Source organism: Cavia porcellus, unplaced genomic scaffold (assembly GCF_034190915.1).
Source record: "Cavia porcellus strain 051 isolate PalLab524CR breed Dunkin Hartley unplaced genomic scaffold, mCavPor4.1 scaffold_27, whole genome shotgun sequence".
Taxonomy (NCBI): Eukaryota; Metazoa; Chordata; class Mammalia; order Rodentia; family Caviidae; genus Cavia; species Cavia porcellus.
The window spans coordinates 45,902,691-46,030,915 of NW_026947510.1; the positions used below are offsets into that span (position 1 = coordinate 45,902,691).

The 128,225-nt window shown below is 34.6% G+C and overlaps 1 pseudogene; it reads right to left on the bottom strand.

Annotated features, from left to right (window-relative positions):
• Positions 1-2,864: 2,864 nt before the first annotated feature.
• Positions 2,865-66,875, bottom strand: LOC100718861 (solute carrier organic anion transporter family member 1B3-like; annotated as a pseudogene).
• Between the last annotated feature and the right edge of the window lie 61,350 nt (positions 66,876-128,225).

Here is a 128,225-nt window from a genome sequence, read left to right on the forward strand (position 1 = left end):
TCACATTTGAAATTGTACTACAAAGCTACGGTGACAAACTAAGCATGATACTGGCAAAAAACAGACTTGAGGTTCAGACTAGAAATACAGATTAGAAAATACAGACACAACTACAAACACATCGCCCACCTTATCTTTCACAGAGGGGCCAAATATGTTCACTGAGAGGATAGCTTCTTGAATAAATGGTGCTATAAACACTGGCTCTCCATAGGTCAAACACTAAAACCAGACACATGTCTATCATCATGCACTAAAATCAAAATCGATCAAAGATTTAAATATTAAAACAGAAATACTAAACCTACTAGAAAACAAAACAGGGAGAAGATTTCCAGACATGAGTGTATGTAAAGTTCATCAACAAAAGTCAGAAAAGATAGGAAATACTTCAAAAATCAGCAACTGGAATCTAATTAAAATGCAAAAGAAATCAGCAACAAAGTTAAATATGAGCCACAGAAGAGGACATAATTTAGCCAATTGTTCCTCAAACAAAGAACTTCTACCCTAGAACATATAAATAATTGAAAAGAATCAGACCACTCACATTAAAAGGCCAAATCCAAAAGTGGACATCTGAGATGAACATACACTTGTGAGATGAAGAAATACAAATGGCAAATAAATATATCTTTTAAATGTTCAACATCACTCATCACTCAAGAGAAGCAAATTAAAACAACAATGAACTTCCAATGTTCCCCAGAAAGAACGGTTATTATGAAAACAACCAACAACAAATGCTGGAGGGAATGTGTGAAAAAGGAAGCTTTCTCCACTATTTGTGCATGTGTAGACTAATACTACCATTTTAGAAACACTATGTAGAAATCTAGGATTAGAGTCCCATTCTGCCCAACTCTTCCTCTTCCGAGTGTCTTCCCAGAAGAATTTAAAGCATCATATCGCAATGATAATTATGCACTCCTATTTATAGCAGCACAATTTGGAATAGCTAAATCTTTCTAGCAACCCAGGCACCCATCTACCAAAGAAGTGATTTTTAAAAAGATGTGATTTTTAAAATAAAATGGAGTACTACTCAATTATAAAGAAGGATATACCTGAGACTTACATATGTAAATGGATAGGACTCAACACCATACTCTTCAGTTACATAAATCAGTCTCACATGTGTAATCATCATATAGTCTCACTTGTATGAGATGTTGAATACATAGGATGCAAAATGTATAAGTGATTTTGTTTTTTGGGAATAAACTATCACAAGAAAGAGACACTCAGGTGGGGAAGAGGGAAAAAGTAAAAGAAAGAAAAAATTATACTTAAATATATAACCAAGATATTTTAAATAGTTTTACTGCTAGCTTCTCTAAGTTCATTATACTAATACTGACTCTGTGATATCTCATGCCTGTATCTTGAATCCTGGGTAGCTACTCTGAAGATAACAATACACAATGAATTAATTATTATTACTACTATTTTATTTTATTTTATTTTATTTTATTTTATTTTGAATTCTGTTATTTTCTTCTTCTTTTTAAAACTCTGGAGAGCCAGTGTTTCTATACCAAAAGATTTTTCCCAAATACTGGTACTGGTGTGAATGAACATAATAAATTAAATGTTTTGACCTGATCTTAACCATTACTGAGATTTTGTCTTCTAACTTATTTTGTAAATAAGTTTCAATTTAATAAATCATAGAACTTTTCAAAATTCATATCCATATATTACTTAAGACAATTTTTTGTGAATTGTAATTTTAGTCCCTAGTACATAATTTGTCATAGGAGCATCTTACCAAACCATGTATCATACATGGCAAATACAAACACAAAGCCAACGTCTCCTGTGAGCCAGAGGTAGCCATGTGGGCTGGGATGAAAACCAAGAAGCCAACCCTTGCATGTGAGTCAGCTGACACCCAGGCTGGGAGACAAGAAGAGATGAGACCACTCCCACAAACCTGGTAATTTGGAAAAACACAGGTTGAGGTGACAGCTACTGAAGTAAAAAAAAAAAAAAAAAAAAACAAAAAACAAAAAACACATACACTTAATCTTTATATTGCTTGATGGACTTTGCAAGCCTAAAGCTGATAGTCTGAGCATCTATTTGGGATAAGGAAGCCATTCCTTCTCCTCCACTGTCTTTGACTAAAGTTTGTTTTCCATTTCCAGTTTCTAAGGAATTTAATATTTCTTAGGTTAGCATTCTTTCACAAATGTGCTCTTTATATTTTTTTTTGCATTTTATAATTTAAGAATCTAAGTTTAATGTCAGTAGTGATTTGATATTTTCAACATTTTCTTATTTTTATCTTTTTCAAAGTACATTTTAATAATATACTTACCTTAATTTAATGCTTGAAACTTTTCATATTCATTTCTTTACTGTATTTATGGTTTAAGGTTTATACCCTCAAAATATGTTAATATGTATAACTTTGAAAAGAATTCCTAACACTAGGTAAGCATTCATATCTTTGAATTATTCAGATACATTTTGACCTGTTCTTTGTCATCTCTCAAGGGCTCCTATCAGGACAAACAATTCTTTTATATGTTATGTGCAGAATGCATCATAGATGCTTTAAATCAAAAGTGCTGGAGTGGCTCTATCATTATAGGTATTTTTTTGTTTCACAGGTGATCCTCATGTAAACAAAGCACAACAGCTTGGCAAACAATGAGAAAGAAGAGACATACAACCAGCAGCATGCATTACACTGAGTCAATTCCACTGGAAAATACAATATTCAAACATATATTCTTATTCACATTACTTATAATTCTGCTAACAGAAATGTAAAAGTTATACATTTTAAACAAAAACAGAAGAATAGGAAAACAGAATTAGAAAATGATGATAGCTGATTTTTTTCTGGCATAGACCACTTCTGCCAGAGAACAGAGAGGTAAAAGGAAAACATACTCCTTAAATAATATTTGCTTTCTGAAGTTAGTTTTCCTTTAACCAATTTCATGGCTGTGCTAGAAATTTATGCTCTTTAAAATGTTTTCTTACAATCAGAGGTTGTAATTGTTTTAAAATTTTAGTTTCTTCACTAGTATGCTTTTGGAGGAAGATATATATCAATAGCCAAACGTAATTTGAGACTTTCAAATAATGAGGTCTGTGAAATAAATGATTCACATCAATAATACAGGTCAAGATTGCATGCATCATCTATCAGGTTAGAGTTCAGACTATAGTACCATTACCCACTGTTACTTTGCTAAAACAATGACTTTTGATCTTTTAGAATTCAGATTTCTCTCTTTTTCACGTTTATTTATTTTCTACTCACCAATCATATGAAGAGTTACAATTAACTGAGGAAACATTTTTTCTTCTAATATACATTGGCCAGGCTGCTCATTTCAAATTTACATGCATCATATATACCAACATTATCCAGACATTGCACAGCATTGCTCTACCAATAACTATTGACATTCATTTGTCTTTATTATTTCCTTCTGGAAAATTTATTCATTGTTTTATCATTGTATGTCATAGAACTTCTCAGGGAAGTAATTAGGAACTGAAAAATAGCACTCTAGCCTTTCAATGTGCTGTTTTTGGAAACAGCAAGAGAAGCACTTTTTCTTCCATTACATATGTGTTTCTTTGAGCATTGTAGAAGGTACAGAATAGTCATTATTTGATGATTCGAGGTTTGCTTCATCTGTGATTTTTCCTTCATTATTGAATGCCTTGGTATTTTGTCCTTCACATTTTTTTCTCAAGAAATGAAAAAATATTAAGCATACAATAACTCCTACAAATTTTAAGGCCATAGTCATGCCCACAAAGGAGTATCTATGAGAGAGAAAGAGAGGGATTAACATTTCAAATTGTATGTAATTACTTACTATATTTTTATTTAGTATGCAAACTTTATAGAGAAAAATTGAACCTATATACAAAATAAGGAAGCCAGATTCCAGCAACTACTCTCATTAACACATGAGAAATTTTGAATAATTTCTCAAGAATTGCAGACACAGAAGATCCATTTTTATAGTAAAGGAAAATAAACAAATCTAAGACTCTTAAAAACTCCTGTCATGTGAAACAAGGGAGGTGGGAAGTACTAAGAGACAGGCTTAAAGCTCACTAAAAATAAAATAAAATAGAAGACTGTTTTCATAAGTCAGAAGTGCTTGTGAAAAAGCTGTGTAAAAATTGTCTCTTTAGTGTAAGAACAAAAAGAGCAAAATATAGAACAGATTTTGTATAAGGAGAAATAACTGCTAAAAGGAAAGACCAACTGGCATGGGGGAAAGGAAAATAGAAAGAAGGGAAAAAATATAAATATATATTTATATCAGCTAACAAATACATTAGCTGAGATAACTGTACTATTAATTTTAATAGTTCATTGAAAGAAACAGTGCTTATATTGTTTAATAAATTTTGCATGCCTGTATATTTGTATTTGAACAACTATTTTGCATATAATATACAACATAATAATCACTGTTAATTTCCTATCATCTTGTTTTGAAGTCCTTTATCATTTTATGTTGCCATGGTTTTGTCTTCTTTTTATTCTCTTTAAAATGTAAAATAAATATTTATTTTTTTAAAATTTTATTTAAGGAGAAAAAGAAAAAAAAGCAGAGAAAGGGTACAAGTTATGCAGATTTACAGAAAAAAATAAACAGTAGGAAATCACTAGTAAATGGATTACATTTTGTCATCTTAGAAATAATTGTTCAAGTTACAAAATTAAAGCTTATATAGTGGACATTCCAACAGTGAGACTGCAAACAGTTCTGTTCAATGATCCAATAAAACTCAGTAATATCATTATTTATACACTTAAATATACATGCAGTTATATCGTTTAGAGCACTTTCTTTTCCTCTCTTTTGTACAATGACAATTACACATTTTGGGTTTTGTTGCTCCCACAGTTCTTATTACTTTTTTTGGAAGAGAGTAGAACCAACAGTGACATAACAGAACAGTCAGTCAAATCAAAAGGGTGGATGTAATACATAATGTAAAAGCATAATACTAGGTGATCAACAATGGTTACCATAATGCCTCCTGCTATCTCTAATAGAATTGCCTATATCATTAGTTATAATAAAATTTGAACAAAACAGTAAAGAACAAGACCAACAAAACCAAAACATTGGAGACATTATAGGTCTTCAAAAGTAGATAATAGTCAACCAGAATGGGCGTCATAAGAATCCCACTATCTTCACAGCTGTTGCCTAAACTTTCAAACCTGGTACTATCAAGCAAAGCAGAATAGAGGAACATCAGTCAAAACAAGATGGTGAGAGCAATACAGGGCTTTAAATCAAGATAATGGAAAGTCAAAGTGGGTCAAAATAATATATCCTGCTATTTTTTAATTTATTTTTCCCTTAATTAAAAGGATAAAAAAGTAAATAATAAAATGGAGATTGAGATAAAAGAGGGCATAACAGCAAATCAGCGCAGATCAAAACATAACCATTTAAGCAAAATAGTGTTTCACAAGATTATCCCGACATAAAAGTAGTTACCATATTGTCTCTTTCCTTGAAATCTTTGAGTATAACTTCGTATACTGTAGCATCAAATGTATCAAAACAATGTAAAACCATTTAATAGAATGACAGTATTACAGGGTATTTAGAATCAACTAACAGAAAATGAACAATGGTTTCTGTATAATCTCCTTGTCTATAAAAGGTTTTGCTTATGCTATCATATATAATAAAATCCAATAAGATACCACCTGTTTAGACCAATGGAGAAAGAAGAAAAAAAGCTTGATGAGACTTCAAAACAAGGTGATACTAAATCAGTATTATCTCTTAAGACGTCATTTTCTCCAATATAGCTGTTCCTATCATCCAATTTTCTCTGCCTCATTTCTGTTGAGCTCTTTTTCTGTCATTAGTTGTCAGTTTGTCTTCTTCATTTTGTTTTCTGCTCCATTCATTGAGGCCTCTCTGCCGCTACTTCTGGATTTTTCGTAATTTTCTTTTTTTAGAATATCTTGCAGTATTCTCTGTAGAGTTGAATTGGTGGTTGCATATTCCCCTAGTTCCTCTTTATCCTGGAAGCATCTTGTTTTTCCATCAATTTCCAGGGAAAGTTGTGCAGGATATATCAATCTTGGCTGGAGATTATTATCTTTCAAAGCTTGAATTATTTTCCCCCACACTCTTCGTGATTTGATGGTTTGTGCTGAGAAGTCTGCTGTAATTCTGATGGGTGTTCCCTTGTAAGTTATCTGTTTCTTGTCTCTGACAGCTTTTAGTATTCTGTTCTTGTATTGGATTTCTGGAATTTTAATTATTATATGCCTGGGTGTTGCTCTGTTTGGGTTGTAGGTGGCTGGGTACCTGTATGTTTCATATAACTGAGTATCTTTACCTTTTGCTAAATTAGGAAAATTCTCCTGGATTATTTCTGTGAGTAGCTTTTGTAGTTCATTTGTTTGTGTCCCTACTTCTTCTTTTTATGTTCTTAATTCTTAAGTTATAGACCCTCTTATCATCTTCTAGTCTTTGTATTATTGCTGTTTGTTTCTTTGTTATTTTTAAGAAGTTTTTCATTTCATGCTCCCATATTACAACTCCGCCCTCCAGTTCAGATAATCTATCCTTAGTTTCTTTCAAGCTGTTATGCCAGTTTTCGATAGACTTTTTAGTTTCCTGGTAGTCTATTTGAACCTGCTTCACGTATTCTATGCTTTCTCTATTTTCTCCATTAAACAATTCTCCCCTCTTTTTCTGTTCTTCCATTCCATCATCAGTTTTTTTCTTGGGTGGTGCTTAGCATTTCTCTAACTATTCTGCTTATGTCTAGCTTCAGGTCATTAATAACTTCATTCCTGAACTTGTCTATGAGGCTCTCGAGATAGCGCTTTATGTCTATTGGTGCTGTGTCGGCTGTTGTCTCTTTCTCAGGATTGGGGGCCGAGGACCCTTTCTTGTTGCTGCCTCTTCCCATATTCTTTGTTCCTTATATATGCAATCATATATAGGAGGCCAGCCTCCTTCCCTGTCAGCCACAGTCTGATTGAATTGCGCTGGCTAGGTGTTCCCACCCACCACAGCGCACCAGGAAGTTGCAGACTGGGCAATCTATGTGGGGCCTGCCCCTCCAGGTCAATCTACCTTCAGGAGCTGGGACCTGGGCTGTGCTAGCCTACTGGATCTCAGCCCGCAGCGTCACATAGGCTAGGCACTGCTCACCAATCCCGCTTGAGAAGGGGACACATGACTGAAATCACTGCAGCGCCCTGTTCCCGCAAGTCTGCCCGGTCCCAGAATGTCCTCTGTTGGAGTCTCCTGGACCGTGGCAGAGTCCCAGTTTTCCCTCACTCACTGGAGGTGGATGCACGGCTCCCCGCCCGTCCCACTCTCAACTCTGTTCACCAATTCCCGTTCTCAGAGCTTCTGTGTGTCTCTCTCCCTGCGGAGCTGATGCAGACACAGCGGTAGCAGCAGGAAGCCCAAATCACAGCTTCCAATGGCCCGGGCTCCAGCTTCCATGCTGAGGCTTTATCTGTTCCTGTCATAGCACCAGGATTGCATTCCCAGTTGGTTTCTCTCAGCCCAGTTCATTCTTGGGTCACCGGGGCACATCTCCTCCTGCTTATGATTCCTTACTCAGCACCATTCCTGAATTCTAAGCTGGGTGTTTCAGAGAGCCTCCCTAGCTGCTGCTATCTGTCCACCAATAGAGGCTGACAAAATGACCTAGACTCAGTCACAGGCCTATAGAATGCGCCTCCTCTCCTTGGATTGTATGCTACATGGTTAAATAATTATTTAGTCTTTTCCTGAGCTGCTATTAAATGATGTGACACTCTAGATACTAACCAGGAAAGATACTAAGCAGCAGGGCCTTCTCAACCACACAATCAGTGCAGTAAATAACTCTTACTCTGCAGTACATTGTGCAGCTAGCATCTTTTTGATAATGTGCTTAGACATTTTACTCCTACCACGTCTTCAAAAAGGCCTTCTATGTACACTCCATGAAATTCTGCTTGCATGGATTCTTAGAGAAAAATCAACAGTTATATTTCACTTTTGATAAGGGATTTATTTTTGTACTGATTTCCTTCAGGAGCTGTCTTTCGTTGTGATTTTCTATGCTTTGAAAATGAACTAGTTAGTCTACATACCTGAGATTCTACATTACTAAAGAGGCTGGTGTTAGCCAGTTCTGTGAACTGCAGGCTCACATAAGTGTTCTGAGCAAGGTTACAAATACTAGGATACCATGTTAAGTAGGTTAGGTAATTTCTATTAAATGAAGAATATGTATACATGCATATAAATACATTGCACAGAGAAGGAAAAACTGAAAGTTAAACTTTCAGTTTTCTTATTTTTCACTGATTTAACAATTAACAGTGCATTCAAAATTATTGCAAGAGCATGTCTGATTAGATATAATATACCTGTCAATACAGGTCTTTATAAATGATTATAAGTAAGGGAAATGAATGACAGCACTCAGAAAAAAGTAGAAAAAGTATTACAGGTATTCTGTCTTTTGCAATAAAGGGTACAATATTATTTGAAAGTGAATTTAGATTATTGCAAACTCTAATGGAAGCAATGAAAATTTGATTTATAATTTATAAACTAAGAAACTAGAGAACGTAGAAGGATGTCAATTTAAACCACAATGACAGAAAATGAATGAAACATGTAAATAGAAAAATAAAGGTGTGTTTTGTACCTGTACCAACTCTACATAAGTAGTATAAACATTATGTTTTGCAAACATGTACTAATACAAAGGAGATTCTATCTTAGGAAACTAGTATTGTAAGAGCAAATTCAAAGAATGAAATAAATAATAAAAATTACAGCTCAAATTAATGATATTAAAAACAAGTCATCAATAAAAAATCAAAAAGAAAAAGCTACTTCTTAGAGCAAATCAATATAATTTATAAGCTTCTGATGAGGATAAATGGGAAAAGAGAATGGACACAAATTATTGACAACAGAATCAAAAGAAAATACAGAGAGTCCGTGGACTGTAGAGACCATGGACACTGAAAAGTTAACAAAGGAGTACCATGGGAAAATGTTTCCAATTTTTAATAACCCAGAAAAAACAGCCAATCCCTTGAAAGTCATGATCTACTCAAATTTATAAAAAAGTGATTCAGTCTGAATAGTGTATACATAACAAAACTGAATTAATAATAATTTAAAAAATTTAAAACTTGAGGCCCAGATGAATTAATAAGACATTTATATGAAATATACTAGGAAGAAATTATTGATTTTTCTAAAATCTTTCTTGATCATTCTATTCTACTGCTTTCGTCCACACACCAGATAAGAATATTATAAGAAGAAGGAGAGGATGGACTACTATCTCTCATCAATAGAGATGCAAAACTTGACGACAAAGTAGCATACTGAATTCAGAAATATCTTTAAAAGATAATAAGGACAAAGCATGATGCATTGAGATATGCAAGACTCATTTACCACACAATCTATTAGAGCAGGGATCTCCAGCCCTGGTATCTGGTCCATGGCATGTTAGGAACCAGGTTCCATAGTACATGAGTGGCAGGAGGCAAAGTAAAGCTTTATATTTAAAGCTATTGCCCCCTGCATTTGAGCTCCTGTCAGGTCCCCAGGAGAGGCATTAGATACTTATATGAGCACAAATCCTACGTGTAACTACAACTGTGAGACATAAAGCATGTGATTTCTCTTTATGAGAATTTAATGCCTGATGAACTGAGGAAAAGGTCAACTGGAGCCTATAATCAGTGCATATTCTACCCTTTATTCTATTTACACTTCTGGGTGCATATCATTTCCACAATGGACAAATTTGTGTCATTTTGGCAAAGCTATTCTTAGCAAGAATGACTGAAAACAAATGTCACTGTGGAAAGAATGACAAGAACAGAAGGCCTTGAGACTGATCATGAAAAGAAATTAAATTCCTTGATTTCCTTTACAGCTGTTATTTGGGGGGGGAGTTATTTTTATTTTTCTTTTTTCTCTTTAAAATTAAAAACAAATGCCAGCTCTTACTGATTCATTGCATGGCAACAGATAATTGACATTCTCCCAGCTCACTTTGCATGACATATTGTGACTGATTTTCCATGTAAGAGATGAAAACTTCAAAGCCTTGTACCACAGGAACATCAAAAATCCTGCATTAAGAGGCAAGTCCTTAGAATTTATCAGCAGAAAACAAATGTGACAGTAGAAAACAGTACCTTCTGGAAGGCTAACTCTTCATCAAATATGCTTTACTGAGAGAATCATACTTAGTGGTTAACCATATTGTTAGTGCTAAATAATCCTTTAATATTAGTGCAGAGGTAAAACTGCCTGTTTCTCAGGACTTTTCTTAAAATTAAAGGAGAGGTCAGAGTTTAAAAATGGCCCATAGTCCTGTTTCAGAGAACAAAACTAGATAAAATAATGAGTTGGACTGGGAATTTAGCTCAGTGGCATAAGCACCTGCCTTGCAAGCCCAGAGTTGTGAATTCAATCCCTGGTACCAATTAAAAAATAAGGATTAATGAGCCAGCATGGCTTACATTCCAAGTAAGTGACTCTATAAATGTTGCTGAGAAACATTGCATGTTCTTGTCTCTGTGGAGAACTATATAAATCTTTCAATGGTTATATACTAGCAAAACTGACTTGGTCATTTTGTGACTGTGTATAGAGGTAGAGGCTTTCATAAGTGGATGGCTTTATAGTTTCGCCACTCAGTCAAAAGTTCTGCAAGTGAATCTAACACTGTGTCATCCATAGAGGTATACTACCTTTCCATAAAATATCAACTGTGCTTAATGGTTTGCAGGAGATGCATAAACTCATCAATCCCATTAAAGTAAATGGTTTTAACTCATCTGTTTGTGTACTTCTATGAAGAGTTAGCTGCAGAACATACAAATATAAACATGCAAACGAGCTTGCATACACACTTTCTGAAATGCAGAAATTAGATGATATGCTGAATGCCTTTAAATTAAGAGACTTTTCCACAGCTTACTTTTAGATATATAGTTACCCTTACCATAACTTTCAGTAACAGAAAATGCATAACAAAACTTCAATACTTGTGTGACAGTTTGAAACTACTCCATAAATTCTGTTATTTCTAGAGAAAGCAGCAACTGTATTCGCTTTGGCATACAAACTGGATGCACTCAAAGACAATTTATGGGAGCAATGAATGGAACAATGGTTGGATGTGGAAATGGTGCAACTCACCATTGTCATTATTTATTCACTAGGAAAGTATTTGCTACTAGTGTATGAGATGTCATGCTCTGCTGGTAAAAACATAGTTCTAGAGACAGGGAGGCTTATCTCAGGAAACAAAACCGTGATTCCACTACAGTGAAAGCTAACACTTCCTGAAGGTTATTTTGGGCCCCTCATTCATCTGAGTAAACAAGTTAGAATGGGAATTGCAGTGATACCCAACGTGATTGATCATATTTTCGAAGACAAATTGGATTCTACCTCCACAATGCAAGAAAGTATCAACAAACTTTTACTACAGCACATCTCTTAGGGTGACTCCTAATATTGCCATGATTGATATTAAGGTCAATGTGAAATTACAATGCTGCATTCTGGAAGGATGAAAAATGACACAGCACATTCAGAAATGAATAAGTGGGTCACCCTGCTAAAAGAATATACACAACCTGTGAGGTGCTGGCTGTAGTCTAGGGAAGTACAGAATGCATAGAAAATGGTATTTATAAATGCCAGCTGTGACTATATCACCAGTAACAGAGATGACTGTTACTAGTCTTCTAATTACAGTAATTAGAATTCTGTTCTCCTTATATGCTTCCATTGTAACACAATGTTAATAGACTTTACATTGGTACTTAAGTGTTGTTAAACCTATGTTATAATGCTGAAGTTATGAAATGTTAGAAGTAACCATCACCCAAAGGCAATCTTGCCATCTATTCTGGGGAACGACTTAGTCCATTTCCATGGTATACAGTATACTTGTACCATCATTTTATGTGTTATTTTGAACTCATCTTTTTATTTGAAGGCTAAATATAGGTTAAGAGATATGTCTGGTTGTGAGGCTGTCAACAGATGGGATGTTCACATTTACTATTGTGTCAGTTTAATAAATACCCAGCTGACAGCTTAGCATTTTCTGGGCACGACTGCATAATGGACTTACTTAACAGGGAAGACACCTGAAGGTGGAGAATCCAGATAAAGGGAATGTATAAAACAAGTCACAGACAGACTCAAACTAGCCCAAGAGAAGACATGAGAGCTACGACCACAGGCAATACCTTAGTGTTGAGGCCACTGAAACTCTTTGACATTTGCATCATAGTACAGATTGTTCAGGTGATGGACATGGCCCTGTGGGATTTAGTGTTTACCCTGATGGACTAGGGCCTTGTTTTGGTCCATTTCTTTTCAATCCCCTACTTTTGCATTTTGCAATGGGAATGATTATCTATGTTGGAACTATTTAATGTTCTTTTCATTTTCACGAGGCTTTCAACTCAGACTGTCTTGAATCCCAGTGTAGCATTTGGACTTGAATTTGAAATTATTACGATTTTGGCATCTCTTAGATGGAATAAGTGTACTTTTATTAAAGGGATGCAAATGTGTCCTCTGGGGACCAGTGATGGAATGTTGAGGCTTATCTCTAAATATTCTCTACTGAAACTTCTTACACCAATAGATGGAATTTTGGAGAGGTAACTTGAGTGTGTGAATCTGGACCCTGGCTGTATTTAACTGGACAGGGCTCCTAATGGGTTTATCGCTGGCTGTGAGGTCAAGTGCTTAATGGTGAGAGAAAGTGGGACATCCCTGTTTGTAATATATAGATATAGATACAGATATCAATATATATCTCACTTCCCTTGAGGTAATGAGCCCTGGTACTTGTCTGGGACCAGCTGACTATGGACTCAAATGATTACAAACTCTGAGATAAAATAATCCTCTCCGTTTTCTTATGGATGCTAGACATCTCATTGTGTCAGCAAGAAGGTATCTAACAAAGCCATTTTCAAACAAAAGCCAAATTTTGAATGAAAGAGCCAGGTTGATCTTTCTCTGATCTGGTGCTTCATTGCTTACCTCAGTGTTTGAAAGAATTCAACAAAAGTCAATTGGGAAAACTGAGACTTACTGGATTCCAAGAGTATTGATCCGGAATAGTAATGATACATTTAAAAACACATATTTTGTTTCCTTCAATCAAAATTTTTCTATAATCTCTTTCTTCTTTTGTCATTGTATTTTAGTTTATTGATTTTAGAGATTTGAATTTAGTCTCGCTTTAAATTGTTTCCTTCTTTTTTCTCACTTCAACGATTTTTCCTGAAAAATTATCAGTTCTTTGCTCTGTTTAATTTCTCCTTTGCCTCCTCTTCTCTTCTTCATCTTTTCCTTCTGTTTCTACTTCTTCCTTAATTTTTTCCTACATATTTCTTCCTGTTTTTCTGTTCTTCTTGTTCTTATTCTTCTTCTTCATCATCATCTTCTATTTCATTTCCTTCTTCATTCTTTTTGTCTGTTACAAGTACCTTATATTATTAATGTCCTTTTGTTTTTAAATAGAACCACCTGTCTCAGTATTCTCTCCTCTTTCTCATATTCCAATGATAATCTTTTAAAATTTTAACGTTCTCATTCTCTGTTTCCCAACTCCCTCTATCTTTACTAACACAAACTTTAAACTTAATGAATCCTCAGATAGCTAAGTAGATACTGTCAGTATTCAATACTGTTACATTGTTAGTGGAGGTAAAATTATTCCAATTAGTAGATATTTGCTATATGTAAATATTTCAATTGTCTCAGTATTTATCCTATATTCTAGATAACTTTACAGGGCTAAGGAAGGTACATTATTGGCTAATCAATATCCACTTTGTCTTTGAAAGTATTATTTTTGCTGATTTTACTATCAGCCAAGAAGACAACCACTGGTGTTAATTGGATATTTCTGTCCAGATATTAAAACATAGAAAAATGTCACAGCCTAGTGACATCAACAATATATGACCAGTTCTCAAAGAACTATGGATTTGGCCTAATACAACAAACATCTCTATCCATGTAAACTGTTACATGGTTCCTAGTAAAAATGAACAGGTCTATAGATATGCATGCTCAGAGGAGACAACTGAAATGAAGTAACTAACTAAGCAGATCTCCACACTCATAACAAAGGCTTCTACAATACTGAACTTACAAGCTCCAGCCCCAAAGCAAAGAAATAGAAACATGAGAAGACAAGTTAAAAAAATGTTTCTAAAAACTCCCAAATCACCCAAAGATGAGGCACAGGGCAGAAAGGGGGAAGAAAGCAAAAGCCTCACATCAATGTTATTCAAAATGATAACAGCAAAGAAAGAAATGGAAAACAATGTACCTGATGAATAAAAAATAGACGTAACTAGACAATAGACTTAATAAGTGAGTCTACTGAAAACACTAATAAAAAGCTTGTAGAGCTAAACAAAATGATACAGATAACAAATATCTAATGAAGAAAGAAGTCAAAGCTCATAAAAAGAGATAAACAGACATTCAGGAGATTAATATTCTTTTGAATCTACCGGCAGCAGAAATGACCAGTGTGAAAATGGCATGTAAGAACCAGAAGATAGCACTGGAGACCATTTAATAAGCAATATCTTGAAAATAGCGTGGAACATGAAAAATGAATTCATCAGCTTCTAGAAGATGCTAAGAAGACTAAGATGAGTAGGAGTTAGTAAAAAATCAAAAGATAGTACTAATGGCACAAGGCCTGTTTACTAAAATAATAACAAGTCTTTCCAAATATGGGAAATGTATTTAGCATTTAGATAACAGAGACATGCAGAACTTCAATTAGCCACAATCAAAAGAGAACATCTCCATTACACATCGGAGTCACAATCCAGAAATCCAACAAGAGCACAGAATTCTAAAAGCTTTTAGAATGAAGCATTGTATCACTTGTAAAAGTAGATATTATAATTGCAACAGCCTTCAAAACACAAACCTTAAAGGCCAAAAGTCTTTGGAGCAAAGGCTTTCAATCACAAAGAGAAAATGATTTGCCACTAAGTCTGATGTATCTTGTAAAGCCATCTTTCCAAAATGATGGTAAAATGGGCTATCATATTATAAACAGAACAAAAAGAAATCCATGATCACTGAGCCAACATTATCAAAAACATTATGAAACATATCCTAGGGAGAGACAGTAAACCTAAAAAAGGCAATGGTGCAACAGAATGAATACCTGCTTAGGTGAAGAAGAAAGAAAAGGAAGTGAACCAGCAACAGCAACAGGAAAACAGTGCAGTGACAAGACTGAGTCGGTGTCTCTCAGTAATAATTCTCAGTGTGAATGAATGGTTTTGCAATCAAAAGACACAGATTGGCAGAATGTCTCAAGAGGCAAAATCCTGTGGCACACTATAGACAAAAAAATCATTTAATCTAAAACTAAATTGGTACACTAAAAGCAAAGGATGGGAAATAACATTCCATAGAATTGGAATCCCAAAACAACCAGGTATATGTATTTTATTTTCGGAAAAATTAGACTTCAAGCCAAAACTGACCAGAAGTTGCAAAAAGAAGGTCACAATACATTGGTTAATAGAACAAATTAACAGGGAGAAATAACAACTATAAAAATATATATGCACCAAACAGGGGTGCATTCAACTGCGAAAAACAAGTACAAATGGATATATAAGTTCATCAAATATAAGCACAACTATACTGGAGGAATCTCAGTATGCCACTGTTACAAATAGGCAGATCTCGTAGACAAGATATCAGCAAATAAATACAAGAGCTAACCTCACCCTGTCATGGTTTATGTCTGTGCTCCCCAGGCCTGATGCATTTGCATTGTGCATTCGTGATTGGTTCATTGTCTAGAGCTTGGATTGATAGTGTCACTGTTAAGTCCACATAAGGGTGGAACCAGCAAACAATTTAATGACAGGAAGAAGGTAGGTCTCTCTCTCTTGCCCGTTTCCACCTTTCTGTTTGCAACCACCATGCCACTGGGGCCCTGCCATGCCACGCTGCCTTAGAGCCTACTGAGTATGGAGTGAAACTTCCAAACGCTGTAAGCAATAAACCTTTCCTTTCCCAACTTTGGGTGTCAGGTATTTTGTCTCAGTGATGAATAAAAAGTCACTAAGATACACGCAGTGAATGAATTTTACCCAGTGTTCCAACCAACCACAAATACACATTCTATTCAAAAGCACATGAACTTAATCCAAAGTAGACCACATACTAGCCAATAAAGAATGTGCAAGCACACACAAATATCAAAATTATACCATACATATCGGCAGAGCATAACACAATAAAACTAGAACTCAACATAAAATGCAAGGAAACCACAGAAAATATGCAATGAAACAATAGTATCTTCAATGTTCAATGGGTCATAGAGGCATCAAGAAAGAAATTTGAGAGTTCCCGGGGATATTCCCTGAACAGAATTTGGGAGACACTGAAAGCAAAAAAGAAGATTTTACAATGAATGTATACACAGCAAAACAGAGCGAGCCCAAACAGCATCTTAACGATGCAACTGAAGGTCCTAGGAATGATCCAAATTAAAAGCCAGAACCAAAGAGGGAATTGTAAAGTTCAAGGAAGAAATCAATGAAATAGGCACAAATTTAAAAAAATAAATAAACAAATCAAACAGCTGATTCTTTGATAGAATTTAAGAACAAAAAGAAAAGCCTCTAGACTTTGTTTGTCTCCTGCCTATTAATATTAAAAACATGCTATAACACACATGTGTGTAACATTTTATAGCATCATTTATCATATTTTTTGAGACAGAGTCTGCCTATGAAGTGTAGAGTGGCCTTGAACTCACTTATCTCTCTCAGGCAAGGCTCAGATTCATGGTGCTCCTCCTGGCTCAGTGTCCCAAGTGCTGGGAGTACAGGTGTGTTGCACCATGCCATGCCATATTACACGTTTTAGAATATATGTGCAGAATAAATTTCTAGAAGTACTGCTGTTGTTCTGAAGATAGGCACTCTTGTCAGCATGGTATGCAATTATCACTTTTTGATTGCCAACAATCTGGGTCAGTTTTAATTACAATCAATGAATTTTAACATCTTTTTATATAAATCATCACTAAAAGTATCCAGCAATTTTTGGAAATGCTTAATAATTTATCCTTTAATATACTTTATTGTTTTAGGGCACAATAATTTTTACATAAAATGATACATAAAGTATATACAGTTCCCACATATTCCTTGTTCTATATATAAATCTATTGTTTTTAACATCCTTCAGTAGTATGGCACCTTTGTTACAGTTGATGAGTACTGAAACATTATTAAGGAGTCCACATTTTTTATTAGAGTTCACGGTGTTATACAGACTTACAGGTTTTATATGGTCGTGGATTAAGCATGTTATTCAAAATATGTCTATTAAAGCCAAAATGCCCTGTTTTTCATTTATTCATCCTGCTCTAAATACTTGCATCTACTGGCTTTTTTACTGCTTCATAGTACTGCCTTCTCCAGAAAGCCATGTAGTGGGAATCATCACATCTTTGGCTTTGAAAATTGTCTTCCCCATGTATTCTTTCTTTATTTTTGTAGATTAATACATCTGTAATATTTTATAACATTCCATTGTATAAAGGTGCAACATTTTATTTATCCATTTACCAGGTGAAGGCATCTTTGCATTTTCCATTATTTTATTGTAGAACTACAAATAGAGTTGCTATTAATATATACATGCAGATTTTTTTTGTATTCAGAAGTCTGCAGTTGACTTAGAAAAACACCTAGAATTATTTTCTTGATCATGTAAGTTTGTACATTAATTTGTTAGAAACCACTAATCTTTAAATTTGACTAAAGAGTTTCATATTCTTACAAATAATGGAAAAATATTTTTGTTCCTTTTCATTCTTGCCAGCATTGCGTGATTTTTTTCTTTGTTTGTGTGTTGTTTTTTATGTCTTTTAATTTTAGATCTGTTGTGTATTCAAGATACTTTCTGTCTGTGTTGCAACATGCAATTTCTTCTTCCTGTTTTATTTTATCTTTTAAATTTGCTTTAAATAGTTTTGTTACACAGTTTGGCAATTATTTACCATTTTTTATTATGATTTCTCAGAGCTTTGGTCATACCTTGAAACAGACCTCTGTTTCACAGATAATGAACATTAATCCTATCATGACATATTCAAGTGTCTGTTGTCTATAATTAATCCAGGTATAAATTTACAGTAGATATTATTTATGATGAAAGCTACCATTGCCTTGTTTTTTCATATTACCATTCACTTTTATTTATACTAGTGAAAAATATTCCTTCTTATAAATAGAAAAGAAAACAATGAACACATGGAAGCAAAGGCTTAGTGAATGACCAGCAGAGGAAGGATTAAAGGGAGAGTAGTGGAATGGGAAAAATGACAATGATAAAGATATATTATGAATAATGATTAAGATATACTATATACAGGAAAAAATTCCCTATGATCAATGTGATCATTATATATAGCAAATAGACATTCATAAAAATATTAAAATGAATAAAAAGGAGTGGAATACTACAGGTATAGTTTTCCTTTTACATCATTTATACAACTGGAGCCTTATTGCTCATTTGTCTCTCTGGAGAAGATAGACACAATGGAAACAAAAAGAAAAATCATTATGTTTATATAAATATATAGGGTTACATAAATATGCATATACATATAAAGTGGAGAAAAATAAACTGTATGCACAATTCAAGAACAAAATTTTTAAATGTGTATAATGTTTTTTCATAAGATGGGGTTACTCTTTTATTGGAGACCTTATAGGATGCTCTATACCACAGAAAACCACTACACCACTGGCCCTTACACAAGAAAATTTAAAATCCCTGTGCAACAATCTCACTGGCCAAGGTTACCACGTAAACAATTCACCAGACTAATAACTGTCTAAAAGATGATGGTCACCAATTTCAGCACTTCTTGTAAGTTAAACACTAAAACTTGTATTAATCTTATATCAGAATAAATTTTGAATTAAAATATTTACACAAGTTTTCATTTTCCTGAAGTAGTTGCACATTTTGTTCAGACTCTGTATATATATATATATATATATATATATATATATATATATCAATATGTATTACACATTTTGTATATATGTTTTTTATATATGTACTATACAAAAAGTTTTTTATTTAACATTCACACCTTTGTCTATATCTGTAAAGCAAGAAAAGATATTTTCATATATCTCAATAGACAGATTTTAGAATGAGCAAAATTTTTGGAAACAAGCAATGAGCAAATATTTAACATATTTTACTTTCTCCTATTTGATTCTAGGCAAATAAGCTATTATCATTCAATCTTAGTTGACTCATATTTGAGGGGGAAAAATAAAATATTCATTGTTATAATTGCTCTGAGTACCAAGGAGAAGTTGGTATTTTCTGGTATGATACAGATACTAAGTGTACTTTAAGTGGTGACCTTAATTATTAATTTAATATTCTACTCAAAATGATATGCTTTTGAAATTAATATAGTCAAAGCAAAAACAATGAATGAAATACATGTAAGACAACTTACCCTAATAATGCAGAATCATACATGCTACAGGCCCCTCGTGTTCCACAGCTGGTGGTGGACCATTTTAAACACGTTGTATCAATAATGGCCCCATAATATATTGGAGCTAACATTCCACCTGCAACATGACATGAGAAACCAACAATTCATAGAAGATTTTAGAGTCAGGAACGCCAAAAATTGTGAAAGTCTCATTGTTTTGACCTAATTGTATGCAAAATTCAAAACGGTAGATATCCTCAAAAGATCAAGATAGTTGGGCAAAATTTTGGTTCCCTTCAAGAACTCCATTTGGGGTACAAGCACTTCCCCATATGAACACACACACAGCCATCTTCCCTAGAATCTTGGAATGAATTAAGTTCATGAACTGAGCTACCAACTTATGATGTCACATTCATCTTTTATCTACCCTAAATCTCCAAGTACATATAATCAAGAGAGACCATTGTATATCTGTAAGCTATTTTCCTCTGGGAACATCAATTGGTATCAGTTAAGACAATGAGAATAAAACTGGGAAGATACTTTGGTTCAGGTATAATCTTTTGCAAGAAACATAAAGCTGGAATATTGATAGTGGAATTATAATTTTGTGGGTAGTAGTGAAAACACACAGCACAACTGTACCAAACACAGGAGTGTTTTCAACTTTACTTTAAGAAAAACCAAATTCACCAGCATAGCTGGATACAGTCAATGCTTAAAATCAATAGCATTCCTGTACAAAAACAACTAACTCTTTCAGCGAGAAATTGGAGAAACCAAACCCTTCACAATAGCATCAAAAATAATGTAATACTTAAGAATCAATTTTTATTCCACTTTATAATATCAAAGAGATAGACAATTCTTTTTAAGGAAACAAGAGACATCGCTGATAACCATTGTTGATAACCTTGTACTCTGTTTTACATCATGTACTATGTCTATGCTTGGTTTTGACTGACAGCTTTGTTTTGCCATATTTGACTTTATTCTTACCCCCCAAAAGTAATAAGAACTAAGGAGTAATAAAATCCAAAATGTGTAAATTTTGTTGTAAAAAAGAGAGGGGGAAATAAAAAGAGCTCTAACGGATATAACAGCAAGTGTGCTTAGGGGTGTTAAATAGCTGACTATATTAATGTTTTTGGATCATTGAACACAGCTGTTTGCAGTCTAACTGTTTGAATGTCCACTTTGTATTCTTTGATACTGTGATTTGAGCAACTATTTCTAAGATGATAATATGTAATCTATTAACAGGTGATTTCTTACTGTTTTTTTTTTTTTTGTAGTTCTGTATTACGTGTACCCTTACACCGCTTTGTTTTGTTTTGTGTTTTTCTCTTTTTCCTTTTAAATAAAATTAAAAAAAGAATCGATTTAACAAAGGAAGGAAAGATGTATATATTTAACATTACAATAATTTGAAAAAGTAAACTGAAGAGGATAACATAAAACAGAAAGATAGCACTTTCTCACAAGAAGAACAAACACAATGAAAATGGCCATACTCCCAAAATTTTTATACCGTATATAACATATACATAATGTAGGTACAGGATACAGTATACAGATTTATTGCAATTCAACCAAAATGTTACTAGTATAACTGACAGATCTAGAGAAAACATTTCTGAAATTCATCTGGAACCAGAAGAGACTTAAAACAGCAAAGGCAATCATGGGTAACAAAGGTAGGGCAGGAGGCATCACAACCTCACATTTGAAATTGTACTACAAAGCTACATTGACAAACTAAGCATGATACTGGCAAAAACCAGACTTGAGGTTCAGATTAGAAATACAGATTAGAAAATACAGACACAAATACAAATACATCATCCACCTCATCTTTCACAGAAAGGCCAAATATGTTCACTGGGAGGATAGCTTCTTGAATAAATGGTACTAGAAACGATGGCTCTCCATAGGTCAAACACTAAAACCAGACACATGTCTATCATCATGCACTAAAATCAAAATCGATCAAAGATTTAAATATTAAAACAGAAATACTAATTCTACTGGAAAACAAAATAGGGAGAAGATTTCCAGATATGAGTGTATGTAAAGTTCATCAACAAAAGTCAGAAAAGACAGGAAATACTTCAAAAATCAGTAACTGGAATCTAAAATGCAAAAGAAATCAGCAGAAAAGTGAAAATATGAGCCACAGAAGAAGACATAATTTTAGCCAATTGTTCCTCAGACAAAGCACTTCTACCTAGAACATATAAATAATTCAAAATAATCAGACTACTCACAGTAAAAGGCCAAATCCAAAAGTGGATATCTGAGATGAACATACACTTCTGAGATGAAGAAATACAAATGGCAAATAAATAGATCTTTTAAATGTTCAACATCACTCATTACTCAAGAGAAGCAAATTAAAACAACATTGAAATTCCATTGTTCCCCAGAAAGAACAGTTATTATCACGAAAACAACCAATAAGAAATGCTGGAGAGGATGTGGGAAAAGGAAGCTTTCTCCACTGTTTGTGCATGTGTTGACTAATACTAACATTGTAAAAACCCTATGTAGAAATCTAGGATTAGAGTCCCATTCTGCCCAACTCTTCCTCCTCCAAGTGTCTTCCCAGAAGAATTTAAAGCATCATATCGCGATGATAAATATGGACTCATATTTATAGCAGCACAATTTGTAATAGCTAAATCTTTCTAACAACCCAGGCACCCATATACCAAAGAACTGATTTTTAAAAAGATGTGATTTTTAAATAAAATGGAGTACTACTCAGTTATTAAAAAAGGATATACCTGAGACTTACATATATAAATGGATAGGACTCAACACCTTACTCTTAAGTTATATAAATCAGTCTCACATGTGAACACATCATATAGTTTCATGTGTGTGAGATGCTGAATACATAGGATGCAAAATGTACAAGTGATATTGTTTTTTGGGAATAAACTATCACAAGAAAGAGACACTCATGTGGGGAAGAGGGAAAAAAGTAAAAGAAAGAAAAAAGTATACTTAGATATATAACCAAGATATTTTAAATAGTTATACTGCTAGCTTCTCTAAGTTCATTATACCAATATTGGCTCTATGATATCCCAAGCCTGTATCTTGAACCCTGGGTAGCTATTCTGAAGATAACAATATACAATGAATTAATTATTATTACTACTATTTTATTTTGTTTTGAATTCTGTTATTTTCTTCTTCTTTTTAAAACACTTGAGGGCCAGTGTATCTATACCAAAAGAATTTTCCCAAATACTGGTACTGGTGTGAACAAGCATAATAAATTAAATGTTTTAAATTTAAAATAACTTGATCTTTTTTGTCTTCTAACTTATTTTCTAAATAAGTTTCAATTTAATAAAGCATAGAACTTTTCAAAATTCATATCCATGTATTACTCAGCACAATTGTTTGTGAATTGTAATTTTAGTCCCTAGTACATAATTTGTCATAGGAGCATCTCATCAAACCATGTACCAGACATGTCAAATACAAACACAAAGCCAACCACTCCTGTGATCCAGAGGCAGCCATGTGGGCTGGGATGAAAACTGAGAAGCCAACCCTCTCATGTGTGTCAGCTGACACCCAGGATGGGAGACAGGAATAGATGAGACCACTCCCCCAAACCTGGTAATTTGCAAAAATACAGATTGAGATGAGAGCTACTTAAGTAAAAAAAAAAAAAAAAAAAAGAAAACACTTAATCTTTATATAGCTTGATGGACTTTGCAAGCCTAAAGCTGGTAGTCTGAGCACCTATTTAAAGGATAACAATATGGAGTATAGAAATCATCAGGATTTCCATCTGTCTTGTTTTTGGAATCCAATATCGTTTTCACTGTTTTATTTGGTTCCATTTTATTGTTTTGTATTATTCTCTTTAAAACAAAAAAAAAAAGTGTAATGATAAAATAATTGAATAATTGCAATGGAAAACTTCCTTTTAAAATATCAGTATCTTGGATGCAGCTCCATAGCCGAGCAATTGACTAGCACATATGGAATTCTGGGTTGAATTCTTCAAAATAGCAACAAGAAAAATGGGAACTAGTTCTCACAGTGTGATGTCAGTGCATGAAAAGGAGGACCAACCACCTAAATTATATACCCAACCACTCTGCTAGCCATTTTTGCTAGTTAGGGAAGTGCCAGCAACTACATAGGCTGCCGGAGAGAGATGTACAGCAGAAGAATCCTGGGAAGAGAACTGGGGTGGAATCCCACAGCTCCTCCATCTTCGCCTCCCTGACATACCTTAAAGTTCTCCTTTCTGCCTTTGAGAATCTGTGACATTTTCTCAAATGCACTTCTTGTCAAGCTTTGCACTGTAATTTGGCCACAGTTTTACCTCTTTCTTGATTTCCAGATGTCCAAGGCATTGACTCCTCCTACTTCCTTACCTAGGGCCACCAGTGATTGCCTCTACCCCATGATGAGTCCCCAGTCCAAAGACAAAACCTGAGTATGAAATATTTCTAAGTCTTATAAAGGAATACCAATAGGGGTTATATTAGAAGTTGTTAAATTAATAAGAGTAATCTGGAAAGGACAATGGCAAATGGCATAAGGAAGAGAGGATGAATTCCTAAATTTCTGACAAATGACCTCATGTGAATACTGAGAAATAAGTCTTTTATATCTAGAAATTATGGTTCCATTATTTGCAAATAAATTTTACAATGTCCCGAGTGCTTGTTAACTTAGAATGTTCCCTTCATCTCAGATGCCTAATTGCAGAGCCTAGGTTGTCATTCCTTTTTACATTTTGATCTTCTGGTAAAGGAGCCACCCAGCATTACAACACTTCAGAGTAAGGAGCTGCACAACTTAACTCAGATTTTTAATATTTTGTTCAATCTCAGTTGATTCAAATTCATGGGATTCCCAAGCATTTTCAGTCTCCATTTAGAAAGAAGGCCCTCCACTCTGCTTAGCTGGAAGAAATATCCCTAAGTAGAAAATCCATTGGGATTACCTGTCTTTCTATTCTTGCATACAGTGCAATTATGAGGATGCTTTGGTCTTAACTAATTCATTTTAGAATTAGCAATCAAATTCCCATTAAGGTCTCACAGTTTTCCTGTCCTTTTTTATTACTTTATCATGCAAAGAGAAATGACTCTCATTAACAATTCTCTTAAACCTTTGTATAATCATAAAACAAAATCATTCAGTTTTTGTGCTTTGATGTGAATATTTATCCCCTGAACTTAATATACCCATACCTAGTGTTCGTGAAGCCAGTGTATTGAAACCCATTGAGAGAGACTTCAAATCAGGTCGAATAGTTCTGAAAAACACAAACACAAAGAAACATTAAACATCTTTAAAACAGCATACTGAATTAAACGTCAAACTGTTCCTCTGTCATTTTTCTTCATAGTTGACTGAAACCCCTCAAGTGGATTCCCAACACTGTATTGTTAATATTTTCAAGATTAAAAGTTACACACTTCAGTGACATTATTATGGTACTTACTGTGTTATGATTTCAAGAAAGTTTCATAAACATTTTCACATTTTTTCTTACAAAAATCACATCAGAGCATGACTGTAACAGGTCTTGTGATGCCTGTAAAGTCACTGACCAGGTAGAGTCTTGTCAGTGGACACAGTGTATGGGGAAAAAAGCAGATCAATTACCTGGGCAAAGGTCTCAGCACACCTCTCTCACCTTTCTTGTACCTATCACTGATGTAACAGAAAGATTTGCTACTATTATTACTGAACTATGAAACAACCAGAAGAGTGGAAACTGTCATCTATATACTATTGTCTAGGATCCCCGTCATTTTAACCACAGACAACATATATACACTTAGAAATTCACTGTTTTTTTAAGAAAGTTATTTCTGCAATTTTCTTTTTCTGTGTCTGGTAAACCAAAGGCAACACTGGCCCTTTGATAAGCTTATACAATTCCAGTGGAACAAAACCATCTGGAAGCTTCAGAAGTGGTCTTAACTGAGGGAAGAGCTTGCAGCTTAGACAAAAATCATCTTCACTGCAATGCCAATGTGAATGATACAGTTTTGTGTTTCTTTTACTCAAACTATTTAGTGACCATTAAGCAAACATTTACTGAGTACCTATGACATGATAATTTTTGTTTTTGAAAGTAAAGAGAAAAAATAATGATTCATAGCAACTAAATGACTTGGAGAAGATATTTAATCTCTCTTAGACTCTGTAACTTTTGAAGTGCGCATTATAATGCTTTGTTCATGTGTTGTCAGAGCTCAGTGCAATGAGCAAGGAATTAATACCTCAAGTTTATTCACATGTATTTTTTCTGTTATCCTCCCATAAGAACTATGATATTTTTGAGGCCCTCAAAAGTCAATGAGACAGCTAGCGATTTTGGCACGTGCTGATAGGCCCACCTCCTTGGGAGGTGGATACAGGATGATCATGTGAGTTCTGGAGTTCAAATCCACATGGGGTAAATTGAGTCTGTCTAAAACACAGAGTAGGCACAGCAATAAAACAGAAGAATAAAAGAAAAGGGACTTGAAATCTTGTAAAATTGCACAGAAAAATTCAGTTAAAGGTATCATAATAATATTTAACAGTACAATATATTAGTAAAGAAAACAAGCATTCTGGCTCTGAGGAACTGCCAGATCAACAAGCCTGAGGGACAGGAAGCCTGTCCTGTTGTTGAGGGAGGTGGTACATGATATAATGAAGATGGGAAATTATAACACAGGGGACATTCATTTTTGTATTAGTGTCTATCCCTCAAATATAATTTCCAAGGGAGATTTGGGTAAGCCTGAGAGCTCAGGTTTCATTGCTTCAATCTTCTCATAAGTGCCTGCAGAGCCATTTCTACTGCCATTGATTTTTAAAGCATACACTTGTGTTTCACTCTAGAAGCATAACAGACATTGTGAAACTTGTTAACAATTTTTCTTTTAATCCAGGGAGAGGCCCAGCATGCAGGACAACTGGGTAGACTACTATATAGGGTTAATATTTTTCTAAAATGGGCCACCAACTTCAACAACAACCCAGCAGAAATTGTACATGTGTATGATCTAGTGACACACACATGAGAACAATCACAGACATCCTTACATTCATGTGTGTGCACATTCACACCATGGCACAGGTTAGTCCCCCACCTCACTCATATTTACACTCACGCATAGGTGTGCTCATGCACCCACAATCATCAAATAAGTACTTATCACTACGATATGAGCCCTACTTCACATCTGATACTGTGCACTTCAGTACACTGAAGGACCTCTCGGGATGAATTCATCATATAATCCACTGTAAGTGTGGTATTTTTAACTATTATAGAATCTCTTCTTAATACGGATGAATTAATTTTCATTGAAACTTTATTGTTCACACTAATTACAATGAGCCACCAGGAACTATTTTTTCTAAGATTTCAAACAAGTCCAAAGCACCCTGTCAAACACAAAATATAATATTGGGTTACATTTTTTAAAAGATTGAAGCAAAATGCAATCCTATACATGTGATTGTCTCTAGATATCTAAAAGGTCCTACTGTAGATACAGTACAAGGCCTTGTTTGTCCACATTCTTCAGCCTCCTCTTTCCTAGTCTTTTCCATTTTGCTCAGTGTCTCAGTACAGAGCTGTGAGAACATGCTCACACTCTTGTCTGTACAGTATGCCAATTCATTTCATCTGTAAAATCAACTGGCTTTGTCACTTAAAAAAAAATCAAAAATACTGAGACTCAAATCACTTTCCACATGCCTTACTATCAAATACCAGTCTTGCCCTTGTTTGCCTCCAGCTGCCTGTTTTCTCCGACAGTCTCTTCCCAGTTATCTGAGACCCAAAATAACCACCCTATATCTTGTTGCACCCAGCCTGCCTTCCTGGAACACAGCATACCTGTGCTGTCTTCTTTGCTAGGTCACTGAGCACCTGGCACAAGAGCACATTAGCCCCTGCTATCTCAGCAGTCACCACAAAGCCACACAGACTCTGCCACTCAAGCTCCTCACTTCACTGATCCCTCACTTTCTACCCACTCCCAAGACAGTCAATAAAACCCCACTCAATAAACTTGAGTCTGACTCTCCTATGAAGTCATGCGAGGAAGTCTTGCCAAATTCCTGCTGGCCATGTCCTGAGTTGCCACCATTTACCAACAACCACCTTTCTCAATCAGGCACCTTCTTGTGGACAATGCATGGAGTCTTCTGTTTTCCATTATTCAATTTCTGCTTCACCTCCATGTATTTCTGATGTAGCAACCAGAGCAATCTTCTAGTTAGGTAAATCAGCAGTGGAAAGCCTGAACTCCATCTCTCTTCTTGGCTCCCAATGTACTTAGAAGAAACTCCAACGTCTTGACCATGACACACGTGATTTGTACTATCCTAGATCTCTCACTGTGCTTTCATTTATTTCTTACTCATACCTTTCATGGCTGCATCTCGCACAGCTACCATTGCTCCCAGTTAGGAGGGTGAGAGGAGAGAGAAAGACACGGTAATCATTGAAATACAGAAAACCGAGATCATGGGGAGCCCTCTGACCCTATGAGCAGGAAGATATGAAGAAGCAGAACTATAATAAGGAGCCGGAGCTCAAGGGCTGAAGCACATTTACTTATCCACTTGGGAGGTTGAATTATCATGTGAAAACTTCTGCTAAACAGTTTATCCACATGGCTTGTCATAGGTGTCCAGTGTTCCTGAGACTAGAGCAGCTTATTCCTATGACTTGCATCAGGTGTTCATGTTCTTCAGGCTGGCCTTTCTGGGGCCTTGTACATTTCTGGTCTCCAGTTCAGGCAAATCCCCACACAGGTATATGGAGTATGCTCGGCCATGGGGCCTTTGCCTCTGCTTCTACCTTCTCTGCCTTCATTGCTCTTTTCTGACACCATCTTCATATGGCTTGCAGTCTCAAAATTCATCTTGTAATCCAGAGCTATAATTCAACCTTCAGGGTACAAGTTCTGGACTAGTATCCCTCACTGGCCTCTTCAATGTGTCTATTTTTTAGTGTGATTTATTGTTGTTTCTAGTGAGCAATATTTACTGTAATTCCAAGTTAATTTGTTTATTACTAATTTTTCTGCAACCACAACACAAATACACATGCACACACACACACACACACACACACACACACACACACAGAGAGAGAGAGAGAGAGAGAGAGAGAGAGAGAGAGAGAAAATTGAAGTCAAATCAAGGTTAATCATTTTTATTACAGCTGAATCTTAATCACATAGATCTGAGCCTGATGACTGAAATTAAGAGATACTAACAGAGTAAATGTCATCATTTCTGTTTAGCCTAGCTTAGGCAATAGTTTATGATGAAAATTGAAAAATCAGTACTAAATTCAATTATATACCTTATACTCAGTCTTATGTTTTTTTCATAAAATGTTAGTAAGAGATTTGTAAGCAGTTTTTGCAAGTGGTAATGCTGATTTAATCAACGTTTTAGAAAAATATCATGAGAAATAAACCAGTACCCACAAAAATTCTCATATTTTCAATTAAGCATTATTGTGATTCAAGCAGTATGACTGAGATGATTTTCTATGTTAATGAACCTATAGTTTAGTAAAAGGAAAAGTATATCTCTTTGAAGAAACATTTTGATGTTAAGATAACTATCTGTAAAATAATTTAGTGTAAGTAATTGGAAAGATTGGGAGTTAGAGTAGAATTTCAATTTCTGTGGTTTCAGTTTATAGTTCTGTAGACAATCCAACAATGCTTAAGACGCCCCCCTTCTTTGTTCTTCTGATAGTAAAATTATAATCAAGTAGGTAGGCTTAAAAACATAATTAGATGTTAAACTGGTCATCATTCTTATGTATACACAGTTGCAGATCTATACCAATCTTCACATCATTTCACAGGAGCATTTTTATTCTATGCCACAATGTGTTCCAAAAAATATTTCTTCTCATTCCTCAAATGTTGTAGCACCTTCCTGCATGAAGATAAGGGCATCTGGCCCTCTCTTCAAATATCCCCTCATTCAGCTACTTGGTCTTTTAACCTATAGAACAAATGTCACACCTTTGCAGAAATACATTGTGACACTGGTCCCTCACAGCACCTGTCTTCAATCCAAATTAGATTTCCCTATTTACTATGTTTTATAACAGTCTTTTTTTTTTTTACTGATTTTTAACAAAAATACTATGTGTCTATTTTTAAAGCTCATTTGTTTCTTCAGTTTTTACTGTTGTATTCAGTCTAACGTGAGTGGTAACACACATTTTATTTGCTGTACATACCAAGAAATATTCTTCATCAAGCATAATATTATTTTAGATATACAATAAATAAGGAAGAAAATTTAATTCATATCTTATCATTTTACCAATATTGTGAGATACTGAGTGAAAAGCCATTGTTTGGAAGAATTAAAGCCTTGAATTATGGTAATTGACTGAGGATGAAATTAGATCCAGTCCATAAATGTTGTCTTTCAATGAAATAAAAATACGACTACCCATGCTTATTAGGATGAAAGACAGATCCAAATGAAAATTTATTTTAAACTCATAGAGATTCTTTGACAGCTTACATAATTGTCAGTCTCCGTGTTAACATTTTTAAGAAACCTAGTACAGAATATGAATTCCATAATAAAGAATGGGAAACAAAATATTAGTAATTATGGCATCCAAGTATCATAGTAATCACAAGAAGACGTATTGCTAATTAAAATAGAGAAAGGCATGAATTTGGGTTGCACATAATGTAAAATATTATTAAATATTTGGGACCATCATCATTAGATTTGCTTGTATACTTATTACATAAAAATACTTTAATTATTCATACTCACCTTACAAGTAGCAAGATAAAAGGAGTGCCTGCCAATGATGCAAAAATACTAACCAAAACTTGCACACTTAGATGAAAGTACAATTTTTGTTTGCAACCATCGTCTCTTGGGCATTCCCCCAAGTGGGCCGAAAAATTTGTATTGAGGAAACTTGATGCTTTGATACAGCTACAGTTATAGTACATCTAAAAAACAGTTTTGGAAATATCCCAAAATAAATTTTCAAAGCCTGGTAGAACTATAAGTTTATTTCATTATATTTAACTAAAAACTATTTATAGAAACTACTGTATTTACTAATGTAATCTAATAGAATATATTTACATTATAAAAACATCTAGCTGAATAGCTAAAAAGCATAATAGCTATTTGCATACCTTTCCAGACAAGGAAATATAACTCCCTTTTAACATTAAATTCATTTCTAAATTGAAATTAGGGCAATTCAAATTAGTGTTTAAACTGTGTATCATATAATTTTCTTATTTGTGTACAGTTTTGCAAAACATTACTTCAACAAATTTTCCGTTTCTATGGTACATTTATCTATTTGTTTTAAAAATCTCAACAATGTATTGGAAATAATGCTGTGGGGAAGAGAATACCCACAAAAGAAATCAATATAATATTTGGAAACATCAAAAATCTACAACTAGAGCTACCCATAAGAATGCTCAGGGAAAATGAAGTGAGGAAAATAGGTTGTAATTCTATTATAATAGACAAAATAACACCCAGGAAAACACAGGAAATAAAATATATGATATTATTATCATCTTAGGTCAACACAACAGTTACCAGGACAATAAAGCACAAAAGAGGAAAATTTAAGAAAGCCTAATTTAGGTTTTGAATCAGGGAAGTAGTTCACATAAAGATGTCGTTGATGAACTGTGTTACAATTCTAAGCTAAACTAATGTTTTACAAATGTTTACAGTGAATGTATTATTGCTAATGTTCAGTTACCAGAGGAAGACTTTGAGTAAGAATCCCTATGTGTGTGTGTGTGTGTGTGTGTGTGTGTGTGTGTGTGTGTATATATATATATATATATATATATACTTTCAGAACACTTTAACTGTTTTTTCCTTGTTTTTCAACTAGGAATCATGTGAAAGAATTCTTAATGAACAAACATATTGGTCAATAAAGAAATAATGTAGAACAAAGAATGATATATCAGAAAAGACAATTTATTCCTAAGAATTTCTTAGAATGCCTTTGAATTAGCTCCAAAGTATTGAGAAGATGATATACCTATAGGAGACAGAATGCTCTTTAGTATTCTAACATCATGTCTCTTGCAGACCCTCAACAGTGGGCAAAGAAGGAATGTGAATTAAATGGCACTTTCAGTGAAAGCAAAAATGAATGGTGAGCTTTTAATGACACTATTTCAGTCCATGATTTTGCAAGTTTATTAAAGTCTGGCTGACTTTCAGATAATCTAGAATGCTTCATTCTTACAATTTACCATTCCTTTCTGAACTAGTCTTTAGGATTATAGGGCATGATGACAAATTATAGGCATGAAAAAAATGTTTAAGAATCAACCTTGAAAGTGTGTGGCAGAGAGCAATGCACACAGGTGGCTATATTTCTAATGCAGTTAATAGGGAAAGGAATAAGAAATGTTTACCTGACTTTGTGAGGTGTTGAGTACACTGGTGGTATGGGCAGCAATATAAAATGAGAACCCACAGTTCACAAGGAAAGACCAATTTTGAGTGAAGAAAAACATGGGATTATATGAGGTATGTTGACAATGTGTGAGGAGGATACTAAATTGTGTGATGCAGAAGTGCCAGTTATGACAAAATCAGGATTAAAAGACAAGAATTTGGAAGCTAATTAAGCAGGAAGATTCAGTAATTTCTTGGAAAGTTAGAATGGAAAGCTAGAGTTAAACTCATCAGAATACATATTCAAAACTATGTATATATTGTTTTTATACACTTTGATACACTTTTGTAGTGAGGCAGGTAGTTGTGACAGTTGACTGTCTGGGGCTTTTACCCTGAAATTTAGAAGGCAAATTAATACCTATTCAGTGGAAATCATATACTTTAGTAAAATGAGATGATCCATAGAAAGTTGAAATATATTCATATTCCAAAAGGTAACATTCCTATGATCTCAAGGAAAAAAATAATCAGGGAATCTCAAAATAGAATTCAACTAACAGAAAATCCTGATTGAGATCCAAAGAAAGACTTTTATATGAAGCTTTGCGTACACATCATCACAGGTATCACAACGACTGAAAACAATGCAACATTTTGCATGCATCACTTTATTGGGACATTACTTATAGGAAGATTTCATAAGGGATCATTAAATGTAAACCTATGATCCTGATTACAGAGCTGAGTGAATATAATTTTAATACTCACATTAGAGTTTTCATCACCACCTCTAACTTTGCATCCTGCGAGACAAGGTGACAAGTAAGTTATTCCATTGCTACCACAGACTGGTTCCCACTGATGTTCATCACAGTTGCAGTCAGAGTTGCAAAGAGACAGTGGTACATTTGCATGAGATGTCACTGGATTAAGTCTGGAAATAAATAAGAGATGGATCATTGAACACAACTGTTTGCAGTCTCACTGTTTAAATGTCCACTTTGTATTCTTTGATACTGTGATTTGAGCAACTATTTCTAAGATGATAATATGTAATCTATTAACTGGTGATTTATTACTTTTTTTTGTAGTTCTGTATTACTTGTACCCTTACACCGCTTTGTTTTGTTTTGTGTTTTTCTCTTTTTCCTTTTAAATAAAATTTTAAAAAGAGAGATGGTTATAAAAATAGAAAAGCGTGACAAAGGAATTGTGATGCAAGGAACTTTGCTTCAGTAAGAAACTACCTAACCTTAAGATGTTAGGTGTAATCAGATCTCCTTTTGTATCATAGTCCAGCCTTTGACTTAGGGTAGACTTAAGTGCTAAAAATACTTCATACTATGTGATAGTAGTGGATAAGCAAAGATTTTGAGTGTAATATAAAATTTTGTGTAGCATGTTTAATATTTATATTTTCAATGAAATTGTACTGCATTTAACAGTATTACTTTTCATAAATAAAGAATTGAGTACAAGGTCAGGGCATGGTCTCAACTATATTTCTTAAACTCCAAAGAGAACTGTAGATAATGGTTGCTCAATTAATTTTGGAGACTATCATCTATATTGCAATTGTGACAACCCCAGTTTAGAACTTAAGATTAAGAGGTTTAGGATCAGTGGTGAAGACTAAAACTTTTGGAATAAAAAAACCCTAAATGTGAAGAAGAATGTTTCAGGATGTGTTATGATATTGTGGAATATATAAGTTGTGGGGTTTTGTAAGCATTAATTTTCATATGTCGAAAGTGAGGGGAAAAGGTACCCACCATTCTTTGCAACCACTCTGGCAAATAAGTTATCATTATTACAACCCACCTTAAATAGAAATAAAAAACAAACTTTAGGTTATAAGAAATATAAAGTTTGCAAATTTATAAGTACAAGTAAAAAATTATAAGTAAAAGTTAAATCAAAGTTTAATTAAAATTGTTTTCTTCTCTAATTTCTCAGACTCTCTTCATTGCATACTTAGCATATTAAATGATTATACAAACCCATCATAGGTCAAAGTTAAGCCAGCAACTGATTTTCTTTCACATAAGAAAGGAAAATATAGTCCTTCGATAAGTAAGATAATGCACCAATTAAATATTGTGAATTTGGCAATTCCAACTATAGTGAATTTCAGTTTTTTAACAAGATATCCTCCTAGAAACATTCCAATCACCACAGTAGGTAGGACTATGATTCCTAGAAATACAAGAGAGAAACATTGTAAATGTATTAGTATAGTGTTTCTAGTACACCTTTACATATAAGCACAGTATATATCAATGCAATTCACCTAACCATGTTTTTTTTCCAAAGCGGAAGCATTGCAGGTTAAAATTAAGAAAAAAAAGAAACAATGTAGGAGACATAAGCGTAATTTCTTCCTGCCAAAAGTGAGGATTTGCCTTCTTTAACTATAAAGACAATGAAGAGACAATATATGTGTCTGAATAAGTGTTTAACATCATCCTAAAAAAATTTAAAAAAACCACAATCTTTCTCCTCTTGTGAATTGTTTCTATTATTTAAAATCCTTTGCATTTTCAAAATAAGTAGTCCTGGCACTTAAAAGCCCAGGAGAACTTTCATTCTTTAGAATTAAGTATTTGAAATAGTATGCATTCTGTGTTCATTAATACAAATTAACACAAAAGTCTATATATTGTATTGAAAATGTTAGATTCCTTTATAATTTATTTATTTCAGTCACCAAAAAGGAATTAAAAAAGACTTCTGTAACAAAAATTCTAGCTGGGTTACAGGAAGTCAAAATCTAACCTTGACAGTTAAACTTTAAATTAAGTTCAGAGAATTACTTAATTCTGAGGCAATACTTTAAGAAAATCAGTCTCAAATTACTAATTTTTATATAAATATGATATAGTTATATATCACTTGATATATATTTAGTTCAGTAAATGCTTAGTCAGTATCTACAATATTTTTATTAATCTTTTATAATAATCGGTTTCCATAAGCCATTATATGTAGGTAATATAATATAAAATTCTAAAATAAGAATTCATTTAAAATCATGCTTAGTCTAATGGTTTATTTAGAGTAGTTGGTCTTTTGAAAACATCAGTGGCCTGTTTTGTAAGTAGTTCAGTTCTGATTTCAAAATCCATGATTTATAGAATTGTATTGTTCCAATTTTAAAACAATTTGTTTTAGCATCTGAACAGTAAAGTGTAAAATCTGACCATATAGGTAATGTATAAATGTTCCACTCAACATGAAACTTTTCCTTTAGAAACTCATAGAACATAAGCTGCAGTTTCAAGGATGGAACAATGACTGACATATTCAGTAAGGTTCAAAAGAATATATGCAAATTTTTGCTGAAATATAGAATTTTATTCACAATAAAGTGTCAGTTGGAACATCAACTACTCACTATACAAAGAAACAAGAACAAAATGTATCTTACCCATATAAAAGTTAACTTGAGATGCTGTCACACCATACTGTTGTTCTAGGTGTTTAAACACATAAGTAATTGCAGCAGCCAAATGGCTGTTCCATATCAATGTCATAATCACATACAAAATATAAAGACGATTGCTGAGGAGGTATTTCATAGACCTTAAAAAATCTTAAAATTATGAAAATAGACACACTATTAATATAAAGCAAGTTAAATACATGTTATTATAGGAATCATTACTGTTATGTAAGATACATTATATGATATACATTTATACTTACACAAAGTTAGTTTCCTGAAATACTACTGCCAAGTTTGAAAACTATATTCCTTTGCTATTTTCCATATATGGCTTAGCAAATTTTGGCCCCAAATTAAGTTCTATATATGCATTGTTTTATATTGAGTTTTGCATTTATAATCTTTGCTTATTCTTGGTATTTTAGATATTACATACACTAATTCATTTAGTTTGTTCATTCAGGAAAATTTGGTGCTCCGTTGGGTACCAAGCAACATTCTAAGTGTTTGAAGAACAAGTTATTCCATCGTGCAATGCATCTCAGAATTAACAGCATGCAACTGTTATATTAACAACTATTAAATACAAATATTAATTATAAGAATACTAAAAAATTCACAAAAATAAGAAAACTGAGGTCCAAAAATAATAAAGTCCATTATAACATAAGGGGGGACTAGAGTTTTACATCAGTGATATAACTACCTGACCACCAAACACAAGATCATGATTTCAACCCACAGTAAAAAAACAAGAACAAAGCAAAATAATTTAATATAAGGTTTAAGATATCTTTTTACCAGTTCTAGCTTTTCTACCAAATAAATCAAACAGCATTATAAATCATCTGTCTTAAAACCAAGGAAGGAATACAGGGGACAAGAATATTGTGTATCAAGTGATATTATTACAGGAAAACAGAAAAAATCTTATGTTCACAAACAGGTATGCTGGAAATTCATAAATTCTGTCCAGAGCAGAAATTATTTATTCAGTCAGTTATTATTACTTCAACCAGCTGAAACTGGAGTTAGAGATGGAAGGTCATAGCAAATTAGGAGGAAGTATTAGAATTAAGCAAGACAAAATTGAATATTGCTTTTGGGTGATAAATAATATGGGCATTGTAAGATCTATCTTGCATTTTATTTTATTTTTTTGCATTGGGGATTGAACTCATGAGCTTGTGCTTGTCAAGCAGGCACTTATAACACTGAATTAAATCCCCCACCAGATCTTGCATTTCATATCTTTAAAGATTTCCACTATATAAGGCCAAAATCAAAATTTTCATTTAATGTGAACTAAGAAGCAACTTTGTTTCTTTGCAATGACAAAAAAGCACATTAGGGCAAAAGCTAGATACAGAGAAAATGAAATGGACATTTGTAATAGGAATCACTATTTTTTAAAAAATGATTACACCAAAAAACTACAGTTCTCTCCATAGGATTTCATAACCAGAAAGACTCACCATTGATTTGCGAAGCATTCTAAATGAGTTATGATATTTGATTAACAGAAAGAGAGCATAGAAATTCATCAGAGAATTGAATTTTTGAAGAAGATGAGATTTTTCACATAATCCTGATTCGTGTTGTTTCTCTAATACATGACCTTAAGCAATTTCTCAGGGTTGAACAGTTTCCATTATCAACATTCTGTTTTTTGAATAAACTGAAATCTTCTTCTACATCTCTCTAACCCCTCAGTCATAGCTTTCAAGAGGTTAAAAATAAATTCAATATATCTCCTTTTGACTGTGTGTTCTTAGAGTCAGTTATTTCATCCATTCCTAGTAGGCATACAACTACAATCCTCTTTTCTTTTCAGGCTTCTACACAACAAAAATGTTGATGTACATACTTATGTTATTGTTTGCAACTTCAGTTGCCTCTCTATTCTATTGCAGACACAGTCATACTGTTATATTCTAAGAAAAATAGCTTTGTTATATTTGTATTATAGCAAATTACCTGTAACATGGCCATATTGTGTGTATATATATGTTTCCCTTTTCCCTCTGGGTAACCTAATTGATATGTTAATCAATGCTCTCCTCTGTAAAGAATTATAAAACTTAATTGATATGTTAACCATTGTTGCTCTCTACAAATAACAGATTTAGTGCTAAGATAAGCTAACAGGAGTTGTTAGTTACTCCTAGGCTTCCCCATTTCTGCTGAGGAAAACAGGGTTTCTTCTTATCTAAACTTGCTTATATGCAGGGAGACTTGCTTGTTAGCACAACCCTTACCTGACTTTGCTCTCCCACAAGGAATGTAATCTCGCCATATTTTCTGTTCTGTAATGCTCAGCACTGTCTTCCCCCTTTCTCTACCCAGTGGTAGTCTGTCATAAAATGTGCTAATTGTGCTGTTCTTAAGAAATGCTTAATTTCAAAGAAATTAAAAGACTGTTGTGGCTTAACCCTAATGCACCAAAAATATTAAATTCCAAATCCTTATAAAAACTTAAGTTTCAGCTTCTTGTAACTTTCGACTCCTTCTCACATGTTAGCGCTAATGAGCTGTCCTGAGATAATTAACTTTCTACTTTCTTCTCCAAATGTTATTGCAGATGTGCTATTCTGAGATAATGTTTTTCTGCAGAATGGGAGTAACTTGAAAGGTTCCAAAGGCTCCTGATGCTATCAGAACTAAGTGGGCAGTTTTACAGTATCCAGACTTGAGTCAACAGCTTGATGGCTCTGCGGGTTTCTTTGTCCCCCCGCCCCCACCCCTCTTGCTTTTTAAATCCCCTTCTCCAGTTTCCGGGCTTGCAGTCTCCAAATTAGCTCCTGGAGACTCATCGCAAGGCCTGGCCTAAATAAAGCCTTTGCTCTCCACATTTAATTTCTTGCTTCCTTGGATTTTATTCCAGGGTCCAACTATCACAATACCTAGTTTTTAAAGGTTTAGGCAATCCTTTGATGTTTATGGATGTGACATGGCAAAGTAGAAACAGTACATGTATAAAAATGAAAATTTCAACAGTTCAACACGTCTGAGTAGGGGAGGAGCCACATTGGAGACAGAGGAAATGAACAAAAACACAGGTAATTAGGCTAAGGGGAGGGATATACATCATGATGCCAAAATCAATTTCAAATCTTATTTCAATAAGAGACTTGTAGATCCAACAAATCATAGATACATGACTTTATAAAATGATGAGCCAAAAATAAAAAAAAATGAAAAAAAATGGCAAATCACTGGCCAGGGGCACTTACACCTGTGTGCTGAGCAGGAATTACCAAGAAGTATCCAAGTAACTGATGGACTATAAGGATGTCCACTACCGACACTCCTATTCTATATACTTCTAGAAACACTAATCAGAGCAATTATATAAGAGACAGAAGTAAAAGGAATGAAGAGAGGAAAAGAAGAAGCTAAACTATTATTATTCACAGAAGGCATACACCAAAGAACTCAAGAAATTAACAAAATGACTTCTAGATTTAATGAAAAAATTCAATAGTATAGCTGAATAAAATATCAACACTCAAAAATTGATGGCATTCCTATACACAAACAGCAAACTCACAGAAAGAAATTAAGGAAACCATTCCCTTCACAATAGCATCTAAGTAACTGAAATACTTAGGAATTAATCTAAAAAGCAGGTAAAATATCTATTCAGTGAAAATTACAATACTCTGAAAAAGAAGACTGAGGAGGACATCAGAAAATGGATAAGAAGAACCCACATAGTAAAAAAGACCAAGCTCCCCAAATTGTTATACAAATTTAATGAAACTGAATCAATATATCACTAGAATACCTAACAGAACTAGAGGAAACACTCCTAAAATTTATCTGGACTCAGAAGAGACCTAGAACCCAAAGGCAATCCTGAGCAACAAAGGCAAGGCAGGAGTCTTCACAACCTCTGACGTGAAATTATACTACTATCCTATTACGAAAAAAATTTCAAGGTAATGGGAAAATCAGACCTTAGAACCAGTGGAACAGATTAGAAGATGCAGACACAATCAGAAACACACTCAACAACTTCATCATTGACAAAGGGATTAAATGTGTTCACTGTACACTGATAGCCTCTTTAATAAATATTGGGAAAACTGGCTCCCTAAATGGGAATGAATAAATTAAATCGGTGGCTATCCCCAAGAATTAAAATTGAGTCTTAATGGGTCAGTCATCTAAATATCACTACAGAAACACTAAATCTACTTGAAGTGAAAATAGGTAGAAAGCTTGGTTTAATAGAGAGTTCATGAACAAAACTCAGACTGCACAGGAAATATTTCAAAGAATCAACAACTGGGATTTTAACTTATGAAAAAGATTCTACACAGTAAAAGAAATCACTATGAAAGTGAAAAGACAAACCATAGAGTGACAAAGAAAAATTTTATCCAATTCTCTTTCAGACAGAAGCCTTCTATCTAGAACATATAAGAGTTGAAAAGACATCCCAAATTCAAAGTCCCAATCAAGAAATGTGAACCAAAAAGAATGTATACCTCTCAGTTGAAAAAATACAAGTAGCAAATAAATATATGAAAAAAATGTTCAACATCATTGGTTACTCAAGAAATGCAAATTTCAAAGAATACTGAGATCGCATCTCGCCCCAAAGAGAATGACTACCATTGAGAAACTAGCCAATAACAAATGTTAGGATGGCTATGGGGGAAAAAGGAACACTTCCCCAGCAGAGGTAGGAGTGTAGGCTAGTAAAACCCTGAGGAAATCAATATGAAGATTCCTCAAAAACTAGGACTAGAGATTCCAATTCACTCAGGTGTTCGTTTTGTGGAAATATTCCAGAAAAATTAAAAATATATACACAGCAATATACATGCACTCATGTTAATAGAGTACAATTCATAATATCTAACTCTTGGAAACAACAAAATGCCCATCAACCGAGAACTGGATTTTTTAAAAAGTGTTTTGCAGGGCGGTTCCCTGAGAGACCAGGCTGCAAAGCAGATGTGCCTTTTGGCATTTCCCCTTGGCTACTGTGCATGCTCCCCAGGGTGGGCTCTGTCAGCTCTGTTGCTCCTGGCCGTGTGGGCCAGGACGTGGAGGTCCAGGCTTTGCCAGAACCTTGAAGCCAGAGCCACCTCGGGGTCACCACCTCGGGCTTCCTGGTCATGCTTCCTGCTGCCCACACCTCACCCTGGGGACTCACCTCGTCCTGCCCAGCTGCAAATCTCTGCCACAGGAGTCCAGACCATAAAGTGCGGGCCAGGAGTGCACACCACAGCTGCCTACCTGAAGGAGTGAGTTGGGCAGAGTTGCCTGGCCATTCAGGCCTTGCTGACTGCCCCCTCTCATCTAGAGTGCACACTGCAGCTGCCCACTGGGAGGAGTAAATTGGGCCAAGCCACAGGACCCTACTCCAGCTTAGCTGACTGCCTTCTCTCCACCTACTCTCACCTGGATTGCACACTGCAGCTGCCTGCCTGGAGCAGTGAGTTGGGCAAGCCTCAGGACCCAGTTCAGGCCTTGCTGACTGAATGGGTTTTGGCCCAGACAGGACACTGTAGCCAGTGAAGCCTTAGAGGCAGAACCAAAGAGCTTCTATCTCTCCCACCCCTAGGAATTTACCTGTGACTCCATCTTCCCCGTCCCCTAGAAATTTGCCTATGCCACCGAACAAAGACCAATGGGCTATCTGTGTATCCCTGATGCCCCTTTAGGTTCCATCCCAAACCCAGGCTACTTATATACCCCCCACACCACGTGTCTGCCAGAGAGAAAGCCAGACTCCAGCTGTTGGGGGTTTGAGTTTTCTCTCTCTGTGTTCTCAGAATAAAGGCCTCTTTTGCTTTATACTTCTCATCTTTTGGATATAATCTTATCACTGACTACCCTCTCTCACCCAGAATGCACACTTCGGCTGCCCACCTGGAGGAGTGAGTTGGGCCAAGCTGTGGGACTTTGTTCTGGCCTTGCTGATCACCCTCTCTCACCTGGGATGCACACCGCAGCTGCCCACTGGGAGGGATGAGTTGGGGCAAGACACCGGACTACATTCCAGCCTTGCTGACTGCCTTCTCTCTGGCTACTCTCACCCCAAGTGCACACTGCAGCTGCTGCCTGGAGGAGTGAGCTAGCCGTGGGACCCCCATTCCAGCCTTGCTGACTGTACTCTCTCACCTGGAGGGCACACAGCAACTGCCCTGCCTGAAAGAGGGAACAGGGCCAAGCTGAGGGAACCTGCTCTGGCCTTGCCTGAGACCTTTTTTCCACCTGGAGAGCACCAGCACTATTGCCACCTCCTGGAGGAGGGAGCAGCTGAGGAGGATTGAGGCCTACCTAGGCCATAGAGGGAATCTTCTATCAGCCTGGGAAGCTTTGAAATACAAGGAGCTGGATGGGTACACAACATCCAATCCCCAGGAGAATATGAGATTCTTGCTCTTGGGAGTTGGGGGCCCACTGGGTTTGCAGCCACATAGATTGGGCTTAGCAGGATTTCGGATTGCCTGGACCACACTGGGTGGCCTTCTTTCCCTCAGGGGAGCTTTGCTGCCAGTGGGGGGAGCTGTGTGGCTTGAGGAGGCTTTAGGTCTACCTGAGAGGAGCCTGGCAAACTTCTTTTAAACCAGGGACCTCACTGTCCAAGGAGGGAGCTACACTACTAGAGGAATGCCAGGAGCCCAGGATATAAGACACAATTTCTAACATGCCGAAGGGAAGCTTGGAAGCAACACTTGGGAAATATAGGAAAATGACAAAAAAAAAAAATATGCAATCTCAAACATCCAGCCTATCCCACGAAAGAATAGGAGCCATGTACATAGAAGAAAATACATGCCACATGCCTGAAATATCTGAAATAATAGTAACCAAAATAAAGAAGCAACTGCAAGAAGGTTTAAAGGAGTTCAAACTTGAAATAATCTCTCAGGTAAAAGAAGAAATGATAAAAGAAATGCAGAAGATGCTGAACATATCTAAAGAGGACACAGTTAAAAAATTGGAAGAACTAAACCAAAAGATAGAATCCCTGTATGAACAATATAAGAAACAAACAGAATATATAAAGCAGATGTAGAGAAATATACAGGAAATAAAAACTTCCATTGAAAGTTGTAAAAACCATATGAACGAATGTGAAGATAGAATTTCAGACCACGAGTACAAGATTTCAGCCAGTGAAAGAAAAGGAAATATTTTATAAAAATAATGAGAAATCAAAAAATCACAATTTAACACTTGCAAAATGATGCAAAGTAAAACAACATAATTTTGATAGAGATAAATGAAAAAGAATGGGACAACACAAAGACTGCCAAGAGGATATTTAGAGAAGTAATAGGCAAAAATTTCTGAAACATGAGATTGGAAACTGACATCAAGATCAATGAAGCATAAAGAACTCCAAAGAGCCATAACCAAAAAACAAACAAACAAACAAACAAAAACCCCACAAAACTACAGCCAGACATATAAAATCACCATCACAGAAATCAAACAAAACAATAGAATATTAAAAGCTGTCAGAGAGAAAAGACAGATCACCTATAAAGGAAAAGCTATCAGAATCACAGTGGACTTCTCAGAACAAACAATAAATTAAGATGAGCATGGAGTGAACTATTTCAGATGCTAAAGGAAAATGATTTCCAACCTAGACTGATGTACTCTGCAAAACTGTCCTTCAAAATCGATGGAAAATAAGATACTTCCATGGCAAAGAACAGCTGATGAACTTCATGATCACCAAGCCAACCCTGCGAAGAATGCTGAAAGAGAGTTTAGGTGTACTTAGGAAAAAAACACTAAACAAAGAACATATTAAACCTAACAAAAAGATGTAACAGCAGAAAAATAACATGTCAACAATAAACCAACATATAACTGTTGTATCGATTAATGTAAATGGTCTCAATGCACCAATTAAAAGAAACAGACTGATAGAATGGATCAAGAAACAAAATCCAACCATATGCTGTCTACAAGAAGCCCATCTAATCCAAAGGATGCTCACAGACTGAGAGTCAAAGGATGGAAAACAATACTTCATGCAACAGGAACCCCCCCCCCAAATGCAGTGGTAGCTAATCTGTTTGCAAATAATGTGAATTTCAAACCAATAATGATCAGAAGAGACAAAGAAGGTCACCACACACTGGTTAGGGTAAAACTTCAAGAGCAAGAGACAACTATCTTAAATATATATGCACCAAATTCCAGAGCACCCAGTTACATAAAACAAGTATTAACAGAGAGGAAAAACAAAATTAGCAGTAATACAATTCTAACAGGAGATCTTAACACACCATTGACACCAATGGACAGATCAACCAGACAGAAAATAAGCAAAGAAATAAAAGAACTGAATCACACCTGTGAACAAATGGACTTGATAGACATATACAGAGTATTCCAATCAACACAACAGAATACACATTCTCCTCAGCAGTACATGGGTCATTTTCTAAAGTAGACCATGTATTAGCTCACAGAACATATTTAAATAAATGCAAAAGAGTTGAAATTATCCCTTGCATGTTATCAGATCATAGTACTATGAAATTAGAAATTAATTATAGTAGATACTGCAAAAATCCCACAAACCCATGGAAACTGAATAACACACTCTTGAGTAATCAGTGGGTCACAGAGGAAATTAAAGAAGAAATTAAACAATACCTACAAACAAATGAAAACACAAATACAACTCACCAGAATCTGTTTGATGCAATGAAAGCTGTCCCCAGAGGAAAATTTTTGCACTGAGTTCCCACATCAGGAAAACAGAATGAATACAAATAAATAACCTGATATTGCACTGCAAACATCTAGAAGAAGAAGAGAAAGTCAAACCAAAAGTGAAAAGAAGAGAGGAAATTATAAAAATCAGAGCAGAAATCAATGCAATAGAGACTAAGAAAACAATCCAAAAAATCAGTGAATCAAAGAGTTGGTTCTTTAAAAGAATAAATAAAATTGATAAGCCCCTAGCCAACCTTATTTTAAAAAGGGAAGAAAAAGCTCAGATGCATGCAATAAGGAATAAAAAAGAGAAATCACTACAGACCCTATAGAAATACAGAATATCATCAACACCTATTTCAGAACCTCTACTCTCAAAGGTTTGATAACACAGAAGAAATAGGCAGATTTCTAGAAGCATATGAAGTACCAAAGCTAAGCCAGGAAGATGTGAAACTGCTGAATAGCCCAATTTCTATTAATGAAATTGGAAACATAATTAAGTCCTTACCTACAAAGAAGAGCCCAGGCTCAGACAGACTCACTTCAGAATTCTACAAGAAATACAAAGAAGACCTAATGTCGACACCCCTCAAACTCTTCAATGAAATTGAAAGGGAAGCAATCCTTCCTAAGTTATTCCTGGAAGTAAATATTACTCTAGTGCCTGAGAAGGACCCAACATTAAAAGAGAACTACAGACCAATTTCCATAATGAACACAGATGCAAAAATCCTCAGTAAAATATTGGAAAATAGGGTGTAGCAAATCATCAAGAAGATTACACACCATGAACAATTGGGATTCATCCCAGGCATGCAGGGACGTTCAACATACATAAATCAATAAATGTAATCCACCAAATGAATAAACCAAAAGTAAAAATCACTTGATCATTTCTACAGATGGAGCAAAGGCTTTTGATAAGGTCCAACATTCATTTGTGATAAGAACCTTGCAGAAATTTGGAATAGATAGTCCTTACCTCAATATAATAAAGGCCATCTATAACAAACCAACAGCCAGTATCACACTAAATGGCCAAAAAGTGAAGGCCTTCACTTTAAAATCAGGCACAAGACAAGGATGTCCCTTATCACTGCTCCTATATAATAGAGTACTAGAAATACTAGCCAGAGCAAGTAGACAAGAGAGAGAAATAAAAAGGGTAAAGATAGGAAAAGAAGTTAAATTACCATTATTTACAGATGACATGATTCTCTACATAAAAGACCCCCAAAACTCCATTGAAAGACTCTCAGATACAATAAATAAATTCAGCAGTGTGGCTGGATACAAAATCAATACTTAAAATCAATAGTATTCCTCTACACTAACAACAAAATCACTGACTGAGAAATAAGAGAAGCCAAACTCTTCACACTAGCAACCAAAAATGAAATATTTAGCAATTACTCACATGAAAGGAGTTAAAGACTTATACAGGAAAAATTATATTACACTGAAAAATTAAATTGAAGATGATCTCTGAAAATGGAAAGACATTCCTTGCTCATGGATAGGAAGAATAAATAAAGTGAAAATGGCCATTCTCCCAAAACAGTTATACAGATTTAATGCAATCCTGATTAAAAAAAAATACCATCAACATACCCCAGAGATCTCAAGAAATCACTTCTAAAATTCATCTGCGGTGAGAAGAGACCTAGAATAGCAAGGAGAGTTCTAAGCAGCTAAGGTAAGGCAGGAGGCATCACAATCCTTGACTTGAAGTTATACTACAAATTTTGGTATTTCACTTCTAGGCATTTTCCCAGAGGAACTGAAAACATCGTATCACAGTGACATATGTGCACCCAAGTTTATAGCAGCACAGTTTGTAATACCCAGATATTGGAAACAAACTAAGTGTCCATCAACTGAGGAATGGATAAAAAACTTGTGGTATTTTTATACAATGATATACTACTCAGCTAGAAAGAATGATCACATTGAGATATTTATAAATAAATGGACACAGCTTAAGACCATACTCATAAGTGAAATAAATCAAACTCATATGTATAAATACCAAATAGTTTCCCTAGTGTAAGAAATGATAAGAATACATAAAAGCATGTGGTAATAATGATTCCCAATCATATTGGTTTGAAACCATATAAGGGGTTCACTCATTAATTTAAATGGTTTTAATCTGCGTTGTTTGATTTTATTGTCTTTGATAGTACAAATAGCTATTTTGAAGAAAACAAAACACCATAATAGCTAGTGCTGATTTAATATATTCTTGTTTTGAAGTCCCATCAAGCTGTTTTTCATCTGTTTCCATTAGTTTTAACATATTGTTATCTTATTGTAATTTAAAATATTTGATAGTATAAACAAATTTTTTGTAGACAAAGACATAATATAGAAACTGTTGTTCATTTTCTGTTAGCTGGTTCTAAATACCTTGTAATACTTTCATTCTCTTGAATGGTTTCACACTGTCTTGATATGTTTGATACTATAATACACAAAGTTATACTCAAATATTTCAAGGAAAGAGACACTATGGTAACTACTATTATGTCAGGTTATCTGGTGGTGAAACATTCTGATGCTTAAATTGTTCTGTTGTGACTTGTGTTGTTCTGTTGATATGTCCTCCTTTATCTCAATCTCCCCTTTTTTTCCTTTTTTTAAAAAACTTAATTTTTTTCTTATTATTTTTAATTAAGGGAAAAAATTTAAAAATAGCCATATATAGTAAATTTTTGTTTTCTTATTAACCTGATTTGAACCCCTGTATTGCTCTCCCATTATTGTTTTGACTAATTTTACTCTATTCTGTTTTGTTTGATAGTATCAAGTTTGAGGGTATACGCAACAACTTTGAAGGCAATAAGATTTACTATGATGCCCATTCTGGTTTGACTATTATCTTCTTTTGAAGTCCTCCAGTGTATAGGTTTTATTGATTTTGTTCTGTACTGTTTTGTTCAATTCTATTATACCAGATGATATAGTCAACTCTTTTTAAGATAGCAAGAGGCATAATGGTAACCACAGTTGATCACCTGGTATTCTGTTTTTACATCATGTGCTATGTCTATCCTTTGTTTTGACTGCCTGCTTTGTTTTGTCATATTTGGTTTTATTCTCTTCCAAAAAAATTAATAGGAACTATAGGAGTAATAAAACCCAAAATGTATAATTGTTATTGTAAATAATAGAGGAAAATAAAGTGATCTAAAGGATATAATTGTATGTATATTTAAGTGTGTAAGATAGAAAACCATATTACTAAGTTTTTGTTGGATATTGAACAGAACTGCTTGCCATCTCACTGTTTGAATGTCCACATTGTATGCTTTAATTTCATAATTTGAACAACTATTTCTAAGAGACAATATGTAATCTATTAACTAGTGATTTCTGACTGTATATTTTTTCCTGAAATTCTGTATTGCTTGTACCCTTTTGCTGTTTTGTTTTGGTTATTTTCTCTTTAAATAAAAAAAATAAAAATAAAAAGTGTTTTGCTTTGTTTCTTATTCAGTGGAGTACTACTTGGTCATAAATAAAAGGATAAACTTGAGACATTTATAGGTAAATGGAGGCAAGCTGAGACCATAGTCCAGTGAAACAAATCACACTTACATGTGTAAACATTGTAATTTCTCCCTTGTATGAGAAACTGAAAGAGTAAGCAAGGTCTAAACTGTACAATAGATTTTGTGAAATGGGGAGAAACTGGCCAAAAGGAAAAAAGGAACTAGGATATAGGGAAGGGGCAAGGGCAGTTTTGAAAAGGAAAATAAAGCAAGTCAATTACATTATTAGTGTCTCTTAGTCCATTAAAATGGAAGACTTGTGCTAATATCCATTGGAGCAATTTTTAGGTTCTTGTCTCGTACTCGGAGCAATTACTTTAAAGATAATATGTAATGTATTAACTATTGATATTTTCCCATTATTCTGATACAAAATTTTGTTTTACCTTTTTCCATAAAATAAAATAAAATATAAAGTGGAGTGATAATCTTAACACCGTTCCTAGAGGGAAGTATTACCTGGATACCAAAGTCAACAGAAAATCCAGGAAAAAAAAAAAAAAGAGGATTTCAAAATGTCCTAAAGAACAAAGAGATGAAAAATGATCAATAAGATTTAAAAAATGCAGGAAAATCATCAAGAAAGATATATACCATGGTCATGAATCATCTCAGGAATTTAGGGCAGTCAACATATGTAAATCAATAAACGTAATATCCCATATCAACAAAGCCAAACACAAAATATATGATCATATGAACAGACATAGAAAAAGCATTTCACATAATATAACACCCATTTGTGTAAAAATCCCTACAGAACATTGAAATAGAATGATTTTATCACAATCTGATAAAAATGAACTGGGAAAAATCAACAGCCAAAATCATACTAACTGGACAAAAGCCTCAAACCTTTCACTCTAAAATCAGGAACAATATAAAGATGTCAATTGTCACCAATGTTAATCATTATTGTTCTGGAAACATTAACCAGACTGAGGTAAAAAATAAAAAAATAAGAAAGATACTACAATATTTATATCATATCATACCATATCATATAAGAAAGATGTTAAAATATCATTGCATATGACATGCTGCTCTACATAGAAGACTGCAAAAACTTCACCAGAAGATGTGATTTAATGTAGCTAGATTCACAGTCATTACTCAACAACCTATCACATTTTATATGCAAATAACAAATACACTGAGAGAAAAACCAGGAGAACAAAACTTTTTGTAATACCATCCAAAAATTTAAAATAACTAGGAACCAGTACTTCTTATAGGAAACTATATGAAGTGAATCAAAGTGGAAGTCAGAAAGTGGAGATATCAGTTGCACTTGGATAGAAAGAAATAGTACAATGGAATGGCCATAATTCCAAAATTTTTATCTAGATCTAATTATTATCAAAAGTCGTGTAGCATATCTCACAGAATTAGAGAAAACCATCTTGGAATTCATTTGAAACCACAAGAGACTGAGAATAGCAAAGGAAATTCTGAGCAGCAAATGGAAACCAGGTGGTGTCACAGTCCCTGACTGAAATAGTTCTACAAAGCTACTGTGATCAAAACAGCATGGCTACTAGCAAAAAAAGGAAATCCAAGGATAAATGAAACTAGTTAAATGATACAAAAACAACTCCTAGCACATTGTGCAACCATATCTTTGATGATGGAGCCAAACACCTCACTGGGATAAAGATAGATTCTTTAACAAGTGATGCTAGAAAATCTGGCCATTCATATACGAGAGAATAAAAGTATGCCTATGTATCTCACCATACATCAAACTAAAACCAAAATAGATCAATGATCTAAATATTAAAACAAGCACTAAATCTATTTGAAGAGAGAATAGGTTGAATGCTTGAAGACATAGTTTTAGGCAAAGACTTCACTAACAAAACCCCAGTCACATCTGTTCCTCAGACAATGGACTAATATTTCAAACTCATAAAGAACTGATAATAAATCCAATCCCCTAATTTAAAAACCCAACATAAAAATGAGTGTCTGAGATGAATACCTACTTTACAAATGAAAAATTACAAATTGCAATTAAATAAAGGAAAAAGTGTTTAACAGCACTGGTCATTCTAGAGATGCAGACTAAAATGATGCTGAGATTGTCTCACTCCATAAAGAATGACTACTATTAAGAAATCAACCAATAACAATGCTGGCAGGTTGTGGGGATACAGGAATACTTTTCTTCTATCAATGGCAGTGTAGACTGGTGCAACCACTGTTGAAATTAATGTGGAGATTGATCAGAAAACTTAAACCAGAGATTCCATTTAACCCAGCTGTTCACCTTCTTGACATATTCCCAAAAGATTTAAAAACATTATAGCATAGTGATATGTTTATAGCAGCACAGATTGTAATTAGTAAATACTGGGAATAGTCCAAATAGCCATCAAACAATGAAAGGACAAAAAGGATGTGAATCATTTCTACCTAAATGGGCACATCCTGAGACCATTACTTAAGTCAATAAATCAGAAACATATGTTCAGACATAGCACTACTTTGCTGGTATGTGAAATTGTAAAAAAAAAAAGATCAAAATCCATAAAAGATATTGGGAAATGGGAATGAAATGTTCAAATGGGATTGGAACAAGGAAAATGGGAGGGTGAAAAGACAGAAGGGACAAAAAAAAGAAGGTAAAAATGCTTTTGTAAACAAGTAGGAAAAGAGGAGCAAAAGCGAGGATAAGAAAATGAGGAGAAAAAGAGATGTACCATGTAAGAGTGCTGAGGGATGCAGTGCCTGCCTGGAAAGCAAGGATCCTGAGGTTGATTCTCAAAATTCACACACACAAAAAAATATTCCATGAATATGTACAAATTCCCTATGCTGAATGTCATTGTGTGTATCTAAAATTTACCAATACAATAAACTTTTTAAAAGAAAAATATGAATATACAAATGACATCTCACACAAAGAAAACTGGGCTACTAACTTGTGACATAATGTTAAATCTCAGTAGTTAGCAAAGAATGCAAAATAAGGCCAACATTAGAATAAGTTTGTTCCCATTTAAATTTCAAAAAAATAAGAGACAGCGCTAAGGACGGGAGATGGTCAAAGGAAAGGGAAAAAAAAGTTTTTAAAACAATAAAATGGAAAATTAAGAAATACAAGAAGAGGGGTTGAACGGAGTGGAGGAGAATGAGAAAACAAAGAGGAATCAATAAATATCATGCAAAAAATAAATATCACAGAAAGGTACAAACTCCCTTTGGTGAATATGATCATTATTTATTTCTAATTTGTCCCAATAAACTTAAAAAATAAAGCAGCTGACAAGATTTTTAAAAATGAAAGTTCTTGCATATTCCCTTACTAATGTGTGCGTTACCTTTCAAAAACTGATACCTCAGTCATGTGCTGATAAATATGTAACAAATGACAATCAGGGAAGCAAGTCCTGCTTCATAGCATTTCCTAATTTCGACAGCAAAACTGGTGATAAACTCTTTCGGATGCCCAATTTCAAGCTACTAATATGCTTGAAAGCATCATGGTTGTCTTAGGTGAGACAGTACAGACTGTCTCTAAGACATCATTGTTCCAGGGTTGAATTTTGGAGAAAAAATAAAGGGAGTAAATTAAATTGCTGACAGGAGGCCAGGTGAGGGCAGGAATTGAGAATGTATAAAGCCATGAAATATCAATTAGAAAACATTGCCCAAGGTTAACCAGGGCATGCTTGGTCTTCTAGTATTTCACCCACTTTCCCCATCTCAGAAGTACTTGTAGCTCACTATTTTAACCATCTTTCTCTAGCTGCTGAGGATCATGGCTTCTTAGTAGTTCTGCACTGGTGTGTAGACCTTATATTTGAAAGCGAAGGAGTTAGCAAAGAGTCAACACCCTAATTCAAATTAATCACTCCACTATTTTAACTATGACTCTGCTTCTACTTTACTTTTGACACTTGAACATTTGAACAAGGAAACTTTTTCTTTGGGAAAATTGCCACTAACAAGTAATTTTATTTTTATCACCTAGAGTTTCAGAAAAATTACAGGACTTCCTTCTGACTCCGTGTCTATGCCTCAGAATGAAGTTTAACATGCGACCAAGATCATTCAGCCAATTTACCGTAACTGTCTTTATGTCTGTACTTCTCAACACTAACCAAATTCTTGGAAAGTATATAAATTCTTGGAAAACAGAGGCAATGTCCTGTCATTAGGGCATAGTACAGTGCCTGTGCCATCTGCTCAATAAGAGAATTAGTGAAATATTGTAGCACATTTAGCTCTCACTAATGTTCTGTCAGATAATTTTGAAATGAATACATATTCTGGTTGGCATGGAATATGTATTTTACTCTTTGCTTGTTTTCTTCAGTGAAAGGTCACAAACCTGTATCTATTCAAGTGCTAGATGCCAGGAAAACATATACTACGTTTAATAGGAGTTTTAGGAACATAATCAGCTAAGTTTACCACATAAAGAGACAACTCCAGAATATTATGATGTGTAATTATTTTGGAATACTCACTCCTTCTCACAGGTATTAACACTTCCATATAGAATATGAATATAAAATACTTACCAGTTATAGAAACACCTTGAACTTGATTGGTTAAATTAGCTGGTTGATTGTTTTCTTCATCTGTCTGGAGTCCCCGCAAAGATGCAAAAACTTTCCTTCTTGGTTTCTGTGGTTCATCTGGACTCCGAGGTAGGAATAAAGAATGGTATGGAAGAAATAATGGAGAGCAGTCCAGACATAAGGAAACCAAGCCACCAAGCACCAACCCAACGGGCATCTTGGGGAGTTATTTTGATGCTGCCTAGAATAAATAATTAGAAGACAGTAAAAAAATCATCCCTCAATAACCTAAGATATGGTAAAATGATAATAATTGTTTTTCGCTATAGAAGAACGAAGTCAACCTCAGTTCTAAGGTATGATTTTATCATATTTCATCACCTCTGAAACTGGACCAAGTCTAACAACTGAATACATTAATTAAAAAATTTCTATTATCCAAGAATCAGTCATGATGTTGTTGTCAACAGTCTGAGTTTCCATACATAAACTCTATGACTTTTTATCAACATCACTGATAATCTGCTTACACTGGGTATTTAAGCCTGAAAATTATTTTAAAACCATTAAAACTATGTGAATTCTTATCATTCTCTGAAAACATCTATCAATACCATGCGCTGAAGTCAAGAATGTACAGTAATGAAACTGACAGTAGTTTTCAGGAAATACTCAGAGCCACTAGAAAGGCTTCTTCCAACCCAGAAACCTGCATTTATGCATTTAAGGTTGAAACTGGTGAAAACTATACTCAATGAAAATAAGTTTAAAAGCAATTTAGAAAAGTTAGACTCTCAAGATAAATTATATTTAGCCATATTTTTTATGCTATATTGCTCTAAAAATCATTTCTGAGTGATATCTTAATGCTGTATATCAAGTGAAAAAAGCTATTTTGGTAACTTTAAAGTGGTTTAAGTATTAGGAGAGAACACATGAGGCAATAGCAGGGTGGCAGAAGAGGAAGCCATAAACTGTCTTCCCACCACCAGATAAACTGATGGTACAGCAATGCACAGTCCATGGTCAGCTCCTTGCTTCTGGGTTTCTGGTGAGGCTGAATTTCATGGCCAAAGATTGTGGTGAAGCAAAACTGCGTATCTCCTGGTCATAACTAGAAAACAAAGACCCCCAGAGGCAGGGTCTGAGAAACAGATGTCCTCCAAGGTCTCATTCTTCTGACCCAGTACCTGCAATTGCTCCACTCCTGCATTTCTATCACCTCCCAATACTTCCATCAAATTATGCATCCATCAATGGATCAATCAATCAATGAAGGGACATCCTTCATGATCTAATCATTTTCCAAAATCTCCACCACTGAACACATAAGCCAAAGACTGGGGATATAGCTCAGTGACATAAGAGCCCACGTAGCAAGCGCAAGGTGATGAGTTTGATTCCCAGTATTTAAAAAACTCATTACGCAGAACGCATGATCCATTTGTGAAGCCATGGGCACATCAAAGGGATTGCACTTCATAAACTCTTCATTTTTATTTCAGTTGAAATCTTGCAGACCAAAATAGAGTGCAAAGATGTACTCAAATTGCTGAAAGAGAAATTCTTTCAAGCAACAATCCTACAGTCCTCAAAACTGTCTATGGAAAATGGAAAGTTAAAAGCTTTCCTAAACAAAACCTGAGGAAGTTTAGTCAGTGTTTAAATTAAGTTAAAGATACTCATCAAGAGATAGAACATGTAAAATAAAGTGAGTTTGGGGGTAAAATGATGAACCTCAATTTTGGCATGATGAGTTGTAGGTGTTTATATGACAGCTTAGAAGCACGAGATGAGCAAGTACTGAAAATATCAATGGAAGAAATAGTAGAAACATTCAAATTAGAAATAAATTAGTTAGACACTCATTCCATTCAGTGAGGAACAGAATCTAACTTTATTATGGTTGAAAGGTAGAAAAGGTAAGAAAAGAAAGCTTCTATTTGTATTATGTTTTTCAAGGTGCTTGGTTCCAAAGAGAAAAACAGTAAAATAGCCAGAAAAGTATGTCGATTTAAAATATCTATAATCATTGTGTTTAGGCTTACATACTGAAAATCATTTTACATAAGTCATTCATAATATTTATTTAAATTTACATATTTATTAAAATTAAGTCATGAAAGATAGACAGGCAGGCAGGCAGAAAGGAACGAAGGAAAGAAGGAAAAACAGGAAGGAAGGAAGGAAGGAAGGAAGGAAGGAAGGAAGGAAGGAAGGAAGGAAGAAAGGACGGACGGAAGGAAGGAAAGAGGGAAGTAAGAGGAAGGCAGGGAGGAAGAAAAGAGACTCACAAAGGTTTTATCTTGAGGATGAAAAGAGGGTGAAAATGTAAAGAGAAAGGAGCTGAATAGATCAGGCAAAGTATTTATGGAACTTAATCTTGGAAGGGGCAAAAAGGAGGAGTCCAAGGTCTAGTAGTATATACTGCCATCAACTGAATATGGATACGTTTTCCAGTAGAAAGAAAGATGAAAACAGATGTAGTACAGGTTGTATTGGCTGGAAGCAGGCATTCAGTTAGAGGAAGCTTACACATCATTGCCACTATCTCTTGGATTCATGAAGGAAAGTGCTCTACGTAGAAGGTCATGATGTAATTTATGTGAACAATCCTTTACTGACTTGCTCCATGGCCTGTTCTGGAAGCTCCCACAAACAAAGGTCTCTGCCAGGACCAGACTAAGTGACCAAAATCCAAAGTGCACAGTGCAGCCCTCAGATGACTCCAGCTATCAGTCAGCCCTGCAGCCTCACATCAGCTTTAGCAAAGCAGCACTAAGTTATCCACTTCAATGCCCAATCTACCATCAACTGTATTGCAAGTTTACCAGAATGCATAGTCACTTCTGAGGGAAAAACGTTTTAAGTTTTTTTTTTTTGATGAAGTAAACTAAAACAAAATAGCTACATTTTCTCATTACATACTTCACTGTACAGTATGATACAGTAGGAGCCCAATTCCATCTTTGTTATGATTATGAATGTATTTTTCCTAATTTGTAAATTTGAAAAATAGCAAGCAAAGGATTATTGGAAGAGTGAATTCAATTACATGGTGCAATAGTGTTATGTACTTGAGTGATTCAGTCATGTGACCCTGTTCTGTTTGTACTTACTCACATCTACATAGCCGATGTCCACATACATTTTAGCAATCAGAGACCCCATGAGAGCGCCTATAATTAGACCAATGAGTCCTGATGAATTTACAACACCTGAAATAGTACAAAACAAATATATCTGATTTCTGATCCAACACATTTTTAGAAGTAGTATTATACATTTCTCCAAATCAATTTTGGTAGGTGAAAAGAATAGTAATAATGATAATAGTAGCATTGTTGTTTCTAGGGTAAAACAAAAGAGAATTCTCATTTGATTTAACATTTCTGTGCATTACCTATGTAAAGAGAGGACTGTCCTTCTTTTGCAAAGTCATCAATATAAGAAATTCCTAGTGGTGTTATAGGGGTTTCCCCTATTCCACGTAGTACGTTACCCATCAGGACATAGATCCACATGTATGACTTAGATTCCTTCTCACAGCCTACGTAGAAAGATAGTATTTTATTTAAAACAATACTTTTAGCATTCTTATCATGAACTCCATTAATTGGGAACACTAAATATATTTCTTTTTTTTAATTTTACACTATTCACAATCACTTTGTAGAGTCTGAAACTACAGAAAATAACCATGCAAAAAAGAAGACAAGCAAAACTATCAGAGATTCTACTAAATAGGAAAACTCATGCTAAATGTTTGTTATGTATCTTCCACATGTAAGTGTACATAAAATATATATGATACTCACTTGTATATACATGCATATGCATTATAGACTTAAATATTCAGTTCATATTAAAATCTGCTTTTATAACACTATTTTATAACAGACTCACCATATGCTTCCCTTGTGTCGTCTTTTAAACAAGAATTTTAACTAGTGTGTGCTACCCTATTGAATAATTTCAGTCAATCATATATTGTTATGAACAAAGTTTTATGGAAACACAGTCACATCCATTACTTACACATAATCAGTGACTCATTTAGAGTTACACTGTGTTACAGCTGCAGAGCTGAGTAGTTGTGGTGGACTAGATGGTCCCCAAAATCTAAATATCTATCTGCCTGTTTGCAAAAAAGTATGCCAGACACTGAATAGATGGTCTGTGTATTATTTCCAAGTACAAAAATCAAAACAAACTTTCTGCATACATATTAGGTATTAGGAAAAATATATAATTTTAAGCTTGAAACTATACATTGAAGAATTTAAGACTCAAGAGTTTAAAAATAGTCTGGGCACCATTGTCTGTGAAAGTCCTGAAAACATTTGTAAAAGATCAGCTTCAGTGGGATTTGGGAATATATTTTATGGAGGAAAACTATAAGCATTTCTAAACTGCTAACAAGGTGGAACTGAAGCGTAAGAGCAAACACAGTGCTTACGTGTAGACAAAACTAAATACCTTATAAAAATACAGAAGCAAAAGTGACTCTGTGTTATGGGAACACTTTTGCACATACTGCCTTCTCAGTATTTTTCTGTGTCTGATAGCTTTTTCTTCTGGTGTCAATTCTTTAGCTTTCTTACAATCAACCAATGCATGACCATATTCTTTTAATCCTTGCCATCTGTGAGCTCTGGGGTACAGCACTGTGTCACTTGTTATAAATGCTTGAAATTTTAGAAGACTTTTACAATTACTCTTAATTCTTACCTTTGCTCACTATTTCGGATGTTTCAGTGACTGACGTAGTTTGATTAATTAAACAAGTGGATAGTGAATTCTCTGAAGTATTATTAACATGGGTTTCTGTCGAATACCTGTACCTGTGAAAACATTGTTACCTTTAAATTGTTTTGAAATTTATTTTAATTTAAAGGGAAAAAATCAAATGAACAATTACAAAACAGACATCAATGTGATTGTTATATAAAAGCCTGCCTTTTTTACATAGAGTACTTCTGAGCAACAAAGAAAGATAAACTTCAGGCACTTCTGGGTAAACATACACAACTCAAGACCATAATCCTAGGTGAAATAAATCAGACCTGCATGTATAACCATGTGATATATGTATAAACATCATATCATCTCACTAGTGTGAGAAGCTGAATAAGTAAATAAGATCTAAAATGTACAAAAGATATTGTAAAATTGGAAGAAATAGTTCAAAAAAAGAAACATTTGACAAGAAGGAAATGGGAAAGGAAGGGAAAAGAAAAAAGATACATATGTATATGTATCTATATATACATGTATATATAGCTAACATATATATATATATATATATATATATATGTATGTATGTATATATAGTTGTTGAAATAGAGACCCTATCTCAATAAGGCAAAAAATACATAAAATAATTTTTTTCTTATTTGTTTATATGTGACATATTTTATTTTACCAAAATCATGAGGTATTTTTTCCTTTATTTATACTTCCTCTTTCTCCAAATCACCAGACTGCTTATAGCAATCTTCCAACCTGTGTTTTAGGAGAGATCCTGAATGCAAGTGAAATGTTACAATCCTCTAAGAAAACTCCCCAAGCTAGGGAAATTGCTATCTTGTTCTCATCCTGATTATATTCTGGTAAAGACATGAAGCATCTTGTAAACTCTGGAATCTCTGAATTAACTGGAAAGATGATGATCACAAGCTGAAATGCATGAATATGTATGATAAGATTTTAAAAACTTTAGAGCAGGGTTCTTTAATATATAGTTCATATTGATTCATTTACATTATCTGTCAACAACCTGATTTGCTTTTGTTCATTGATATACACCCTCTAATATTCAATTCTTCAAAACTATACAAAAATCTAATATACTGTAACTTGATGAGGGAAGATTTGATAAGATTAGCAGAAATGGAATTAGACTAGGGACAAATGCTGTTATACAAAGATTTTGAATTTTCCTATATCTCCAATGGCAGTAAAACTGTATGCCAGTCATTAGGCACCACTCAAAAAACTGGAAGTAAGTAAACGGCTTCTGTAGTTAGGGAATTGCATACATTCTAAATTAACTATACATGATAAAAATATAACTTTGTTATATGAAGTACTTGATTGTCATTTTAAAAAAGGTTAATCAGTTTTGTCTGATGGTAAGTAGTATCATAGACTCAACCACAAATGTAAAAGTCACATGTAAGATGAATTTTAATGATGAACAGAAGTTTCAAAGGTACATCAAAAGGACAAGCATCCAAGGTTGAAAATGCAGTCTGTATGTGATTATGACATGGTGGTGCATCTGAAGCATTCAAGTGTGATTTCCAATTAAGCACAGCAGTGAAGATGCATCTAGGTCTAAAAATGAGAAGTAGTGTCACAGAGATAAGCTCTTATAGAAGTCAAGTGGAGAAACATGGAAGTTAACATGGCAAGCAACAGGACTGATTGTTGCTACGGCAGTGAGTAAGCCTCTTTGTTCACAATGCATATTTTGCTCTCCTTCAGTAGTAACTGAGGCTGATTTTTAGGTGAGAATGTGACCAGTTGAAAATGCATGACTGTGTGTGTGAATTAGAGCTAACTTGCAGGCATTGTGAAGTTGATATAGGTGTTACACTTCTGAAATATCTCCCAGATCTCGTCCTGTGCACACTTTCTGTGTCTTCTTCTTCTTCTTTTTCTCTTCCTAGCTACTGCTTCCTGGACCAACAACAACATGAGGAAGAGCAAGATGAAGCAAAGAAGCAGCAGCAGCAGCCAATCTAGGGCAGATTTTCACGTTAAGTGTGAGGTGCAGACTAAGCTTCAATCTTATGTGAGCAGTTGCTACTTTAAATTCTTACTCATGTGAATCTGATTCTAATCCCAGACACACAGTGATCTCAGAAAGAATGACCTTGGTGGAAGTGGGAAAATCCACACCTCAGGGCATTGAATTGTAAAGGCTTCAGAGTGTAATTTATGTCTCACATGATTAAGAAATGAACTTTGATTCTCAAAATGGTGGCCTTATAGGTAGCAGGGTAGAGAGCCTCTCTGAGAAAAACAACACAGATGCTAGAATTTAACAACATGCAGAAGACCAGATGGAAGGAGAGGGATTCTTATGACTCAAAAAGAAACTGAGGAAAAAGAAAAAGAAAGACAGGGAGGAGAATCATGGATGAAAGCCTTGAACCAGACATGCTCATAGGACCAGTCCCACACTGTGCTGGGCGAGCCAGGGAGTCAGATGATTCATGGTCACACAGAAGTTGGGGCTGCTGAAATTGGGAGTTGATGAGTCCAAGGACCTTGGTGGGAGGATGCGGCACAGCACAGAGTGGATCCAAGGTGGAGAGCTTCATTAATTTGCAGTGAGTACTGTAAATTGGGTCCAGCAGTGGGTATGGCCAGCTGGAGCACATATTGGAGTTGGGCAGGGCAGTCCTGAACCTGGAACCGCAGTGGCATCAGTCAGCAGCCCCTGTCCCAAAGAGGACTGGTGGGATCTGCTTGGGCTGGTTCACACCACTGGTCGGGACCCAACAGCCAGAGATGAAACTGTCCTGAACCTGTCACATCAACATGGCACAGACTAACATGCTGAAGGCACTCACCAGTTGACTGGCTCAGAGAAGTTGGGCTAGCTCAAATTGTAGTCACTGTGTGCACCTCAAAAATGGCAAACTGGAGAGGGCATCAAGCCCCCAGGCAGCCCGATTCAGAAAAATTGTAAGCAATATGGATAGTGCCTGAGACCTCCACCTGTCTGAAAAAAACCAGAAACATGACAAGACAAAGAAAGAAGAAAAAGCCTCCAGGTGATGGTCCTGAAAAATAAGTCCAGCAGAGGTAAATACAGAAGAGATACAGGGCAGAAATCATGCAATATCGGCCACAGCATCAGCGGACATAAAGAAATGTCTTCGTGACTTCACATACGAACTTAAAACTAAAATTCTAATCTAAGTGAGGCAACATATAAAAAGATTAATAAAAGAAACACTAAGCCCCTCTCAAGAAGACACATATGAAAGAATGCAGGAACCCAGAAACAGAAGAGAAACCTTTGGGCAAGAATATAAACAAATTCTAGAATACATGAAACAGATCCATAGAGATTACCAGGGAATTGAAAGGTGGCAAAATCCCTTGACAGAAACTAAAGTTAATATTTCAATAGTAGAAGATAGATTTGCAATGTGTGATCATGAAAGAAAAGGCCTGTTAAAAATAACAAGGAACCAGGAAGTAACAATACAAAGCCTAGAAGATGACGAAAGGATCTATAACTTAAGAATAAAAAACATGAGTGAAGAAGTAGGAGTAAACACAAATGAATTACAAAGGCTATTCACAGAAATAATTAAGGAAAACTTCCCATGCATAGGAAAAGGAAATGATATCCAGATAAATGAGACATACAGGACTCCAGCCAGCTAGAACCAAAACAGGTATACACCCAAAAATATAATGATCAAGATCCCAGAAATTCACCACAAGAACAGGATATTAAAAGAAGTCAGAGAAAAGAAACAGATTACCTATAAAGGAAAATGTATCAAAATCATGACAGACATCTCAACAGAATCTATCAAATCAAGAAGAGCTTGTAGTAAAGTAGTCCAAGGCCTGAAAGAAAATAACTTCCACCCAGATTGATGTATGCTGAAAATCTCTCTCAAAATTAATGGAGCAACAAGACATTTCCATGACAAAGAGGAACTGTGGGAGTTTGTGGCCACCAATCCAACCCTACAAAAAGTACTGAAGGACATTCTAGAGACAGATAGAAAAAAAATACCAGAATTCCAGCAGCAGTGGCACAGAGGATTCAATGAACAGAACAGACAGTGGAATGAAGAAGAAATGTGTACAAATAATAGCAAAAAAATGGAATAGCAGAGATGGGGCAGAGAAGTTTGGCAATGATCTCTAATACTGATGGCCTTGATACACTAACAAAAAGAAACAGGCAGAGTAATCAGCAGATACGATCCATCAAGATGCTCTGAACAGGAAATATACTCTACCTCAAAGAGGGTTCGTACCAAAAATCAAAGATGAGAAAACAATTCTCTGTGTGGCAGGTAACCAGAGAGAAATAGGGACAAGTCATCCATAGCTGTCAATAGGTTGGAAAGTCATGACAATTTCGTGCAGTGGGAAACTACTCAGCTATAAGGAAGGAAACCCTTGAGGCTTTAGTAGGTAAAGAAACACAGCTCAAGATCAAGCTCAGGGTTAAAAAGGCTCAGCACCTCTTAGATAGATAATGGGTTGCCCCCGTAATCTAAAACTTAAAGGAGTTTGGGGGACTCAAAATATACAAAGCACCCTTAGAAAGAGAAATGGGAGGGCTTGTCTAAAAAGGAGGGCAGAAGACATTGTTAATAGTGTATCAGGATTTAAAACCCACATTAATCTTATTGCTCTGTTTAGTTTGATTTTATTCTGTTCCTGTCTGTCTACCATTACTAGATTTGGGGTAAAGACTGCTATCCCATATACTTAAATATGTATATTTGAATATCTCTCTCTAAAAATAGCGGGATATTCTAACTTAAACTGAAGCCCTGTATTACTCACATTGTCTTATTATGACTGATCTTATTTGAATCTGGTTTGATACACCACTGTTTTGTCTTTACTGATTTTATTCGAATATGGCATGCTTGATAGTATCAAGTCAATCAGTAGAGGCAACTACTCTAAGGATGATAACATGCAATAACATGCCCATTCCAATTTGATTATTAACTGCTTTTGAAGTCCTATAATGTCTCCAATGTTGTGTTTTTATTAAAATTGCTATGTAATGATATGTTCAATTATATTATGCCTGATGATTTAAACACTTCTAATGAAAATAACATGAGATAGCATATCAGCTATTGTAGACCATCTAGTATTGTGGTTTTATATGCCTTTTCCACTTTATGTTTTTCTAGGAATTTGTTTTGTTGTTTTGTTTTGATATGTATTTCCATATAATACATAAAAGATAGGTATACATGTAGAGGTTCATATGTGTAGAATTTCTAAACGATTTATGGGAACAGATTATATAATGCACAATATAATGAACAAATACTCTGAAGAAGAAAGACACTGAGATACCCAGTGCTAATTCTGTGGCATTATGATATAAAATCTAGCAATACTATTATTCAATGTTCAGAATGATATTAGTCTAGTCTCTTATGTTTAATTTCAACATATATGAAGATATGGGCAGCTACTTTGAAGAGAATGAGAGACATTATGGCAGGCATTGTTGACTTCCTTATTGTCTGGCTTTGATGACCTAAAATGCCTTCATCATCCTATTCTGATTAGTTTAGCACTGTATTGTGCAGTATGAATTCACTATGTGTGAAAATGTGGACATCTATGTGGACAAAACAATAGAAAATATGATAGACAGTCAAGATTTCCAGTGGTCTTGCTTTGAAACCTGTGTTTCTTAAAATTGTTTCCTTATGCTCTGTTTTGCTCTGTTTAATTTTACCCTCTTAAAATAAAAAAAAAAATAAAGGATTGAACGTCATTGTTATACCAAAAGATTCATATTGTGTTTATTTCTTATAAAACTATAGACATTATTTAGTGCTAAGCACATATAAATCTATTAAAGCTATGATGAGTACAATGATTGATTATTACATCCAAAATATATCCATATATATTTAAATATGTATATTTGAATATCTCTCTCTAAATAAAGAACTACCCATTTAAGTGTAATAAAATGAAAGAGTACACTAAAGTACATAACAATAAGTATGAACGTCACAGAGCTGTTTGACACTTACCTTCCCATGAAGAAATGAGGTAAAGCAGTCAAAATACTTCCAACTCCCATTACAACACAACCTAATCCAATTAGCTTTGGTCTATGTAGTTTAGATCCAAAGTAACTTACAAACACGATCACAAACAAATTTCCTAGAAACAGAAAAAATTATATTGGCATAATCCATCACAGAAAATAGTGACTGAGCCTAATTTTGGAGCCAAAAAACTAGAGGACTAAATATATCCAAATTGAGGACAAATATGGTACTTTCTTAACAATAGATAATTTAATTGAGTTGTAACTCAATGTATATTAAACCAGTTACAGGAAAGTTGGGCAGAACTAATAAAAAATAGAACAGACATTTTTTAAAAGAATATAAAACACCACACAGGTTTTTGGATTTAGAAAAAAATAGAGTAGATTTTAGAAACTAAAGAAAACAATTGAATATTTGGAAATATTATTGAGTCAGAATTTTAATGAAGAATTGGAAAAGGTTAGACTGCATTGAAAAGAAAAGGTGGGGAGAAAAATTTTCCTGACCTAAGGGAAAGATATTCATTAATGCATTTGGTAATGCAATTCAAGAATTCTTTAAACTTCTATTATGTATAGTGTCCTGAGACAGAAATAACATTATGAATAAATTGTGGTGTCTGTTCTTAAGATATTTTATATTGTTGTTATAAAAATATATAGTTGTGCAGATGTAGTATTTGAACAAAACTGGAGAAGTTAGAAAATTTAGGGACATATTTGCAGGAGGAGAGACCACTTGGGATACACCAGTAAATTATCTACATAGAAAAGAAGAAATGGAGTAGTCCAAGTGAGCGAGACACCAAAAATTCTGTTCCATAGGTAGCCACAGTGAACAGACAGCATCCAAGAAATAATGAGTATTTGATTAAAAAAGGGACACATAACCACAAAAATGATTAAGCAGATAATGAAAGACAAGAGGAAATATTTCAGTATTAAACTATAACAAATGAGACACTGAAAAGATTTAGTTAGTATCCTTGAAGATATAAGAGAACTCTCCATAAAATCAAAACTGGACATCTAAAAACTAAAAGTATCATGAATTTAAAAAATTAGGGAAAACCTTACAATTAGAAGATCATATGAGAATTTGACTGACAGCAGAAGTGAACACTGCTGAAACCTTTAAAAAGATAGACAATCAGAAAGAAAATGATTTTAATAATTCAGAAAATTTATTATTAATATATAGCTGTTTCAGACAAAAATAAATAACAAAGTAGAGCAGGCAAAATAGAAACAAAATACATTTCTCATGCTAAACAAATACCTAAGCATTCAATGAATCATTTTTCCATTTCAAGCGATAAAAGGAAAAAGAGAGACCTAAGCAAATGGTGGCAAAGTTTCTGAGATTCAAGAATAGGAAGGAGATTCACACAATTATAACCAGATATACTGGTTATAATTTCTCACATTCAACATTGACTGTTATGAACAATAAATGAATATCTAAAAAAGAGTTAATAAAATTATTTTCAATTTTGTATTCTATGCCTCGTTATCACATGATTATGTTAGTAAACTAAACACATTTCCAAGAAGCAGTTTATCTGTGTTACTTTTCTCTCATCACTGAGACAAAATACCCAACACTCAAAATTATACAAGGACAGGTTCATTTAGCTCAGAATTTGTGGAAATTTCACTTTAAAATAAGCTCCACCCAAGACAGAATAGCATAGCACAGGAGCAACACTTCAAGGCAGCAGAAATCGGCAAAATCAACAAGAGCAAATAAGAGGAAGTAATCCTAGTTTTCTCCCTTTTATGGTAAGCAGACAATCCATGCCTGGGTGGGTATACAACTCACAGCATCTCTGTGCCATCCTCTTGCACAGATCCAGTATGTTTATAAAATGAGAACCCTGTATCCATGTTGAATCACTTAAATTTCTACACTTCTCAAGTTGATAAAACGAATATGCTAGAACAGTAAAGATATGTCTTCTATCCCCCAAGACGTAGAACTGCAGAGTCACTTAGTTAAGTGTTTAGATGCTCAAGTTGACACAGTGTATCAATTATTACACAGGGGACTGGACAAAAATCTCCTGAGTTCAAGTATTTTTGGCAAAAAATTAATACTTTGCAATATGCTCCAGAAAAACTAAAGATGGGAAATGAAGTCACCATATTCAAGAAGTAAGCAGAAAAACCATGACATTGTATAAATAAGTGCTACTGCACAGGTACAAAACCTGACAAAGATATTAAGAACAAATGCCTTGATTTAAAGACCCATACGATGAACTATTTTTAAAGTTACTGATACTCTTAAAGTTAAAATTCCAAATGCTCTCATTAACCCTGCTTGTGAGAGACTGAAGGACCTATAGAGTACACCATCATCTGAATCACAAAACTTCAGAATTAATACTATTAGTAATTATTAATACTATTAGTAATACATGTAATTACTATTAGGAATTAGTAATACTATAGGTAATACATGTGATTACTATTAAGATCCTCAGTTAAATGTTCTAAATATAGTTCAAATATAAATAGCAACCTTACAGGACATACTTGCAATCTACGCGGCAGACACAATTTGGGGCTACTACTAACTGCAAAATGATTACAAATTAGGGAAAAGGAGAAGAGGATAAACAAGGCATAGTGAGCCATTGTGATTGGCACATGAGACCACAAACAGATCAGGGAGGCTGGGCCCTGAATATCGGTGGCCCCATCAATATCGGGGTGGTCTAGATGGAACAAGAACAGAAGGAGGAATCTTGCTGGCACAGGCTTCCTGGGTCTTCCTTGTCCTGTTTCCTTCCTGACCTGAAGTAAGAAACATTCCTCTAACCACACACTTCCACTATGTTGTTCCTGTCTTTGCAAAAGCCCAAAAGCAGCACAACCAGCTGCCTAGGAACTAAAACTTCTGAAACCTTGAGACAAACTAGATGGTCATTTCTTTAAGTTAGTTTTCTAAAGTATGTGGTTAAAGTGACAAGAAACTGACTATGCTATCAATTCATAAAATAAGAAGCACTAATATTTGAACTAATAAGATTCATGAATATGGGATAAGATAGCAAATTACCATGAGGGCAATAAGGCACTATCTTCATGTTGTGCAAAAGAAGGAAAGAGAACACAGAAAGAAAGAAGAAAGACAGACAAGTCAGACAGGAAGGAAAGAAGGATGGAAGGAAGGAAGGATGGAAGGAAGGAAGGAAGGAAGGAAGGAAGGAAGGAAGGAAGGAAGGATAAAAGAAAGAAGAGAGAAAGAAAGAAAGAAAGAAAAAAAGAAAGAAAGAAAGAAGAAAGAAACAAAAATCAGCCTGAAACACTTAAAAGAGTAATAAAAATTGAAAAAAGTTTGTTCCAAACTCTTCCTTTCTTTCCAACTTATAAGAACCATGGTCCTTCCTTTGTATTCACTTGGGTGTGCTAACATTTGGTGCCGGGAATTTCTTTTCATTGGGTGCTATTCTCTACCTTACAGGATGCTGAGCTGCATCCTGGCATCTACCCCTGGTTACCAGCTGCACACACAGCCCAGAAGTTACAACAGCCAAAAAATGTTTACAAATTGGCCTTGAGGGGCTAATTTACCCCAGGTCAAAATAATAGGAGCAGAACACATATGAACATTTTCTTAGCACGAGCCTTTTAAAATAGAAATAAACATTACCAAATTCAAAGCTTCCATCAATGAAACCAACAACAGAAGAGGGTATCTCAAATCTCCTTTCTATTTGAGCGATGGAAGTTTTCATAGTGATGCCACCTAAAGCCTTGCAGAGATAGCTAAATGACAGAGCTGCAAAGAACATCTAAGAAAAAAAGGAAAGGGGAAAAAAGTTAAAAAAATAATACAAATACTATTTATATACACATTTCAAAATCTTTCTTTTTTATCTAAAAATGCCATTTTTAACATAAAAGGGTATATATCCTTCATTTTTAATGTTAGCATTATAGTGCACATAATTTTTTTCTTTTTTTATTTTATGAAATAATAAAACAAAACCTCATAACATAATAATAAGCAAACCATAACTAATATATTGTATATCATTCTCCTCAAGGTACAAAATATCAACAAAAAAGATTCTTATAAAGAAGAAACAACCAGATATTAGTATAAAGCATTCTTTCAAATTGGTGAAGACAAATAGAAGTCAGAATGAAACTAATTAGCATATAAATTAATAAATTTTGGAATAAATGCAATAGGTAATTTGGAGAGTCGTCTAAAACTCTCCCTACTTCCTGCTTAACTACTTTCATTTTTATCAAATATACTTTGTGTTTTTCATACAACAGAAACCATGTTGTAATTCAGCATGTATGTCTGAGTTACTTCACTTAATATTAAGTTCTCAGATTGCATCTATTTACCTAGAAATTCCTTAAGCTTATTGCTCTTTAGGGCAGAGTAGTATTTCATCACGTGTAAATATCACATTTTTCTTACTCTGCATCTGTTGGTGGAGATTTATGCTGTTTCTATTTTTGTTCTTCTGCTTCCATTAGTTCTATCATATAGTATCTTATTGGATTTTATCATGTGTAGTAGTATAAACGAATTTTTATGCACAGTAGGATAATATAGTATCCATTGTTCCATGTTATTTGGTTCTGAATGCCCTGTAATATTTTCATTCTCTTTAATGGTTTTATACTATTTTGTTATGTTTGATACTATTGTGTATGAAGGTATGCTCAACTATTTCAAGGAAAGAGACATTATGGTAGCTACTGTTATATAGGCTTGTCTTGTGTTGAACTATTGTGGTGCATAAATTGTTCTGTTCTGATCTGCTTTATTATGTCCTCTTAATCTCTTTAAAGTAAAAAAATTTTATAAAGATTTACACTGCTTCTAAGATTTAGTTGTAATGAATCGTTTCCATAAGTATGTATATGTATGCATTCCTGTATACTGATAATTTTATCTCTTTTGAGGAATTACCTGGAATGTAGATAGCTGGATGAAGTGGAATTTCTATTACTTGTTTTTTGAGGATGTTCCACACTGGTCTCTGGTTACAGCATCAGATTAGTAACTACATCAAAGTACTTAAGATTGCTGGTTTTTATTAATGTCATTAACTATCTTATAAAAAGAAAGATAATAGTTTCAGTTGAACATAATTTTCAGCTATATATTTCTAGGTAGATACTAGAGCCCAGCTGAAGGTAATGGCAGAATATTTCCAAAGTCAACATATCCAAAGAGATGGCTCTTGATGAATCTTCAAAGTAGCCAGGGGAAATTCCATGATCAATACACATGCCTGACAGTCAATGTATGTTGCAGGTATTTTACAGATACTTTACTTACTGACAGTTTAATTTTAACTTTAACATGTTTGATACTTGGTTCTCTCACACCTAGATTCACAACCATAAGCAAATCCCTTTTGATGCTTCATTAAAAACTCATCATATTATATAATGCATATGTGTGTGTGTGTGTGTGTGTGTGTGTGTGTATGCATCTCCAGTGCCACATGTCAAATCTTAATTTCCTGAGCAGTAGTATCTGGAGCTCGAGGTTTGGGAAGTTATATGATGATGATGATAGAGCCTTTATAACAGTGTTAGTTCCTCCATATAAGAGAAGTTCCATTTGAGAACATGGCATAAAGATAACAAGAGCTCAATACTGTTGATCTCAGACTTCTAGGAATGTGTGAAATACAGTTGTGTTGTTAGGTCACTTACTTTATTGTCTGAACTAAGATGAAGAATAACCCCTCATTACCTGCTGTGCTACCAATAGTCTACATGATCATGTATATCTTTGCTTATTGTAATAGCTCCTGGTAAACCTTTGAGCTTATGCTCTTGTCCACCTATGTTTGATCTTAACTTGGTAGCTAGTGAAGTCCTTTAATAATGAATAGATCATGCTGCTACATTTTACTATAACATCTAACTCATAGTATCTAGTCTTTCATTTGACCTAAAAACCTTCTGTGTGTCTTACATTTAACCATAGTTGGGAGTCATGGATTAATGCCCAATAAAACTCTTCCATGGCTGACAAGATCTGTTTCTTCTTCTATAGTGCCTTTCATTTATATACATTCTCACTGAAGAAGAAAAAGTTGATATGACTTGTTAAATAACAAACTTACTAGAAATAACTAAGAATTTTCTATGAAATAGAGAAAGTCACCAAATTTTATCAAAAATCATTATATTAGTCCCAGAAATTAAAAAAGAAAACCAAGAGAGAATGACATCAGGAGTGTGCTAGAAGAGGAAGCCTTTAATTTTGTCCCCCTACAAGGCACAGGGCTAACAAATGAACTAAATTCCCTTGTGAGCACCTCAGAAACCAATTTTACAGGCTTAATGAACCCAAGACTGGTAGAAACAAAAGTTTATGTGCATCATACATACATGCATGCATACAAAGTTTGAGAAAAATCCATGATTGTCTCTACCCTTTCATCAGAACACCTCACACTTCATTCTGCACAGTGTAGTTGGGAGGAAACATCTAACCCTATGTCTAGTGTTTTCTGCCCAAGAAACAGTTTCTATCTTGCTTGTATCAATACACTGTTAGGAACAGGTACCAGCTTAGGATATGATCGGGGTCTCAGAAAAAAGACAACCAAAAATGCGCATCATTTTGCAGTACCAAAGGATGATACTGGCATTTCAGCAGGAGCAAGTTTTCTATGCCACCAATGAGCCAGGACACTGCAAGCAGATATCAGGGAATGGTGCTTCCTGGAAGAAACAAACATTTTGCAGATAAAACATTCTACAGAAGCCCCACATGGGCAGAAATAAGTAGATACACTCAGAGGATTTATGATGGTGGATAGATAACAGCTGTCTATAGAGGCTCCCTGAGATAGTCAACTTAGAATTCAACGTAATAGAACGGGATTCAACGTAATTGAATTCAATGGGATCCCCAAACAGAGGGAGATGAATTCTCTCATCCCAAGAAGAAACTAAGGTGAGAAGAACCATCAAACATACAGTCCCAGTTCTATTATTGGAACAGCTAAAGGTTCAGGGTACCTGCCACAGCAGGTGACTTGCCAAGCCATCCAAGGTCCTACCACTTTGATTCACTGGAGGTAAAATCACATTGAGATCGGAGATTGGACAGCAGAACTGAGAGCTGAGCTGGCTGGGAACCTGCACTGACCTGTGGTGAGTGATAGGAGTGGAGCCATTCCACAGAAAGGGGGGTCCGGCTGATGACATTCTGGGATGGGGCAGGACTGGCAAGTACAAGGGGCAGCAGTGACATCAGTCAGTTGTTCCCTTCTGGAATGGGATTGGTGGAGCTAGCTAGACCTGGGTCACGTGACCTGGCTGAAACCCAATAGGTTATCCAAAATCAAGTCCCTTTGGGGGTGTCACACACTAACCACACTACCACAGTGAAGTCTCAGATGTTTGACTGATCTGGAGGAGACGTGGGGCATAATAATACAGTACAGTCTTTAACAACTTGACTGATCTCAAGGGGAGGGGCCACCATACACTGCCCCTGTCTGCACCTCAAAAGCATACGGCAGTGGGAAGGGTCACCTAGCCAGCATGCTTCAGAAGAATCATAACCAACAAAGAAAGAAACCTCAGCCTCCTAGAACAAACAAAAAAGATGAGAAGAGGAAGCAACAACAAAAAGTCCCCAAGTCCCAACCCTGAGAATATTGACACAGCACAGGAAAATACAAAGGAGAAAGAGAACAGCAAACAAGCAATATCAGACACGGCACCAGTGGACATAAAGAGATATTTTGGGATCTCATAGATGAGATCAAAAGTGAAATATTTAGTGAAGTAAAGCAAGATATAAGAAGATTAATAAAAGAGATGCTAAGAACCCATCAAGCAGACACAGACAGAAGAAGAGAGAAACTCACGCAAAGGAAAGAACCATTTCAAGAAGAATAAAGAATGTGAATGAAGAAGCAGGGGTACAAACAAATGAACTACAAAGGCTATTCACAGAAATAATTAAGAAAAACTTGCCAAACATAGGAAAAGAAAATGATATTCAGATGTATGAAGCATACAGAACTCCAGGCACCTACAACCAAAACAGAGCTACACCTAGGCATATAATAAGATCCCAGAACTCCAATATAAGAACAGAATATTAAAAGCTGTCAGAGACAAAAAACAGATTACTTACAGGGGAAAGCCCATCAGAATTATGGCAGACTTCTTGGCACAAACCATCAAATTGAGAAGAGTGTGGAGCAAAGTATACCAAGCCCTGAAGGAAAATAACCTCCAGACAGATTGATGTCCCCTAAAAAATTGTCTTTAGAAATTAAGGGAGAAACAACATGCTTCCATGATAAAGAGGTACTTGGGGAATTCGCAATCACCAATCCAACTCTACCAAGAATACTGCCAGGCATTCTAGAGAGAAAGAAAACTACTAGGATTCCAGGAACAGTGGCAGAGAAGCCTCAATGAATGGAGCAGAAAACAGAATGAAGAAGATAAGCAGACCACTGATGGCAAAAAAAAATCATAAAAGTTGAGGCAAAGAGGTTTGTTTAGAAACTCTAATATAGATGGCCTTGATACACTAAATTAAAAAAAAAAACACGTGGAGTAGATCAGGAGGCAGGTTCCACTGAGATGCTATTAATAGGATATATAATTAACATGAAAAAGAGTACATGGATTGAAAATCAAATATGAGACAACAATGCTGTATGTGACAGGGAATCAGAGAGTAATAGGAGCAACTAGACAAGTATTTGTGGATAGATTGAAAAGACAGGCTTTAACAGGTAAAGGAATACAATTAGAGATCAAGTCCAGGAGAGAGAAGGTTCAGAACCACTTAGGTAAATAACAGCTTGTCTCCCCCAATTTAAAACCAAGGGTCTTGGTCAGACCCAAAAATGCACAGTGTACCCTGGGGAAGTGAAAGGGGAGGGAGAGTCTTTAAAAAGATGGCAGCAGATACTGTTAATAGTGTATCAGGATTTAAAACCCACATTATTCTCACTTAGATAGATTTTTTTCTTTTATTTTGATAGATTTTATTCTGTCCCAGTTGTCTACTTGCATTAGATTTGAGGGTACAGACAGCTATTCCAAAAATATCAGGATTTAGCACAGTAATCATCTTTAATTTCCTATTATCTTAATCTAGAGCCCTGCATGACTTATACTGTTTTATCATGACTGATCTTAGTTAAATGTGGCTTGTTTGATGGCTGTTTGAAATTGACAGATTTTATTCAAAACTGATATGATTGATAGCATCAAATCTGAGACTATAGGCAACTACAGTGAAGATGACAAGACTCTATGATACACAACTGCCTGCTTTTGAAGTTTTATATTATATACAAAGTTGTGTTTTTTAATACTGTTATTTCCTGATGAATTTAATTAAACTATGATGATATAGCCAATTCTATTAAAGATAACAAGAGACAACACAGGAACTATGGTAGAACTCCTTGTACAACGGTCTTATATATCTTTTTAATTTCATATGTTTATAGGAATATATTTTGTTTTGTCTTGCTTTGTTTTGTTTCTTCCTCTAATGTAGAAAGGATAGAAATACATGTTAAGACTCATGCATGTGTAGAATCTATAAACAGTTTATGAGAACTGCTCTCATGACACATGATGAAATGAGCAGATACTTTGAAGAAAAAGAGAAACTAAAGTACCCAGTGCTGATCCTGAAGGGCCATAATGTGAAACCCAGCAATAATACTATTCTTTGTTCAGAGAGATGTTAGACTGCTTGGGTTTGTTCAATCTCAACACAATTGAAGATATGGATAACTGCATGTATGTTTAAGTGTATAAGGTTGATAACCGTATTTCTAGCTTTTTGTTGCATAGTTGAACAGAACTGGTTTCAGTCTCACTGTTTGAATCTCCACTTTATATATTCCACTTTAGTATCTTGAATAACTATTTGTAAGAGGACAATCTGTCAGCATTAACTAGTGATTTCTTACTGTTTATTTTTTTTGAAAGTATGTATTATATCTACCCATTTTATGTTTTGTTTAGTCTTTCTTTAGTTAAAATAAAAAAAAAACACTACAGTACCCAGTACTGATCCCAGAGTGTCATGATGTGAAATAATACTGTTATTCTTTCTTCAGAATGACTTTAGCCTGCTTTTGTCCATTTAATCCCAACATAATTGAAGATATAAATAACTGCATGTATATTTAAGTTTTTAGGATTGACAACCATATTACTAAGTTTTTGTTGGATATTTGAACAGAACTGTTTGCAGTCTCGCTGTTTGAATTCCCACTCTATATGTTCCACTGTTGTATCTTGAACAACTATTTGTAAAAGGACAGTATGTAAATATTAACTAGTGATCTTACTGTTTATTTTTTCTCTCAACGTACATATTATTTATACCCTTTTTCTGTTTTGTTTAGTCTTTCGTTAAATAAAATTTTAAAAAAGAATTAGATACACAAAAAACACTTTAGAGGACTCTGTATTCTCTTGTGAGGATAAATGAGGAAAGCTCCTCATAGAGAAACAATAAAATAGGAATTTTGAGAAAACGAAATGAAATTTTCTGCCAAATTTATGTAATAAATGAAATGAGAGTAAAAACAATTGAATAAAATTAGAAACATGATGTGTAAACAAAATTAAAATATTCACAAAATATAGATGCTATGAGTAACCAAACAATTTGTATCCAAGGAAGCAAAGAGGCTATAAAAGAAGGCAGAAAATGTTATTTCCAAATAGAGAGGAAACTAAAGGGAGAAGAGTTAGTCATTCTTCAGACAAGACAAACGTGAGACAAAGTTGTCCCCTAGAAGATACGCTGGCTCTGGGAGCCCACCAAGGAGGAGGCAATTATTGGCACAGGGGCTGAGAATCAAGAATTCATCCCAAACCTCAGCAAGCAACTCCCTGATTTGGAGGACAGGCTGAATTGATACCAACTGAGGTACAAAAATCAACTGAATGTATTGTTTCATTGATTTTGTAGTCCTGGGGCCAGTGGTCTGAACATCTTTTGGGAGAATAAACACTATGCAGTATAGCAAATATGGGGGATTTCCTTCTATCTTGTTTGTGAAATGCAATATTGTTCTGTTTTGTTTAATTAGCTTCTATTATCATTAAAGTAAAATTAATTAATTAATTAATTTTTAAAAAGTTGTCCCAGCTGGGTTGGGGGTTTAGCTCAGTAGCCTAAGTGCCTGCTTGGCAAATGCAAAGTCAAGAGTATGATCCCCAATAACAAAAATTAAAATAAAATAAAAAATAAAAATTGTCCCAAAAGAGTCAAAGTATTAAATGAAGGTTAAAAAATTAAAAAGTCAGCATGGCATGGTGACACATATCTATAGTCCCAGCAATCAGGGAGACTGAGGCAGGAGGATCATAAGTTCGAGTCCAACACTCTGCCTTAAAATTTCTTAAAAAGGCAAGGGATGGAGCTCACTGTGCAGGCTGTGGGTTAAATCCTTAGCAATAATAATAATAATGAAAATAATAATAACCACAGTAATGTCAGTACCACCAGAGACACAATAACTATAAACATATATGCACATAATTATCAAACACCTGAAAGAAAAATTTGAAAATTTCTCAAGACAAATGTAAATAATAATACAGTATATCAATGCTATGCGATTCAGTTATGTAGTACTAAAAGATATTTATATCATGCAGTGATTATACTGAAAAAGAAGAAAGTCTTCAATTAGCAATCATATTTTAGAGATTGCTTATAAGTAGGGAAAGAATAAATCAAAACTAAAGGGAAGGGAAAGAATGCAGAAGTAAAGAACAGTACAGACATAAATGGAATAGGGATAGGAAAGCAATTCAAAACATTAAATGAACTCCAAAACCTGACTATATCAATAAAAGTTTTGAAACTTCTGTTAGAATTAAGAAAAGAGAAAAAACATAAATATATAAAATTAAAAAGAAAGAAAAGACAGAACAATGGGTATATCCAAAATAAAAGGATTACAAGAGACCACTATGAAAAATTATACACCAACAAATTGGAAAGCTATAAGAAAATAGTACATTCCCAGAGAAATTATCAAAACTGAATCACAAATCAATAACAATATAAACAGACTTAATATGTATCAAAATATTAAAACAGTGATCAGAAACCTCGCAATAAAAAAGAAACATCACATGACCTGATGGCTGCCCAGGAAATTCTACCTAGCACTTAAAGGGTAATTAAACTTCCAAAGACTTAATAAATCAGGCTGACAAATTTAAACATTATGTGGTTTCTTTTATATGAGAAATTCAAATTATAAATAAATCAAAGATCAAAATAAAAGATAATCTGAAAGAGGAAGACAGAACTTTTGCAAATGGGAAGGGGACCAACAGATGGTGGGAGGAGTCACAGCAGAGAGGAGGAGACACAAAAGAAAAGAAGATGTGATTTGAATACGGAGCTCCCCACAATTAGTATAATCATTATGTACTGCATGCGTACAGTAATAAAAATACGAATAAATGAGATGGAGTACAGTGGACAGAGAAGGAAGAGACAAGGAGGAAGGCCATTCTATGTGGCTAGCATTACCCTGATTCTAAAGTGAGAGACAGACAATAAATGAAAAGCACAGACCAAGGCTCATGATAACGTTGCTACAGAGATTTTGACAAAATATTAGCAGATGCAATTCAACAAAACACTGAAAGAATATTACTGTATGAACGTACAGGTCATAAACTAATGAAGAAATGGGAATGAAAAATTATCACTATAATACAAAGCAGGAAAAATTATCACTATAATACAAAGCCTTAATAAAATGAAGCAGAAAATTTGATTTTAATAAATAAAGGGAAATTATTGCAAAAAATTCAAAAACATGTTCATGATAAAATAAGTCAAGAAGAAGGAGAAGGTAGATCAACATAAATAATCCTAAAATTAATATCACACACACATCAATGTTACCATATCCTCTATGATCAGAAATGCTGCAAGCTATATCCAAAGCAGTTAGGCAAAAAAATTGTATAGATAAGGGTCCACAGGTGTGGAAAGAATAAAATAAGGGCCTCAAAGGTGCATAAAATTAGTAGAAAAATCTTACAAAGAGAGGATTTTGCCTCTGAAGTTAGATACACTGTCTCATTCTACTAAAGGAGAAAATTTTCATAGAGAAGCTCTTTAGGAGCACTTTAGGGACAAAAGTAAAGAGGAATAAACCAGATATATAAAGGCATCATATCCCATAAATAGCATAAGAATTTACAACAATAAAAGAACGATATCTAAAATTTCTATAGAGAAAATTCTTTAAGAACAACAAAGATGGCAAAAGTAGAGAATAAACCAGATATAGAAAGGCCTCAGATACAGCAAATAGCATGAGAATTTACAAGAAAGGAACACTCTCTGCTCTAACATTAAACTAGAGGAAGTGCTGAAGGGCAAAGAACTGAGGAAGCAGAGAAACCAGGATAAACCCCCTCCAACAGAATGCAGAGGAGGAAATGAGAGGCTACCGAATCTAAAGGAAACTCTTATATAATCACAGTATGTATTTTTCACTGCAGGGTCACTGTACTACTTCACTAGGAACCCACATATCCCCTTCTTAATCACTGACTTCAAGCTTCCTTCTTATAACTCTCCTCCTAACCAACCTATGCATCCCACAGATAAGACCCTGACAGGACAAAAGGGCAGTAAGAAGCCAAAGAAATCCCACCCAAAGGAGTATGCACACGGGCAAGAGGACAAAGACAAAATAACAAGAAGTCAAAGTCCACTAAAAGAAATGTTCTCATAGGCAAAGATGCTTGGGTGAGGGTCTTGTGATCTGAGACTCATCCAAAGGCAGTCTAGGAATCAATCAGACTGTGACAAGTGGCAGATTTAAGGGGTCTTAACCTAAAAGAAACCAGGGATACATTCTCTGGGAAAAAAATTTTTTTGGACCCCAGGCTATCTCTAGAGGGTGACGTTTTCTGTCTTTGGGCGCTTTTTCTTCACAAATAAATCATATTTTAGTGTTAATTTCTGTCCTTGTAATTCATGACTGGTCCTCATACTGGCCAGCTACTCCCTTTGTGGAGACAAAAAGAAAGGAAGGGTGGGGGAGTAGAGGAGTGAGGTTGAAATGGGAGAGGAAAGACAGTGAAAGAGAAGCGCATGGAGAGGGGAGTGTGAAGGGATGCAAGGGACGGGAAAAGGAGAGAAGAGGAAAGGAACAGGGTAGGTTAGCGACAGAAGAGTGTTGTGCTAAAAAAGAAAGCCAAAATGCAAAGTTAAAAAGATAGTTATTAGAACAAAGAGCTTTGTCTTTCTGTGCTATTCTTATTGCCCTAGTAACCATGTACCTGGAACACTGACCACATAGTTATACATTAATTGACTGACGCATCACAATACTGTTCTGTATGTATCATCACCTTAGTAACCTGTTTGCTGTGTCAGCCATTTTTCCCTTTATGAGTGACAAATGATGCTGTGTCAACCTTTGTTTGCTTTGTGAGAAACAAAGTTTCCTGGAAATAGCAGACCGAGAGCTGTAATTTTTTTTTTAAAAGGGCTAACCACCAACTGCAAAACGTCTTTGAAACCAAAAAAGGAGAACAAAGGCCTTCCCCATTCTTGCTCTCATCACATCAGTGGTTTAAGTGCTATAAAAATCTGTAAAAGTTCTAACCCAGTTGCACAGCTTTGCAAATTCAATCTGCACTGTGCCACCAGTGCCAGCTTAAATTAAAGTGCTTCTTTTTAAAAAGTGTCTTGTTCCCTTATTGACAAGATCTTGGGGCTTCTTTTGGGGGTACAACCAAAGGGAGGGTGAAGCAATCCAACCACCACCATCCTGGAGGTTCAGAGGTCTATAAAGCTCTTCCATCCTTTTATGTTTTCAAACCTGCTAAAGATATATTATCATAAGTTTACAATAGCCAACAACCACAGATTTGCCCCATAACTCCCATCACATTCTCTAGCCAGGTTCTGGCAGACAACAATCCCATCCTGCATTTTTCCAGCCTTAGCTCTAGCAGACAGTCACAATACCTTTTCATTGAAAGTTTCCCTGTACAGCTCCTTTTTGACCATTTCCACTCATAGGCCCCACCCCTTTGTGCTCACAGCTCTATAAAAGACCTCATACCTTGTCAAAGACAAACACTCTAACCTCACAGGAGCAGTCCCTCTTAAGAACCTCTAAATTAATCAGACCTAGCTATTGAGCTTGTACATTTGTACATCCTTTTTCCTAACAGAGGGGAGGAGACAAAGACAAATACATAAGGAAATAACTTTAATGATTCCTATTCACATGTGATATGATCTTACATGTGAAATTTACACAAAAGCAAACTCTCAGAACTAGTTTAAAAATCAGCAAAACTGTAGGATAAAAATCAACATACAAAAACTTGTTGTGTATATACCCTTATAATGAACAATCCAGAAAGAAAGTCAAAAACAGTCCCAGTTAGCAAAGCACCAAAATGCATGCTGTACTTAGTAAATAAGAACTGCAGAGGCTAAACTTACCCAAGGGGGTTGTCTTACTTACTTTTCTCTCATTGCTGGGACAAAACAATAGACACTCAAAGCTGAAGGAACAAAGGTTTCTTTAGTTCAAAATTTGTGAAGATTTCAGTGCATAATTAGCTGGCTCCAACACATGGTGGCATGGCACAGGGGCAATACTTACTTCAAAGCAGCAGAAGAAAACAAAAGCAACAAGAGCAAAAACAGGGGCCAGGGAGAAGCAAGCCTAAGAGTATTCTCTGTTTTGAGGTTTAGTCATTTTACTAAGTGTGAGTAACAAACGATTTTAATTTGTAATTTCTTATTTCTGATATTGAGGATCTTATCTATTTGCCTATTTGTCAACTGTGTATCATGCCCAAAGAAATTTCTGTTTACATATTTTACCCATTTTATCATCTAACATTTCATCTTATTACTGGTGAACTTTGTGTGTTCTTTGTGTTTTTGGGATATGATTCCTTTATTAGACATACCATTCTTTTCTCTTCTGGATTCCATTGTTTCTGATGAAGGACTGATTTTAGTGGAAAGTGACTGGACATAAAGAGTTATTTCTCTTACTATTTTCAAGGGTTCTTTTTTTTTTACTTCCTCCATCACTTTAGGTAGCCTCTTTAATTAGTACATAATTTTTTTGAGTTTTAAAATATTTACACTTTCCCTTTTCCTTTTATTTGGTAAATTCAATCAATTTGCATTGTCTGATGACAAAAATAATTGGAATCATTCGTGTAATATCATTTGAAGTTGTAACAATTCATGACACTTATTGTCTATTTTTCTCCCCTTGGTCTTTATTCATTTAAGGTGATGGTGATGATGATTAAGAGGAGGATGTAGGTAGAATTTACCCAATACATATATAGTATTTTGTGTCATGTATTCCACATACATTAATTTTCTTAATCCACACAATCCAAGGAACTAAGCTGTATTATCATCATTTTTCAATATGAAAATTAAGTTCTAAGACACTGTAAATGCACATTTTCTTAGAAGAGCAAAATTTGAATCATGGTAATTTCACTGTTAAATCACAATTAAAATTACATTTCAATTAAAACATAATATAGAATGTATGAAGTGCTTGCCATTAACTTCTTTTACTCAGCTTAGAATAATTATATTCTAAAGCCAGCTTTTCAAAAGAAACCCATTTTAGATATATTAATAATTTTACTTGATCACTGGAGTGCAAATTTTTTTTCTGGAAATCACTTGCTGTATTTAGCAGAATTCTAATTCATTTAGAGAGCATTTGTCAGTGAAAGCTTTTTAAATTCTTATCTGGAGACATCAAATTTATTATAGAATTTAGTGGAGTTCATAATTGCAGCTTTGAATTCTTTTCTCTTGAAGATACGATATCTCTTTTGTTCTCTTGTCTCAAGTTACAAATAAGAAATCATTTCCATTTCTTTGGTTATCATTGAGGGTTAGTTTATTTGTTGTGTATTTTTTGCTACTCCGTTCTTATGATAGCATCTTCCTTTTCTGTCAGTTATGGGTTTATTTGAACATCTAAGGGGAGCCCTAGAGGTAAGTAAGAGGGAATAGAACAAAAGGATATTCAAAATGATAAAGACAGAAAATGTTCTCAAGTTAATATGAAAAAAATTTATATACTGGCATTTCAGAGAAAGTGAGGCAAGAGAAATATGAAAATAATTAATTAAAACTATGCCGATGTATATCATCCAAACAACTCAAAATCAAAGACAAACAATGAAAAATCCTTAATAAAGGCCAGCAACTGTGTTACCATCACAATAATTCACAAGATTTCTCAGAAACATTGGAAGCAAGAAGAGAATGTTCACAGAGAGAAAACAAATACAGCTTAAAAACAAAATGAGAATGCTGTAGTCTGTCAAATTATCCATACAAATAAAGCAAGAAATACTTTCATGGACAAATAAAAATTAAAGAAAGTGGTTGCTACTAAAACCATGTTGCAAAATTTTACAATTTCTTTAGAAAAGGGGGGGGATGATTAGAAACACAGATTTGTATTATTTGAATGTGGAATGGATTAGAATTAATTTGGAATGTGTAGTAAAACAAGATGACAAAACTTAACTCAATTGGTATAGTTCTTTACTTTTCCCTTAGCACATAACAAAGCAACAAAGGAAATAATATGAAAAAAAAGATAATACCAAAAAGAGTAAATGTACATAGAAACACTTTAGCTGTTACAAAAGTTATCTAAAAATGCATCACAGACTTCAACACAACATTATAAAACAATTACAAAATAGTCCTGGGAAATTCTAGGTGGTCTGGGATTTGATAATGATTTTTCAGCCTCATTACAAGAGCAAAATTCATTAAGGAAATAACTGATAAGTAGTTAAAACTATCTACTCCAAAAAAAAAAAAAAATACCATCAAAAGAATAGAAGAGTCACAGACTAGGAGAAAGTATTTCCAAAATGCGTATCTTATCACAACCGCTTTCCAAAAGACACAAAGGATTCTCACGAAATAAGAAAACAAGCAGATTGAGAAACAAGGCAAATAACAAACATCTCACAAAAGAAAATATACAGACAAAAATAAGCACATGGACAAATGCCCCATGTATTTATTAGCCATCTCATCACTGGAAAACAATATCTGAAACCCACAATTTAGAAGAAAAATTTCACTGGGCTCATCTTTACAGGGAAATTAAGGCATACATGGTCAAATGTATGGCTCCAATGCAGAGACATCATTGTGTGAATTGTGATAAATCAAAGCTGTAAAATACATGGTGGTCAGAGTACAAGGTTATCAACATTGGTTACCATAATGCCTCTTTCTTTCTTAAAAAGAATTGCCTACATCATTAAGTTTTATAAATTTGAAAAAAAACAGTACAGAACAAGACCAATAAAACTTAAACATTGTAAACATTACAAGACATCAAAAGAAGATAACAGTCAAACCAGAATGGGCATCCTAGTGAATATTATTGCCTTCATAGTAGTTGCCTGTACCTTCAAACTTGATTCTTTCGAACAGAACGGAACAGAGTCTAATCAATCAAAACAAGATAGTGGGAGTAATACAGGACTTTAAATCAAGTTAATAGGAAATCTTAAAAGTTGCTATAATATATCCTGCTTTTTTTATTTTCCCCTTAATTAAAAAAATAATAAAAATAAATATTTTTTAATGAATAAGGGAGAGATTGAGATAAAAAAGGACATAACAACATAACAATACAGGTCAAAGCATGACAATTTCAGCAACCTAGTGCTTCACCACCAAAAAACCCGATTTAATAGTAGCTACCATAGTGTCTTTTTCCTTGAAATATTTGAATATTAACTTCGTATACTATAGCATCAGACATATCAAGACAGTGTGAAACCATTCAAGTGGATGAAGGTATTACAGGGTAGTTAGAACCAGCTAACAGAAAATGAACAATGTTTTCTATATCATCTCTTTGCCTATAACAATTTTTGTTTATACTATCACATATAATAAAATCCAGTAAGATAAAATATGATAAAACCAATAGAGACAGAAGAGTAATAGTTTGGATGGGCTTCAAAACAAGATAATATTGAATCAGCACTAGCTATTACAATGTCTTGTTTTCTTCAAAATAGCTGTTCATTTCATCACAGACAATAATATCAAGTAGCCCAGAATAAAGCCATTTCAATTAATGAGTGAAAATTTTATAAGGCCTCAAGGCCAGATAATAGGGAATCATGATTACCACATACTTTTATATATTTGAATCATTTCTTACACTAGGGAAACTATTAGGTATTCACACATGCGAGTTAGATATTTCACTTATGAGTATGGTTTCAAGCTGCACCCAATTATTTATAAATATTTCAATGTGATCCTTCTTTATAGCTGAGTAGTACTCCATTGTATAAAAATACCACAACCTTTTTTATCCATTCCTCAGTTGATGGACACTTGGATTGTTTCCAAGATCTGGTGATTACAAATTGTGCTGCTATAAACATAGGTGTGCATATATCACTGTGGCATGATGTTTTCAGTTCTTCTGGGAATAGCTGGAACAAATGGGACTTCCAATCCCAGGTTTTTGAGAAATCTCAAGACACATCTCCACACAGGTTGTACCAGTATACACTCCAACCAATACTGCAGGAGAGTTCCTTTTTCCCCACAGCCTCTCAAGCATTTGTTTATGGTGGTTTACTTGATCCTGGCCTTTCTTTCAGGAGTGAGATGGAATCTCAATGTGGTTTTAATTTGCATTTCTCTAATGACTAATGATGATGAACATTTTTTCATGTATTAATTTGCCATTTGTATTTCTTCATCTGAGAAATGTGTATTCATCTCAGATGCTCATTTTTAGATTGAATCTTTGAATTTTGGGGGTCTGAGTTTTTTTATTCTTTATATGTTTTAGACAGAAGTCCTTTGTCTGAGGGATAGTTCACTAAGATTTTTTCCCAGTTTGTAGGTATTCTTTTCATTATGCTGGAGATTTCTTGTGACATGCAGAAACTTTCAATAAGATTTGATCCCCGTTGTTGACTCTCTGAAATATTTTCCATGCCGTTTGAGTCTTCTTCATAAATTCTCTACCTACCCTATGTCTTCAAGATTTCTACCCAATTTGTCTTCCAATAGATTTAGTGTTTCTGTTTTAATATTCAAATCTTTGATCCATTTAGATTTTAATTTAGTACAGGTGATAGACATGATCTAGTTTTAGTTTTTGGCATATGGAGAGCCAGTTTTTCCAACACCATTCTTTAAAGAGACTGTCATTCTTCCAGTGAACATGTTTGGCCCCTTTATCAAAAATAAGGTGTTTGAGTATTTTTTAGTTTTTATTTTATCTTCTAATCCATTCCATTGGCCTTAATCTCTGTTTTGATTCCAGTACCATGTTGATTTTGATACAGTTGCTTTATAGTATAAATTCAAGTTAGGGATTGTGATGCCTTCTGTCTTGCTGCCTCGTGTCTTTGCTGCTTAGAACTGTCTTTGATATTCTAGGTCTCTTCTGGTTCCAGATGAATTTTAGAAGTGATTTCTCTAAATCTATGATGTATGTTGATCCTATTTTTATTGGGATTGCATTGAATCTGTATAAGAGTTTTGGGAGTGTGGCCGTTTTCACAATATTTATTCCTCCTATCCATGAGCAAGTGATGTCTTTCCGTTTTATGAGATCCTCTTCAATTTCTTTTTTCAGTTCATTTTCCCTGTATAGATCTTTCCCTACTTTCATGAGAGTAATTGCTACATATTTCACTTTTTTGGTTGCTAGTGTGAAGGGTGTGGCTTCTCTTATTTCTCTGTGACTTTGTTGTTAGTGTACAGGAATGGTATTGATTTTTGAGTATTGCTTTTTATACAGCTACATTTCTGAGTTTATTTGCTATATCTAGGAGTCTTTTCATGCAGTTTAGGAGTCTTCTATGAGGAGTATCATGTAATCTGCAAGTAAAGATAATTTAAGTTCTTTTTTTCCTATCTTTAAACTTTTTTATTTCTCTCTCTTGTCTAATTGCTCTGGCTAGTATTTCCAGTACTTTATTAAATGGGAGTGGTGATAAGGGACATCCTCATCTTGTGCCTGCTTTTAAAGGAAACACATTCAGTTTTTGGCCATTTAATATGACCCTGGCTGTTGGTTTGTCATAGATGACCTTTATTATATTGAAGTACTGATTATCTATTCCAATTTTCTGTAAGTTTCTTTTCATAAATGATTGTGGGACCTTAGCAAAAGCTTTTTCTGCATCTATAGAGATGATCATATGATTCTTACTTTTGGATTTATTAATATGGTGGATTACATTTATTGATTTATGTATGTTGAACTATACCTGCATGCCTGAAGTGAATCCCACTTGGTCATGATGTATAATCTTCTTGATGATTTGCTGCATCCTGTTGCCAATATTTTATTGAGGACTTTTAAATCTGTATTCAAAAAGGAGATTGGCCTATAGTTCTCTTTTATAGCTGGGACTTTCTCCAGGTTTGGCACTAGAGTAATATTTCCTTCCAGGAAAGTCTCAGGAGGAATTGCTTCCCTTTTGATTTCATTGAAGATTTTGAGGAGTGTCGGCATTAAGTGTTCTTTGTATTTCTTGTAGAATTCTGTAGTGAATCTGTCTGGGCCTGGGCTCTACTTTGTTGGTAACAACTTAAATACATTTTCAATATCATTAATAGGAATTGGGTTATTCAGAAGTTTTAGCTCTTCTTGACCTAGCTTTGGTATTTCATGTTTCTAGGAAACTGTCTATTTCTTCTGTGTTGTTAAACCTTTGAGAGTAGAGGTTTTCAAAACAGGTGTTGATGATCTTCTGTATTTCTACAGAGTCTATAGTGATTTCATCTTTTTCATTCCTTATTGCATGAATTTGAGCATTTTCTTTCCTTTTTAAAATAAGGTTCTTTAGGGGCTTATCAATTTTATTTATTCTTTCAAAGAACTTATTCTTTGATTCATCGATTCTTTGCATTGTTTTCTTAGTCTCTATTGCATTAATTTCTGCTCTAAGTTTTATAATTTCCTCCCTTCTTTTGGCTTTCAGCTTTACTTGGTCTTCTTTTTCTAGATGTTTGAGGTGTAACATCAGGTTATTTATTTGTATTCGTTCTGTTTTCCTGATGCGGGTACCCAGTGCAATAAATTTTTTCTGAGGGCAGCTTTCATTGCATTCCACAGATTTCCGTAGCTGTATTTGTATTTTTGTTTGCTGGTGTGTATTGTTTAATTTCTTCTTTAATTTCCCCTGTGACCTATTGATTACTCAAGAGTATGTTATTCAGTTTCCATTTGTTTGTGGGAGTTTTGCACTATCTTTTATCATCGATTATTAATTTCATGGTGCTATGATCTGATAACATGCATGGGATAATTTCAACTCCTTTTTAATTTATTTAACTATGTTCTGTGGACTAATATATTGTTTATTTTAGAGAATGTCCCATGTACTGCAGAGAAGAATGTGTATTCTATCATTGTTGGATCGAACACCCCGTATATGTCTATCAAGTCCATTTGTTCACAGGTGTGATTCAGTTCTGTTATTTCTTTGCTGATTTTCTGTTTGGGTGATCTGTCCCTTGGTGTCAATGATGTGCTAAGGTCTCCTGTTATAATTGTGTTACTGATAATTTGGTTTTTCATTTCTGTTAATAGTTGCTTTATATAATTGGCTCCTCTGGAATTTGCTGCATATATATTTAAGATTGTTATCTTTTACTCTGGAAGTTTTACCCTTACTAGTATGTGGTGACCTTCTTTATCTCTTCTGATCATCATTCATTTAAAGTTCACATCATCGGCAAACAGAATAGCTATTCCTGCTTTTTCCTGGAAGGTGGGGTTTCCTGTTGCATGAAGTATTGTTTTCCCTCTTTTGACTTTCAGTCTGTGAGTATACTCTTGGGTTAGATGGATTTCTTGTAGATAGCATATGGTTGGATTTTGTTTCTTGATCCATTCTGCCAGTCTGTTTATTTTAATTGATGCATTGAGACCATTTAAATTAATGGTTATAACTGTTATATGTTGGTTTATTGTTTACATGTTATCTTGCTGCTGTTGCATCTTTATCTTTTCATTCTGTTTAATTGGCTGCTTTGCTTTGTAGTTTTTCCTAAGTGTATCTAATCTGTCTTTCAGTATTCTTTCTGGGGCTGGCTTGGTGATCATGAAGCTCTTCAACTGTTCTTTGTCATGGAAGTATCTTATTTCTCCATCCATTTTGAAGGACACTTTTTCAGGATACATCAATCTAGGTTGGAAGTTGTTTTCCTTTAGGATCTGAAATACCTCACTCCACTCTCTTCTTGACTTTGTTGTTTGTTCTGAGAAATCTGCTGTGATCCTGATAGGTTTTCCCTTAACGGTGATCTATCTTTTCTCTCTGACAGCTTTTAATATTCTGAGATAGTGATTATTATATGCCTGGGTGTAGCTTTATTTGGTTGTGACTATTTGGAGTTCTATATGCCTCAATGATCCTGATGTCAGTTTCTATTCTCATGTTTGGGAAATTTTCAGCTATTACTTCTCTAAATATCCTCTTGACATCCTTTAATTTTCCCCTTCTTTTTCTATTATCCCTACCAATCATATGTTTTTTGTTTTTTGTGTTTTTTTTTTTTGCATCATCTTGCAGCTGTTGAATTGTTATTTCCTGGTTCCTTGTTATTTTTCTTTCTTTCTTTTTTGGTCTTTTTCATTTTTTTATTGGTACCAGGGATCAAACTCATGACTGCCTGCTTGCAAGGCAAGCATTTATGCCGCTGAGCTAAATCCCCAGTCCCTGTTATTTTTCAAAGATAGTTCCTTTCCTGTACACTAGCTGCAATCTTGTCTTGGAGGTCTGAAATCCTATCTTCACTTGCATTGAGACACGTTTTACAGCATTCAATGGAATTTTTGATTTCCTGTATGTCTCTTTGCATCTGCTTTATGTATTCTGTTTGTTTCTTATATTGTTCATTCAGGGATTCTACCTTTTTGCTGAGTTCCTCCAATTTTCTAACTATGTCTTCTTTAGATATGTTCATCATGTCTTTCATTTCTTTTATCATTTCTTCCTTTACTTGGGAGCTTATTTCTATTTTGAATTCCTTTAAAGCTTCCTGGAGTTGCTCCTTTATTTCAGTTGTTATTATACATGGCATATATTTCTTCTGTGTACATATCTCTCAGTGTTTCTTGGAATTGGCTGGAGGTTTGAGATTGTATTTTGGTCTTTCGCTTTGTCATTCTCCTATATTTCATCATTTCAAGTGTTATTCCATGTCTCCCCCGGGGCTTGTTGGATATCTCTTCTATACCCTCAGCTTCAGGAACTCTGGTCACCCAGTTCCCCAGATGGAAAGAGGGTCACTGGGGGTGGGGCAGGCAGGCCCAAACCCTATGGTTCAAGTTGAGTGTGGCAGAAAGCTGTGTAGTTTCTTTGCTGGTGGAAGCAATGATCCCAACTCCCTGGTTCTGGATGGTGCAGGGACACTCACCTGAGGCTGTTCAGTTTCCAGAATTTAGGACACTGGTAAGCCCAAAACCGTCTGAGCTGGTCTAGGGCAGCAGGAAGCCACAAAATTCCCTAGCTGGGGCCAGAGTGAGGATCCTAAACCCCCTGGGCCCATGGGATGGGGACACTCACCTCAGGTCACCTAGCCCCAGAACTGAGGGTGCTGGAAGGCCCAGGACCCCAGCGTCCACCAAGTACACCAGGGAGTGGGGCAGTTGGTGCAAATGGGCTCAAGACACACTGAGTTGGTCCAGTGCAGCAAGAAGCTGCAAATTTCCCAGGCAAGTGCCAGAGGGAGAATCCCAAGCTCCCTATACTCCTGGGATGGTGGGGGGACACTCACCTCAAGCTGCCAAGCATCCAGACCTGATGTATGGCAACGTTTTTATAATAAAAAAACTGAGAAAAATTTAAAAATTCAGGGAAACTTAAAAAATAAATCAAACTGAGGAGGTAGCTCAGTGGTATAAGCACTTATCTGAATAGTTTGAGATCGTGAGTTAGAGCCCTGATACCAGAAAAGAAAAAGAAAGAAAGAAAGAAAGAAAGAAAGAAAGAAGAAATGAAAGAGGAAGAAAGAAAGAAAGAAAGAAAGAAAGAAAGAAAGAAAGAAAGAAAGAAAGAAAGAGAGAGAGAGAGAGAGAGAAATGTTAATATCATGGGAATTTTACATCACACTCAAAATACCTAAACTATAGCTATATGAAAAAATATAGATTATTAAACATCATAAGGGTGATTTAAAATTCTGTAAACACAAAAATATCTTTTTATATACCTCAATTATTATACAATTTAAAGGAATGTATGTAGACATTTTCAACTCATATTAAAGATCAGTAAGTTTAACCAGAAGTCTTTAAAGCAGAAAGATTAAATTGCCTGGTTTTGGTGAAACCAACTTAATCAAAAGACTGTATAAAATGTGGATGAGTCAGTGTTGATACAACATGACCTGAGAAAGACTTGACCTGTGTCACTAGATCTGAACACAAAGGAGAGCTACAAGCCAAGAAATCAAGGCAGATTCTAGAAACTTCAGGAAAAGAAAGAGATTTTCCCAAGAACTTCCAGAAAAGCTTGGCATTGTCGGTACCATGAGTTGTTTAGCTTGTTGATAACTGCTCTTCTGAATTGTAAGGTAATTTATTTATTTAAGCCATTAAATACTCATACATACACACACATACACACAATTATAGACACGTGTTTGAGTGTCAGTGTCACACAAGTGATAGATGATATATAAAAATCAACCTGGGGTTAAAGAGTAATAGATGGAGATATTTCAGATGGGGTAGTCAGAGATTCAGTAATGTATAAAGACCTCTGAATCTTACAAACTAATGTGATTTCCACAAAAACATTTCAGAAAACAAAAGTGCAAAGTTCTCACAAACAGATGTGAACTTGGCATGTCTGTGGAACAGACAAAAAGTCAATGGAGGAAATGGCTGCAGGAAATGGAGCCTGAAGGAAAACTAGGGATGTGCTATTTGTTTTATCCAAATAATGCATCTCACAGTTTGGGGCTGTTTGTGCTTAAAAGGTGAAAGGGAACACCAGCAGAAAAGAAGAATATTTGATTTGTGCTATCATTCATGTTTTGGGGGTGGAAATGAATTAATTTTTTGCTACTGAAGAATTTTTATTACAACAGAGTGGCTTAAGTAACCTGAAGACTAGAGATGACAGTTTTAAAAATAAAGTATAATTTACAGGTTCTCTTGGACCTGGGGAGTTGTATTAAAAAATTGAGGGAAAGGGGCTACAAAGAATCAAACTATGTTATTTAAATGTGGTCGCTGTCTCATCTCAATTTTATACTTTTCTAACTGCTGAGGCTTTTCCTAAAAGCCATTAACTATATGCCCATAGGTGTTTGCACATGAACAATTGTAAGGATCCCACAGTTGGTGCAGACTGAATAATTCGATATGAAAATGAACTTTCAAAATATGGAATGAAGAACACTAAATAGCCTTTTTAGACATCCTTGTGTATCATGTTAAAAACATTCAGTTATGTTAGAAACAAGAAATAAAGTTTGACAAACAAGATTTGGAATCAGACTGTCTCAGGTCAGACTCTTCTAGTACTTTCCATCTTTGAGACATATGGAAAGCATTTATCTTTTATATAACTCGATTTTTATCAGTAAAAGCATGATAAGCACATTTGATTGTCAATATTATGGGGATCTTGCCTAACAACAGATGTATATAACATTAGAGTAATGTGTGGCATAATAGTACTCAATAAATTCCTAATATTAATTATTGTTTCTCTTCTTTTCTTTGTGGAGCTGCAGGTCATGTGTTGATGCCCAATTCCCAGGCTCTTGTGCAAATGTACTACACAAATAATCCATAACTTCATACTAGTGGCAGCTAATTTGTTTTTACTTTCCTACGTATTTGAAACTGAAATCACTGTAGCACTCAGTGTATTACCCTAAAAAATTGGATATTTTCCATTGACCAACACCTTTTCATAGGATTATCTTTTGGCTTAAAATTATCAAATATTTCTTACAAACAGATCTTATCCAGAATCTCTAGCAAAAGATTTCACACTCCCTGGACAAGTTAAAAGAAACTATCCAGTACAACATTGCAATTATGATCTTTGTGATTTCCAGTCGACCATGTAAAATTTAACTAATTGAAAAAAATTGCTAGAAGGTGACTCTAGGTTATTTATTGATTTCTTTGAGATTTTCTTCATAGGCTTTACAGGGTTTGTTTTGGATTTAAGTAATTTTGAATTACAAGGTAGACCACTTCAGACAAATTTTTCTGCTTCCCAGAGTTGGCTTTTCCATTCTGCTCTGTGCTTGTTCAATACTTTTCCAATTTATGAAATTAATAATATAATATAATATAATATAATGCCTCACAACCTCATAACAAAAGGAAAAGACAAAATTATTTTTGTCAATTCACAAGTGAAAAAATTAAACAGATTGTCTAAATCATCAAATAGGTCTTGATTATTGAATGTTTGTATATATTTATGACTAGTATGTATTTCTTTCTATATCACTTAAGTAAATTTTCAGAATAAAAACTGTTGTTCTCTGAGTAAAGAATACTTACAATAGTCATGATTGCAAAGTGCTTCACAAGACATAAATCTTCTAGATTGATATCTTACATGTAAGAATATGATTACATAACATATTGCACAACATCTCCTTTTATTTGAATCACACTTATAAGTAGCTCTTGCTCAAGTATCAAAGTGAAGATACTAAAATAGTTCTAATGTTTCCATATAAAAGTAAGGCATCAAAAATAACACCAACTAAAGACTTTAATAATATACAGAAATTTAAATAAATATAAGTATAAATAAATATACACATTACAATGTTAACAGTTGAATATGTGCTTCAGCAGAAAAATTCTAATAAGAAAACTAACGTCCTTTTTAACAATTGGTTGCATTTTCTACAAATAAAAATTCTCTCTTTCCTTGTGTTAATTTGGATCTATGATATTCAACTCACCTTTAATCTATTGCAGCATCTAGTTTTGCTTTTGTCTGAAGAATCAGTCTCTGTTGTTACATTCATATACTTATGTTGATCCATGGTTAAATCACATAAAGGATGTGAATAGTTTCAGTTGTTGAAGTTTGGTTTGAAATCACCACCTAGCCAGAATTTAAGAGGATTGCTTATTTTAACAATATGTAACTTAGAAATAAGAAATTCGGCAATGCCAAACTGAACCAGTCAGTCAATAACTACTGTACGTCCAGAGTCCACTGCATCTCTGCTATTCTACTGTGTAAATGATGGACACAAAACCGAAAAGGTAACTACACAGGTTCTAGCATCAGAAAGGTTATAATTATGCAGATAAACTTGTGGGAAAAAATCTGGACCCAAAGGAACATGAAAAACAATCAGGATATATGAAAAAAAATAAATTATAGAAATTGAACTTCTATATTGTATTGTGTATTTTTTAAATACATTAATACCACTATTGATTCCCTATATACCACATTTCCTACTTTGTCGTGGGATGGTATTTTAAGTACATTTTAGAGAACTTTAATATAGTCTTCTCTAGGTGTTCTTTTTTTCTGAGTTCAAAATGATATAACACAGCATATTTGTTAGACAGTATGTAAGACAAGGCCCAAGGTATTGGCTGTAGACTGGTAATTTTTTCCTGAAGTGTCTAGTATTTCCCTGTGGAGTGGAGCAGGGAGTCATAGCCTCAGCAACCTCCATGTTCTGCGTGGGCTCTTAGAAAAGTAGCTCTCCCAAGTACCCTGTTTCTCACATGTACCTGTGGGATCTCTGCTGACCTGATTTTTTCTCATCTAATTGGAGACAAAAATATATTTTTTTCCCTATCACATTGAGTTAAACACTGGGTGTAAAAAAGGAAAATAGAAGTTTTTCTCTAGATGTGTAAGATGTGCTAAAACAGCATTGAGATTTTATCTCACTCCCAAAAGTATGACTGCCATCAAGAAACCCACGGATAACAAATGTTGGGTGAGGCCGTGGGGAAAAAGGAACCCTTCTCCACTGTTGGTGAGAGTGTAAACTGGTGTAGCCACTGTGGAAATCAGTACGGAGATTCTGTAAGAAACTAAGTTTGGAAATTGTATTCAATCCAGCTATTCCTCTCCAATTTCCCAGAAAAATTGAAAAATCATGCCTTAGTGATATATGTGCACCCGAGTTTATAGCAGAAAAATTTGTAATAGATAAATCTTGGAAACAACCAAAATGCCCATCAAGCACAGAATGGATGAAAAGGATCTGACATTTTTATACAATGGAATATTACCCAGCTATAAAAAGGATAATCTTGAGGCTTTTATATGTAAATGGAGCCAACTTGAGACTGTCTTCATAAGTGAAATAAATCATATTCACATTTATAAATATGATATTGTCTCTCCAGTACAAAAAATTAATAACAAAAACACGAAAGAGTAATAAGATCCAAAATACATCAAATATTGAGACAATGAAAGGGAAAGTGCCATAAAAGTTATAGCTATATGTATGTTTAATGGTGCAAGGTAGATATCCATACTACTAAATTTGTGTTAATTCATCAAACAGAAGATTTGTTCTGTGTTTGTCCACTTTTTATGCTTTGATTTTGTGACTTGAGCACTACTTTTAAAATAATAATGTGTAATGTATAAACCAGTGATTTTGTATGTTTTTTAAATTCTGCATTATTTCTACGCTTTTTTCTGTTTTGTTTTTTTTCTCTAAATAAAACAATAAAATTTCACTGAAGAAAGGAAACAAAATAAAAATAGAAATGATTAAGTAACTTTTGCACATATTCTAATTTTCTATATTTATCAACTAAGTTTCATCCTGTACTATCTGGTTAAGATGAAATAAATAATTAGGGAGTCTACTCTAATAATTCCACATATGGAGCTGAATTAAGTAACTGTTTTCTGGTGGTAAATTTTACAGACTCATCTAGAATGTTATAGAAACAAAATTTAAAGCTATTTTTATAGTGTAAAAATATAATTTCTTATAACTTTAGGCTAAATAAATATGATTTATACCTGCCTACAAAAGGATTATTTGGTAGATCCTGTGAGTTTAGAAAAGTTGTGTAGAGAAGATACAGATTACAAAATTTGTAACATTTATAAGGACAACTAAATAAATATTTTTATTAACTTGCAAAAATTATTGCATAGAAGAAATTTTTAAACTGGATGATCTTAAAAGTTCTTACCTGAATTTAGATTCCTGTGCAATTGAAGTGTAACTTTTAAACTTTCTGTAAGTCACTATTTAAGTATTTTTCGTCAGTCCAGTGATGATTAACCATCTTCTTAGGTCAAGGTCCTAGACAAATAAAAGCATCATTTCTCGTTCACAATGTATTGGGGATTGTAAATAGTGATAATTGCTCAGAATTTATACACTATTTTATGCTAAGTTCTTTAAAATATTTCTTGATTGATTTGCATTTGTTAATTCAGGTAAGTTGATGATTTTTCATTCAACATAATAGTGTGATGTTTTTTTCCAAAGTATCATTCTTCCAAATAGAAAAGGAATTCAAGGAAATGTTGGGATTGTGTCTATAGTTTATATTATTATTCCAAAGAGAAGACAAAATAGACATTTTTTGCTGGGTATCTGGATATGGTGTCAGTATACTGTGGAAGATATGGTACATTCAACATGGAATGGTAAATTGACCAACACTCATGACCTGAATCTAGTCAATGACAAGATGGTGGTAGGGTCCTTGCATCAAACCTGAGGAAAAGCTGAGTGGATCTTCCTTCAATCACATATAAAATAGGTTTTAGACATGAAAGAATTTCGGGCTGCTTTTTAGTTTTTTCTGTATTTCTTTTGTTTTTCTTTCTAAGTTTAGCTCAATTTTAAAAATTCAAACATTTTGTAAGCTCTGGTATGCTCTGACATGGAGTTTTGTCTTGGAATTGTAAAAATGTGTGTGTGTGTGTGTGTGTGTGTGTGTGCATGTGTGTGTGTGTATCTGTGTGTGTTAGTACTTCTTCATAAAAAAGTTGGCACAGTTGTGCTCATTTCCTGGGCTTGGGTCGTTAGGTGAGTTATCTTCATTGTTCTTGGTTATATGTGAATTATAAAAGAATCAAATAATGCGAAGAAGAAGAAGATAGATTAAGAGCATGTGAAGGTTGGGAAATAGACATGTGGAGCTAGGGAATTAAAGACAAAACAATCTTATGCAGATTCAGGATCTCTGGTGAGGAGACTTCTATCACACTCTGAAGATTCTGATTTAGAAGAGCAGAGATACATCTTTGTTACAGGTATTCTATTAATTTCTATGTAGTACATGATTCTCAATACCATCATAGCAAAACCACAAAATACTTTTTTATCATTCTCATGGGTTTTCATTCACAGTGAAAACAGCATGACTGTTCTCATTGTAGGTGTCTCAGCCACTACTCATCCCATCTAGGGCTCACTTGCTTGTTTCAGATAAAGGTGTGAAAGTGGACTGAGCATGTGCCTACATTTTCTAAAGGGAAATTATTCTGTTTTAAAACTGGATCAATTTCTTTTTGGAAAACTTACATTCTTTGCATAGTTTATTACCTCTTATTTCCTATATTTTAATACTGTTTCTATTTTCCAAATAATTTAAATGTTCTTCCTCATATGATGTAGTTAAAACAATAAATAGGAATATTTTTACCATTAACATTACAATTGTCAGCTTTGATCTCATTTACCCAGTTAATTTCTTTTCTTTTCTGTGTCTATGTATGGACTGTTTTTTTTTTAAAGAAAACAAAACAAAACAGTAAAAGGGTACAAGGAATACAGAAATTCAAAAAAATAAACAGTAAGAAATCACTAGTTAATAGATGACATATTGTCATCTTAGAAATAGTTGATCAGGTTACAAGATTAAGCATACAAAGTGGACATTCAAACAATGAGACTGCACAGAGTTGTGTTCAATGATCCACCAAAAACTTAATAATATGGTCATCTATCTTACACACCTAAACACACTTGCAGTTGTGTCCTTTAGAGCACTTTCTTTTCCTCTCCTTTTTTACAATAACATTTACACATTTTGGGTTTTATTACTCCCAAAGTTCTTATTACCATTTTTTGGAAAACAATAAAACCAAATGTGACAAAACAAAGCAGTCAGTCAAAACAAAGGACGGACATAGTACATGAGGTAAAAACAGAATACAAGGTAATCAACAATGGTTACCATAATGTCTCTTGCTACCTTAAAAAAATTGCCTATATCATCAGGTATAATAAAATTGAACAAAATAGTGCAGAACAATACCAATAAAACCTAAACATTGGAGACATTATTGAACTTCAAAAGAAGACAATAGGGGCTATTTTTTTTAACAACACTAATTAAGACATATTTTCTTCTACCAAAATACAACATATATAACATTGTTTGAAGTAAAACTTAAAGTTGGTTGCTGTCAAAGTCAAATGTAAGTTGATTCTTCATTTCTTATATATTGTACTTTATGTAAAGTACATAAAATAATTTGAGGAAATATTTCAGAAGCAGACTGACAAGTAATTTGAAAAGTACTCCCTTTTGTCTGCTTTTAGAATAAACTATTTATTAGCTGCCAATATTTTTGCTTTATAAACATCTTCCTCTTACAACTGGTTACTCTGACAGAGATCGCTTTTCATAGTGCCGTTGCAAGAACTCTTAAAAGTGTTCAGGATAGCTGAGCTGTTGCAGATTTGCTTCACATAGATTTAAAAAAAAACTACTAGGCTTTTGGATTTATTCTTTGCTGTTTTGTTTTATGGGAGACACACACCATGAAGGACATGAAAGTGAGGGAACTAAGTGGGCTCCATTTTTCATAGTCTGTGTGAGTGGGCGGGGGGTGTTGGAATCAAACTCAGGGTTCTCGCCTACTAAGCAAGAATCATTTGGTCACTGACCTGTACTTCAGCACCAACAACCTTGCTCTTTATCCCACTAGCTATGGGGGAAATATTTAATTTCATGTTCAAAATTTTCTTCCAATTTAAGTAGAACAATTAAATATTTTTAACAGTTTGAAAACTGTATCTCCATTTAAGCATCAGTAAATGCATCTGCTATGTGTGTGCTGTATTACAAAGGCTATGACTGTTCTGTGGTGTTCAGGTACTTACAAATATTGTCATCAGTGCGCAGTTTCCTTTCTTCTTCTTTTTAAAGGGAAAAATAACAACAACAAAAATGATATAAGATTTCAAAACAAGATAGTAGGAAGTTAGAAATCATTATTATATTTCATGTTATTGTTTTCAAAATAGTTGCTCAGATGACTGGATATAGGCATGCAAAACTGATCAAACAATGTAAGTACTAACTGTTCCTTTCCATGAATAATTAAAATTAGTAGCATAATTTTATATATAATATATACTTTTATGTATGTATGTATGTATATTTCCCCTTCCTTCTTTTCTCCTAACCCATCCCCCAGTTCTCCTTTATTTTGAGCAGCTGCTTCTGCTTTTACAATATCTATTGTATATTTTGGATCTTACTTACCCTTTCAGTTTATAACACTAAGAAGACCATACAATGTTTACACATATGAATCTGATTTATTTCACTAATGAGCATGGTCATGCATCCATTTACTTATAAAAGTCACGAGTTTTTCTTTCTTTATACCTGAGTAGTTAAGCGTATAAAAATACCATATCTTTTCTTATCCCTTCCTCAGTTGATGGGCATTTATTTGGGTTATTTACAAGTTTTAGCTATTACAAATTGTGCTGCTAAAAACATGGTTGCACATACATTGCTGTGTTATGATGATTTAATTCTTCGGGGAAGACTCCCAGAAGAAGAATAGCTGAGTCCAATGGGACCTCTAGTTCTAGTTTTTCTAGGAATCTCCACACTGACTTCCACAGTGATTGCACCAGTCTATGCTCCCACCAACAGTGGAGAAGTGTTCCTTCTCCAAAAGTTCCACCAGCATTTGTTATTGGTTGATCTTGTGTGATGGACATTATCTCTGGTGTGTTGTTTCAATTTGAATTTCTGGAAGACCAATGATGTTGAATATGTTTTCCTGTATTTATTTGTCATTCATATTTCTTCATCTGAGAACAGTGTATTTTTCTCAAATATCCATTTTTGGATTGGGTCTTTGAATTTGGGGGCCTGATTTTTTATATTTTTTGTACATTCTACATTAAAGCCCTCTGTCTGAGGGACAGATAGATACATGTTTTCCCACTGTCCTGCTTTCCTTTCACACTGATTTCTTTGATGTACAAAATTTTTTCCATAAGATGACATTCCATTTTCTGATTTTTTTCAAGGATTTCCCATGCAGTTTGGATTTTCTTCATGAACTCTCTGCCTACCCCTGTGTCTTCAAGATTTCTACTTACTTTCTTTCAAAAGATTTAGTGTTTCTGTTTTAATATCTAGATATTTGATCTTTTTTTAACAATTTAGTGCATGATGATAGACGTGAATCTTATTTAAGTCTTCACCATGTGAAAAGCCAGTTTTCCCAGCACCATTGATTAAAGAGGTTGTCTGTCTTCCAGTGAACACGTTCAGCCTCTTTGTCAAAGTAAGGCAGCTGTGCACTTCTAACAGGGACTACAACTGCTGTTCTGTTTTATGGAGTCTCAGGTCTGAGTTTTCCTCAGTACCATGGTTACTTCATCACAGTAGCTCTGTTGTACAATTTAAATAAATCTGTATAATTATTTGGGGGGTTATAGCCATTTTCATAATGTTAGTTCTTCCAACCCATGAGAAAATGGTATCTTTCCACTTTTTGAAATCCTCTTCCATTTCTTTGTCTGAGTACTGTAATTTTGAATGTATAAAGCTTTTGCTTACTTTATAGATTGATTCCTAAATATTTCCCTTTTTTGGATGTACTTTGAAGCATGTGATTTCCTTAATTTCATTCTCAATAATGAGTTTCTTGTCTTCACAGGAATGCTATTGATTTTTTTTGAGTGCTAACTTTATATACTGCTGAATTCTGTCACTTCATCTAGAAGTCTTTCAGTGGAGTTTTTGGGATCTTCTGTGTAGAGTATCATGTTATCCAAAAATAATGATGATTTAACTTCTTTCTTTTCTTTCCTTATTCCTTTTATTTCTCTCTGCTGTCTGATTGCTCTGGATAATGTTTCCAGCACTAAATTGAATAGGAGTGGTGATAATGGACATCCTTCTTTTGTTCCTGATTTTAGATTGAAAACTTTTAAGTTTTTGTCCATTTAGTAAGAGACTGGCTCTAGTTTATTATACATAACTTTTATGAGGTAGAGGTAAAGACCATTTTTTCTTATTTTTTCCTAGATTTTTTTTAACACGAATGAGTGTTAGACTTTATCAAAGGCTTTTTCTGAATTGATTGAGATGATCATGTGATTCTTGTCTTTGGTTCTGTTGATATGGTATATTATGCTTATTAATTCACATATATTGATTTATTGCATTTCTAGAATGGATCTCAATTGGCAATGGTATATAACCTTCTTGATGATTCATTTCATTCTGTTTGCCAGCATTTCATTGAGGATTTTTGCATCTAGGTTCATTAGGGTGATTGCCCTATAATTCTCTATTTTTATTGGGCCTTTCTCTGCTTTTTGTATTAGGGTAACACTTGCTTGCAGGTATGAGTTAGACGGAATTGTTTTCCTTTCAATTGTATTGAAGGGTTTGGGAAGTCTTCCCTAAATTTCTTTTCTTTTCTTTTCTTTTCTTTTTTTTTTTTTGGCAGGGAGACACACTTTATTAGATGTCAAAGTTTATTATAAGATGACAGTAAAGCAACCTAGCTTCGCAAATGTATAGATCATTATTTGATTTGAAGACAAAAGAATTCTAGGTACAGACCCACACATGTGTGGGAACATAATATATGACAGTTCTGGTGTTGTAGGTCAGTAGGATAAACATCAGCTGGTTAGTAACTGATATCACATCTGAACATACAATACCAAGCGGAGCTGTACCTCATTTAATGCAAAAATCCATTTCAGATTCATTAAGTGTCTAAAAATTCAAAGCTTTCAGACAAATTAGAGGACAATATAAGAGAATATCTTTAAGATTGTGAGAAAAAGAATATCCAAACAAGACTGAAATGTTTATAAAACAAAACATAAAAATTAAGATTTACCTCAAAACTGAACATTTCCATACATAAAATATCATGAGTTATGCTAAAAAACAACACTTAGGAAAGATATTTGCAAAGCATATGACTAACAAAGGCTCAATATTCAAAGTAAAATGTAAAAATAAGAAAAATCCTTTGCCAGGCAGGATGGCAATCCAGCACTCTGAAGCTGAGGCAGGAGGATCGGCAGGAGGATCGCGGGTTCAAGCCCAGCCCCGGCAATTTAGTGGCTTAAGGAATCCTTTCTGAAAATTTAAATTTTTTTAAAAAAGGAACTGAAGATGGAGCGCCATGGGGGAGGCTCTGGGTTCAATCCTTGGTGCCTAAATAAACAAGTAAATCAATTCTTTTTTTTTTATTTTATTTAAGAGGAAAAAGAGAAAACAAAACAAAACAAAGCGGTGTAAGGGTACACGTAATACAGAACTACAAAAAAAAAAAAAAAAAAACATAACAGTAAGAAATCACCTGTTAATAGATTACATATTATCATCTTGAAAATAGTTGCTCAAATCACAGTATCAAAGAATACAAGGTGGACATTCAAACAGGGAGACTGCAAACAGCTGTGTTCAATGACCCAAAAACATTGATGTAGTCAGCTATTTAACACCCCTAAACACACTTGCTGTTATATCCGTTAGAGCTCTTTTTCTTTTTTTTTTTTCCCCTCTCTTTTTTACAACAAAATTTACACATTTTGGATTTTAGAAATGAATTCCTCATACCCAACACCGCCAGGAGAGCCGAATCAATACAGTGTGATTATCTTCTGTGTGGAGTCTCAATCATTCAAATACTGCTTCCTATCAAAAATCCAGCAGCAATCAATGGAATAAATAAACTCCCAGCCGAGGATGACCTCTTTGGGAAAGGCCCGAGTCCTGATTCCTGGCTTCTTCCGCCAGAAAGTGGGGACACAGACCATTATTTGCTGTGTCCAGTCTTGCTTGTCTCTGCTCCCTTGGAATGTTCTAGTAGGGAAAGGAAGCCTCGGGCTGTGAGCGATCCTTGACAGTCCTGCTCCGGGAAGCAGGCCCAGACTTGGAGCTACCGGGCAGCGGTGCACAGTGCTGCAGCTGCAGGAGAGCCTCGGTCGGATTCACCAGTGCCCGGGGTGAGGGAAGCTGCAGAGCAAACTCCCTAAAGAAGGGGTCCGGATGGGCCGGCAAGAGCATCTGCCGGGCAAGCACGAGGTCATGAGTTCAATCCTCGCTCCCCACAACGTGTCCAGCATCTGGTCGCCTGAGCCCTCCGCCCAGCCCAGAGGACCTGGAAGTTCAGTCATCACACCTGAGCGGAAGCTGGTGAGGGTGTCGCAGCCTCGAGCAGGGCTCACCCACACCTGAAAGCAGCTCTGCCACAGAAATGCATCTCCAGGCAGCATCCACGGCTTCCACAGAGTCACCGCAGACAGCTCTCATCGGCTAAATTTCTTTAGAATTCAACTGTGAACCCATCCGAATTGGGGCTTTTCTTTATTGATGAGCTATGAATGTGGAGTAGTGATCAGGAGTGCTTTATGCTTTGCTGAAATCACATCTCCTTTCATCATCATAGCCTGATGTTGGGTTTTGGTTTCTAGATAGTAAGCAAAGTCTAATCAGGAATGGCAGGATAAAAACAAGGAGAAATTGAAAATGGTTACTGCCAAATTGTCGAACTATTTTGGTAAAATTTCCAAGGGTCCACATATTGAATTTGAAACACAGCATCATGATCTCTCTAAATTAACATCAAGCGGTTTTATTCTGTGATATCGTTTATTATACTGTGTATCACTATGTTGCCTAACTAGGTCTCCATTTCATTTGTGAGTTCAATAATCAGGGAAAGATTTTATTTTCTAAATATTTATCTCCTCATACTTGATACACAGATGTCCACCAGAAGACACATATCTTTTTACAAAATTTAAATTTTTTTTTGCAATCATGACATTTTGCATGAAACTAAAATCCTCTCTCCCATTCAATGACATTATTGTAGATATTTTTACCTTTAACATGATATTCTATGTTCTTATTGGTAGAATTTGTATGTCATATTGTTGGTATTTTGAACTTTGCTCATTCCTTGTTTCATATTTATAAATAAAGGAGGTCCTCTACTTTGGGCACAAGGCTGATAATAGGGATTAAATAGTTAATTTATTTCATCGCATTGACTAAATCAAGAGATATAGAGCAGTAGAAATCACTTATTTGTGCATGTGTCTGTGAGGTTGTTTCCAGATGACATTGACATGTGAGTGGAAGATAGTCTTTATGTGAGCAGGTACCATCTAATTATCTGGGGTCCTGCAGAACAAAAAAGGAGAGAAAAGCAAATTTTCTCTTTTTCCTGTAGATAGAATATCCTGCTCTTCTTGCCCTGTAACATGATTCTGAGACTTGTATCAGAGAACTCTTTCAGCCTTCTTGGACCTTAAGCTTCAAATGAAAAGTACACCATGTGGTTCTCTGGGTTCCAGGATTTTGAGCATAAATTCAGTTATGTCACTGGCCTCCCTAGTGTCAAACGTGCATATATCCTGTGACTCTGCAACTTTTATAAGCACTGTAATGAATGAATTTCTTTAATACACTCGTATGTCCCTATTTGTCTCTCTGTCTTTCTCTGCCTCTTTCTTTTTCTTTTCCTACTCAGCAGTATCTATTTATCATATCTATTTCCAGTGTGTAAGAATGAATTCAATTTCTACTTTTCTGGACCTAATGATTAGTGAGAGGACTTTGAGTCATCCAATAATTATAAATAAATATAAAATTTTGCCTTGACTATACTACCATATGATAGGTGCCATGTTGCTACATGTATAATAACATTTTAACAAGTAATGATATTAGAAAATTTCAAGGAAGGTGACAGAACACTGAAAAGTAGTTAAATAGAGAAAGCAAGGGTTATTTCAGGAAGAAGGATCATGGTAAAAGCTTCCTGGCACAAAATCATTTTCAGGAGCAGTGCTGGGGTGCATACTCCACTTAGTATGCTCATCTTTCTTCATAGGCAGAAGCCATCCCTTTTCCACCATTGTCTTTTACTAAAGCTTGTTTTCCATTTCCAGCTTATTTCTAAGGAATTTTGTATTTGTTAGGTTGGTACCTTATGTTTCCCTGTAAATTCTTTTGTTATGGATTACAAATGGTTCAACTTAACACTAGCTGAATTAAATCAGCATGGTGCGAAGCATAGATTTTCCACCTGAGGAAGGTTGCCAACATAAATAGAGATATGGAAAAACAGAAGGTAGGCATAGTAGATTCTCCAAAATGTTGCTGTTTGAGTCATTAATTCTCTTGGAGGAGCTTGTCGTGACTAGCTTCCCCAGTGTGAGTTCGACCATTGTCATCAGAGGATCTCAGCACCTGGTTGGTGACAGTGGCTGTGGTTCACTTTTGGGAGCTCTGGTCCTTACATTGAGCATTGCTTTCTGGTTCTGGAGAGGAAGACATGTGCTCTTTAATCTCCAGGATAAGCTCATCATCCTGGCTTCCAGGCATGTACTCAACTATTATCATCATGGTAAGAGCTCAGGACCTTTTTGTCACTGAGGATGACTGTGATACTTTTCAGGGCACTCCTCGTCCTTGTTTTGAGCATGACTTCTTGGCTTCAGTGTAAAACCCTCAACCTTCCAGCACAACTCCTTCAACCCTGTGGCGTAGACTTTCTAGCTTCCACCACTGATGTTTGGAACTTTCCAGCACAGATCCATGAAAGAGACTGGTGTGAGTCCTTCTCGTGTGCTCTAGACCTCCAGTTGGACTTGTGGGAGGCATTATCATAGGCTCTAGGTTTTCACCTGGACTCACTTAGGATATTGCTGAGGGATCCAGGCCCTTGGCTGAATATTTTGATCCTTTAGGGTTGTGGAAAGATTTCGTGCACTTTCTTGTGTTTAACTCTGGGTGACCATCATAAAAAAAATATTATAAATTCTATGTCCTGATTCTAATTCTACTCCTTATACCACTGACTACAATTTTTTTCCTGTTCATGATTTTTCCACATTTCAAAATTTGAGAACTTAAGTTTAATGCCAGAAATCATTTACCTTTTTCAATATTTTTGATTTCTACATTTTTTCAAAGTTCATTTTAAGTATATGTTTACCTTAATTTAATTTCTCAAAATTGTCTCCCCATATTCATCTCTCTCCCGAATTTATGGACTATTTTTCCCTAAGAATTATGTTTCTGTTTAATAAATGTTACTAGATTAGTAATTTGCACTTTCATGGATTCTGAGTTATACAGCCAGTCAAATAAAATGAGGCTTTTTTTTTACAATATTCCTCTTTGCTTCACTAACTATATCATATTTGTAAGTTTATTCTTTAAGTTATATTATTTTATATTTAATTTTTACAATATGTCTCCACCTTTAAAACTGTGCTAGAAATGATTCTTCATTTTGCTTTACCTCGTATCCCATCCTATCTAATAGCTGATATTTAATTATTATTATTAAATATTGATGATGTCATCTATTTGCTTGGTAACATTTTTAAAAACAGCAGCACAACTTTTCTATTTATTTGTACTGAGACTTACTATAGTATACCTTCCAATCTAGCATAAGACTTGTTTTGTTGTACCCTGTAATCAAGCACGAGGAGTCTATGTCTCCAAATTTCTGCTTGATGGATATAGATTTATCTTTTCTCAGATCTATAGCCTGAAAATAGATATGCATGATTTTCTGGCAAATTTTTTAAGTTTACTCAAGCTTTCAAAGCTTTGAATTATTCAGATACATCTCAACCTGTATTTTGTCATCTCTCAAGGGTTCTCATCATTGCAAACAGAATTATTCTACATGCTATGTCCAGAACACATCATAGATGTTTTCAAACAAAATTGCTGAAGTGAATCTAAAATTACATATTTTTTTTATTTCACAAGAGATCCTAATGCAAACAAGGCATAAAATCTTTCAAACACTGAGAATGAAGAAGCATACAACCTGTGGCATTCATTACACTGAGTCAATTCTACTGGAGAATACAATGTTCAAATGTTTGTTCTCATTCACTCTACCTCTAGTTCTCCTAACAGAAATGTAAACGATATACATTTTAAACAAAAACAGAAATAGAAAGACAAATTTTGAAAAGATGTTAGCCAACATTTTATCTGTCCTAGACTTTATTTCTCCTAGAGAACAGATAGGTAAATTGGAAACATTCCTTAAATAATATTTGCTATCTGAAGCTAGAGTCAGTTTTACTTAATCCATTTCCATGGCTATGATAGAAACTTACATTCTTTGATATGTTTTCTTACAATCAGAGGTTGCAAATGTTTCAGTATTTCAATTTCTTCAGCAGTATCTTATTTAAAGAAGATGCACCTTGCTCAATAGTCAAATGGAACTTCAGAATTTCATTTAATGAGGTCTTTGAAGTGCATGATTTACATACATAATACAGGTCAAGATTGCATGAACATCTATCAAGCTAGACTTCAGATTAGAGTAACTTCATCCACTCTTAATTTTCAAAGACAATAGGTTTTTTGCTTTTGTTAAGCTACAAATTTCTCTTTTTTTACCTCTACTTCTTTTCTGCTCACTAATCTTAATAGGAGTTACAATTAACTAGGCAAATATTTTTCTCATATTCTGCATAAGCCAGCTTCTCCTTTTCAAACTTACATAGACCATGCACTCAAATATTAGTCACAAATGCATGGAAATATCCAACCAGTGATTATTTCCATTCGTGTGTTCTTACTGTTTCTTTCATGCAAATCTTGTTCATTGTTTTATTGTTGTATTTTGTGGAAATTATCAGTGAAGTCATTAGGACTGAAAAATAGCATACTACCACTGCATTACACTGCTTTTTTTGGAAACAGAAAAAAGAAATATCCCTTCCTTCTGTTAAGTACAAGTTTCTTTGACTGTTGCAGAAGAAGGGAAAATGAATATTAGATATTCATTTGCTATTCATTAATTCAAGGTTTGCTTTATCTGTGATTTTTGTTCCATTGTTGAGTACCTTGGTATCCTTCCCTTCATGTCATTTCTTTAAGAGTTTGAAAAATAGAATGCATACAATAACTGCTGCAAATTTTTAAGACATATTCATACCCAAAAAGGAATTTCTATAAAAGAGATAGAGTAGATTAGCATTTCAAATTGTGTATAACACATTACATATTATTCTGTAGTACGCAAACTTAATAGAGAAAAATTAAAATTATATACAAAAACATGAAATCAATTTTCTAGACACATTTCATGAACACTTAAGAAGATTTGAATAATGTCAAAAGTGTGACACAGACACACATCATTAATTCCATTGAGAAAGGAACACAGACAACTCCAGGCCTCCAAAAGAAAATCCATCATCTTAAACTGGGGAAGACGGAAGTACTGAGAGACAAGCTTAAAGCTCACAAAATAAAGATAGAAGAGATCATATTCATAACTGAAATAAATCAGACTCACATGCATAAACATCATATAGTTTCCCTAGTATGAGACACTGAAACAGCAAATGAGAACCAAAACATACAATAGATATTATGAAAGGGGAAACAAATGGAAAGAATAGCGAGGGTGGCAGAAAGGAGAAATGAAGGAAGGGGAAATATATATATATATATATATATATATATATATATATATATGCTAAGATACATGTGTATGTACATATTCACTGAGATAATTCTATTAATTCTAATAGTTCATGGACAGGAACACTGCTTCAATTGTTTAATCAACTTTGCATGCCTATAATCAACTTTTCATGCCTATATCTGATTGTTACAACAACTATTTTGCAAATAAAACACAACATAAAATCACTGTTAATTTCCTATTATCTTGTTTTGCAGTCCTGAATCATTTTATGTTGTGGTTTTGTCTTCTTTTTATTCTCTTTAAAATAAAAAATAAATAAATAGAAATACAGGCCTGAAAAATGACTGAGACTCAATCACAGGCCTATAGAATATGCATCCTCTCCTTAGATTGGATGCTACATTGTTAAAGAGCTGGTATAAAATGGTGTGACACAGAATATGCATCCTCTCCTTAGATTGGATGCTACATTGTTAAAGAGCTGGTATAAAATGGTGTGACACTCTAGATACCAAACAGGAGATCCAAGCAGCAGGGCCTTCTCAACCACACAATCAGTGCGGTAAACAACTCATACTCTTCAATACATTGTGTAGTTACCATTTTTTAGATATTGTGCTTAGACACTTTGCTCCTGCTATGTCTACAAAAAGCCCATATGTGTACACTCCATAGAATTCTACTTGCATGGATTCTTAGCGAAAAATCAATGGGTATGTTTCTCTTTTGATAAGAGATTTATTTTTGTTCTGATTTCCTTTGGAGCTTGCCTTTAGCTTTGTTTTTCTATAGTTTGAAAATGAACTAGTTAGCCATAGTTGTACTGTACACATCTAAGATTCTCTATTATAAAAGAGGCTTTGTGCTAGCTAATTATGTGAACTATAGTTTAACAAAGGTGTCCTGTGCATATTTGCAGTGCCTGCTCCTAAACTATCACATTTATTAGGTTAGGCAAAGTACATTAAACAAAAAGTATATATACATGAATATGCATATACATATGCATATGGGTTGCTGCACAGAAACAATAACTGAAAGCAAAATTTTTATCTTTCTTATTCTTCAGCAATTTAACAAGGGTGTGCTTTAAATTATTGCAAGAGAATATGTGATTATATACAATCTACATGGCAATACAGGTATTTATACATGGTTATTAGTAAGGGAAATGAATGACAGCAATCAGACAAAGGTAGAAAAGAAGCATTAGAGGTATGTTGCTCTTTGAAATAAAAATAGAGTATTACTTGAAAGTGAACTTAGATTTGATTAAGTGTGTATTTCATACTCTAGCAGAAGCAATGAAAATTTTTTGAAGATTTACAACATAAGCTAAACAATGAGAGAAAGTAGAATTATGTAAAAATCCAAGTTGAAACCACAATGAAATAAAATGAGTGAAAGGCTCAATTAGCAATAAGAATGGTTCATTTTGTACCTATAACAACTCCACACAAGTAATGTAAACATTATGTTTTGAAAAAACATGCCCATATAAAAGTTTCTATCTTAGAAAACTAGTATTGAAAGAGAAAATTCAAACTCAAGTAAACAGATTGGGATAAATCATAGAAATTAAAGCTGTTATTGTGATATTGAAAACAAGTCCAGAGATTTAGCTCAGTGGCATAAGCACCTACCTAGCAAGTGTGAGGTTGTGAGTTCGATCCCTGAGCCAAAAAAAAAAAAAAAAAAAGAAAGAAAGAAAAAAATTGAAAACAAGACAGAAATGCAGAAAATCAACAAACATAAAGCTAATTATTAGAACAGATCAGTAAAATGTACAAGCCTCAGACAAGGATATATAGAAAAAGGGAAAAGACACAAATTATTGATATCAGAAATAAAAGAAAACATTTCTATAGAGTCCATGGATATTGAAGAGAGAACAAAGGAGTACTATGGTGAAATACACTTACAATTTTTAATAACCCAAATAAAATAGCCAGTTCCTTGAAAAACATCTACTTAATTGCGCCAAAACTGAAACAATCAATCTGAATAGCATATACACAACAAGCTGAATCCACAACCATTAATTAGTTTTCAAAGCATGAGGCCCAGATGAATTCACAGGGCATTTATATGAATCATGTTAGGAAGAAATTACTGATTTTCTATAATATCACTATATCATTCTATTACTTTCATACCCGAACCAGATGAGGACATTGCCAAAAGGATAGGGATGGTGATTTAGCTCAGTGGCATGAGAACCTTCCTGGCAAGCACAAGATCATCAGTTCAATCCCAAGTACCAAAAAAAGAGAGAGAGAAAGAGAAGCAAGGATAGACTATTATGTCTCATGAATAGAAATGCAAAATGTTATGACAAACTAGCATATTGAATTCAGAAATTTCTTTAAAGCACCATTATGACAAAGTGTGATGATTTGGGACGTGTGAGACGCATTTACCATGCAACAATCCATTAGTGCAGGGATTGCCAACCCCAGTATCTGGTGTATGGTGCATTAGGAACCAGGTTCCACAGTAGTGAAGGAGAGGCTGGTGACAAAGTGAAGCTTCCTATGTATTTAAAGCTATTCTCACTGCACCTGAGCTCCTGTCAGTTCAGGAGTAGAGGCATTGGATATTCATATAAGCACAAAACCTAACTGTAACTGCAAATGTGAGAGATAAAGCATGTGCTTTGTCCTTACCAGAGTCTAATGCCTCATGATCCAAGGTGGAGCTCAAGCTATGCCAGCACTTCACAAAATGTACTTTACTGAGACAATCATTCTTAGTGAATAACCACAATGTTAATGCTGAAGAATCCTTCAGTATTAGTGAAGAGTTAACTCTGCCTATTTCTCAGGACTTTTACTAATTTGTATGAGAGGTCAGAGTTAAAAGGTGGCATATGTTCTTCTTTCAGCTAGCACCATCACTAGATAGATTGATGAAATAAATGATTAATGAATCAGCATGGCCCTCAAACCAACTGGGTGAGCATATCAAGGTAGGTGAGGCAACACTTAATGATTTTGTCTCTGTTGAGATCTACACACAGCTTTCAATATTTACATATCAGGAGAATTGATTTTGGCCATTTTTTTGTCTCTCTATAGAGGGAGAGGCTGACAGAAATGGATAGGTTTATAGTCTCACTAGTCAGTCAAAAGGTCTGCATGTGAATCTATACACTGTGTAATCCATACAGATATAGTAGCTATCCAAAAATATACATTGTGCTTAACATTTTGCAGGATGTGCCTAAACTCATCAACCTTGTTAAAGTAAATGATCTTAACTCATCTATTTTGTATAGATAGTGGTAAAACTATCAAAACTTTTCAGTGATAGAAAATGCAGCACAAAACTTCACTACTGTGTGACATTTCCAGGCTATTCAATGAATTCTTTCACTTCGGGAGGAGACAGCAGCTGTTGTCACTTTTCCAGACAAAGTGGCTGCTCTCAAATACTAACTGGAATGAAGAGTGAAGCAAGGGTTGGATGTGGCAATGCTGCAAGTCATCATTACCACTCTACCACTAGGAAAACATTTGCCACCTGTTCTCAGGACGTTGTGTTCTTATAAAATCAGTTCCAGAAACAGGAAGGTTTATCATAGGAAAAAAAATATGATTCCACTGAACTGAAAACTTAAGACCTAGAGGTTATTATGGGCTCCTCGTTTATCTGAATAAGCAAGTTAGAAAGGGAATTTCAGTGATACCAAGGGTGATTGATCAGATTTTGTAGGTGAAATTGGACTCCACCTCCACAATGGATGAAAAGATGAGTAAACTTTAGCGCAACACATATGCTAGGGTGACTCCTAATATTGCCATGATCGGATAGTAAGGTCAATGTAAAATTACAAGGCTCTGTTTAGGAAGGATGACAAATGACACAGTACATTCAGGAATGAACTGGGTCACCCTGCCAAAAAAAGGATCACAACCAACTGAGGTGCTGGCTGAAGTTCAGGGAAGTACAGAATGCATAGTAAAAGGTAGTTATAAATACCAGCTATGACCACATCACAGCTCACAGAGATAAGGATTGGAATTGGAATTGTGCTCTCTTAATATACTTCCATTGTAACGCAATGTTGATAGAATTTACATTGAGTATTCAGTATTCTTAAACCTGTGTTGTAATGTTGAAGTTATGAAATGTTAGAAGTAACTATCACCCACAGAAACTCTTGCTGTCTAGTTTGGGGTGGGAATTAGTCCATTTCCATGGTACACAGTACCATGTTATGTTATTTTGAGCTCATCTTTCTATTTGGAGACTAAATATAGCTTAATAAGATATGTCTGGTTGTGAGGCTGTCAACATATGGATTGTTCACATTTACTTGTGTCAGTTTACGAAATACTGAGCTGATTGTTTTACCATTATCTGGATATGAATGAGTGATAGATTTACTGAACAGGTAAGACCCTGAAGGCAGAGAGGTCAGATACAGGGCATGATTGAAGAAAGACAAAGGAATGAGAAAAACTGGCCCCAAGAGAAAAGACATGAGGGCTACAACCACAGGCAATGCCATAGTTGTTGGGGCCACCAAAACACTTTGACATTTGCATTGTAGTACAGATTGCTTCAGCTGGATATGGCACTGTGGGATTTAATATTTTCCATGAAGGGCTATCGTCTTTCTTTGGTCCATTTCCTTTAAATTTCCCCATTTTTCCCTTTTGCAATGGAAATGATTAACTATGTTAGAACTGTTTACTGTTCTTTTTCATTTCATAAGGGCCCTCAGCTAAGACTATGCCTTGAATCTCAGAGGAGATTTTAGACTTGAACTTGAAACTATTATAATATTGGCATCTCTTAGATGGAATAAATGCATTTGGTATAAAGGGATTTAAATGGGTCTTCAAGCCAAAACTGACAACATGTGCAAAGAGAAAGTCACTACACATTGGTTAAGAGAACAAATCAACAAAGGGAAATAACAATTATAAAAATATATGCACCAAATGGTGGCACACCCTAATTCATAAAACAAGTACACACGGATATAAAAGATCAATAAATAACACAATTATACTGGAGGAATCTCCATACCCCACTGTTGTAAATAGGCAGATCAAGGAGACAAAAATTCAACAAATATCAGAGATGACCTAATCCTGTAAATGGATGTCTGCACAGAGTTCCAATCAATAACAATTATAGATTTTTTGCAAAGTACATGAACTTATTCCAAAGTACACCACATAGTAGCCAATAAAGAATGCATCAGCACAAAAAATTACACTATACATATTGGCAGAGAATAGTGCAATGAAATTAGGGTAATTGTGTTTGTATGTTGTTTTTATTTTTCTTTTGCTGTTAAGTTTGTCATAAATTCAATACATTTGCTCTCTGTGTTGCAAAATGCAATTTCTTCTTTCTGTTTCTCTTTCATCTTTGAATACTGCTTAAAGTAATTTTGTTATACATTTATGCAATTATTTGTCATTTTTCCTATTATAATTGCTCAGAACCTGTTTCATACTTAGAAACTGACCTCTATTTCATAGATAATGAACATTAATTCTAGCATGACAGATTCAAGTGTCTGTTGTTTGTAATTAATCCATGTAAAAATTTACAACTAATATTATTTATGGTGAAAGCTACCACTGCAATTGTTTTTTCAGATTGCAAGGAAAACATGGAAATTTGCAAATGAGGAAGGAAGGAAGTATTAAAGAGAGAATAGAGTAAATGGGAAAATGAATTATGATATATCATAGTGAGGTACAAACATCCTGTGGTGAATGTGATTATTAAGTATGGCAAATATGTATTAAAAATTAAAATAAATAAAAAGGAATGGAAGAATATAGAAGCATTTTTTCTTTTACATCATTGACATTGCCAGAGATTTATTGTTCATCAGTGTCTTCCTAGAGAAGCCAGACACAGTGGAAAGAAAAAAATCATTGTGTCCATATAAATATATATTATAATGTTATGTATAAATATAATGTTATAAAACATATAGATCATATATATGACAAGAGATAAAAAATTATTCATATTTCAGGAAAAGAAAAATAAAAAGTATACAATGTTTTTTCAATAGATGCTATTTCTCTTCTGGGGGAGAACTTACAAGATGTTGTATACCACAAAAACCCACTATACTGCTGGCTCTTACAAAAAAAATTGACAATGTATGTGCAACAATCTCATTAGCCAAAGTTACACTGGCCACCATTCACCATACTAACAAATGTCTGGAAGATGATGGTCACCTGTTTTTTAATTTTTTTTTTATTTTAAAGAGAATAAGACAAAAGAGGGCATAACAAATCAGATCAGATGAAAACAATGCAAGCAAAACAGCTTTTTACCTCTAGACAACACATAATTAACAATAACTACTAAAATGTCTCTTTCTTTGAAATGATAGATCATAACTTCATATAAGATAGTATCAAACAACAAAATAGTGTAAAACCCTTCTAAAGAATGAAAGCATTACAGGACTTTCAGAACCAAATAACAGAGAATGAAAAATGGATACTATATTATCTCACTTATCATGGAAAATTTGTTTATACTATCACACATAATAATATTCAATAATATATACCATGATATGACAAAAGAAAGCTAAAGAACAAAGGCATGGTAGGACCTCAGAGTAAGATGATATTAATTCAGCACTGGCTATTCTAATATCTTGTTTTCTTCAAAATAGCTGTTCATACTATCACAGATAATAAAATCAAACAAAACAGGATAAAACAATTCCCACTAATGAATGCAAACATTATAAGGCTTCAAAGCAATGTAATGGAGAATCATGATTACCATAAACTCTTATATACTCTTAGCATGTCTTACACTAGGGAGACAATACAGTATTTAAACACGTGAGCTTTATTTTTTTCAATTATGAGTATGGTCTCAAGCTGTGTCCATTTATTTATAAATATATCAACGTGATCATTCTATTTTATTTTTAAAAATGCACACACATATATACATATACATATATATACATATATTCAATCTGTATAACAGTTTTGAGAGAATGGGCCTTTTCACAATATTTATTCTTCCTACTCCTGAGGAAGGGATGTCTTTCTACTTTCTACGATCCTCTTCAATTTTTTTTTCAGTGTATTATAATTTCCCTGTATAGGGTTTTCATTATTGTCATGAGAGTAATTCCTAAATTTTTTTTTTTTGGTTTTAGTGTGAAGCGTGTGGCTTCTCTTATTTCCCTCTCTGTAATTCTATTGTTAGTGTAGAGGAATGCTTTTGAATTTTTCGTATTGATTTTGTATCCAGCTAAATTACTGAATCTATTTAGTATATCTAATAGTTTTTCAATGGAGATTCCAGTGTCTTCTATGTAGAGTATCATGTCATCAGCAAATCATGATAAATTAACTTCTTCTTTTTCTATCTTTACACTTTTATTTCTCTCTCTTGTCCAATTACTCTGACTAGTATTTCCAGCACTGTATTAAATAGAAGTGGTGATAAGAGATATCCTTGTCTTGTGGCTGATTTTAAAGTAAAGGCTTTCAATTTTTGGATATTTAGTATGATACTGGATGTTGATTTGTCATAGATGGCCTTTAACATATTGAGGTAAAAACCATCTATTACAATTTTTTCTAAGGTTTTTATCATACATAAATGAATGTTGGACCTTATTAAAAGCTTTTTTCCGCATCTGTAGAAATGATCAAGTGATTTAAGTTTGGGTTATTGATATGGTGGGTTACATTTATTGATTTACATATGTTAAATCATCTCTGCATGACTGGGAGTAATTCCATTTGGTCATGCTATATAATCTTCTTGAAGATTTTCTGAATCCTACTTGCCAATATTTATTAAGGATGTTTGAATCTGTGTTCTGGAGAATGGACTGTAGTTGTCATTTTTAATTGGGTCTTTCTTAGGTTTTGGTACTAGAGTAATATTTGCTTCCAGGAATGACTTAGGAAAGATTGCTTCCCTTTCAATTTCACTGAAGAATTTGAGTAGAGTCATCAATAACTCTTCTTTGTACTTCTTGTAGAATTCTACAGTGAATACGTCTGGACCTGGGCTCTTCTTTGTAGGTAAGGACTTAATTACACTTTCAATTTCATTAATTCAGTTGGGTTTGGTACTTCATATGTTTTTAGGACTCTTTTTATTTCTTCGGTGTTATCAAACCTATGACAAAAGGGGTTTTTGAAATGAGTGTTGATCTACTGTATTTCTACAGAATCTGTAGTGATTTTGACTTTTTCATTCCTTATCGCATGAATTTGATATTTTTATTTCCTTTTTTAATTAGAGTTGGCTAGGGGCTTATCAATTTTATTTATTCATCCAAAGAGACAACTCTTTGAATCCTTAATTTTTTGCATTGTTTTCTTAGTATCTATTTTAATTATTTCTGCTCTGATTTTATAATTTCCTCCCTTCTTTTGGCTGTGGGCTTGCATTGCTCTTCTTTTTCTAACAACTAGAAGAGGAGAGCTTAACACTATTGACACCAAGTGACAGATCAACCAGACAGAAAATCAGCAAAGAAATGACAGGGATGAATCACACCTGTGAAAAAATGGACTTGATGGACATATACAGAGTGTTCTATCCAACAATATCAGAATATACATTCTTCTCTCTATCACATGGGCCATTGCCTAAAATAGACCATACACTAGCTCACAGAACTTATTTCATAGATGCAAAAGAATTGAAACAATCAAATGCATGTTATCAGATCATAGCACCATAAAAATAGAAATTAATGATAAAAGAAAATGCAAAAACTCCACAAACACATGGAAATTGAATAATATACTCTTGAGTAATCAGTGGGTCAAAAGGTAAATTAAAGCAGATATTCAATACCTACAAGCAAACAAAAACACAACTACAACTTACCAGAAACTGTGGGATGCAATGAAAGCTGTCCTAAGAGGAAAATTTATTGCACTGAGTCCCCACATAAGGAAAACAGAATTAATACAAATAACAACCAGACGTTGCACCTCAAACATCTAGAAAAAAAAAAAAAGAGGAAGTCAAGCCCAAAGACAAAAGAAGGGAGGAAATTATAAAAATCAGAGCAGAAATCAATGCAATAGAGACAAAAAAAAAAAAAACAATCCAAACAATCAATGAATCAAAGAGTTGATTCTTTGAAGGAATAAATATAATTGATAATCACTATGCAATCTTATATATAAAAGGAAAGAAAAAGCTCAAGTTAATACAATAGGGAAGGAAAAATTTGAAATCCCTACAGACTCTGTGGAAATACAGAAGATCATCAACACCTGTTTCAAAAACCTCCACTCTCATACGTTTGATAACACAAAAGAAATAGAAAAATTCCTAGAAACATATGCAGTACCAAATCTGGGTTAAGAAGATGTAAAATTGATGAACCCAATTTCTGTTAATGAAATTGAAAATGTAATGAAGTCCTTGCCTACAAAGAAGAGCCCAGGCCCAGATGGATTCATTGTGGAATTCTACAAGAAACACAAAGAGCTCTTCCCGTGTGTCTGGAGGACTATGGATATCTCAGCAAGCAGGGAGGGATCGCAGGTTCCGGAGGCACCTCAGCCTGTGGTGAGTGCTCAGTGCACTCTGCCCAAATCCCAGACTGTTCCAGACCCTCCAGGCTTCCGGGTGCAGTGAAGTGGAGAAGTGGGTTTGAGGCCTCTACATGTGCCTCCCCATCCTGGCTGCACATGGAGAACTGCTGAGCTTCCAATGGGTGGGCGGGCCCACGCTATCCCCAGAGCCCAGCATGTTTGGGCCTCCCGCACCTAGCCCTTGGTATGCAGAGGAGGGGCTGGGCTGATCTGGAGCGCCTGCATCGGCCTCCCCATGTGTCTGGAGGACTATGGATGTCTCAGCGGGTGGTGGAGCATCGCGGGTTCTTAAGGCCCTGCAGCCTGTGGTGAGTGCTCAGCACACTCTGCCCAGAGCCCAGACTGTTTGAGTCCCTCCAGGCTCCCAGGTGCAGTGAAGTGGAGAGGTGGGTTTGAGGCATCTACATCTGCCTCCACATCCTGGCTGAGATTGGAGAGCTGTGGAGCTTCCAATGGGCAGGTGGGCGCATAGTGTCCCTGAGGCCCAGCTTGTCTGAAACTGTGGACTTCTGAGCAGGCAGAGGAGGGCCATTGGTTCTGCAGGCCCAGTGGCTTGGGGTAGCGTGGTGCCAGAGTCTCAGTAGCTGCAAACATAGAAGGGATTTCCAACAGATCCTGAGGAATCTTTCAAATAACACTTGAAACACAGAAATATAGGAAAATGACAAAACGAAAGACCAAATTACAACCTCAAACCTCCAGCCCATCTCAAGAAACCCTAGGAGCAATTTGTATAGAAGAAAATATATGCCATTCACCTCAAATATCGGACACAATAGCTACTGAAATTAACAAGCAACTCCAGGAAGCTTGAAAGAAATTCAAACTCGAAATAATCTCCCAGGTAAAAGAAGAACTGGTAAAAGAAATGAAAGATTCTGAATATATCTAAAGACAACACAGATAAAAAATTGGAGGAACTAAAGAAAAAGATAGAATCCCTAAAAGAGCAATATAAGAAACAAACAGAATGCATAATGCAGATGCACAGATATATACAGGAAATAAAAAACTCCACTGAAAGTTGTAAAAACCGCCTTAATGAAAGTGAAGATAGAATTTCAGATCTTGAAGACAGGATTGCAGTTAGTAAACAGGAAAGGAAAGATCTTTTAAAAATAAGAGGGAATCAGGAAACAACAATTCAACAACTGCAAGACGATGCAAAGAAAAATAACATAAGAATGATAGGGATTAATGAAAAAGAAGGAGACAACATAAAGGATGTCAAGAGGATATTTAGAGAAGTAATAACTGAAAATTTCCCAATCATAAGATCAGAAACCGACATCAGGATCAGTGAAGCACATAGAATTCCAAATAGTCATAACCAAAATGAAATTACACCCAGACATATAATAATCACCATCCCAGAAATCCAACACAAGAATAGATTATTAAAAGCTGTCAGAGAGAAAAGACAGATCACTTATAAAGGAAAACCTATCAGAATCACAGCAGACTTCTCAGCACAAACGATAAAGTCAAGAAGAGCATGGAGTGAAGTATTCCAGATCCTAAAGCAAAATGATTTCCAACCAAGACTGATATATCTTGCAAAACTTTCATTCAAAATAGATGGTGCAATACGATACTTCCATGACAAAGAACAGCTGAAGAACTTCATGAACACCAAACCAACCCTGCAAAAAATATTGAAAGACAGTTTAGATACACAAAGGAAAAAACCACTAAGCAAAGCAAATAATTAAACAGAACAGAAAGATAAAGATGCAACAGCAGAGAGATAACATTCCTACAATTAACCACCATTTAACAGTAATAACCATTAATGTAAATGGTCTCAATGCACCAATCAAAAGAAACAGACTGGATCAAGAAACAAAATCCAACCATATGCTGTTTACAGGAAACCCATCTAACCCAGAAGGATACTCACAGACTGAAAGTCAAAGGATGGAAAACAATACTTCATGCAGCAGGAATTCAAAAAAAAAAAAAAAAAAAAGGCAGGAGTAGCCATTCTGTTTGCAGACAATGTGAACTTTAAATCAATAATGATCAGAAGAAATAAAGAAGGTCACCACATACTGGTTAGGGGAAAACTTCAAGAGCAAGACATAACTGTCTTAAAGATATATGCAGCAAATTCAGGAGCACCCAGTATATAAAACAAGTATTAACAGAAATGAAAAACCAAATTACCAGTAACACAATTGTAACAGGAATCCTTAACACACCATTGACTCCAAGGGACCGACCAACCAAACAGAAAATGAGCAAAGAAATAACAGACTGAATCACACCTATGAACAAATGGACTTGATAGATATATACAGAGTGTTTCATCCAACAACATCAGAATACACATTCTTCTCAGCAGTACATGGATCATTCTCTAAAATAGACCATATATTAGCTCACAGAACATATTTAAACAAATGCAAAAGAATTGAAATCATCCCTTGCAGGTTATAGGGTCATAGTGCTCTGAAATTAGAAATTAATGATAAAAGATACTGCAAAAATCCCGCAAACAAATGGAAACTGAATAACACACTCTTGAGTAATCAGTGGGTCACAGAAGAAATTAAACAATACCTAAAAGAAAATGAAAATGCAGATACAACTTACCAGAATTTGTGAGATGCAATGAAAGCCGTCCACAGAGGAAAATTTATTGCACTGAGTTCCGACTTCAGCAAAACAGAATGAATACAAATAAATAACTTGATGCTACACCTCAAACAGCTAGAGAAAGAAGAGCAAGTCAAGCCCAAAACCAAAAGAAGAGAGGAAATTGTAAAAATCAGAGCAGAAATCAATGCAATAGAGACTAAGAAAACAATCCAAAGAATCAACGAATCAAAGAGTTGGTTCTTTGAAAGAATAAATAAAATCGGTAAGCCCCTAGCCAACCTTATTTTAAAAAGGGAAGAAAAAGCTCAAATTCATGCAATAAGAAATGAAAAAGGTGAAATCATCACAGACCCAAAAGAAATACAGATGATCATCAACATCTATTTCGAAAACCTCTACTCTCAAAAGTTTGATAGCACAGAAGAAATAGACAGATTCTTAGAAACATATGAAGTACCAAAGCTAGATCAGGAGGATGTAAAACTGTTGAATAACCAAATCTCTGTTAATGAAATTGAAAATGTAATTAAGTCCTTACCTACAAAGAAGAGCCCAGACCCAGATGGATTCACTGCAGAATTCTACAAGAAATACAAAGAAGACCTAATGCCGAACTCCTCAAACTATTCAATGAAATTGAAAGGGAAGCAAACCTTTCTAAGTCATTCTTGGGAGCAAATCTTACTCTAGTACCAAAACCTGAGAAAGACCCAACTAAAAAAGAGAACTATAAACCTATCTTCCTAATGAACACAGATGCAAAAATCCTCAATAACTATTGGCAAATAGGATGCAGCAAATCATCAAGAAGATTATACACCATGACCAAGTGGGATTCATCCCAGGAATGCAAGGATGGTTCAACATAAGTAAATCATAAATGTAACCCACCATATCAATAAAGCCAAAAATAAGAATCACATGATCATTCCTATAGATGCAGAAAAAGCCTTCGATAAGGTCCAACATTTATTCATGATAAGAACTTTACAGAAAATTGGAATAGATGGTCTTTACCTCAATATAATAAAGGCCATTTATGACAAACCAACAGCCAGCATCATACTAAATGGCCAAAAATTGAAAGCCTTTACATTAAAATCAGGCACAAGACAAGGATGTCCTTTATCACCACTCCTATTTAATATAGTATTGGAAGTACTAGCCAGAGCAATTAGGCAAGAGAGAGAAATAAAAGGGGTAAAGATAAGAAAAGAAGAAGTTAAATTATCATTGTTTACAGATGACGTGATACGCTACATAGAAGACCCCCTAAACTCCATTGAAAGACTCTTAGATACAATAAATAAATTCAGTAATGTGGCTGGATACAAAATCAATGCTCAGAAATCAATAGCATTCCTATACATGAACAACAAAATCACAGAGAGGGAAATAAGAGAAACTACACTCTTCACATTAGCAAACAAAAAAATGAAATATTTAGGAATTACTCTTACAAAAGAAGTGAAAGACTTATACAGTGAAAATTATAATACACTGAAAAAGGAAATTGAGGATGATCTCAGAAAATGGAAAGACATCCCTTGCTCATGGATAGGAAGAACAAACATTGTGAAAATGGCCATTCTCCCAAAACTGTTATACAGATTCAATGCAATCCCAATAAAAATACTGTCAACATACCTTATAGATCTAGGGATATAACTCCTAAATTTAATCTGGAACCAGCAGAGACCTAGAATAGCAAAGGCAATTCTAAGCAGCAAAGACAAAGCAGGAGGCATCACAATTCCAGACTTGAAGTTATACTACAAAGCAACAGTAGTAAAATCAACATAGTATTGGACTCAAAACAGAGGCGAAGATCAATGGAATACATTAGAAGATACAACCACAACTACAAACACAGTCAACCACCTTATCTTTGATAAAGGAGCCAAGCAGGTTCACTGGAAGAATGACAGTCTCTTTAACAAATGGTGCTGGAAAAACTGGCTCTCCATTTGCCAAAAACTAAAGCTAGACCCATGTCTATCACCGTGTTCTAAATTAAAATCTAAATGGGTCAAAGATCTGAATATTAAAATAGAAACACTAAATCTATTGGAAGACAAATTGGGTAGAAACCTTGAAGACATAGAAGTAGGTAGAGAATTCATGAATATGACTCAAACCGCACAGGAAATACTTCCCAGAATCAATAACTGGGACCACTTCTTATTAAAAAGGTTCTGCATGTCAAAAGAAATCTCCAGCATAGTGAAAAGAAAACCCACAAACTGGGAAAAGATTTTAGTGAACTCTCTCTCAGACAAGGGACTCCTGTGTAAAACATATAAAGAATTTAAAAAACTCAGACCCCCAAAATTCAAAGATCCAATCCAAAAATGGGCATCTGAGATGAATACACACTTCTCAGATGAAGAAATGCAAATGGCAAATAAATACATGAAAAAATGTTTGTCATCATTAGTCATTAGAGAAATGCAAATTAAAACCACACTGAGATACCATCTCACTCCTGAAAGAATGGCCAGGATCAAGAAAACCAACAACAACAAATGCTGGAGAGGCTGTGGGGAAAAAGGAACTCTCCTACACAGTTCGTGGGAGTGTAGACTGGTGCAGCCTTTGTGGAGGTCAGTCTAGAGATTTCTCAAAAAGCTGGGATTGGAAGTCTCATTTATTCCAGCTATTCCACTTCTAGGCATATTCCCAGAAGAACTGAAAGCATCATACCACAGTGATATATGTGCACCTATGTTTATAGCAGCACAATTTGTAATCACCAGATCTTAGAAACAACCCAAGTGTCCATCAACTGAGGAATGGATAAAAAAAGTTGTGTTATCTCTATACAATGGAGTATTATTCAGCTATACAGAAGGATCACATTGAGATATTTATCAAAAAATGGGCACAGCTTGAGACCATACTCACAAGTGAAATAAATCAATCTCGCATGTATGAATACCAAATAGTTTCCCTCATGTCAGTAATGATTCAAATATATAAAAATATGTGGTAATCATGATTCCCCATTATGTGGCCTTGAAGCCTTATAAAGTTTTCACCTATTAATTGGAAAGGCTTTATTCTGGGCTTCTTGATATGGAAGTACTTGAAGCTATAGTATATAAATTTTTATTCAAATATTTCAAGGAAAAAGACAGACACTATGGTAACTACTATTAAGTCGGGTTATTTGGTGGTGAACCACTAGGTTGCTGAAACAGTCATGCTTTGACCTGTATTGTTATATTGTTATGTCCTGTTTTATCTCAATCTCTGCCTTTTTCATTAAAAAATTATTTAGTTATTTTTTATGTTTTTTAATTAAGGGGAAAAATGAAAAAAATTAGCAGGGTATATAATAGTAACTTTTTGATTTCCTATTAACTTGTTTTGAAGTCCTGTAATACTCCCACTATCTTGTTTTGACTGATTAGACTCTGTTCCATTCTGTATGATAGTATCAAGTTTGAGGGTATAGGCAACTACTTTGAAGGCAATAAGATTCACTAACATGCCCATTCTGGTTTGAGTATTGTCTCCTTTGGAAGTCCTGTAATGTTTACAATGATTAAGTTTTATTGGTCTTGTTCTCTACTGTTTTGTTCAACTTTATAATATCTAATGAGATAGACAATTCTTTTTAAGGAAACAAGAGACATTGTTGATAACCATTGTTGATAACCTTGTACTCTGTTTTACATCATGTGCTATGTCTATCCTTGGTTTTGACTGACAGCTTTGTTTTGCCATATTTGACTTTATTCTCTCCCCCCCCCAAAAAAAGTAATAAGAACTAAGGAGAAATAAAACCCAAAATGTGTAAATTTTGTTATAAAAAAGAGAGGGAAAAAAAGAGCTCTAAAGTATACAACAGCAAGTGTGTTTAGGTGTGTTAAATAGCTGACCATATTAATGCTTTTGGTTGGATCATTGAACACAAATGTTTGCAGTCTCACTGTTTGAATGTCCACTTTGTATGTTTTGATACTGTGATTTGAGCAACTATCTCTAAGATGATAATATGTAATCTATTAACTGGTGATTTCTTACTGGTTTTTTTTTTTTTTGTAGTTCTGTGTTACTTGTACCCTTACACCGCTTTGTTTTGTTTTGTGTTTTTCTCTTTTTCCTTTTAAATAAAATTTTAAAAAAAGAAACACAAAGAAGACTTAATGCCAACATTCCTCAAACTCTTCAAAGAAATCAAAAGGGAAGAAATTCTTCCTAAGTCATTATAGGAAGCAAATATTACTCTAGTCCCAAAAAACTGAGGAAGACCCAACCAGAAAAGAGAACTATAGGCCAATCTCCCTAATGAACACAGATTCAAAAATCCTCAATAAAATATTGGCAAACAGGATGTAGCAAATCCTCAAAAAGATTATCAATCATGACAAACTGGAATTCACCTCAGGCAAGCTGGGATGTTTCAACATACATAAATCAATAAGTATAATGTGCTATATCAATAAAACTCAAAGTAAGAATCACATGATCATTTCTATAGAAACAGAAAAAGTTTTTCATAAGGTACAACACTAATCCACGATACGAAATCTCCAGAAAATTGGAATAGATGGTCTTTACCTCAATATTATAAAGGCCATCTATGACAAACCAACAGCCAACATCATATTAAATGGCCAAAAAATGAAGGCCTTTATCTTAAATTCAGGAACAAGACACGGATGTCCCTTAACAATGCTCCTATTCAACATAGTACTGGAAATACAAGCCTGAGAAACTAGACAAGAGAGAGAAATAAAAGGAGTAAAACTGAACAGAGCAAGTAAAATTATCATTACTGGCAGATGACATGGTACTCAACATAGAAGACCCCCAAAAAACACCATTTAAAGTCTCCTAGATATAATAAAATTCAGCAATGGAGTTGCATAAAAAATCAATACTCAAAATTCAATAGCATTCCTATACACTAACAACAAAATCACTGAGAGAGAAATAAGAGAAGCCACACCCTTCACACAAGCATCCAAATAAATGAAATACTTAGAAATTAATCTCATGAAAGACATAAAAGTTCTCTAAAGGGAAAATTGTAATACCCTGAAGAAACATCAAAGAGGATATCAGAAAATTGAAAGACACCACTTGTTCATGGATAGGAAGAATAAATATTGTGAAAATAACCATTCTCCAAAACTGTTATACAGATTCAATGAAATCCTAATGAAAACACAATCAATGTACCGCATAGATCTAGAGAAATCACTCCTGAAATTCATCTGCAGCCAGAAGAGACCTAGAATAACAAGGACAGCTCTAAGCAGCAAACACAAGGCAGGAGGCATCACAATCGCTTGACTTGAGCAGCTATAATAAAGTCAACATGGTACTGGAATAAAAATGCATCTGAAGATTAATGAAATAGAGTAGAAGATATAACCACAAATATAAAGACACTAAACCACTTTATCTTTGATTAAGGGACGCATGTACACTGGAAGAACCATAGTCTCTTTAGTAAATGGTGATGAAAAAAGTGGCTCTTCATATGTTGAAAACTAAAACTTGAAGCATGCCTATCACCACGTACTAAACTAAAATCTAAATAGATCAAAGATCTGAATATTAAACCAGAAACACATTTTGTTGGATCATTGAACAAAACTGTTTGCAGTGTCACTGTTTGAAAGTCCACTTCGTATGCTGTAATTTTGTAACTTGAGCAACTATTTCTAAGATAACAGTACGCAATCTATTAACTAGTGATTTCCCACTGTTTATTTTTCCTGAAATTCTATATAACTTGTACCCTTTTTCTGTTTTTTTTTTCTTTTTCTCCTTAAATAAAATTTAAAAAACAAAACATAAACATTAAATCTCTTGGAAGACACATCGGGTAAAAATCTTGAAGACCTAGGGATAGGTAGAGAACTCATGTATAGGAATCTAAGTGCATGGGAAATACTTCCCAGAATCAAAAACCGGGATCACGTCTTACTAAAAAGTTTCTGCATACCAAAAGAAATCTGAAACATATTGAAAAAGAAAACCCACAAAATGGAAAAAAAAACCTTTAGGGAACTGACCCTCAGTCAAAAGATGTCAGTCTAAAACATTTAAAGAATTTTAAAACTCAAACCCATGAACTTCAAAGACCCACCCCAAAAATGGGCATCTGCGATGAATGCAGAGTTCTCAGATGAAGAAATACAAATGGCAAATAAATGCATGAAAAAATGTTCCTCATCATTGCTCACCACAGAAATGGAAATTAAATCCACAGTGAGATTCCATCTCACTCAGAAAAAATGGCCAGTATCAAGAAACTACCAATAACAAAATGCTAGAGAGTCTGTGGTGAAAAAAGGAAACGTCCTGAATTGCTGGTGGGAGTGAAGACTGGTTCAACCACTGTGGAATCTAGTGTGGAGATTTCTCAAGAGGCTGGGATTGGAAGCCCCATTTGATTTAGCTCTTCCGCTTCCAGGCATATTCCCAGAAGAACTGAAGACATCATACCAGAGTGACATATGTTCACCCAAGTTTATAGCAGCACAATTTGTAATAGCCAGATCTTGGCTATTACACTTACAAACCTAAGTATCCATAAACTGAGGAATGGATAAAAGTTGTGGTATTATTTACAATGGAGTACTACTCAGCTACAAAGAAATATCACATTGAGACACTTATAAATAAATGGACACAACTTGAGTCCATAATCATAAGTGAAATCAAACTTGCATGTATAAATACCATATAGTCTCCCTAGTGTAAGAAATGGTAAGTGTACATAAAAGTATATGGTAATCATGAACCCCCATTATATTGCTTTCAAGACTTATAATGTTTCCATTCCATGTAAGCACTCCATTTAATTGGAATGCTTTTATTCTGGGGTGTTTGATTTTACTGTCTGTGATGGGATAAACTGCTATTTTGAAGAAAACAAGACATCATAATAGCAAGCGCTGATTTCATATCATCTTGTTGAAGTCCTATCAAGCATTTTTTTTTCTGACTCCAGGGTCTTATCATGTTGTATCTTATTGGATTTTATTATATGTGATAGTACAAACAAAAACTTTTATAGACAAGGAGATACTATAGAAACCATTGTTCATTTTTTGTTAGTTGGTTCTAAATACCTTGTAATATTTTGATTCTCTTGAATGGTTTTACATTGTCTTGATATGTTTTATGCTACCATATATGAAGTTATACTCAAATATTTCAAGGAAAGAGACTCCTTTGTAACTACTGCTATGTCATGTTATCTTGTGGTGAAACATTATGTTGCTTAAATTGTTCTGTTCTAACCTGTGCTGTTGTGTTATGTCCTCTTTTATTTCAATCTCTTTTTAAATTTGTTATTATTTTTTAATTAAGTGAAAAAAATTGAAAATAGCAAGATATACTTTTGTAACCATTTTGCCATTTTGATTTTCTATTAACTTGATTTGAAGCCCTGTGTTGCTCTCAGCATCTTGTTTTGACTGGTTTTACTCTATTCTGTTTTTCTTGATAGTTTCAAGTTTGAGGGTATAGGCAACTCCTTTAAAGACAATAAGATTCATTATGATGCCCAATCTGGTCTGACTATTATCTTCTTTTGAAGTCCTGTATTTTCTGCAATGTTTCAATGGTTTTTTTCTGTACTGTTTTGTTCAAATTTATTATAACTGATAATATAGGCTATTTTTTTAAGATAGCAAGAGACATTATGTTAACCATTGTTGATCAAGTTGTATTCTGTTTTCACATCGTGTGCTATGTCCATTCTTTTGATTTGACTGACTCTGTTTTGTGTTCTCACATTTACTTTTATTCTCTTCAAAAAAAGTAATAAGAACTGTGGGAGTAATAAAACCCGAAATGTGTAGTTGTTATCATAAAAAATAGAGGAAAAGAAAGTGCTCTAAGTGATATATCTGCATTTATACTTTTGTTTATAAGATAGATAACCATATTATTGAGTAATTTTGGATCCTTAAACAGTACTTTTTGCAGTCTCACTGTTTGAATGTCCACTTTGTATGCTTTAATTTTGTAATTTGAGCAACTATTTCTAAAAGACAATATGTAACCTATTAACTAGTGATTTCTTACTGTTTATTTTTTGAAATTCTGTGTTACTTGTACCCTTTTCCTGTTTTTTTCTTCACTTTAAATAAAATTTTTTAAAAAATATTTCAAAGAAGACCAAAAAGCCCTGTCAATACACAGCATGCAATTGTTAAGTCTCATTTTGAAAAAGATGGAAGAAAGTTAAATCCTACACATGACATTGTCTCTAGATATCTAAAAGTCCCCTCTGATGCACAGAGACAGAACAGGGTCTTGTTTCTGCACTTTCTTCAGCCTCCTCTTTCCTAGTCTTTTACATTTTGCTCAGAGTCTGAGTCCAGGACTTTGAGAACATGCTCACACTCTCCTCTGCAGAGCATGCCAATTCATTTGTTCTGCAAAATCAACAGGTTTTGCCTTTTTAAAAACAAAAACACTGAGACTCAAATCACAATCCATATCCCTTACTATCAATGTTTGGCACTTGTTTGCCTCTAGCTGCCTGATTTCTGTGACTGGCTCTTTCCAGTTGTCTGATACCCAAAATAACAGACCTATGTCTTGTTGCCACCCAACCTGCCTTGCTGGGACACAGCACACCCTGTCTATTTTGCTAATGTCACAGAGCACCTGGCACAAGAGGATATTAGCCCCTGCTATCTCAGCAGTCACCACAGAATCACACAGATTCTGCCATTCAAGTCTCCTCACTTCACTGATCTCTCACTTTCCAGCCACTCCCAAGTCAATCAAACAATACCCACTCAATAAACTTGTGTCTGAATTTCCTGTGCAGTCATGCTAGAAGGTTTCTCCAAATTTCTGCTGGCCATGTCCTGAGTTGCCACCATTTACTAATGATCACTGTTGTCAAACAAGCCACTTCTTGTGGACAGTAAGAGAAGCCTTCTGTTTTATTATTTTCTGCCTCATCCCAAATTATTTTAGACATAGCAGCAAGAGTAATCTTCTAATTAGGTAAATGAGCAGTGCAACACCAGTGTTCTACCTCACCTTGCCTCCTAATATACTTAAATGAATTCCAAAGTCCTGACCATGACACACATGATTTGAACTGTTCTAGCTCTCTCACTATGATTTGCATTTGTTTCTTCTTCATACCATTGATCGGCTCATATGTGCTATGTCTCACACAGCTCTCAATGTTCCCAAGGTGAGGAGGATGAAAGGATTGAGAAAAAAGGAAAATCATAATAGTACAGAAAACAGACACTTCATGGACCCTCTCTCGTGATGAGAAGGAAGGAAAGAGTAAGAAGGAGGAGAAGGAGCCAGAGCTCCAACAGCTGCACCACATTTATTTAGACATTTGTGAGATTGAGTATCAAGTGAGAAACTCTCCTGGTAATAGCTATTCACATGGCTTGTGTCAGGTGTGCAGTTTTCTTGAGACTAGAGCAGCTTACACATGTGATGACTCAGGAGTTCTGTATTCTTGAGGCTGACCTTGCTCCATGCATGTGATTGACCCAATCAGCTTCAGTCAGTCCCTACACATAGATAAAGAATATGCTTTCCCTTGGGGCCTTTGCCTCTGCTGCTGCATTGCTCTTTACTGTCAGCAGGGCTGTATGGCTTGGAGTCTCCCTGTAATTCAAAACTCTTACTACCTCCTTCAGGGTACAATATCTGAACTAATACCACTTACCTGCCTCTTCAATGTTTCTATTTTTTTAGTATGATTTATTTTTTTCTCTAGTATGTAATATTTATCTCATTTACATGTTTATTTGTGTATTACTGTTTATCTCCTACATGCAGCCATCTGTCTCTCTCTCTGTCTCTCTCTCACTCTCTCTCACAAACACACACACACACAAACACACACACAATTGAAGTGAAATTAAGCTTTATCAATTTGAGTCACAGCTGCATCTTAAACACATAAATCTGAGCCTGATACTTGAAATGAAGAGATATAATTGAGTAAATGACACCATTTCTATTTAGCTTAGCTTTAGCATTAGTTTATGATGAAAACTGAAAAGTCATTAGTAAACTCAAGTGTGTACATTTACTCTATAATCAGTTTCAATTTTTTTTCATAAAATGGTAGTAGGAGTTTAGTAAATTTCTTTTATAAGTGGTAATGATGATTTAATCTGTTTTTTTTAATGGAAAACTATCATCAGGAATAAAACCGTA